At 38.9% G+C, this 144,179-nt stretch overlaps 8 protein-coding genes, 1 long non-coding RNA gene and 1 pseudogene across 12 annotated transcripts; 6 read left to right on the top strand and 4 right to left on the bottom strand.

Moving 5' to 3' along the window:
• The first annotated feature begins 16,897 nt into the window (after nucleotides 1-16,897).
• LOC120294087 (TMV resistance protein N-like) lies at nucleotides 16,898-17,368 on the top strand. The gene has a single exon (XM_039313993.1). It carries the CDS (start codon nucleotides 16,898-16,900, stop codon nucleotides 17,366-17,368), a length of 471 nt encoding a protein of 156 aa, XP_039169927.1.
• Nucleotides 17,369-37,195: 19,827 nt separating this feature from the next.
• Nucleotides 37,196-40,379, top strand: LOC104442676 (disease resistance protein RPV1). The gene is made up of 4 exons (XM_018871875.2): nucleotides 37,196-37,623; nucleotides 37,831-38,956; nucleotides 39,107-39,406; nucleotides 39,504-40,379. Exons 1-4 carry the CDS (start codon nucleotides 37,196-37,198, stop codon nucleotides 40,377-40,379), a joined length of 2,730 nt encoding a protein of 909 aa, XP_018727420.2.
• Nucleotides 40,380-43,642: 3,263 nt separating this feature from the next.
• On the top strand, nucleotides 43,643-48,111 carry LOC104442678 (disease resistance protein RUN1-like). The gene is made up of 7 exons (XM_039313992.1): nucleotides 43,643-43,839; nucleotides 43,929-44,076; nucleotides 44,148-44,292; nucleotides 45,063-45,453; nucleotides 45,715-46,837; nucleotides 46,987-47,286; nucleotides 47,380-48,111. Exons 1-7 carry the CDS (start codon nucleotides 43,643-43,645, stop codon nucleotides 48,109-48,111), a joined length of 3,036 nt encoding a protein of 1,011 aa, XP_039169926.1.
• Nucleotides 48,112-50,153: 2,042 nt separating this feature from the next.
• LOC108957941 lies at nucleotides 50,154-51,855 on the bottom strand. The gene is made up of 5 exons (XM_039312456.1): nucleotides 51,518-51,855; nucleotides 51,232-51,404; nucleotides 51,054-51,125; nucleotides 50,814-50,972; nucleotides 50,154-50,729 (listed from the first exon to the last, which is right to left on the bottom strand). The coding sequence occupies exons 1-5, from the start codon at nucleotides 51,642-51,644 to the stop codon at nucleotides 50,502-50,504; spliced, it is 759 nt and encodes a 252-aa protein (XP_039168390.1). The 5' UTR covers nucleotides 51,645-51,855; the 3' UTR covers nucleotides 50,154-50,501.
• Nucleotides 50,154-54,415, bottom strand: LOC104429181 (protein argonaute 4-like). 4 transcript variants are annotated; one of them, XR_005551097.1, is made up of 7 exons: nucleotides 54,286-54,415; nucleotides 54,086-54,148; nucleotides 53,899-54,012; nucleotides 53,593-53,729; nucleotides 53,480-53,520; nucleotides 53,262-53,381; nucleotides 50,154-50,229 (listed from the first exon to the last, which is right to left on the bottom strand). XR_005551097.1 is itself a non-coding variant. In XM_039312457.1 (7 exons), exons 1-6 carry the CDS (start codon nucleotides 54,358-54,360, stop codon nucleotides 53,304-53,306), a joined length of 504 nt encoding a protein of 167 aa, XP_039168391.1. In that variant the 5' UTR covers nucleotides 54,361-54,415; the 3' UTR covers nucleotides 50,154-50,229; nucleotides 53,262-53,303. The 4 variants fall into 4 exon arrangements, 3 of the variants coding, with proteins under 3 accessions (XP_039168391.1, XP_039168392.1, XP_039168393.1); XM_039312457.1 differs by having other exon boundaries at nucleotides 53,484-53,520; XM_039312458.1 differs by having other exon boundaries at nucleotides 53,480-53,507.
• Nucleotides 54,416-74,634: 20,219 nt separating this feature from the next.
• On the top strand, nucleotides 74,635-75,765 carry LOC120294086 (F-box protein CPR1-like). Its single transcript, XM_039313991.1, has one exon. It carries the CDS (start codon nucleotides 74,635-74,637, stop codon nucleotides 75,763-75,765), a length of 1,131 nt encoding a protein of 376 aa, XP_039169925.1.
• Nucleotides 75,766-76,720: 955 nt separating this feature from the next.
• Nucleotides 76,721-116,232, top strand: LOC120294085 (annotated as a pseudogene).
• Nucleotides 112,974-113,959, top strand: LOC120293098. Its single transcript, XR_005550767.1, has 3 exons — nucleotides 112,974-113,194; nucleotides 113,319-113,661; nucleotides 113,806-113,959. It is a non-coding gene; the product is annotated as an uncharacterized LOC120293098 (long non-coding RNA).
• Nucleotides 116,233-117,732: 1,500 nt separating the features above from the next.
• LOC120293545 (histone-lysine N-methyltransferase SUVR4-like) lies at nucleotides 117,733-123,413 on the bottom strand. The gene is made up of 10 exons (XM_039313182.1): nucleotides 123,293-123,413; nucleotides 122,152-122,318; nucleotides 121,012-121,791; nucleotides 120,569-120,831; nucleotides 119,869-119,952; nucleotides 119,263-119,396; nucleotides 118,830-118,984; nucleotides 118,657-118,753; nucleotides 118,128-118,205; nucleotides 117,733-118,047 (listed from the first exon to the last, which is right to left on the bottom strand). Exons 2-6 carry the CDS (start codon nucleotides 122,278-122,280, stop codon nucleotides 119,381-119,383), a joined length of 1,272 nt encoding a protein of 423 aa, XP_039169116.1. The 5' UTR covers nucleotides 122,281-122,318; nucleotides 123,293-123,413; the 3' UTR covers nucleotides 117,733-118,047; nucleotides 118,128-118,205; nucleotides 118,657-118,753; nucleotides 118,830-118,984; nucleotides 119,263-119,380.
• A 546-nt stretch (nucleotides 123,414-123,959) lies between these two features.
• LOC104421813 lies at nucleotides 123,960-125,619 on the bottom strand. The gene is made up of 8 exons (XM_039313183.1): nucleotides 125,512-125,619; nucleotides 125,298-125,422; nucleotides 125,168-125,232; nucleotides 124,940-125,002; nucleotides 124,804-124,848; nucleotides 124,550-124,706; nucleotides 124,276-124,361; nucleotides 123,960-124,187 (listed from the first exon to the last, which is right to left on the bottom strand). The coding sequence occupies exons 3-8, from the start codon at nucleotides 125,195-125,197 to the stop codon at nucleotides 124,140-124,142; spliced, it is 429 nt and encodes a 142-aa protein (XP_039169117.1). The 5' UTR covers nucleotides 125,198-125,232; nucleotides 125,298-125,422; nucleotides 125,512-125,619; the 3' UTR covers nucleotides 123,960-124,139.
• Between the last annotated feature and the right edge of the window lie 18,560 nt (nucleotides 125,620-144,179).

Raw genomic sequence — 144,179 nt, 5'->3', positions numbered from 1 at the left:
ACTTTTGTTGACTATCAATGGACGAGAGAGGGAGGCTCCTTGTTCCTTTTTTCTTCTGCACTTTTTCTCACTTTTTTTTTTTTTTTTTTCACGAAATTCTTTCTCTCACGCAGTTCTTTTTTTTCGAATTCCTCCCCCCTTTCACGAAAATTGTGGCATTCTTTTATAGAGATTCCAAACGGCCGCTTTCCATGGCAATTTTCGAACTTCCATTCTCTGTTACCTTAATTCGTGGACTGTGCATCGGAGTGCAATTTCACAATCAGCTCAATTTTTCTTCAATTGCTTCGATTCATTTCCTTTTATCAAAATTCTTGCTCTTTATTCACATGGTTTCCTAACTCTTGATCCTTGATCAAGAATTACTTCCACATTTACCAAGATTTGAATATTCTTCAGAATTTCCAACTTTCATGCATAATCAATCAAATTGATTTTCTTTGTTTTTTTTTCTTTTATTTGCTATGATATGATTTTTATTTTTATTTCCTTAGGGTTGCTAAAATTAGGTGTCAACACCTACCTCAATGGACCAAGGTCCGATCTTGATGGACTTGTGCCCATGCGTTTGACACTTGGTCCCGGCCTCGATGGAGTTGGGCTTGGCCTTGATGGACACAGCCCGGGCATTGGAGACTCAAGAACTAGAGTTAGAGTTCCATGTTCAAATGTAGAGTTTTAAATCCAAGCATCAACATTTAATTATATTTTGAAAAATGTTTTCTGACTTTTTCAAAGAGGAAATCATTATCCTGAAACTATGCAAAGTTTTTGATGACCAAGAAACTGTCGGTTGATTTATTTTCCTAAACGAAACAAATGCCAGAAAATCAAAATTTTCTTTCCAGAAAAGATTTTCTACGAATCGTAAGGAAACTAAGTTCGAACCGTCAGCCGTTCCTCCATCGTTTGAATCTTGTTCGCCTCGACAAAAGCCAAGCTCCACTAGTTCGTGAGCCGAGGTCGACTGACTTATGAGCAAGATAACTCGTTTCCACCCGAGTTCCTTTCACTTCTCTTGTAAAAGGCCGAAACCCATCAAAATAAAAAAATTGGGCCTATAGGGCCGGTTCTTCTCCATAACGCTAACCCACGTAACCACCAAGAAGCAAGACTTTATGGCTTTGAATCTCCATTGTCAAATGGGAAACAACGACAACATGTATAACCTTCTCTTGAAATGGAACAAATTACAATCCTTATGAATTTGAATGATTTTATCCATGAACAGATGTTTATCCCAACTTTTTCAAGGCATGGGATGATGCATTATTCCTGTTTTGTGCTTGATTTATTTATTTATTTATCAATGATAAATTAGACCCAACGGTTTAGAGTTATCTGTTAGATTAAGCTTGCAGGCTTGAAAGACAGGTAATGCGTAAATTAAACATAAATCGATCGGATTTAACTGTAAATGTAGCCCAAATTCTCACTTTTCTAGAATATGGGCTTGGGGCCTGGGCCATTAACTTGTCCAGCTCCCTATTTCCCGCATTATCTCCATCCGGATGCAGGTAAGAAAATCTTCTTCACCCTAAACCAAAACAATAACTCAATGAACTAACGTTGTTATGTTTAAGTGTGCAACGCCCGAATTCGCCAATCTTGCCCGGACGACATGGTCTAGAATGACACGATCTATGTGCATTTGAATTGACGAAAATGCGAAACATTAGATGGAAATCAATTTTTTGAAAATACACGAAATTCATGCGCTGATCTTCGTATATAGGATAGTCTTGTGGCAATGTTAAGGAAAACAGTCGATATCATTATGGAACATCTTGACTCTCGAGGTCGCTTGTAGAGATTTTTTCCTGTTCGCCGACGACATGCACCGATGAAGATAATGCTGATTTGAAAATGAGCCATTTGGTCAACATGCCAAATTAGGGTAACTCGAGCATAAGCCATAATATATGTGCTGGTGGCTAAGGGCATGTTTGTTAACAGGCTAAATAGTAACTAATTCTATTCTTTTGTTCCCAAAAGTAAATTTAGAATAGAAATGCGTTCGATAATTTTTTGTTTCCCATAATAATAATCCATTTTTTTTTTTTCAAGAATAGATTTGAAACAGAATTAAAAACTAGAAAAAAGTTGATTCTTTATTTATGGAAAGAATTCTAGAATTAAGCATTTTTTTTTTCTCTTCTCTTTTCTTCTCTTTCCTTTTTCTTCTTCTTTTTCTTCCTTTTGGTGGGTTGCCAACCTCGGCCATGGCCTACAACCGGCTAGATAAGGGCTGGCAATGCCAAGCCACGGCAAGGCTCGGCCACGTCGGGCCACCTCCAAGTCAACCTTGCCTTGGTTGGGCGACGCGACTTGGCGATGGCTTTGCGAGGCCAAGCCTCACTGTGGCTCGAGTTGCTGGGGGCTGGCAATGCTTTGGCATGGCCGGTGATCACAGGAAGGAAAATATGAAAAGGGGAAAAAGAAAAAAAAAAAAAAAGAAAAAAGAAAAAATTATTAAAAGATTAAAAGAAAATTATTTTCACTAAAAATTTTAAGGATTTTACCAAACGCATTTCTATTTCAGGAATAGAAATTTTAGGCAATTATCAAATACTTTCAAATGCTAAGAAATTATTTACAGGAATAAAATAAAAAAGAATCATTTTTTAGCGAAAATCATTCCCGGGAATAAAATAATTACCAAACGCATCCTAAAAGGCTGAAAGTTCTCCTTTTTCTTTTCCTACAAAATATAAGCTCTTTTATTATTATTATTTCTTATTGCACAAATCATACGGCATTCACTGCCTTACTACCTTTTAAACCAGTCGTAAATGAGCTTTTTTGATCATGGGTTTTCCCGTTTGTTCATGTCTAACTAATTAAATGAATTCTTCCTAAGGGGTTACATCCGGATGGCGCGGGTTGATGAGTTAGTTCTTTACTTTGATTTTATGAAGTTGGAACTTAGCCCATTACTTAAATCGCCATTTTGATTTTTTTGAATACTGCTCGAAAAATACAAAAACCACTCTGCTGGGCCTCGGAAACTCTTTGCTAAGCGCAGCCCCCTTCATGACTCCTGTATCGGTTAATGCTTTTTGTACATAGAAGTCAGATGGGCGTTTTTGAGCAAAATAATTCTGATCCTATAACTGCCATTCTTTCAAAATCCAACAGTCTGGAACAACTACCATTCTCTTAGGAACTGTCAATCTTACCTGAGTAATTGGGACCACTAATGATTTGCTTTAAAAGTTTAAAAAAAAAAAAAACCCTAAATCTATTGCAATTGCTATTATTCCAATTCAAGCATAATTTTTTTTATCAATTTAGTTAAAACTTTTACAATTATGTCAATTCAGTTTATCTAGCCAATTTTGATTGGCTAGTGCTCACATGGCACCGGTGCTCACATGGACAATTTTTGATAATATTATATTAATTTGATTAGTTTTTTTTTTATATTTTTTTTCTTGTTCTTCTTCCTCTAACGGGCTAAAGGTGAGGGTCTACGAGGTCAACTTTGCTGGCCACTAGGGAGGTGAGGCGAGCCTCGCCACTAGTTGGTGAGCTTGCCTTAGTCAAGTGACTAGCCCTTGCCTCAAGCCAAATGCTTTAGTCCAGCGACTGGCCAAAGTAAGAAGGGAGAGGGGGAAAAACAACGAGGAAAAAAAAAGGAAAAAGAAAAAATTCAAAAAAATTCAAAAAAAATATTAAAATATTATTAAAAAGTGTTTACGTCAGCGTCGCTCGAACGGTTAGCATCCAAGTCAACATCGATTGGCTGATCAAAATTAATCGGATAGATTAAATTGGAACAGTTGCAAAAGTTTTAGGACTGAATTGGCTAAAAAAAGTTTTTGATATAATTGGCACAATTATAATAAGTTTATAACTTTTTTGGTATTTCTCCAATAAAAGTCATGTACACGTTTCCAAATAATAATAAAAAAATCTAGTTCTAGAACAACTATCAATTCTTTGAGGAATTATTGGTCTTACACGAGTGATCAAATGCACATTTTTGTATTAAAACAAAATCTAATTTTGGAACAACTAGTATTCTTTCAAGAACTATTAGTTCTAACATTAATAATTACCCTTAAAGAAAAATGCGTGCTTCTAAAGGAAAAGGAAAAAAAACCCAGCTCTAAACCAATCATCATTCTTTCATGAATTGTTAGTCTTACCGAGTTATTAGCTACTTAAGAGTGAAATGCATGTGTCTAGATAAATATTAAAAAAAAAAAAACCAATCACAAACAACTATCATTCATTTAAGAACGATCGGTCTTACCCAATATCCTTCCCACCATGACCATAAAAACCCACCAAGTGAGTAACATCCATGATTAATTTTTAAACTTTTTTGTTAGACACTTTTTCATACCTCGAAGAACTGTAGAGGTAACAATAAAAGATCTAATCATGAATGACTATCATTCATTTAAGAATGGCCAGTCTTACCCAATGGTCTCTCCATCATGGAACAGGCGGTCTTTCCCAACAGTCTTTCCAACGTGACAATTCAAACCTACCATATGAACAACATCCATGATTAATTTTTAGAATTTTTCATCAGGCACACTTTTTTTTTCGTCGAAGAACTGTTTTGGGTCCATCTTTACATAGCATGCAGAATCTATGCTAGCATACTAGTTTCTATATGACTCATGGTATAGATAATAGTAAAAAACCTATTAACGAACAATTATCATTCATTTTCAAAGGATGAGTCTTACCCATTAATCTCTCCATCATGATCATTCAAACCTACGATGTGAGCAAGTCCATGGTCAATTTTTAGACTTTTTCATTAGATGCATTTTTTCATACCTTGAAGAATTGTTTTGTGTCCATCTTTACATGACATGTAGAATCTGCCAGCATACAAGTTTTTATATGATGCATGGTAAAAATAGCAATGAAAAATCTAATCACAAATGGCTATCATTTTTTGAAGAACGGCCGTCTTACCTAATAATCTCTCCATCATGATCATTGAAACCCACTAATGGAACAACATCCATGATTAATTTTTAGACATTCTCTATTAGATGCACTTTTTCGTACATCGAAGAACTATTTTGCATTCGTCTTTACATTATGTGCAAAATTTGTGCTAACATACAAGTTTTTATATGATGCATGGTAGAGATAACAGTAAAAAATCTAATAATGAACAACTATCATTCGTTTAAAAATGACTAGTCTCACCCAACAATCTCTACATCTTGACTACTCAAACCTAGCAAGTGAACAACATCCATGATTAATTTTTAGGCTTTTTTGTTAGATGCACTATTTTGTACTTCAAAGAACCATTTTGTGTTCATCTTTACATGATGTATAGAATCTGCACTAGCATACAAATTTTTATATGATGTATGGTAGGGATAACAGTGAAAAATCTAATCATGAACGGCTATCATTCATTTAGAACGACCGGTCATACCCAATAGTCTCTACATTATGACCATTCAAACTTACCATGTAAATAATATCCATGATTATTTTTTAGACTGTTATGCACATTTTCGTACCTCAAAAAACTAGTTTGCGTCCATCTTTACATGATGTGCAGAAGCTGCGCTAGCATACAAGTTTTTATATGATGCATGGTAGAGATAACAATAAAAAAACTAATCACAAACGACTATTACTTGTTCAAGAACGATCAACCTAACCCAATAGTCTTTCCATCATGCCATTCAAACTTACCATGTGACCAACTTCCATGAATAATTTTTAGACTTTTTTGTCATATGCACTTTTCTTTACCTTGAAGATTGTGTTTGACTTTACATCACGTGTAGAATTTGTGCTAGCATGCAAGTCTTTATATGATGCATGATAGAGATAACAATGAAAAATCTAATAATGAACAATTATCACTAGTTTAAGAACGGCCAGTCTTACTCAACAGCCTCTCTATCGTGACTAATTAAACCTACCATGTGAACAATATCCATGATTAATTTTTAGATTTTTTCGTCAAATACACTTTTTCATATGTTGAATAACTACTTTGCATCCGTCTTTATGTGATGCACGGAATATGCACTAGCATATAAGTTTTTATATGACACATGATAGAGATAATAGTGAAAAATGTAATCACGAGTAATTATCAGTCATTTAAAAATGACCGGTCTTACTCAATAGTCTCTCCATCATAACCATTCAAATCTATCATGTGAACAAAATCCATGATTAATTTTTAGACTTTTCCATTGGGTGCACTTTTTCATTCCTCGAACAATGTTTTGGGTTCATCTTTACATGACATGTAGAATCTATGCAAGCATACTAGTTTTTATATGATGCATGGTATAGATAATAGTCTACTCACAAATGATTATCATTCATTTTTGAATGATGAGTCTTATCCAATAGCATCTCCATTGTGATCATTCAAACTTATGATGTGAGCAACATTCATGATTAATTTTTAGACTTGTTTGTCAAATGCACTTTTTCATACCTTGAAGCGCTGTTTTCCATCCATCTTCACATGACATATAGAATTTGTGCGATCATATGATTTTTTATATGATGCATGGTAGAGATAGTAATAAAAAATCTTATCTTGAACGATTATTATTTTTTGAAGAATGGCTGGTTTTACCCAATATTCTATCCATCATGATCATTGAAACCTACCAATGGAACAACATCCATGACTAATTTTTAGACTTTTTCTATCATAAGCACTTTTTCGTACCACGAAGAACTATTTTGCATCCGTCCTTACCTGACGTGCAAAATCTGCACTAGCATACAAGGTTTTATATGACACATGGTAGAGATAATTGTGAAAAAATCTAAGAATGAACGACCATAATTCCTTTAAGAACGGCTAGTCTCACCCAACAGTCTCTCCATCATGACCATTTAAACCTAACAACTAAACAACATCCATGATTAATTTTTAGAATTTTTTGTTAGATGCACTATTTCGTACATCAAAGAACTATTTTGTGTTAGTCTTTACACTAGCATACAATTTTTTATATGACTCATGGTAGAGATAACAGTGAAAAATCTAAGAATGAACGACCATAATTTGTTTAAGAATGGCCAGTCTCACCCAACAGTCTCCTTATCACGACCATTCAAACCTAACAAGTGAACAACATCCATGATTAATTTTTAGAATTGTTTGTTAGATGCACTATTTCATACATCAAAGAACTGTTTTGTGTTCGTCTTTACATGACGTGCAGAATCTACACTAGCATACAAGTTTTTATATGACGCATGGTAGAGATAACAGTGAAAAATCTAAGAATGAACGACCATCATTCGTTTAAGAATGGCCAGTCTCACCCAACGGTCTCCCTATCACAACCATTCAAACCTAACAAGTGAACAACATCCATGATTAATTTTTACAATTTTTTGTTAGATGCACTATTTCATACCTCAAAGAACTGTTTTGCATTCGTCTTTATATGACGTGCAGAATTTGCACTAGCATACAAATTTTTATATGACGCATGGTAGGGATAATATTGAAAAATCTAATCATGAATGACTATCATTCGTTTAAGAATGGCTGGTCATACCCAATAGTCTCTCCATCATGACCATTCAAATCTCACCATGTGAATAATATCCATGATTATTTTTTAGATTGTTTTGTTAGATGCACATTTTTGTACCTCGAAGATCTATTTTGCATTCGTCTTTACATGATGTGCAAAATTTGTGCTAGCATATATGTTTTTATATGATGCATGGTAGAGATAACGGTGAAAAATTTAATCGCGAATGACTATTTCTCATTTAAGAATGATCGGCCTAACCCAATAGTCTCTCCATCATGCCATTCAAACCAATCATGTGACTAACTTCCATGATTAGAGACTTTTTGTCAAGTGCACTTTTTCGTACCTCGAAGATTGTGTTCGTATTTACTTGACATGAAAAATTTGCACTAGCGCAAAAGTTTTTATATGACACTCGATAGAGATAATAGTGAAAAATGTAATCACGAGTAAATATTAGTCATTTAAGAATGACCGGTATTACTCAATAGTCTATCCATCATAACCATTCAAATCTACCGTGTGAACAAAATCCACGATTAATTTTTAGATTTTTCCAATGGGTGCACCTTTTCATTCCTCGAAGAATGTTTTGGGTCCACCTTTGCAGGACGTGTAGAATCTATGCTAGCATAGTAGTTTTTACATGATGCATAGTATAGATAATAGTCTACTAACAAACAGAATCTATGCTAGCATAGTAGTTTTTACATGATGCATAGTATAGATAATAGTCTACTCACAAACGATTATCATCCATTTTGGAATGATGAGTCTTATCCAATAGCAACTCCATTGTGGTCATTCAAACCTATGATGTGAGCAACATCCATGATTAATTTTTTGACTTTTTGATGAGATGCACTTTTTCATACCTTGAAGAACTGTTTTCCGTCCATCTTCACATGACATGTAGAATTTGTGCCATCATATGATTTTTTATATGATGCACGGTAGAGATAGCAATGAAAAATCTAATCTCGAAAGGATATCATGTTTTGAATAATGGCCGGTTTTACCCAATATTCTCTCCATCATGATCATTGAAACCTACCAATGGAACAACATCCATGACTAATTTTTAGACTTTTTCTATCAGAAGCACGTTTTCGTACCACGAAGAACTATTTTGCATCTTTCCTTAGATGACGTGCAAAATCTGCACTAGCATACAAGGTTTTATATGACACATGGTAGAGATAATTGTGAAAAAATCTAAGAATGAACGACCATAATTCCTTTAAGAATGGCTAGTCTCACCCAACAGTCTCCCCATCATGACCATTCAAACCTAACAAGCGAACAACATCCATGATTAATTTTTAGAATTTTTTGTTAGATGCACTACTTCGTACCTTAAAGAACTGTTTTGTGTTCGTCTTTACATGACCTGCAGAATCTACACTAGCATACAAGTTTTTATATGACGCATGGTAGAGATAACACTAAAAAATCTAAGAATGAACAACCATAATTTGTTTAAGAATGGTCAGTCGCACCCAACAGTCTCCCTATCATGACCATTCAAACTTAAGGAGTGAACAACATTTATGATTAATTTTTAGAATTTTTTATTAGATGCACTATTTCATACCTCAAAGAACTGTTTTGCATTTGTCTTTATATGACGTGCAGAATTTGCACTAGCATACAAATTTTTATATGACCCATGGTAGGGATAACATTGAAAAATCTAATCATGAATGACTATCATTCGTTTAAGAATGGCCGGTCATACCCAATAGTCTCTCCATCATGACCATTCAAATCTACCATGTGAATAATATCCATGATTATTTTTTAGATTGTTTCGTTAGATGCACATTTTTGTACCTCGAAGAACTATTTTGCATTCGTCTTTACATGATGTGCAGAATCTGTGCTAGCATATAGGTTTTTATATGATGCATGGTAGAGATAACGGTGAAAAATTTAATCACGAATGACTATTTCTCATTTAAGAACGATTGGCCTAACCCAATAGTCTCTCCATCATGCCATTCAAACCTATTATGTGACCAACTTCCATGATTAGAAACTTTTTGTCAGATGCACTTTTTCGTACCTTTAAGAATGTGTTTGTATTTACATGACATGCAAAATTTGCACTAGCATTCAAGTTTTTATATGACACATGATAAAGATAATAGTAAAAAATATAATCACAAGTAATTATCAGTCATTTAAGAATGACCAGTCTTACTCAATAGTCTCTCCTTCATAATCATTCAAGTCTACCATGTGAACAAAATCCATGATTAATTTTTAGACTTTTCCATTGGGTGCACTTTTTCATTCCTCGAAGAATGTTTTGGGTCCATCTTTACACGACGTGTAGAATCTATGCTAGCATACTAGTTTTTATATGATGCATGGAATAGATAATAGTCTACTCACAAACAATTATCATTCATTTTTTAATGATGAGTCTTATCCAATAGCATCTCCATTGTGATCATTCAAACCTATGATGTGAACAACATCCATGATTAATTTTTAGACTTTTTCGTCGGATACACTTTTTCATACCTTGAAGAATTCTTTTCCGTCCATCTTCATATGACATGTAGAATTTGTGCCATCATATGATTTTTTTATATGATGCATGGTAGAGATAGCAATAAAAAATTTAATCTCAAACGGTTATCCTAATTTGAAGAATGACAGGTTTTACCCAATATTCTATCTATCATGATCATTGAAACCTACCAATGGAACAACATCCATGACTAATTTTTAGAATTTTTGCTATCAGAAGCACTTTTTTGTACCATGAAGAACTACTTTGCATCCGTCCTTACATGACGTGCAAAACTTGCACTAGCATACAAGTTTTTATATGACATATGATAGAGATAACAATGAAAAATCTAAGAATGAACGACCATAATTCGTTTAAGAACGGCTGGTCTCACCCAACAGTCTCTCTATCATAACCATTCAAACCTAACAACTGAACAACATCCATGATTAATTTTTAGAATTTTTTGTTAGATGCACTATTTCGTACCTCAAAGAACTATTTTGTGTTTGTCTTTACATGACGTGCAGAATCTACACTAGCATACAAGTTTTTATATAACACATGGTAGAAATAACAGTGAAAAATCTAAGAATGAACGATGATCATTTGTTTAAGAATGGCCAATCTCACCCAACAGTCTCCCTATCACGACCATTCAAACCTATTAAGTGAACAACATCCATGATTATTTTTTAGAATTTTTTGTTAGATGCACTATTTCATACCTTAAAGAATGATTTTGCATTCCTCTTTATATGACGTGCAGAATTTGCACTAGCATACAAATTTTTATATGACGCATGGTAAGGATAACATTGAAAAATCTAATCATGAATGACTATCATTCGTTTAAGAATGGTCGGTCATACTCAATAGTATCTCCATCATGATCATTCAAATCTACCATGTGAATAATATCCATGATTATTTTTTAGACTGTTTCGTCAGATGCACATTTTTGTACCTCAAAGAATTATTTTGCATTTGTCTTTACACGATGTGCAGAATCTGTGCTAGCATATAAGTTTTTATATGATGCATGCTAGAGATAACAGTGAAAAATCTAATCACGAATGACTATTTCTCATTTAAGAACGATCAACCTAACCTAATAGTCTCTCCATCATGCCATTCAAACCAATGATGTGACCAACTTCCATGATTAGAAACTTTTTGTCATATGCACTTTTTCGTACCTCGAAGATTGTGTTCGTATATATATGACATGCAAAATTTGCACTAATATACAAGTTTTTATATGACACATGATAGAAATAATAGTGAAAAATGTAATCACGAGTAATTATCAGTCATTTAAGAATGACCGATCTTACTCAATAGTTGCTCCATCATAACTATTCAAATCTATCATGTGAATAAAATCTATGATTAATTTTTAGACTTTTTCGTTAGATGCACTTTTTCATACCTCGAATAACTATTTTGCATCCAACTTGACATGATGTACAAAATCTATGCTAGCATATAAGTTTTTATATGATGCATGGTAAAGATAATAGTGAAAAATCTAATCACGAACAATTGTTACTTGTTAAGAACAATCGACCTAAACCAATAATCTCTCCATCATGCCATTCAAACCATCCATGATTAAATTTTAGACTTTTTTGTGAGATGCACTTTTTTGTACCTTGAAGTTTGTGTTTGTCTTTACATGACGTGTGACGCTTGGTAGATATAACAATGAAAAATCTAATCATGAATGATTATCATTAGTTTAAGGATGGCCAGTCTTACCCAACAACCTCTCCATCGTGACCAATTAAACCTATCATGAACAACATTCATGATTATTTTTTAGACTTTTTCATCAGATACACTTTTTCATACCTCAAAGAATTGTTTTGTGTCTATCTTTATTTGACATGCAAAATTTATGCTAACATACAAGTTTTTATATAACACGTGATAGCGATAATAATGAAAAATCTAATCACAAATAATTATCATTCATTTAAGAATGGTCGGTCTTATTTAATAGTCTCTCAATCATGACCATTCAAATCTACCATGTGAACAACATCCATGATTAATTTTTAGACTGTTTTGTCAAATGCACTTTTTCGTACCTCGAAGGATTGTTTTGCACCCATCTTCACATGACATGCATTTTTTGCAACAACATACCAGTTTTGATATGACACATGGTAGAGATAGTAGTGAAAAATCTAATCATGAAAAACTATCATTCGTTTAAGAATGGTCGGTTTTACCTAATAGTCTCTCCATCATGACCAATGAAACCTATCATGTGAACAATATCCATTATTAATTTAAGACCGTTTTTTTTGTTCAATGCACTTTTTCATACCTCAAATGACCATTTTGCATTTGTCTTTACATGACGTGCGGAATCTACACCAGCATACAAACACATGGTAAATATAATAGTGAAAAATTTAATCACAAATGACTATCATCCGTTTAAGAATGGCCAGTCTTACCCGATTGTCTCTCCATCATAACCATTCAAACCTATCAAGTGAGAAACATACACGATTAATTTTTAGGCTTTTTTATTTGATGCACTTTTTTATTCCTAGAATAACTATTTTGGGTCTATCTTTACATGACGTGAAGAATCTATGCTAGCATACAAGTTTTTATATGATGCATGGTATAGATAACAATGAAAAACCTAATCACAAATGATTATTATTCATTTAGGAACAACGAATCTTACCTAATAGTCTCTCCATCATGACCATTCAAACCTACCATGTGAACAACACCCACGATTAACTTTTAGTTTTTTTCATGAGATGCACTTTTTTGTACCTTGAAGAACTGTTTTGCATCTATCTTTACATGTTGTGCAAAATTTGCACTAGCATACAAGTTTTTATATGATGCATGGTGGAGAAAACGGTGAAAAATCTAACTGCAAACAACTATCACTCGTTTAAGAATCGCCGGCTTTACCCAATAGTCTCTCCATCATGATCAAACCTACCAATGGAACCAACATCCATTATTAATTTTTAGACTTTTTCATCAAATGTAGTTTTTCATAGCGTAAAGAACTGTTTTGCGTTCGTTTTCACATGAAGTGCAGGATCTACACTAGCATACATGTTTTTATATGACACACGGTAGGGATAATAGTGAAAAATCTAATCATGAATGACTATCATTCGTTCAAGAACTATTGATCTTACTTACTAGTATCTGCATCATGACCATCCAAACCTATCATTAATTTTTTGACCTTTTTCATAGCCGTAAGAACTATTTTGTATCCATTTTTATATGGCATGCAAAATCTACACCAGATGTAGTTTTTCATAGCTTAAAGAACTATTTTGCGTCCCTCTTTACATGACGTGCATGATCTACGCTAGCATACATGTTTTTATATGGCACATGGTAGAGATAATAGTGAAAAATCTAATCATATCATTCGTTTAAAAACGATCGATCTTACCTATTAGTATTTCCATCATGACCATCCAAACCTATCATTCATTTTTTTCATACCCCTAACAACTATTTTATATTCGTTTTTATATGGCGTGCAAAATCTACACCAGCATACAAGTCTTTATATGATGCATAGTAGAGATAACAGGAATGTTGCGTCTTCTCGTCCTGGACAACAAAGGAGACTTTGGTGTAACGCTTGTATTCAGAGATTCTTGGCGAGGCCTTTAATGTTTGCTCCAACCAATTGTTCTCCGACCAAAAAAATAGTAATAATTAGAAGTAGTTGTATTTTGCATCGCATGCATATCATGCAATAATGACGAATGGAAAGGGAGATTAGTGGGCCGGTTGCTTTGTGCAAGTACTATGGAAAAATATGCAATAATTCAAAAGAAAGTCAACAAAAAAAATAAATGTATGTATCTTGCCCCCTCAAGGACTAAATTCGTATTATAAAAAAATTTCTTCTTTTCTTATCTCCAAAGTTTGATTTCTACCCTCTTCACCGTCACCTTAATTGGATCCTTATCTTAATTTTTTAATTTTTTTTTTTTTTTTTTTTACTAGAGGACACTTCAGCGTAGTAGTAATATTGATAATAATGATGATAGAACTTAAAAATCAGATGCAGCATAAGATCAGAATTTCGAACTTATTCAAATGTGGAATCCAGTTCAAGGTATTCATCAATGGTTTATCTACAAATAATTAGGGTTGTACGGTCCATGCAATCTGGCTTTCACCTAATTTTGCCATTACACACGCTATTGATTCCCTACCCGGAAGGAATTAGCACGTTATATTTCAGTTAACTTGTGCACAATTGATGATTTTTCGTAATTTATGTCTTAAGTTTGAGCCCGTATACAAAATCCGACCTGGTTGAAGTCTGGCCCGGATTTTGAATGTCTTCGGACTTGGACTTTATGTCAAGCAAATTCAGTGGAGTCCAAAATTTAGTGAAAGCTAATCTTGAATTAAAGTTTTGACTAAAAAAGTCTTGAATTAAAGATAAAAGGGAAGAAAATGAAGTTTTCCAAGTTTGAGTTGATAATTCGCATGAGAACATATAAAAACAGAATTCTATTTGGTCATTACACATTAGAGCAAACAAAAGGAGTGTTTAGAGTTTTCTTTCTATGAGCTTTCTGAGTGAGTTCTTTGTGAGAGATTGTGAGATAACACTTGAGAGATTGCTTTGAGTGTAATCTAGGAAAAGGAAACACTTGAATGATTGACCAATTGTAACTCTATAATTCTTTGGATTAATAATGGATTTATTTAGTGTTAACTTTCCTAGACATTCAGACCAAATCATATAAATCTCTTGTGTTCTTTATTATTCTTGCTAGTCTGGTCAAAGATTTCTTCTACTTTCTTAACTTGAATTGCAAGATCCATGAGCTATCGAGTTATGTTCACAACAACTGGTAAGATAAATTTAGACTTTCTGGAGTTGAGCTTTTGCCATTTTGATCACTCTTTGGAAATGTAATTGCTATTACATCTGCAGCTAAAGTTGGGATTGAGAATTGAACAAGGAAGAATAATTTTGGACTGCAGAGCATTGAGATGTGTACCCTGTTAACAACCCAAGAGTTGGCGAAGTCATCCGAGTAGATGGAACGAAAAAAGCGACAGATAAGGTAGAGTTGGTGGAGTAGATAAAAAAGCATAATACTAATGAATCTATTAGATTAGGTGTCGTTTGAAGTGGACGAGGACGAAGAGAATGATGCTGCAACATTGTGGGCAAAATTGGACTCACTTTTGTTAAATGAGGGGTTTGAACAATCCCTTGTATATGCTGAAAATGATGTTTCAGTAGGGTGGTTGAAGGTATATTTGTTAAATTTCATGTAAATGAGTCTACTAAAGTTCTGATAGACTTGAAGAACGTCAATGGCTCTTTACCTAATGAGAAACAAGGCATGATGTTGGCTTGTCTACTGGATTCTTTTGAGTACATTATTGATTCAACACTACAATGGCATATAATACAATTATCTTGGAAGAAGTAAAGTCTATCTTGTTTGCTGAGGAGTGGGAAAAGAAGTGGTGAGCATATAACTTAGCGAAGGATATTTGTAAGGTTGGATTATCCGAGGTAGAGACGAACACAAAAGGTTCGAAGGTAGCAGATGGAGAGCTATTTTAAATCAAGTTCCAACTTTCGAAATTAGCAATATAATCTTTGCAATGAGGTGGACATTACATGAGAGATTGTCTGAATAAGAAGGTAAATGAATTAAGGTTGAGTCTACTGCCGAAGATAATATTATTATTACATTAGATAATAGTTCAAGCAATCTTGATGATGTGCTAGCAATCACCACGAGTTCATCAGACGATAATTGTGTGTTTGATTTTGAATGTTCTTATCATGTAACTTTTCATGAGAATTGACTAACTATCAATTAGTATACCGAGGTTGGCAATGTGCTTAAGGAATCAATGCTGCTTGTGAAGTGGTAGGGATCGAAACAGTTCATAGTGGTAGGACTCGATATAGTTCATATTACGATGCAAGATGGAGTACTGAGAAGATTGATTAATGTAAAAAATGTACTAAAGATGAGAAAGAAGCTTATCTCACAAGTGCTCTTGACGAATTCAGATATTGAATCTTAGTTGAATGTGGAATTTTGAAGGTCTCTCAAGATATGCTAATTGTGATGTAAGGGAAGATACACTGTAGGTTATATCTCCTCTAGGGAATGACACTAATGGCTTGTTTACTAGATTCTCGAAGGCTTTAGATCAATACAATATACAATTGCGGCACATAAGACTTGTACACATGAGTGAGAGATAGATGATGGTTCTAAATCAATCTACTAGGAGGTCACTAGACTGAGAAAAGAAAAATAAAAGTGACCAGTTTCTTTTTTTTAATTTTTTTTTTTTATCTTCATAGCATATGCATCAAGTAGTGAAAAAAGAAAAGTGACCGGTTCGGTTGGACGAGACTAGTGGTCTGGTCCAACGATTGATTGCTCTAATAGTAGAGAGTAATTGCTAATATTGTATCATCAATAGTTGCTGTCTTTTTTTTCCTCACAAATAAAACAATGAATAGGTTTTTTGACTTCATCGTTCTTTTTTTCATAAATAGTTTCGTCATTTGGGGAAAAAATAAAACAAAGTAAAAAACAACTGAAAAATGTTCAAAACTAATCCGGTTACAGAGCAGAACCAACCAAAAGATAAGATCATCAAGTGCCACTGCCACCGACCAGTAAACTGTCGATTTGCTCAACAAAAACCAAAGCCACTTTGTTCTATAATTGTGAGGATTGTCCATCCAAAGCACTGCCGCGTTCGTGATGACTGAACTCCTTCGTACGTTTTCTCAAGATCTGCTACACAAACAATGGACATTTCCGACCAAAAAAAAGAGAAAAAACAATGGACATCAATGTCCAGACAGCCACTCTATGAAGTGTTCGTGAGTTTCAGAGGGGCGGACATGCGTAGGGGCATCACTGATTTCTTGTACACCATGTTGATTGATGTTGGGATTAGCATCTTTGGGGACGAGGAAGAACTGGAGATTGGCGAAGAAATCCATCCCCAGCTGATCCGGAAAATAGAGCAGTGCAAGATATCACTACCCATCATCTCCGAGAAGTACGCATCCAGCAAGAGCTGCCTAATGGTATTGAAGCAAGTGTTGCAGTGCATGGACAAGAAGAATCACATCATCATCCCCATATTCTACTATGTCCACCCGACGGATGTCCGCCACTGCAGGGGCCCTTTGGCGTGGGCCTTGCCCGAGCACCAGAAGCGCAACGGGGACGGCAGTTTCCTTTATCACTGGGTGTCTGCTTTCCATCGGATCAGAAAGTTAGACGGACACCATCTCCACGAAAAGATTGTAGTGTAATTTTCATGACCCGCTCTGCCCTGAGATTAACTTTGTCATGTATCTTACCTTTTTAAAATTAACTAATTTCAAATCATTTCCAATTACATATTCATTACTATAACTGTTGCGAAAACGAGCAATCGAATAATAAAATAGGCAAAATAAAGAAATAAATTGGACACCTAATTTATGTGGTTTGGTCATATTGACTCATGTCTATGAGGAGAGCAGATCAAGCGATACGATAGAGATTACAATCAAATTCAAGTCACTCAAATACTGTAAGTGTTTTCTAAGCCCTAACTACTTCTAATAACTCACGCAATGTTTAGCCCCACGATTTTTTGCTAAATAATTTTTCAATCTCATGAAGGAATTATAGACAAATTCTTACCATAAGGTTCAATCGACTTCAACACTAAAATAATAGGTGCAATTCTACAAAGGAAAATCCACGCTGAGTGCTTGCCTAGACAACAGAGCTTCAAGATTCACGATAAGTTAGCAACTCAAAGGAGCTCTACATGTCAATTTCGCATCACAAGCACTTGCAGCCTAAGTAGTACCGACACTGACACACGACACGTAAACGACACAACATGGCATGCCGACACGTCGTTTTTAAAAAAGCAGAGAATTCTAACACGTTGGAACATGTTGTACATTAAATATATATTTTTATATATACATAATAAATTATCATTTTTATTATTATTTAAATCAAATTAATTTGATTCAAATTTATAAATAGATAAATAATTAAAGAAGCCTAGATATACTAAAAACATTAATCAACCATTTATTAACATCATTCATTGTTTCAATTTGACAAATTCAACTCTATTTTCATAATTCATAAAACTTGGAGAAAAAACAAGTAATCCACATTATGGACTCGCATATTAGATATGTTGGAATAGGAGAAAAAAAAAACTTAAGGGGTGAATTGTATATCATGGTAAGTGGGAATCGAAGAGAAAAAAAGATTAGGTTTTCTTTTTTTCTCCATTTATTATTTTTATTATTGTGTTTTATTTTTTTACATATATATTTTCACTACTCATTTATTAAAAGGTGTCGGATTTTTTGACATGTGTTGACCGAGTGTCGGAGAGTGTCCAAGAGTGTTGGACACATGTCGAAATGTCCAACATGACACGAAGGCTCTTGGAGAGTATCGATGCTTCATAACTTGCAACACTTCTTTTTTTTTTTTTTTTTTTGGTCAAAAACTTGCAACACTTCAATGGATAAGAAAAACATCCTAACACACACACACACACATGTGTGTGTGTGTATAATGCATAAAAGTGAGCCCCTTTCTCCTTCTTTTGCAGACTTCTAGTAGAATTTCATTTCCTTGTTACTCTTTCTCCAACATGTTGACAGAGTCAAAGTCCATGATGGACTTTCCGGTTTGAGAAAAAGACTTCAATTTGTATATGTGTTGGACTTTTCAACTTCGGAGGCTAAAGACTTCAGCATATATTAGAAAACCTTATTTCTGAAACTAGGTCTTATATTAATTTTTATTTCCAAAATTCAGATTTTCGCTTTAGGATCAAACTCAAGACATCTTAACAATCTCCACCTTAGCTTGACGTTTGAGCCAACTCACAATCACTTCACTAGAAATTTCAAACTCTGTTGCTATTGTCCCGTAGCCCCCGATGTGCTCAATCACCATAGTATTTTCCAAGTCAAACTCATGCTTGAATTTAACCATTATCGTGGACCTCATCCGAACACCAACTTCACATGCACCTTTAGCTATTCTACAAGGATTTTCCGACACAACCTCATTTACCATAGATAATGCAAAACCATCATTGCATCCATACTTGTTAGGGAATTGTATACACACCTTGTTAATATTAGAAATTATAGCAACTGTTGGCTCTATATATTTTATCTTGCTACAAGCACCATTTGTATCTATTACTCTACTAGTACGTGCTACCTCATAAGTTTTTAGTTGTAACTCCACCTCAAGCTGAACACTATCTAGATTCGTAAAAACACTACTATAATCACTCATAGCCAGGAGTACGAGAGACTTGTCAAATATAACTTCTTCGCTAAAAACAAGTGAATTTAATTTCGAACACCACAACCTATAACCTTGCTCACCTTGTGCATAACCTAGAAAATGCACTTTCTTATCTTGCCATCAAGTTTACCATCACTCACTTGAACATAGCAAGAGCAACCAAATATTCTAATAACAAGATAATCAGTAATGTTATCTAACTATACTTCTTCGGGAGTTTGATATCTAATTATAGTCGATAGAGATCTATTTATTAGGTAACTCGATATACTAAGTGCGTCCACTAGGAATCTTCTAACCATACTGGCACTAGAGAGCATTTTATGGGTTGTTTCCAATAATGTTTTGCTCATCAATTCCCCAACATGTTATATTTCATTGGCACTAGTGTAATATTTCACTATGCCTCCCTTTATGCAAAATTCATTTAACAACTTCGAGTAAAACTCTATGCTACTGTTAGTCTGCACCTACTTGATCATCTTACGAGTCTCATTTTCAATCAAAGCTCTCAATTGCCTGATCCTGACAACAACATCAGACTTGTGCCTTAACACAAACAACCATGTCTTCTTCGAGTAGTAATGCAGATATCTAACACTTTTCTTTGGAAAAAACCGTAACAATGTGCAAATATTCAAGTAAATTAACTTTGCAATCACTGTGATTTTTTGGACATTAGCATTGAATTGCATTTTCCATTGTTGATTTAAATCGCAGCATTTGCATACATGAGTTGGTTAGCAACATAATCACATAGTAGATTTCTTTCACTTAAAACTTTTAGGCTTCTCTAGCCAATTTGCCCCAATCGCATATGTCACAATTTAGACTCTCAAATAGACGCATCTGACATCTCCAAGGTAAATTCTATCACCATCTCATCTTGAAGTTCATATAGGCCATTGTGTTTGAATCCTCTCATTATTACCAAAGTACCTTGAACAACTTTTAGGACTTCACATTATGAAGTATAAGGACACCCAACTAAATATATAGTAGTCAAAGAAATTAAGTTTTTCCTACAACTCTAAAACATACCTCACTCCAGTCAATGTTCTCATGATACCATCATGCATTCTGATGCTAATCACCAACACATTTAATCACACTCTCTGTTGTTCCCCAATTAGACTTTACTATTATCTATGCATTGATAATTAAAAAACCAATTTCCATTTGGTGTATCATGAAATGAACAACCCAAATCCATAATTCATCCATCAAATGATGAATAATCAACGACAAAAAAGACAAAATCGGCATTATTCGAATTGACATTAGCTACAGCCGCAACATATGCATAATCAACTATAATTCCTTTATCCTTCTTGTTTTTTAGCTAAAGGCAATTCCTTCTAAAATGCCTTCTTTTACCACAAGTCCAATAGACAGTGCTAGATTGACTACATTTGTTTATGTTAATACTATTCCTTCTAACATGTGTACTAGATTTTCCTTTATTTTCACCTACTAGAGCATCAGTTATAGGTTCATCAAGTTCTCTTATACGAATATCCTCACTCAGAATTAAATCTCGAACCCCATCAAACATCAAACTTGTACTAAATAATAGTAATAGTAGTATTCCAATTATCAGACAATGAGAATAATAGAATCAAAGCATGTGCCTTATTTTCAAATTCAATCTCAACTTAGCTCAATTAACTAATAATCACATTCATTGCTATGATCTGCAGCCGACGCACCTTCTCTCATTTCTAAGATAAGTAGGCATTGCATCAAATAGACCTTGTTGATTGAAGAAGGCTTCTCGTATATATCCGATAGGGCTTTCATAAAACCTGCAATAGTGTTCTCTTTCATGATGTTAAACATGATATTACAAGCCAACATTAGCCGAATAACACCCAAAGCTCGTCTATCCCATAATTCCCGATCAACTTGCTTCAATGTCTCTAGCTTCTCTCTAGATATAGGCAAGTGCAGTTTCATCTGATAGAGATAATCCTCAATTTTCATCTTTCAGAAACCAAAATCCTTTCCATCAAATTTGCTGATTCTCACTTTTCCTTATTATGTCACCATCGATTCGCTTCAACTCAGCCAAGCCTAACTCTGATACCAATTATTGCGAAAGCAAGCATTTGAACAATAAAAGAGACAAAATAAAGAAATAGATTGGACATCATATTTACGTGGTTCGGTCATAATTGTTGGAGAAATGTCTTCAAGTGATTTTGATTATTTCCAAACTATTCTTAATATAATGTTTACTATGGTAAATGTCGATGTTCGTGACAAGTATTAAAGACTATGTAATGATCATGGTCTAATCCCGATAATGGAAGATCGCAAAATGTCTTGATATAGGGCCAATATACCTAAAGATCAGCTGATGTCGATGTTTATATTTGAGGCTATATATATCAGGTAAACGGTATTACGACAACAACGTATGTTTGATGATGTTCGTTGGTTAGCAAACTAGCTATTGTGGTAGTGGATTTGCACAACAGTAGAATTTAGGTGATAAGATGAATTGAGAAACTAGGTTGCCTGATAGGTCTATTAGAAATTGCAGCGAAGGGATAGTGGCAAAACCTTTTTTTAGGTTATTTGCAAATGTTTAGGAAAAGGATTCTATGAGCAGTACTATCTTTGGACAGCAACATCAATGATGACTCTAATGGCTCTTTACTTCTTCAATCCACCTCCAATGTATAGATTGAAGATGATTATAAAAGAGAAGATCTCAGAAGCCAAATACACATAGACTAAAAATCTACTATATGTTAGTGTTCCCAGTGAAATGCTCTCTTTTAACCTGTTTCTCTTAGTGTTGTACAAGAGTGAGAGCAGTAGCTGATTCCTGATCGTGTGATTCATTGTGTAAAATGATCAATGCTTGCCGATTGTAACTTTCTAAAAAGATTACTAGTGCACTCCAACCCAACTTGTGGTTATTGGAGTAGATGTAGGTTTGGAGATAAAGTTGAACCACTATATATCTTTGTGTGCTACTGTTTTTCTCTCTTATTACTTCCACAAGCACATAGTACGCTCACGAGTTTTGAAACATTATCTTAACCAGATTTTCACTTAGTGTTAGCTATTTTCTGCAAAAAATTGTCAAGATTTCTAAAACAACCTATTCACCCTCCTCTAGATTGTATTTTTAGCCTCAAACAGTAGTGTCGTGACCTCTTTTTTTGGGCGCCCGCAATCGGGTACAAGCGCCTAAGGAGGCTAATGGCTCGGCTAAAATTAGTTATGCCCGGACTCTCCCAAGTCCACCAATTCACGACTTAATGGTTCAAGCTTTTAACCTGTAAATCAATTTTTTAAATGGAGTCGCCACTAATCGATTTGGGGTGGGTTGATTAGAAACCCAAGCGAAGTATCGGGAGAAATATTCACTCCTGCGTAACCAGAGAAATTAGGATCGGGGACTTGATTACACTAGTTAATCACTAATGCCATTTCGATACCTAATCTTGTTTAAACCTTGAGGTTTTTTGGATGTTCGAGGGATTTTCCATGCATTTTTTTGGAGTAAAAACATTTTTTGAGTCTTTTTCTAATTTTTTGGACATAAAAGGGATTTTTTTTTTTTGGATTTTTTAGTATTTTTTGGAAAAATACAAGTCTTTTTGGCTTTTTCTGAATTTTTTGGCTTTTTCATGAATTTTTGGCTTTTTTTTTGGATTTTTGGCATTTTTTGGAAAATATGGAATATTCTTGATTTTTTTTCGGAAAATAGATATTTTTTGGAAAATAAAATATTTTTTGATTTTTTGGAAAATAAAATATTTTTACTGTTTTTTAATAGCTTTCGAAAATAAAACATTTTTGATTTTTTTGAAAATAAATTATTTATTTATTATTTATTTAAAATAATATTTTATATTAAAATAATATTAAAAAAAACTGACCGGGTCGGATCCGCGGGTTGGGTCCGACCCAGGTCGACGACCCAAAACACGGACGGGCCCGCATTATGGGCCCGACTGGATTTTTCATCTTTTTTTTTTTTTGATCAAACAGCGCGTGGCCGGGCGCTTGGGGACGCCCGGCCCGGCCTGAAAACCGGCTCCGCGACCCGACTCCTCGCGAACCCTATCCGACCCGGCTCCGATTCGCGACCGAACCGCCACCCCGGATTCACGGAATCCCTACCCGGTTCCCGATTCGAGTCCGATCCGCCAACCCGGGACCGTGACCCGAAAAATCGGAACCTAAGGTTTCAATCAAGGCGCCGAGGGGGCGCAACGGCAACGACGGCGATGGCGGCGGCGGCGGGGCAAAGGATGAATGGACTTAGGAGAGGGAGGTGGCGACGGCGACAGCGCGGTACTGTTCGTGGCGACGGCGCGACGAGGGCGGATGACAGCTAGACCCCCCGCGAACCCCTCTTCTCTCCCTCTCTCTCTCTCTCTCTCTCTCTCTCTCTCTCTCTCTCTCTCTCTCTCTCTCTCTCTCTCTCTCTCTCTCTCTCTCTCTCTACTCCTCCCTCCATCGAGACCCAGATCCGAAGCCGCGAGCCCTCGGCCCCCCTGAAGTCTCTCAGTGGGGTATCCAAGGGTCGCAATTCCGATCCCCTCTGCCTCTCTCTCTCTTCGTGCCTCAGTGTGTCTCCGACAACGGAAGTGGAGGCCTATTTATAGGCCGAGGGGCGGCCGGTCAATGGAGCTCGACCGGCGGCTACCGTGGCCCTCGCCGGCCGAACCGGCGTCCCATCCGATGCCAGCTACCCCCCTGCTCCACGTCCCATCGCCGTCCGGTGCCAGCTGCTCCACGTGCGTCGCTGTTCATTTCGTTTGCTCTGGCGCGTGTGCTACAACGGCACGAGGAAGAAGGAGACTCGGCTGGGCTGAGGTGGAAGTGGGCCGAGGAGGCCCGGAGGAGGGGGTTTTCTACTTCTTTTTTGCCGTTTTTTCTTTTTTGTTGTTTTCTCTTTTTATTATCTATTTATCCGAAAAGGAAAAATAAGATAAAATAAAATAAAATAAAAACCCTATTAATTAAAAAAAAAAAAAAAAAAAAAAAGGAAATTTAGGCGTCAACAAGTAGTGACCTACATCCATGGAAAGAATAATGACGAATTCCACTATAGATCAAGCAATATAACGGAAATTACAATCACACTCATGTCATTCAAACACTCTCAATGTTTTTCAAGCCTTAATTATACCTAATAACTCACACAGTGTTTAGCCTCACAATTTTTTACTAAATAATCTCTTAATTTTCACAAAAATGTTATGCATAAATTCTTACCACAAAAATTTAATCTACTTCAACATTAAAATTATTGGTGTAGTTCTGCAAAGGAAACTCCACCCCAAGTGCCGTCTGGATAACGGCGCTTCAAAATTAACGATCGGTCGGCAACTCTCATAGAGAAGCTCTGCATGTCAACTTCGCATCCCAGGCACTCTTGTCGCTTCTATGAATAAGAAAAACATCCCTTGACAGGCATAATATATATGCATAAAAGTAAGCCCCTTTCTCCTTCTTATGCCGACTTTCTGTAGGATTCCTGCTCATTCTTTCTCCAACATGTTGATTGAGTCAAAGTCCATGATGGACTTTCCGATTTGAGAAAAAGACTCCAATTCGTATACGTGTTGCACTTTTCAACTTTGGTTGCCGAAGACTTCAACACATATTAGGAAACCTTATTTCCGAAAATTGGCCTTATATTAATTTTCATATCCAACATTTAGATTTTCTCTTTGAGCTCAAATTTAAGACAAATTTTAATAATAACAATGACAACAGAAGCATCATGCACAAGTAGGCTTTCTTCCGCTTTCAATCGTCCTCTTCCACATCCCTTTTTATTCCTTTTTTATTTTGCAGGGATCGTGGCCAAGTTGTGAAGCAGATTGTCCACCGAGTTTAGCAGAAGCTGAAGAAAGAGGACCTAATTGGGACGAAACAATTAGTCGAAGTCGACTCTCATATGCAAGGCATGATGGCTAAGCTGAAACTTGACTACCGCAATGGGCAAGCTGTTGAAATTGGGAGGACAAATGTAAAGGTGTTGGGAGGACGGTCCTGGCTAAATACGTTTATAATCAACTTTATAATCTATTCGATGCCTGTAGCTTTCTTGAAAAGATCCAAGAATAAATTAGAGATCACGGCATCGTGTCTGTGAAAAAATAGACTAATTTCCCACCTCCTTAAAGGAAATGCCCAAAAGTTCAATTGTTATGACAATGCTCTGAAATATATTCAGAGCAGGTTTCTCGCCATGAAGGTCCTTGTTCTCCTTGACGATGTGAAGGATCATGAACAGCTCAACGCATTAGTTGGAAAGCTTGATTGGCATGGCCCAGGGAGCAACGTCATTCTAACAACCCAAACACAAGACATCCTTAGAAGTATGGAATATGTTCACTAGAAATTCTAAAACTTGTTGTGAAAGTGTAATTGAGTCTTAAAATTTTCAAAAAGTGCAATTACATCTTAAAACTTGTCAATTCGATATAATCATATCCTTTTATTAACACCATTAGTTTTTAACATGGTATTTTCAAATTAATTTTTTTGGTAAGGATTTTTAAATTAATTTCTCTCTCATATGTGTCATTTTTTACTATTTTCTTATTCAAATTTGATTTAAATTAAATTTAAAGACTAAAAGGCTAAACTTTTATTTAAAAATATAATTGAAAAAAAAAAAGGAGGATGAATTCCTCAGTGGGGCATGGTTGCTATAGTCGCCCATTGCTGGAGGGTTCGGTAGAGGTTGCCGGCACCAGGCAAGGCCAATCCTTGTTTGACTTGGACAAAGGCGATTAGATTTGGGCAACGCCAACCCTCGCTTGGGCTTAGCGAGGGTGGCTTAGCCCCAGGTGAGGGTCGGCGAGCCTCGCTAAGCCCAAGCAAGGCCTCATTGGACCCAAGCGAGGCTCAACAACCCTTGCTTGGCCTAGGTTAGCTCCGGTATCACCCATATATGGGTGCCTCAATTGCTCTGGTGAGGCTTGTCGAGTTTAGGTGCCTGGGTTGAGGACATGTAGATCTAGGTAATGCCCAGCCTTTGCTTGCGGTCAGTGAGCCTAATAAGCCCTTCCGGTGACGAGTGACAGTAGGGGCCACCAGCAAGGCCCTACCATTCTCTTCTTCTTTTTTTGTGTATTTCTAAATAAAATTTTAGCTTTGTTTTGAGTTTTTAATCAATTTAAATAATATTTTAATAATAAAATAATACCACATAAAAGAGAGAAATCATTTTAAAATTCCACATAAGAGAGAGAAATTGATTTAAAAATGTCATCTCAGCATTTTTCATTAGAAAAATCAACAATGTTAACAAAAGGATTTTATTGCATCAATTTATTAAGTTTTAGAATTTAATTGCACTTTTTGAAAGTTTAGGACTTAATTATACTTTCGCGACAAATTTTAAAACTTCTAATGAACATATCCTTAGTGTTATTTTACAATGATTCGCCCATGACGGGGTGTGTTCAAGAGGCACCTCTTTGCCCATAGTAGGGCGTGCTATGAAAGGTACCCTTAGAAGGTGCAAGCGGTTGTCTCTTAAGGAAACCTAAGGTAACTTCCTTAGGATGAAAATTAAGAGATGGAAAAAGAACATACGTTATTCTCCCCTCCACTAGAAAACACACCAAGGGTTCCAATATCACTTTGAGAAGATAATCAGCATTAACGTTATGGAACATGAATAATTTTCTTGTAATTGTATTTGGACAATCATGAAGTTGTCGTTGGTGATTCAACGTATATTCCTTAGTAATTCATTTGTCATGCATCAAGAGGTTAATAATTTCTTCCCTGACTTTTATTCCAACATTGATATCAGAGTTTGTGTTATGATTTCTACCTTGTTTTTTCATCAAGTTTTCGCTCGTTTGATATGGAGATCATTAGGAATTGAATTTTGTGTCTTCTGCAGTTTAATGTGCTGAAATTGCTGAATGAATGGTAAATACGAACCGATGCGAAAGATCCGTCAAAAGGTTGAAGATGACCATTCTGTTTGGCTATGTATTGACAAATTATTTTCGGTGAAAATCAATTTTGATTACATGGGATGATAGAACTTGTCGAGACAAGCAAAACGGTGGGTAGCGTGCCGTGGAGGACGCCGCACGTGTCCCCCCACACGGCCAGAAGTCACGGCATTGTCGGCCACCTAGCGCGTACGCTCCATGCACTCAGGGGTGCATCTAGGGTTGACGTCATTTATGTCATCAGCAACGTAGATCGAGACCCGACTTGATGACATCATCGATGATGTCAATGACCTGACTCGAAATTTGACCCGACAATTGTCGTAAGAATCCGACTTGGTTGACTGATCAACTAGTCAGATAGGTCAAAGCGGTCGGCTAGTTGAACCGGTTGAACTAGCTGAACCGACATGTGCACCGCACATGCTGTGTGGCGTATGAGAGCTTCGTTTGGAGCCTGCTTGATGCTGATGCATTCATATTAAGATTCTTTATATTGTGGTATAATTATTTTAATCTTAAAAAATACGTACAAAATCCTAATATAGGTACTTTCTAGGGTATTAGTGCATTTTTTATTCCTTCTTAGTTGTATTTCCCCATGGTTTTGGAAATACAAAGTTAGCCTACATGTAAATGACCACATATAGATTGTGTAGAGTATGGTTCAATGATAGCCTGTATAAGGTTTAATGTGCTAGCAATTTTTTGGTCCCGAACAAACTCAAACAATGGTCGGAGATCCTTGTTTCTTTTATTAAAATCTTGAATTCCGCATATTATTATATTGGATGTATGATTTTATTTGTTAATTGGTGATCATTGTATGAGGTCACATAATCATCGTTTCTAGTGGGAGTTCGTAGGTTGGTAGAATTTGAATGAAGTTTTACCTAGAACTTAAAATTTGTGCAAATTAAACAAATTAATGATTGTATGACAATCGTACATAAAACTTGATTGAGAACATAATGAACTTTTACTTCAGTGTCTTTGGTTGAATTATCATTAATTTGGTTTGTCTTTATGGTAAATTAAATGTGTCTTAATGTGAAAAATGTGCTAGCATTTATTCCGCGTTTACTATATCAATGTGAAGTTGTAATTGATCACGGCATCGTCATTTAAGACCATTGTGACTGACATCAATAAGGGTAAGAAGTTGAACGGTGATAATTTTGATATTTGACATCGAAAGATTTAGTACATAATTGAGGAGTAAAAGATTTTGGAAACTCTCAACCACATCATGGATGAACTTGAGTATGAAACTTTAGTTCAGCATAAAAGAGATTATGAAGCTTATCAAATATGGAAAAAGAAAAATAGCATTGCTCACATCATGTTATTTAATTGTATGTGAGATGATCTCATGTTTGAGTTTAACAAAGAAATTATTTAAAATGATCAAAATAAGATGATAACACATATTTTATGTACAAGTGAAAATTAGCAAAATAATAATAAATTACCTATTAACACAAGCAATTTATTGAAGGAAAAAACTTTTTTGAAGGGCATTATAATACAATAATACATATTTCTTAGATGCTATGGGATACATGACACCTCCTATTTGATAAAGCATCACTAGAAAATTATAGCTCATATCATTCGGATAAATGAACACAATAAAATCAATAAAATAAATTCTATCAAATAAATGAAAGAACCCATCGTTTATAACAAATTTTTAAAGTATAATGTTAAAGAGATAAATTACATTATTGTGCATATTTTATGAACATATATGAAAGAAAGCTTGATGAGCCCATGATTAAATGCATAATTAGATAACTCTTATCACTTTGCAATTAAGATAAGTATGAAAGAGTTAAATAATATATGGATACACAACATAACAAAATGTTTTTGCAAATAAATAGTGTTAGACAATCATTAGAAAGCTATACATAACATGAGAGCCCATACTTGACGACTAAATGAGATTAGAGGATTATTAAAAATTACAATGCTTCATTCCTGCAAATAAATGAATATCAATAAATCAGCAGAAATAACTTTTTGCAAATACAAAGACCATCATTTATATAATGTTTAAATACGAAAAATATTTTTAATTTATACAATTTTTATATTTCACAAAAATTATGACCGAATGCATAATTAGGGATGATTCTTATGATCAGTTACATAATTTCAGATAACTTTAATAAGATAATATTTTGATGTCGTTTTAAATTTTTAATAAAAAAATTAATCAATCATCACAAAATTTTAACACCTCATAAAAAGAAGGACTCATCGAAGGAAAAAACAAAGCAATTTTGATGAACTTAATCAAGAAATGAAGACAATACCGATCGCATTCAGTGTACCTAATAATTAATAGCCAACGTTTAGGATACAATAAAAACATATATTGTTTTAAATCCATGCAACCCATGAACATCTTCCTGGCACATAAGAAAAGTTTTAGCAATTTCCAACCATTGTATATTTTAATGGCCTATATTTTTCATCAAGTAATTGTATGGTTGGGGATCACAAATAAATCATACTATTACAGGCCACACACATAATTTGAAAAACTTAATTTCTTCTCTTTTTAATCGTTCTAGCTAATTAGCTCCCTCTCTCCGGTCGATGCTCTGCCGCAGTCAGAATTAGCTACTTTGACCCGTCTCTTCTCTTCTTAGACCTGCTCCGTCTCTCTGTCTCTCTCTCAGCTGAACGATGAGAAGAAACAAACAGATTACTTGGTAGCCCTTTTTTTTTTATAATTCAAAAAATAGATTTTGTAACTGAAGTCATATATTAATGATTGAAATTTATGAATGACCGAAACATATGGCTGAGGGAGATCTCAAAATGTGGCGGTGTGGTGAATGCGTGAGACTGTTTTGAATGAATAAAATAAATAAATAAAAGAATTCGTCAACCTTGGCGAGGCTGGATACCTCGTTAGGAAGAATTTAAATGAGGAAAATTATCCAAAAATTTTTAGATCCATCACACTTTTATCAACTCGATGTTTAATCTTTCAATTTTGTTAATTGAATTTCAAACATTTTCATATTTTGGCATTCATCTAGCCAATTTTGTCTAAAAATCATTTAACCATCTTATGTAGCATGACCGGTTAATGTGGACATTTTTTAATAATATTTTATTTTATTTTTGTATTTTTATTCTTTTCTTTGTTTTTTCTTTTCAACTTAGGGCCTGGCGAGGCCCACAACGCCCTTGCCTATGGCCTGTGAGGGTTAGTCATCGACTCTTGTTGACCAAATTTTAAAACCCTAAAATAAAATAAAATAAAAAGTAAAGAAAAGTAAAAAACCAATAACAATATTTAAAGATACTAAAATATTATTAAAAAATGTCAATATCAGTATTAGTCATGCCATATAGGATAGTCAGCATTCACATCAATAATCTTTAGCCAAAATTAGCTAATTGAGTCAAAATGTGTAGAATTTAATTGGTAACAATTAAAAGTTTAGAACTGAATTGACAAGAACGCAATAAGTTTAAGACTTTTTGGACAATGTTTCCAATTTGGATATTTTTTTAGTGTACAACAATTTCTTAATTGCTCAGGAACCATTGGAATCCACCAAAAGGGACAGATAGAAAACGAAGAGAAAAAGATAACAAGGACATTTCTCAAGAATAAAAATTTTATTCAATAACTCAATAGTGTTCTAATGAAGGACCCAAGCAACTATAATAGAGAGCCTAGAACGTAACCAAAGAAAGGATGACTTACTTAAAAGAAAAAATATATTATAGGCAACATCAATATCAAATTCCTAATCTAGATAAAATAATCCTAAAAAATTCAAAATAGAGCTTGATTATAAGCAAATATATTGTATACCTATTATTCTAATAACAAGAGATAATTTTGAAATCCTCATATAAGGATTCAAAATATTTCTCATATGATTGTCCCTCGGTTGGAAAATACTCTGTCCACGATGCCAACTTCATCAAGCATATAGGTCTTCCTGATGTGGTGATAGATCAACAACATTAAATGTAGCAGAAACACCATGCTATCCAAGAAGTTCAATTTTCTAGCCAATATCATTGATGCGCTCTAAAACTTGAAAATGATCATGTGCTCAAGGAGATAACTTAGCATGACAACTACCTGAAACTTGTTCGTTTCTCAAATGAATTCACACAAGATCACCTTCCTTGACGTCAATACTTGTCAGTTTGCTTCGAAATTCCCTTCCTTACTTCCTTGTGTAATGGTTGATTTCCTTGGCCCTTTCTTGACATCTCGAATAAAGTGTCGTTTTGTAGGTGATGGTATGTGAGACAAAGGACTTGAATGATGCTTTTCATGCACCACTTCAAATGGGCTTTCACGGTTGGTTCAACTCGTTGAAAAATAATGAGCAAACTCAGCTTGAGGCATAAAAAAATCCCACTGTTTGACACGTTTTCAAATAAAGCTCCTTAATAAATTGCCCAAAATTCTGTTAACAGCCTCTGTTTATCCATCGGTATGAGGATGACCGGCAATGTGAGAGTCCCTGTTTTTCACCATCATGTGTAAAAGTGACTCTCAAACTTGACATCACGAAAAGAAGTGACTGTCTTTGGTCGAAAACGCATCAAGAGCCTTAAAACCCAGTACAAAATGCGCCATTTTCGAAAATTTGTCGGCTATAGCCATGACTATATCCTTGTTGCGTTAAGTCATTGCCAAACGATAAAGTCCAATCTCATATCTTCCCAAGACAGTTCGTGGAATAGGCATCGGCAAGTATAATCCAGAGTTCGGCCGGCAGGTCTTGCAACGTGGCAGGTTTTGCACCGCTCAATATACCGCGCTTTATATCCTTCATTAGGCTTGGCCAATGAAAATTCTCTCTGACAAGCGCCAAAGTTCTGTCACGACCAAAATGGACCCGCTAGTCTACCACCATGGGCTTGAAAAGTAACAGGTTGACAATGAATACTGCGAAGCACAACAGACTGCCCTGGAACAGAAAGCCGTCTAAACCGTGAAACTGTCCACTAACTTCCAAATTTCCCCAAAATCTGGACCTCCTCATACAAATCTTTCGCTACTTCAAATCCAACAGCTTTGATTTGCATGGTAGAGAGGAGCATATGTATGTCGGCGGCTTGAAGAATCCGGGGCTCGATTTTGAGCGCCGAATTGCCAGATTTTTGTTTGAGAAACAGAAAAGATTGTAGAAAATCACTCCAAGCTGCATGTCAGGGATTAAAGTTCTGTTGAGAGTTCAAGCACTTAAGTGCCTCATAGTCAGAGTACAAAACATATTCTTTTGTTAGAAAATAGTGGCTCCAATGATTGTGAGCACGCAATATGGCATAAAACTCTTTTATCACAGGTTGAATACTTTAAGCTTGGCATTCTTTTAGTTTTTCACTGAAAAGGCATTGTGACGGTCTTCTTGACTGAGTACAACACCGATGCCGACGTTTGAAGCATCGCAATGAACCTCAAAAACCAAATCAAAGTTTAGTAGCGCCGACACTAGATCTTCAATGATTATGTTCTTTAAGAGTTCAAAGGTAGCGCCTCAGTGTTCCTGCGAAGCCTCTCTCCTTTAAGCATTAAGTATTTGGTGTGGCAATGGAACTGAAATTCTTTATGAATCTCCGGTAGAAAGAAGAAGCGATGCCATGAAAGCTTCAAATCTCTTGAAGCCTTTGTGGCGTTCGCGGTGAAGTTATTGCTTCAATCTTATTAGGATCCATCTCTATTCCTAAGCTAGCCATCACATAGCCAAGGAAAATTGCCTTGTCAGTCGACAAGTGACATAGCAAATAACTTTTGCTCTCTCAAAGCTTGGAATACTTATAGGAGATGTGTCATGGGTTATTCCTATCCTTATTGTTGGCATCAGACTGACTCGTCGGCGAAGGGGTTGTGTTTTTTAATAAAAGAAGAAAAAAATGCAGCTAAAGTCTTTTGCAAGAAGAGTTTTTTTAGAAAGTATTTAGCCTAAAGTTGCTTTCAAAGGACTCGTAAGTTACAATTTACCAAACGCAATTTGTATTTCAAGAAACCCCTTTAACTCATTTTCCCAAAGCTCATTGAAAATGTTGAATCAAACATAATCTATATCCTTGTTGCGTTGAGTCTTTGGCAAATTCATTACAAAGTCCACACTCGTGTCCTACCAAAGGCGCTCGTGGAATATGTAACGGCAAGTAAAAAACAGTGCTTTGGCCTCCAGCTTTTGCAATGGGGCAAATTTTTCATAATTCAATGAGCCGCTTTATATTGCCCTTTATGGCCAATGAAAGTTCTCTCTAGCAAGCACCCAAGTTTTGTCATGACCGCAATGACCCGCTAGTCTACCATCATGGGCCTGGAAAGTAATAGCTTGATGCAAGGAACGTTGCGAAAACACACCACTGACGGTGAAACTGTACAATGTGAAATTTTAGGAGTTTAACTTCCAAAATTTGGACTTCATACATATCTTTTACTACTTCAAATCCAATAACGTTGATTTGCATAGTAGAGAGGAGCGTATGTTGGGGGCTTAAAGCATCCTTGACTCGATTTTGAGCGCCAGATCGCAAGATTAATGGTTGAGGAGAAAAAAAAAATATTGTAGAAATTCACTCCAAGCTGCATGTCAGCGATTAAGGTTCTGTTGAGAGTTCATGTGCTTATGTTCCTCATGGTCAGAGTCCAAAACACATTCTCTCGTTAGCAAATAGTGGCTCCAATGACGGGCACGCACATATATACACACACATATTGGCATGTGACGGCTTTCTTGACGGAGCGAAACACCGTGGAACATTTGAAGCATCGCAATTGTTAGATATATCTATAGTTTTGAGAGTTTGCAAATTATTATTTTGTAACGGCTTTGATAGAAGTTATGGCAGCCATAAAAGTCATTATTATGCTATAATTTTTGTAATGATTTTGTAATAGTTTGATTTTTAAATATTTAAGCCGGTTGGTTTAATTTGTCTTATACCTACCCTCTCTTACATTTGCCAAAGATAGAACCTCCAACTACAATCTAATAGAGACACCTCAATAAGAAATTCTCTCTTCTACTTCCATTTCTTTCTTTGCTGGGTTTTACATATAATTTTGATGTTCATATTCCATCTATTATTCAATGAAAGAGGAAGGTCTGCTACACTTTAAGAGGATAGTCGCTAGAGTTTATTGCACGAGTTTCACGCTCCAAAAAGCACTATTATCCTTAGGGACAGTATTTACATGCCTCGTACGGTTAATATTATTTTCATCTTCCCCAAATTTTTCCAACAGCAGTGAACCTCAAAAACCAAACTAAAGTTTGGTAGTTCTGACACTGGAGCTTCAATGATCATGCTCTTCAAGAGCTCAAAGCTCTTTTGCGCCTTTTCTTTACTCTGAAGCCTTTCGCCTTTAAGCATTTAGTAGTTGATGCAGCAATGGGATTGATTTTTTTTTTTTTTTTTCAATCTCATGTAGAAAGAAGGGCCATGAAAGCTTCGTATCTCATGAAGCGTCAGCAGCGTTTGCAGAAGTGATAGCTTCAATCTTGCTAAGATCCCTTTTTATGCTTGAGCTAGTCATCACATTGCCAAGGATAATTACCTTGTCAGTCAAAAAGTAACTTTTGTCGGGATATCAAATAGTTTTTGCTCTCTCAAAAGCTTGGAATGCTTACCGGAGATGTGTGATGTGTTATTCTTTATCCTTACAGCAGATAAGAATGTTGTTGAAGTGGACAACAGCAAATCTCCCGATTTTATTCATTGGGCATATAAAAGTACTCAGCATTTGAAAGGCCAAACTGCACGATGGTAGGTGCATGTAAGACACACTTGGGTGATGTCATTCATCATGTTATTGCTTAAGCTTTGGGTTCGGTATATAGCGTAATCGCATATCTTTAAAATTTTCATGATGCATGCTTGTAGATATTATGTAATTCAATTGGCATGTGCATGTGTCACAGGATAGTACCTTGATCGCGAAATAACTCGTGCAACACCTGGCTAGCAGAATTCACCAGACCAGCCTTCTTTCTGTAGTTAGTTTCAGTGAACAATACGGCGAATAGCTCTTTTATACGAGATTGTACTACACCAAGCTTCGCTCAGGCGTCTAGTTTATCGGGTGAGACAGCAAATCTCATTGGGCTAAACAACTAGTTTCAGCCTACCATGGCTTCATCAGGAGAGCGGCATCAACTCCCGACCAATTTGTGCATGGGAGGCTAATCCCGCCTTCAGAATTCCTGAGTAATATAATCCTTCTAATTTAAAACTCTTAGCACCAATCATCCCGATGGCACTCCAATGAACCAGTTGTGTTCATCCTCTATGCATCCTCACTCTTCACTCAATAATCCCAAGCTTCACTCCCAAGGGTTTACGGGTACGAGAAAATCTCGGACCATGACAAACTCTCCCACTAAATTCCGCAACATCCTTGTTGCAGGCTGTTTTGTTGCTTCCTTATGTTTCCCTAACCATCAATGCCACTCCCTAGGACTTACATAGATGGCAACGCTCGCCCAACAAAACAAGTCACTACACTCCATTGTTTGCTTCCCTCAATCAAAGCTTTTCGCGAATCTCCAGTCACCTGTGCTCTTTGACGAGTGTGGCATCCCTAGCCAACTGCACCTCTATGGCAGCACCTTCTTTCCCTTACTAAGCTCCTCCTAATCTCAACAAGCTAACAGAGGGTCTCCCTTGGTGGAAATGTGATCACAGACCTCTTCTTAAGATTGCCCATTGATCTAGGAACGTTATCCCCATTCAGCAAGCAATTGGATTCCCTCTTATACCCCCATTGCCATCCTAGAAGCTAGATGAGTGTTGCATGTTGTCCAAGCCCTTCTGGCCCTAGCAATCACTCTCCGCCCTCATAGGGCTAGGAAGACCATAAGCTATTCCCTGAATCGCCCACCTATTGGAGAGATCCCCGCTCTGATACCATTTGTCACAGGTCGGTAGTTCCTTAGCCACGGAATAACCCATGTGGTGCCTCACAAGCAAAATTCGCCAAACCAACCTTCCTTCTATAGTTATTTCAGTGAACAATACAGCGAATAACTCTTTTATACGAAATCGTATTACGCCCAGCTTTGCTCAGGCATCTAGTCTATCGAGTGAGACAACAGATCTTTTTGGGCTCAACAAGTAGTTTTGGCCTGCCATTACCTCATTAGAAGAGTGGCATCAACTCCCGACCAGATTGTGCACAGGAAGCCAACTCCGCTTTCAAAACTCATAAGTAATATAATCCTTTTATCTTAGAACTCTTAGCACCAACCGTCCTAACGCCACTTCCACGGACCAGTTGTGTTCATTCTCCCTGCATCGTCACTCTTCACTCAATAACCCCAAGCTCCACTCCCAAGGGTTCACGAGTACAGGAAAATCACGGACCATGACACATGGCTGTCTCTTTATTCAAATGGGGCTGGATTCCTTGGTGGACTGTAAATGCTTTGTTAAAATAGTTGGTCGTGGACTCTTTCCTTTGAAGCATGAAGATAGTAAACTATGATATTATCGTTCCGTCAATAGGCGTCGTCTTCTTTCTTCTCGCAAATAAAACAACGATAGGTTTTTCGACTTTATTGTTGTTTTTTTCATATACAGTCAGGTCATCGTAGAAAAAGCATGAAAAACAAAACAAGACTAAAGATAGCTGAAATAAGAAGATCATCAAGTGCCACTGCCGCCAACCAGTCAACGGTCGATTTGCTCACCAAAAACCCACTCCGTCCTATAAGTGTGAGGATCGTCCATCCAAAGTACGTGTGCGTCCGCAGTGTCTGAGCTCCTTCTTACGTTTTCTTGAGGTCTGCTACACAAACAAGGGACATTAGTCACGTTACTGATCATTCCTCATCAATGTCTGGACAGCCACTCTACGAAGTGTTCTTGAGTTTCAGAAGGCAGGGCATGCGCAACCACTTCGTGGATTTCTTGTACACCATGTTGACTGATGTTGGAATTCACGTCTTTAGAGACGAGGAAGAGCCGGAGAAAGGTGGAGAAATCTTACCCCAGCTGATCCGGGCGATTGAGCAGTCCAAGATATCTATACCCGTCATCTCCATAGAGTACGGGTCCAGCAACATCTGTCTCATGGAATTGGTGCAAATGGTGGAGTGCATGGACAGGAAGAATCATACCATCATCCCCATCTTCTACCATGTCAACCCCTTGGATGCATTCAACTGTAGGGGCACTTTTCAGACGGCGGATGAGCACCAGAAGCGTGCTCTCCGTCAGGTTGGAGCCTTGGCGAAATACCATCACGTTGAAAGAAGTGATCTGTAATTTCCATGACATGCTCTGACCTGAGATTACTTTTCTCACATATCTTGCCTGCTTCTGCATTAGGATTAAATAAGTCCAAATCATATCCAATTATATATTCAGTATTATGACAATAACAACAGCTGCATCATGCATAAATAGGTTTCCTTCCCCTTTCAATCCTCCGTCTTCCATGTCCTTTTTATTCCACATACATTCGGCAGGTGCCATAGCAATGTCATAAAGCAAATTGTCCTCCAAGTTGAGCGGATGCTGAAGAAGAAGGACCTAATTGTGCCGAAACAATTAGTTGGAGTCAATCCTCATATGCAAGAAATAATGGCGAAGCTGAAGGTTGACTACCGCAATGGGCAAGCAATTAAAATTGGAGACACATGTGAGAAGATGTTAATATATGGCATCCCTGGGGTTGGTAAGACGGTCCTGGCGAAATGTGTTTATAATGAACTTAACCATCTGTATGATGCCTGTGGCTTTCTTGAGAATATCCAAGCCGAAATTAGTGATCACGGCATCGTTTCTGTGCAAAACAGACTAATTTCCCACCTCCAGAAGGGAAATGCTTCAAACTTCAACCGTTCTGACGTTGCTCTGACATACTTTCAGAGAAGATTTCTCACCATGAAGGTCCTTGTTCTCCTTGACGATGTGAAGGACCATGAACAGCTCAGTGCATTAGTCGGAAAGCTTGATTGGCTTGGCCCAAGGAGCGTAGTCATTCTAACATCCCAAACACATGACGTCCTTAAGAACATCAGTGGTGCAGAAGGTTATGTCCTTGAACCGATGAAACAAGATGAAGCTCTGAAATTGTTCTGTAGGCATGCTTTTGGAACGGATTGTCCCCGTGAGGAATTCAAAACACTGTCAACAGATATCGTGGCTGCTACTGGCCGGCTTCCTTTAGCACTTGAGGTGACAGGTTCATCTCTGTTTCTTGTAGAATCGAAGAAAGTGTGGAGGGAAACACGGATTGCATTGGAAGTATCTCCTCCAAAGAGAGTCCAAGTGGCCTTGAAGAAGAGCTATGCTGACCTAGATAGGAATGCACAGGGGATATTTCTCGATATAGCATGCTTCTTCACCGGAATGGACAAGAGAATTTCCTATTACATGTGGAATGACTGTAAGTATAATCCTTCTAAAACGATTCCAGCTCTTCTTGCCAGGTCTTTGGTCAAAATCGGAGAGGATAAACAAGTCCTCATGCATGAAATACTGAAGAAGTTTGGCCAGGAAATTGTCAAGAATGAAAACCAGAATGAACCTTGCAAACGCAGTAGGCTATGGAACCATGAAGAAGCACTGCATGTACTAAGACGTGGGGAGGTAACTTCTGCAAGTACCTCGCCACATCTTTTCTTCTTTAGATGCCAATCTATACAGTTATTGATCCTTTTCGTTTAATTATTTGTCAAGAGTGATGCAAAAAGACAGCTCCATTTTTTTTAAGTTAATTTTGATTTGCTTGATTGACAGGGTACTAAGAATGTCGAAGCCCTTGGGCTCGAGTTTGGTGACCGATCTGAAAGGGATGTCAGTTTTGAATGCGATCATTTTGATGGTTTACAGAACTTGAGGTTCCTCAAGCTGGATCAGGCTAATATTCGAGGAAACTTTGGGGATTGCCTTTCGAGCTTAAGGTGGCTTGATTGGCAAGGGTGCCCTAAGACTTTTGACGTTAAAACGCTAAATCTGAATTTGCAAAACTTGTTGATTCTCGATTTGTCGGGGAGTCAGGTTGACGAAGACTGGAAAGGTTGGGAGCTGCTTGTGGTGGTACGGAACAAATAACCATCTTCACGCTTTTTTTTTCTTTTGACGACTTATTTCTCAGGAACTTAATAATTATTTTCATGTCCTGTCAATCTTGCAGGCTAGGAGATTGAAAGTTTTGAAACTGACTGGTTGTGACCAATTAATCGCCACTCCAAAATTTCCCGCTTCAATGGAGCTGGAAAGACTTATTCTGGAAGGTTGCTCTAATTTAGCAGTTGTCCATCCATCATTTAGGAATCTGAAGAAGTTGGTTTCTGTGAACATGAAGGGATGCAGTCAACTCTGTGAATTGCCAGATTGCGGTCCCACGAGAGCCTTGAAAGAGGTGTTGATCGATGGAACTTCCATTTCTCGGATTGATGTCCAAGAAGGTTTCATGAAGGAGCTCGAATTTCTCAGTGCTTGCAATTGTAAAAGGCTGACTGAAATATCCAATTCGATTAGGTACTTAAAGTCTCTAAGATATCTTTGTCTCGATGACTCTAAAATCCATACCCTATGGGAGTCCATTGGATCGCTGGAGAAACTGAAGACATTGTCTCTGAAGAACTGCAGGAGGCTGTCCAATCTTCCAGATGAAATAGGGAAGCTCAGGTCATTGCGATTCCTAGATTTATCTGACACTGTGATTCAGGAGTTACCTCCATCAGTCAAGGATTTGAAAGCTATGAAAGTGCTTAGGATGAGGTGTACTCTCATACGGGAGTTTCCTGAAGCTATACTGAATTTGGAGAAACTGAAAGAGATAGATTTCTCGGTATGCCAGAGTTTAGAGGGGGAAATCCCCTTTAACATTTGGAGATTATCGTCTTTGCAAATCCTGAAACTGTCCGATACTCGGATTTCTGGCCTACCTCCAAGTATTTCCCGCCTTTCTTTTCTCCGGGAACTCCACATCTCCAGATGCGACAATCTTCAGAGCCTACCCGAGTTGCCCTGTTTTGTTAATGTTCTTCGAGATTTGGGTAATTAGGTTCTGGACAGCAGAGATTTTAATTTACTTTTTCGAATAGCTTTCTAATTATCTTTTATTAGTGAATCATCAGGATTTATATTCGTGTAATTCTCTTTTGTAATGAGATTAACCTTTGAATTAATAGAAAATTCAGAGCTTTTCTCTGTTGCTACTCATGTTTACCACTTTTCAAAATGCCGGATTGTCTTATAATAAAGCAAATCTCTTGCAATCCTCTCAAATTTTGGAATCGCATCTATCTAATCAATCAACAGTTCTTGTCTTGAGAAAAGATTCCAACTAAATTTGGACGGAAAATTGGTTAAAAATTCTTAGATGTATTGAATTTTTGCAATTTTAATTTTAATTTTTTAATTTTGCCAATTGAGTTTATTTGATCAATTTTAGCCAGAATTTACTAATATAGACACTAAGGGTGCGTTTGATAATGATTCTGTTTTCGGGAACAGATTCTGATCAGAAATGATTCTTTTTATTCTATTTCTAAGAATAATTTCTAAGCATTTTAAGCTGTTTGTTAATTATCTAAAATTTCTGATTCTGAAATAGAATTGTGTTTGGTATCGTGTTCATTGATTTTGAAATCAATTTCTTTTAATTTTTAAATAATTTTTTTTAATTTTTTTTTCTTTTTTTTTTTCCTTTATTTTATTTTATTTTATTTTTTCCTTTTTTTTTTTTTCTTTTTTTTTTCCCTTTTATCCTATTCTTCTTCTTGGGCCGGTCCGCCGACGAACCGGCCAAACGAGGGCTAGCAACCTCACCGAGCATCGTCGACCCTCAATAAGGCCGGCCCTCGTTGGCCAAGCCTCATCGGTGGCCAAGCTGACCTCGCTGGAGCTAGGCAAGGCCTGCCTAGGCATCGGCGGGGCTAGGTGAGCTTCACCGGTGGCCAAGCGAGCTCGCCAGGGCTAGGCCAGACCTGCCTAGCCACCGGCGAGGCTTGCCTCCGACGAGCTCGCCAGACCGATTGCCGACGACCAACGACGGTGGACGGTGCCGGTGGACGGCAATCACGGGATGACAGTCGATGAAGAAGAAGAAAAGAGGAGAAGAAGAGGAGAAAAGGGAAGAAGAAGAAGAGTTGGTTTTTTTATTCTCAGATTTATTCTCGGAACAAAAATCAACTATTTTTTTTATTATTGATTCTACTCCAAATCTGTTCCCGGGAATAAAAAATTAGAATCAGTCACCGTTGGGATAGTTGCATTGCTAGACACCAAGTTTTTACAATACCAGCATGCTTGATTATGCCATTACCTCCGCTTACGTAGGTCATTTTTAATAATATTTTAATATTCTTTAAATTTGTATATTTGTATATTCCTTTTTTCTCTTTTTTTTTTATCCCTTCACCAGTAAGGGTCACAAGCAACCCTTGTTGGAGAAGCCGCAAAGGCCCTCGGCCAAGCCATTGAGGCTTATGTGGTTGGCAAGGGTTGCCAATGGCCCTCGCTGGCAAAGGGAAAAAAAAAGTAAGGAAAAAAAATAGAAATAAAAATTCAAAATTCAAAAAATAATATTTTTATGAAAATATAAAAATATTATTAAAAAGTGTTTATATCAATGCTGGTAGTGGTATCACTAGTGTACACATTAGTGAATGTCAATCAAAATTAGTCAGATGGACTAAATTAACAAAAGTGTAACATGTTTAAGATTTTTTAAATAATTTTTCCAAATATAGAGAAGTATCCATCAATTCTAAGCATTACAAAATCAACTTCCTGTAGAAAACCTAGAGTTCCTTCTTCAACAACTTCCATTTTATCACGAGAAATCTGATTTCATGATTATTATTATTATTTTTTTATCAGTTTCAATCTCTCTGCTATCGCAGAAATCATCCCTCACTTGAAATGAGTGTTCAGGTTCTAAATCAACTACCATTTCAAATGAAAATTGGAAGATCTCAATATTTTGGTGTAGAGGCTCATAAATCACGACCATCGCCTTTTGACGGGGGCTGCCTTCAAGAACATCTGAAAGATGCATCGATTTTGCTTGATTTTGGAAATTCTCTACAACGAGCCTCGTATAATCACCGATGCTCTTTTCCAGCTTTACAATTGTTCGATTAAGTCAAAAATCAAACATTGCTCCTTCAATTTACGTTTTTGCTGATCGAACAAATATTCCTCGTTTATCCCTAGGCCAAAAAAAAAAAAAAATCAACATTTTAACAGCCTACATATCTTCGATTAAGTCAAGACGTGTAATTTCCCTACTCTCAAACCTTGCTCCTTCAATTTACCCCACCGTAACAAAGCTCTGGCTTCAATTTATTCTTCATCAATTTCACTTTTCTAATTTCCAAGATACCGGGGTCATAAAAAATTAGGCATAAATGCACCAAATGTTCTAAAATTTATCACGAAAATACGTTTGAGCTCTAAAACTTATAAAATGTGTAATCAAGTTATATAATTTGTCAAATTTGTGCAATCATGTCCCTCTTTAATCCCATCCAATTTGACCAATGGAATTTATTAATGTTTTAAGAGATGGCGCTGATGTGGAGTCTGCGGGCGCTAGGAATGAGCATGGTTCCAAGATTTGAATTGGTAGGAATCTATTTGGTTTTATGTTTCAAGATATATATGGTAGGTTTCAAGTTCCAAATGATTTAGGAAACCTATTTTGATAGGTAGATTCCACGTTTTAGAAAAGTAAAACCTAGAACTTGGAACTTAAAACCTAAAATAAGTTTTTGTATTTTTATAGTATTCCATAGTGTTTGTTGATTAGTGTTTAATCTAGTACCACTAGTCTAAATTTTCGTTTTATGAGTGAGACTCTTATTTTATTAATATTTCATATTTTATGTGTATAAATATAAGTTGTTATCAATAAATTGTAATAGTAAATTGTGGTCATTAATGAGATTATTCATGGCAATCGTGTAATTAATAATGTAGGTGTGACTTGAGTAAAATCTGGAATCGATGACAAGATAGATTTCAAGTTTTAAGGATGCAAAATACGTTCCAATTCCAAAAAATGAAGAACCTGTTCTAGTGGATAGATTCTAGGTTCTATACTTAACTTAGAACTGCTCACCACTAGTAAGCATCACATCAGAAAAAAAAAAACTTAAAGTTTAAAATAAAAAGAAAAATTATAAAAAAAAAAATCTAAAAAAGAGAATAAAATGAGAAAAAAAAAAAAAAAAGCTCTAGTGGCCATGGTCGAATGGCCGAACTCGACAAAGCTCAAGAAGGAGGGCTTAGCATGAGGGAGTCCCTGCCATCGCTTTCCTCATGGCATGGATCCGGTCAAGTTGCTCTTCCGACAACTCCCCAGCGAGGGTGGCAAACGGCTTCTTCCTAGGCGGCCAAAGAATCAACGGCAACCGTGAAGGGATCGGCTCAGAATTCGACAAAGATGACATCTCGTTTGAAGAGAGGGAAAATCCGGTGGATCCAGCCGTTGTCGAAGAGGTCGTCAGCCGAGACAGGCAAACCCCCCATGCTGAGGCAAGTGAATTCGAAGTCGGAATCTTTGTCTTCTTCATTTTCTTCCTCAAGCTGTAACTTCTGTCTGCAGATTTGATTTTGGTATAAAAGCAATCAGGCTTGGCTTCAGAGATGTCGATCACGGGCTTCTCTTCGAAATCCGCCCCCAACTTGTCGATCGATCAATGAGGATGAAGGAGGGAGAAATGGATACAGCCCGATACACCTCCACTTTTGGGGTTGGTAGCGAACAATTTAGCTTCTCTGAAAATTGGATTACCTCTGTCAAAACGTTTGTGAATCTGGGTAGATACAGAGGGGTGAAGAAACAGCTGTGATGGCCGCCCGAGCTTCACTGAGCTCGTTCAGCAAAAGAGATCTAGAGCTTGCGACCATGGTATTTGGAGCTTCTTCGAGCTCGCAACCAGGGATCCTCGAGCTTCGTCGAGCTCAGGGTAAGGGTCCCTCGAGCTTCATTGAACTCGCCCATTCAGCCATGGTGGCGGGAGTGTTTTATATTTTTATTTACATGTCATTTTTATTTTTATTCTTTTTATCCTCTTTTCTCTTTTTTAATTTTTAATCCTTCTTTCATTTTTTGTAATTTTTCTAGTTTTTTTTTTTTCCTATTTGGCGCTTGATGGGTACTACATTGGCTTCATGTGTTTTAAGAAAGTAACATAAAAAAAGAAAAAAAAAAGCCACGTCAACATTTGGACTTGATTGCACGAATTCAACAAGTGAAAGAATTTGATTACTACTTTTGAAAATTTTAAAATTCAATTGTATTTTCACGATAAGTTTTAAAATTTCGGTGCACTTATCCATATTGGAATTTCACCCAAAAACTTAAGACTATATTGACAAAATTAAAAAGTTTATGATTGAATCGACATTAGTACAATTGGTTTAAAATTGATTTTCTAATTATCTCCTTTTTTTTCTCACAAATAGAACAATGGATATGTTTTTGGACTTTATCGTTCTTTTTTCATTAATAGTTTCCTCATTTGGAAGAAAAAATCAAAACAAAATAAAAACATCGGAAATAAGAAGAGGGGAATAAATGTTCGGAAACTAATCCGGATACGGAACAGAACCACGTCAGCTCTGGTCCATAAGTGTGAGGATGATCTAACAAAGCCCATGCCCAACCGTAGTGACTGTGCTCCTTATGTTTTCCTAAGCTCTGCTACACAAACAATGGACATGTCTACATCGCCAGGTTACGAAGTGTTCCTGAGTTTCAGAGGGCCAGACACACGCAGGGATTTCGCAGATTTCCTGCGCACCATGTTGACTGATGCTGGGATTCGCGTCTTTTGGGATGAGAAAGAGCTGGAGGGAGGTAAAGAAATCGACCGCCAGCTGATCCAAGCGATCAAGCAGTCAGAGGTATCAATACCCGTCATCTCTAGGGAGTACGCATCCAGCAGGAGCTGCCGAATGGAATTGGAGCAAATGGTGGAGTGCATGGACAAGAAGAATCGCATCATCATCCCCATATTCTACTATGTCGACCCGTCGGATGTTCGCCACTGCAGGGACCCTTTTGAGGGGGCCTCTGATGAGCTCAATAATCGTGACAGAGATGGCGTGTTGTTTAACTCCTGGAAGTATGCTCTCCAACGGATTGGAAATTTGAAGGGACACCATCTCCATGAAATTCATCAAGTGTAATTTCCATGACACGCTCTGTTCTGAGATTACTTTTCTCGTGTATCTTACTTTTGCGTTAGGTTTAACTAAGTTTAAATCATATCCAATTATATATTCGTTATTATAACAATGACGAAGGGTGAATCATGCATAAATAGGTTTTTTCCGCATTCAATTTTCCCCTTCCACGTCCTTTTTATTCCACATACATTTGGCAGTTCTCATGGCGAAGTCATAAAGCAAATTGTCCGCGAAGTTGAGCAGAAGCTGAAGAAGAGGGACCTAATTGTGCCGAAACAATTAGTTGGAGTCGATCCTCATGTGCAAAGGATAATGGCAAAGCTGAAGGTTGTCTACTGCAATGGGGAAGCGGGTAAAATTGGAAACACACGTGAAAAGGTGTTAATACATGGCATCCCTGGGGTTGGTAAGACGGAGCTGGCGAAATGTGTTTATAACAAACTTAACCTTCTCTTTGACGCCTGCAGCTTTCTTGAAAATTTGCAAAAAGAAATTAGAGATCACGGCATCGTGTCTGTGCAAAACAGACTAATTTCCCACGTCCACAAGGGAGTAGCCCGAAAGTTCGATTGTTCTGACCATGCTCTGAAACATATTCAGGAAAGGTTTCGCCCCACGAATGTCCTTCTTCTCCTTGATGACGTGAAGGATCATGAACAGCTCAGTGCATTAGTCGGAGAGCTTGATTGGATGAGCCAGGGGAGCAGGGTCATTGTGACATCCCAAAGAGATGACGTCCTCAAAAAACACAAGGGTGCGGAAAAATTTTGTCTTAGAACAATGCAACAAGATAAAGCTCTGCAATTATTCAGTAGGCATGCTTTTGAAAGGGATTCTCCCCCTGAGAAATTCGAGGAGCTGTCAACAAATATCGTTGCTGCTACTGACGGGCTTCCTTTGGGGCTCAAGAAGGTGGGTGAGTTTCTGTGCGGAAAAAGCATAAATGTGTGGATGGAAAAACTGATTCAGTTGAAAGAAGCTCCAGATAAGAGTGTCCGAGAAGCCTTCCTTGAGAGCTATACCACCCTAGAAGAGAACGAACAGCAGATATTTCTTGATATAGCATGCTTCTTCAACGGAAAGGACAAGAGAATCCCCTATTACATGTGGCGTGACCTTCAGTTTTCTCCTTCAATATCAATTCTATCTCTTTGTGCCATGTCTTTGGTAGAAATTGGAGAGGATAAAAAACTACACACGCGTGCTATACTGAAGACCTTTGGCAGGGAAATTGTCAGGAGTGAAAACAAGAAAGAACCTTGTCAGCGCAGTAGGCTGTGGAACCACGAAGAGGCACTGGATGTACTAATAGGAAGGAAGGTAATGTCGGCAAGCACTGCGCCACATCTGTTCTTTTTTAGATGCCAATTGATACTGTTATTGATCCATTTCGTTCAGTTATTCCTCAAAAGTGATGCTAAAAGACAGCTCCAAATTTAGAAATTAATTTTGTTTTACTTGATTGACAGGGTACGGAGCATGTTGAAGCCCTCAGGCTGGAGTTTGGTGACGGATATAAAGGGAAAATCCGTTTTGAATGTAATCAATTTGATGGTTTACAGAACTTGAGGTTCCTTAAGCTGGATCGGGCTGATATCCGGGGAAACTTTGGGAATCATTTTTTTTGGAGATTAAGGTGGCTTGATTGGCAAGGGTGCCCTGAGATTTTTGAGGATCATTTAAATCTGAATTTGCAAAACCTGGTGATTCTTGATTTGTCAGGAAGTCTGGTTCATGGAAACTGGAGTGGTTGGGAGCTGCTCGCAGAGGTATGGGAGGAACTCACTATCTTCATACATTTTCTTTTGATGACGTATTTCTTAGAACTAAGCATTTACGATAATATCCTATTTGTCTTTCAGGCAAGGAAATTGAAAGTTTTGAACTTAACTGATTGCGTCCATCTGATTGCCACTCCAAAATTTTCTGCTTCAATGGAGTTGGAAAGACTTATTTTGGAAGGTTGCTCTAACTTAGCAGTTATCGATCCATCACTTGGTAATCTGGAGGAGTTGGTTTCTTTGAATATGAAGGGATGCAGTCTCCTCCGTCAATTGCCAGATTTGGGTCCCATGAGAGGCTTGAAAGAGCTGGTGATCGATGGAACTTCCATTTCTCAGATAAATGTCCAAGAAGGTTCCATGAAGATTCTCAAATTTCTCAGTGCTCGAAATTGTAAAAACCTGACTGAAGTATCTGATTCGATCAAGTACTTAGAGTCTCTCAAATATCTTTCTCTCGACAGCTCTAAAATCGATGCCCTACCAGAGTCCATTGGATCGCTTGCGGAGCTGAAGACACTCTCTCTAAAGAACTGCCGGGGGCTAACTAATCTTCCTGATGGAATAGGAAGGCTCAGCTCACTGCAATTGCTGGATTTATCTAACACTGCGATTATGAAGTTACCAACGTCAGTCAAGGATTTGAAAGCTACGAAAGTGTTGAATGGTACTTTCATACAGAATTATCCCGAAACTACTCTGAATTCAGAGAACCTGGTAGAGATAAATGTCTCGTTACGCCAGGAATTAGAGGGGGAGATCCACTTCGACCTTGAAAGATTGTCGTCTTTGGCAATCACGAACCAAAGATAGATTTCTCCAAGTATCTCCTCTCTTTCGCGTCTCCGGAAGTACACATCTTCAGATGCGACGATCTTCAGCGCGTACCCAAGTTGCCCTGTTTGGTTAATGTTTTCTCGTGATCTGGGTAATTAGATTCCAAACAACATTTTAAGAGATTTTATTTACTTCTTTTAATAGCTTTCCGATAATTTTTTAGTGGATGATTAGGAAATTCAGACTATTTATGTTCATATGGTTCTCTTTCGTAATGAACTTATCCTTTGAATTAATAGAAAATTGAGAGTTTTTCCCTGTTACGTTTCATGCATATTTACGATTCTGACTAGTGTTTATTCATTTTTACCGCCATCAGTTTTCAAAATCCCATTGTAATATCATCATAAAGCAAATCTCTTAGAATCACATCGACGAAATCAATCAAGAGCTCTTCCTTTGAACAAAGACTCCCAACCAAATTTGTTAGATAGATCCGTCCATTTTTTGGGGTGGGGGGGGGTTGTCAAAAACGACTTGCATTACTATATCAACAAGTTCGAGTACATAAAGGGAGATTCCGAACACAATAAAACCCAAAGGGCGTGAGGGGGTTTAGACAACCAATTGTAAGGTAGGGAGATAGATCCGTCCGTTTCAGGCATCACAAAATCAACTTCCTGTACAAATCCCAGCTTTCCTTCTTCAATAACTTCTATTTTATCACAAGAAACCTGATTTCATGATTTGGATTTGTTTCAATCTCTCCGCTATCGCAAAAATCATCACTAACTTGAAATAAATGTTCAAGTTCAAAATCATCTACCATTTCAAATGAAAACTGGAGGAACATCAGAAACATGCATGGATATGCATGATCCTGGAAATTATGTAAAACGAGCCTCGTACAATTACAAACGCTCTTTTCCCGCTGTGCATACCTTTGATTTTGCTGGACGAACAAATATTCTTCGTTATGCCTAGCCAAAAATCAATAGTTTAACAACCTACCCATCTTCTACCAAGTCATGACGGGTGATTTTCCTTCTCTGAAACATCGCTCTTTCATTTTATCCCACCGTAAGAAAGCCCTGCCCTTCAATTTCTAGGATACTTTTGTAATCAAATCTTTTAATATAGTTTCCGAGCCAACCAATAACTTCCCATGCAGTTATACATCCATCAAAACAAAGAACCTGTACCTCAGTGAAATTCGTCAAATATATCGCGGCCTTTGCAATTTCCAAGACGATCTGACGGCAACAATCACCAGCTTCGTTGTCTCTAGCGCAACCCCCACATATTTCACATATCTCATAGCCGTCACACCCTCCATAGTATCCACCATCGCCGTAGCCAATGTCACACCCCAACTCTAACAAAAATAGGAATGATATGGTCGTATTCTTGCCTGAAGGATGTAGCCTAAAACAAAACCAACTTGCTGACAAAATATATACACATTTATATATTTGATAAAACAGGGAGTTGGCTACAGGATTAGACATACATAATTCATACCCAATGGTATACAAAATCCAACTACCAAAATTCTCGTTCATCGTTCTACTAGCTATTAGTTGAAAAACCTGAAAACAGAGAAATGAATGGGGTAAGCAACTTGTTACAACTCTCCCGCCATAATTAGGGGAAGATGTGTTTCTAGGGATGTCCATGACAAAATTTATAGAACTTAAATTAATTTCTGACCAGAAATATCTTAATTTCTATTCCTTAGACGAATTTTTGAGCAAAGAAACGCGTTTGATAATAACTCAAAATTTTTGTTTTTAGAATATAAATTTGTTTCATAACGGAATAAAATTTTTATTTCTAAGAGGGTAGCGACAGTAGGGGTGAGCGGTTCCCGGTTCTTTACAGGTTCCGCTTGGAACCTAGAACCTGGAACCTACCCTCGGGTACAGGTTCCTCATTTTTTGGAACCTGGAACCTACCCGTCAAAACCGAGAACCTGGAACCTACCCTGTCACAGGTTCCGGGGTCGGTTCCGGGTTCCAACAGGTTCTTTTTTTTTTTTCATTTTTAGTTAAAAAAAATGAAAATGAATGCAGCAATAATAAACAAACTTGTCATTCATTGAAGATAATATAACACAAACAGCAAACAGCATTTTAGAAGTAATAAACAAGCTGTTTTTACATTCATGAGTGTAATAAGAGCCAATAGTTCGAGCACATGATGGATGAAATGTGCTCTGACAATGGCCATAATTGTACTGTAGGCATAAGAGCCAGACTTAGCTTCATCTACTTATAATGAACACAGAATTCATAAAATCATAAAGGTAAGTTCACCTACACGTTTCTATCAAATGGTGTCTTGGGAAAAATTGTGCATTCCCTGCTATCTTACTAACTTTATGCAGGTGGCATACCTGGGAAAACTTGTTTAAATCAACAAAAGACTCATAGCTCATGCTTTGATGCAGCTTCTGATAAAGTGTCTTCAAGTTCCCAAAGATTTTCGCCAAAGTCAGCACTCCTCTGCTGGAAATTGGAATGGCTGGATGATCCCTCCACTGAGAACGAAGAGGTAGAAGGCCAGCACATTTGGATGATGCAAGTCAGCAAGGCCAGCACATTTGGATGATGCAAGTCAGCAAGGTTGATTGCCTCATTCCAGAAATCATATCTCTGTCTCAGCATAGCAACAGTGCCAAGGATTCAGAAAGAATACTATTAAATATCAAAAACAACAAAAAGCAAGAAGATCCATACTATTTGCTCTTGCTCTGAGGGCTTCCCAGAAAAGCACTTATCAATATCATTGATTCTTTTGATGGCTACATCAGTACCCCTCCATTTTCCTTGATAAACAGTCCCATAAGTGCCAGAACCTAATTCTCGCAACTCTTCAAGATCACCGTTCTTAATTATCTGCAGAATGGAAATCCAAGCAAATTAAGAGCTGAGTCCCAGGAAAGCCAAACATGTATCATAGTGAAGCAAATCTCTCACTTGCAAGCGACCAATGCCATCTGATACTGGAAACCCGAAATTCATCCTCTCTGCCACTATAGAATTAGCATCCTACATGAAAATGTCAGATGTACATGATCATCAAAATGAATGCACTTGAAGGACAAACCAACCTCATGTATACAAACACTTTATGAACACAAAAGAGCTCAATCACCTCAGTGTCAGCTTCTTGCTGCACATTTTTATCCTGGTATGCTTCATGAGTGGAGTCATTTCCTTCATAAACTGTTAAATCAGGATTAGAAGGAAGAGCCGACTGAAGAACAGAAGCAGCTACACCCTCAGCAACATTTCGAAGATCTTGCTTGATGAGATCCTCTGCTGAACCTTCAGAAGAGAAATTAAACAACTATTAAAAAAAATATATATATATATATATAAAGGGGAAAAACAGAAAACTAACTTTAGAAACATAGAATATCGGTCCTATAAAGAACAACCTTCGGAAGATGGAAAATGTTCTGAATTGACATAGTTTGCGAGATTATTGAATGGTTGCTGGACTCCATCCTCCAACTGTAGGCCAGCAAGGTTATTGAATGTAGAACGACATAGAAAGAGCTCCATTATTCTTGGAAATGGAGGACATAATAGTCTCGTCTCATTGATGCTTCAGAGCGCGGCTCGAGTCTAAGTCTTCAAATTCCCGTTCTCGCACGCTGTACGTTCAAGGAAGGGGCCAAAAACCACCCAGAACGAGAAGAACCACAAGAGGAAGAAAGGCTCGAGACGAAAGACACGGCACGTCCGGAATACGAAGAACCAACAAAAAAAGGGGGGAAAAGGGGAAAAAGGAAAAATATATATATATATATATTCAAAGTTAGATGCAGTTGTGTCCTGGCCTCTGCGGGATTGTTTAGATGAAATGGACTAATAAATTTTTCTCCCAAAAGGGTAATGAAGCAAGAAAGAGCAGACAGTCTGAACTAAACGACCAAATATATTCAAACGTAAAAGCCAACCCAGCATCGTTATATGATGTCATGTTGCTGCTTTTCACACTTGGCAACCCAGGTATCTAGGTTGTCCTCTCTCGGTCTCTGCAGGGGAGCTCAAAGCACCGTGGAGGACAACTAATTGTCTCATATCACAAGAAATGACCAAGTTTGTGAATTCTGTGTATTCAGGAAGATTCTGACAAGACAACCGTGCATGGACAATTAAACTAATGGAAAGCCATTTAAAGCTTGACCATATTCCTGTCGAATGTGCAGGTCCTGTGTGCCCAGCCCACAACAGAATTCACCATGTCTTGAGTAAATAATATATAAAGTGTACCTCCATGAACAGGTTTCAGTGACAGTTCAAGCTGCATGCCTCGAGGGCACCAGCTGGAGACAGGCTAAGGAAAAACAGGGTCAATGTCTTATTCCGATTCCTCATGCCAATTCAAGTACCATCATTTACTTAAATATATTCCACCTCGTGGGCTGCAGTTCACGAGAAACCTTGCTCCTTTCCTGTTTCCACCAAATAAAAAATAAGGATCAGTCAAGTTTAGCATCACTTGACAAGGAAGAAGGCAAAAGAGGAAGAACTGGCAAAGGGTTCATGATCCCTGTTCATAAATGAAAAGTATCACAATGACTATCTCACCATCTTGCTGTCCTCCATTATCATAGTTTGCGAGATTATTGAATGTAGAACGACATAGAAAGAGCTCGGTTTCGACTGATAAAAAGAGAGAAAGCGCACGGAACATTCGTAACGCACTTGATGGAGGCCAGCAAGATGGTGAGATAGTCATTGTGATACTTGATCCTCTTCTCATCCTTGAGAGCCTCTTTGATGTTGATTAGCGGCGGGCTCGGGTCGTCCATACCTGCAGAGACCCAAGTTAGAACAGACAAAGGCAACAGATTTGAGCATCTTTTCTTCTTCAGTAAGTCATGACTGGATTAAGAAGACCTTCAACTTCAGTGAAGATATTACAGAAAGATGTAGCATCTGTATGCTAGTTGCCTTTTTTCTTTAAAGCTCGGCAGACTTACCATTTTCGGTAATAATAACAGGCGGGTTCCCGTACTTTGTCTTGATATAGTTCATTAAACTTCTGAGCCCCTGAGGTACTATGTACAACCATATTGAACTCGCCTGCAAATCGACATCCGCATGACAGTTTTAGTTAGAAAAACAACTGGAGAGAAATTCATGCATTGCTAAAAATACATCACAAGCTATCATTTGAACGACACACTTCATTCTAAATGATCTTTGCCTTAATCAAATCGAAAGTTTCTTGCTGTGCTGGGAACTAACGTACCCTGTCTCCAATTGGATTGAGTATCCCATCTCTAAAAGCTGAAAACAGCAGCAAACATAACTTAGCACCACCAAAATTAAAAAAGAGAAGACCCAAACAACTAAAACTTCCAGATATGCTAAGAAGGGTTACTTACACACAGTGACAGAGCCATGCTGCTTTTGCTGCACAGGATAACTAAACAGCTTAGTAACTCGGCATGCTGACGTTCAAATTAGGAATGCGCATCAGGGGTTGATAAGGATATACTTTAGTCTTTTGAGGAAGAGCGGCACCCCAGGTAGTTTAGCTTGTATCTCCTCAAACATTTTATCCACTCTAACAGCAGGAGGGGCTCTTCTGAATTGGGGGCTTTCTTCAAACACGTCAAAAGGTTGTTCGGTGAGCTGCATCGTTGATGGTCACGGACTATTCATTAGCTTATCGGAAGATGTTGCATTATAACTGACACCGGACAAGATATAAGAAACACAATTAACAAGGCAATCAGGGGATAAAAAAGGTGTCTATCAGTCATCAAGGAAAATGTTGCAGCAGACAGGATATAATACTCACAAGTCCTTTCATTTCAGCTAATCTAGTCAGGTCTCTTATAAGCCCACGCATGTCACACCGAGCAGAGAAGTTCACCACAGCCCATTTCTGTATCTTAGCTGGCTCAACAAATTTCTGCAGAAGAGTGAAAAGATAGCATAAACAGACTTATTGAACACAATAATTGGTGGCAGATAATTCAAATAACCTTACTCTGAAAGCTCCACCGTCCATTGCGGGGGAAGAAATCCTCTCCATTGCCCACGTTTAGCTGGGAAGGAAGCCACGGAAGTTTGTGTTATTGCAGATGATTGTCTAACAGTCCATTGCAAACAAACAGAATTTCTTTTTTTCTTTTTCTTTTTTTATCCAGCAAACAAAATGCAAAAGGGAAACTAGTAGTGGCACCTTAGGAGCCGGTAGAACGCGGCCTTCAACTTGAGTAAAGCTATTGCTAATTGTTATACCGCATGAACGCAGCATAGGTTCAGAATCATAGTTGCTACGCTCCAATCTGATCCTTCACTTGAAACTAATAAATCCAATTATGTTTCCCTATGGAATGGGTAGGCATCATTAGATAATACAATTGAGATGAGGCATGAACATTTGATTGTACTTAGAAACAAGTCTAATGGACTTACCACATATATTCATTCCGCTTTAGCTGATAAACTCTATTTACCGGCCATAATCTCTGCATTAACAACTTCCATATCTAAAAAAAACAGAAGAAGAGAGATTAGATAAAATATTCACTTATAGATATACAAAAAGAATTACAATATATAAAGATATAATCAATGTCACTTACCCAACTCAAATTTTTCTGCATTCTCGATACACTCCTCAACATCAATCAATCTTCCAATACGAACGGCTCTCAACCAATCTTGAGTGCAAATCAAAGCTTCCACTACTTTGGGAGTTAAAGAACTTCGAAAGCCATCAAGCACACGACCCGATGTACTAAAAGTTGATTCGGAAGCAACGGTAGATACGGGAATGGACAAAATATCTCGAGCCATCAAAGAAAGGATCTTATATTTTGAGCCATTAGTCTTCCACCACATCAAAAGGTCAAGATTAAGATCATTTTCATTTTTTTCTTGAAGATACTCATCAAGCTCGGACTTGTTGTCATCACACCCTTATTCATTTGAGTATAATTTTTTTTTTTCCAAACTTGGACGTCATACTTCTTTATTCTTTCACTACCACCCGAATTGACATTGGAAGCACTACCACTTGCACCCCAACTATGGCCACCAACATTTTGATCACTTGAAATAAGAGAAGATTGCTTATAAAATTCATACAAACGCTCAAATGCATCCTTCACCTTGTAATGCATCTCTTTAACTTTCAATTCATCATCATAGATTTGTCCATACAAGAAAGTCACATAATTCAACTTGGCCCTAGGATCTAACACAACCGCAATCAACACCATCATATTCACTTTATCCAAGCTTCCGTAATATTTATCAAATTTTTCTTTCATTTTCACACCCATATCTTGAAGCCTAGGATCCGAAGCATTGACCGCATCTTTCAAATATCTATACAAAAGAGCTATTCCTTCAAAATAATCATTTGAAGTAACATACGAACTCCCTGACATCCGATTGGTGGCATCATAGAATACTTTTAGAAAATCTGAAATAATAATAGCATTTTCCCAATCATCATCAATAGGAGTTTCATGGTTCAGCTCACTTGCAAAAGATATATTGTCTTCTTCCATTATTTGGAAAGCTTTTCTGAACTTTATAGCTGTGTCTAACATGAGATAAGTGGAATTCCATCTAGTGGCAACATCAAGAACTACCGAACCCTTATAAGTGATCTTTTCACTCTTAATGCAAGTCTGAAATGCATTGGCTCTTGCGGGAGAACTCTTTACATATCTAACCACATTCCGGATACGTACAATAGAGTCACGTACCGTAGTCAAGCTATCTCTCACAATTAAATTCAATATATGAGCTGTGCATCTCATGTGCAAAAAACTACCATCCAATATCGACGACTTTTCTTTGGAAAATTTATCCCTCAAATAGTTAATTGCAACATCATTCGAGCTAGCATTATCCACAGTGATTGTGGACACCTTCTTTTCAATTCCCCACTCTTCAATACATTTTTCCACCATTCTCCCAATCTCCCTACCCATATGACTATGCATCACCACAAAATTGATGATTCTTTTATGCAACTTCCAATTTTCATCAATAAAATGAGCAGTAAGACACATATAATTCAGATTTTGAATGGAAATCCATGTGTCGGTTGTGAGTGCGATCCTAGAATTAATCTGTCGAAAATAATTCTTCAAATAATTTTTTTCATCTAAGTACAACTTCATGCAATCTTTGGCCATTGTGAAACATGATATGTGTTTGAAGAGAGGTTGTAACTCACCGACAAATTCACGAAATCCAACTCGCTCAACCAAGGAAAAAGGTTGCTCATCAATGATGATGAACCGAGCAAGCATCCGCCTACAACGTTCTTGATTAAACGCCCATGTCGATAAGACACTACCGGTAGTAGAATCTCCTCCTGACTTGCCAGCCACGTCTACATTACGTGGTGCAAAGAACTTCTGTCTCTTATCTACGTTACGGGGGAACCTCCTGCATGTGGTCAAGTGCTTCCTCATCGCAGAAGTACCATTAGCAACACTATACTTAAGCATGGTCCCACAATGAATGCATTTCACTTGATTTGGTTTTCCATCCTTATCATTAATTCTAGTATAATGATTCTAGCATTCCGATGTATATTTCTTATCAAGAGGAAGATGACAACCGGCCTTACTTGTGGCACTCGTGGTAGGGGGTGCCTGTTCTTCATTTTCATGGCCAGAATACTCCAATTCCGTGATCGGACTCATCTCCTCATGTCTCTCCACCTCCATTGATGTGTTATCTTGATTCATTAACTTTGCACTACACAACAATAACATAATATAATTAATTTAGTTGATAACAATGTTAATGCATACCAATGGTGTATAGAAACATAATACAACACTTTTATACATAAACTAAGTCTATTATGTTGAAATACAGCATATCAATGGTGTATAGAAACATAATACAGCACTTTTATACATAAACTAAGTCTATTATGTTGAAATACAGCATATCAATGGTGTATAGAAACATAATACAGCACTTTTATACATAAACTAAGTCTATTATGTTGAAATACAGCATATCAATGGTGTATAGAAACATAATACAGCACTTTTATACATAAACTAAGTCTATTATGTTGAAATACAGCATATCAATGGTGTATAGAAACATAATACATCAGTTTTATACATAAACTAAGTCTATTATGTTGAAATACAGCATATCAATGGTGTATAGAAACATAATACAGCATGAACCATGGGAAAGTAGACCAATTTCAGTCTTTATTTCATCACCTACCTTTGAACCAGAAAGATTGCAAAGCTGTCTCACTAAAATCTACAAGTGATGTTGAAATTTGATGGTCCAACAGTGTCGAGAAAGCCCCTGACTGAGTCAATGACAGCTCTGCTGCTCTGGGACAGCATGGAAGAGAATTTAAGGCCAAATATGTGAACCTAGAGCACAAACATCAAGACATCAAGAAAAAAACAGGACAGTTTTAACTTCGCCATCACAATGACGTCAGCCAAATTAAAATCATCCAACTGTATTATAAATTTATAAGCATACATCAACTTGTAAAATAAGAAACTAGCTTTGACTTCTAAAGCCAATTGATATTTCTTCATTTTCGCTATGATAAATACATATACAATAACAGTAACATCGTATTGTCAAAGAGGCTTAAATTTTCCAATATTTTTTGCCCCAAGAAATTCGACCTACTAATTTGGCGGGTTACAAGTTACAAAATATTACTCACGTGCAAAATTAACTAAATATAAACATAGAGCACGTCTATATTTATAGCTCACTAATCAGAAGATTGGTTGGAGGAAATTTCCTCCCGTCCTACTAAGAGTAAAGGAGAACACAGCGCTATAAGAGAATAAACGATTTAGCAAGCATTCACTGGATTTGTGCAGTACTCAGTCAACAACCTTATCAGTGAGTCTCGCATGTGTTAGGGAGAAGAAATCCGAAACCACGTCATGCCATGAGCGCATCATTCGTCAAAAAGCTATTATAAAATCTGCGTTTGGATCATGTGTGGTAGATTATTCTAATCGAAAAGCTTCAATTTCCTAACTGCCAGAAAGTTACAGTAAGTCACAATGAGAACTGGAGATATCCCCTAAAGAACACACATCATCCAAATCTCAGTTTGTTGCGTCTTTAGACAATGATGTCTATGCCCCATGTTTGATCATGTTGTTCTCTTATTTCTCAGCAATGTCCAGCAGCTACAGTTAATCTTATCCTACACATACCCTCGCTCACCACATTGCTTTCTCATATTTTACTCATTTTTTTTGTCATTCCATCAAACATTTATAGCCCTATTATATGATTATATCATCAAGACAGTGTTGGTTGACTGATATTTAAGCTAACTTTTTTCCTAAAAAAAAAGAAAAGGATAATTGACAGAAAAAAGCAGGACAATGAGCTGCTCTAGTTTACTTTCTTTTGTACAACTCCAACTATTCTTGTTGTTAAGTAACAGTTAACCTACCCAAGAGCCCTCTTAGCAGAAGAGTGATGTTAAAAAGCTGGATATAGTGAAAAGTAAAAGCAAAGGTTAACCCAAAATATGAATGGAAGGCGAGTGACGTCGAGGGCGAGCGACGGTGGCGTCGAGGGCGATCGGCGAGCGAGGTCAGCGGCGGTGGCGTCGAGGGCGAGAGGAGGTGGCCTCGGCGGTGGTCGTCAAAGTGGCGTCAGGGCGAGTGACGATGGCGTCGAGGCGAGCGACGGTGGCGTTGAGGGCAATCCGGCGAGCCGAGGTCAGCGTGGTGGTGTCGAGGGCGAGCCTCGAGCAGGGGTCGGCGTGGTGGCGTCGAGGGCGAGAGGGTGGCGTCGGTGGCCTCGGCGAGCTAGAGGTCAGGGTGGTGACCGGTGCCGTCGAGGGCGAGAGGAGGTGGCCTCGAGGGGGGTCGGCGACGGTGGCGTCGAGGGCGAGCAACGGTGGCGTCGAGGGAAAACGGTGAGCCAGGGCCTAGGGGTCAGCCACGGTGCCGTCGAGGGCGAGCGGAGGTGGCCTCGATCCTCGAGCGAGATCAACGGCGGTGGCGTCGAGGGCGACCGACGGTGGCGTGGGCGACCGGGGGTGGCGTCGACTCGAGCAGAGGTGGAGAACGGACGAGCAAAGAGAGAGAACTGTGAGTCTGTGAGTGAACTGTGAAACGAAGTGAAAGTGTCGTGTGGAAGAGAGAGAACAACTTTTAGGGTTTCTGATTTCTGTAGACCTAATTCGACTATTTGGGGCTTTTTAGTTTTTTTTACTTTTAGCCCTAACCGGACCGGTTCCGGTTCCCAGTACCGGTTTCGGTTCCGGTTCCAATGGGAACCGGAACCGAGAACCGCCGGTTCCCAAAAAAAGGAACCGGCCTCCTCAGAACCGGGAACCGAACCGGAACCTCCCCCGGTTCGGTTCCAATTCCCGGTTCTACCCGGAACCACGCTCACCCCTAAGCAACAGGCATCCGGCGTTTGGTGACTGGCAAGGGGCAGTGGGCAGCAGGCATCTAACTGTTGACGGCGGGCGTTTGGCATCCCATGAGCAACAGGTGGGTGGCAAGCAATGACAAAAGTGAATAATTAGAAAAATTTTCATTTCTCATTTTTGTTCCAAAAATTGAAAAGTTAAAAATTTTAACTTAGGATTTATGTTCCAAATCTATTTCGAAATTGTATTACCAAATAGATTTTTGTTTCAAAAATGTTCCGGGAACAGACAAAAAATAGAAAAATATAAATTTTATCATGCGTGCCCTAAGTAAACTCGAGTTGGGGACCAACGATCCTCAACCAGGGCGGACTCTCCCAAACCGCTACCTCACACGATTGGGATATTACAATTGATATTGATCTATCTATGAAGTCCAAGCTAAATGGGAGTTGTCATTAGCCTATTATGGTCAACAAAGAGCTAAATAAGGCATGGGAAGATATCTCACTTCCTACACAACCTGGAATCTAGGCCCAACCTAAATGGGAGTTGTCATTAGCCTATTATGGTCAACTAAGAGCTAAATGAGGCATGGGAAGATATCGCACTTCCTACGCAACTTGGAATCTAGGCATGAGGACACCTACTTAGGTTGGACTTCATGAATAGATCAATTTCAATCATAATAAGCATGAGGTGGGGATTTAGGAGAATGTGCACAGTCCCCCACTCGGCATTACTTGTAAACTCATCTTCCTCAAATTGTGACGGGAGGGTCAACAGCTTGGCGACTCCAAAGTGCTTCTTTGTGATTATATATATATATTTTAAAAAAACTTTACATTCTTTCATTTGTTTTAAGGGAATAAGGTATTTGCTAGCGGCATGACCACTTACTAACCCTGTAAATAATAGGAAGGAATATTTTAGTGCATTAATCATGCGGATTGAAAAATTGAAAACAACAAGACATTACCCTTTAGTTGAATTCGCCTTGTTGGGAGTTTGACATTTCCCATCAGGAACAACAACTACCTCCCGATGAATAAATTGGAATCTATACAACGTCACTCCCCATCGATATCGCCATTTGGTAACAAAACGTCCGAATGAATCTATCAAGAACACGTGACCCATGTTAGAGACTTTCAGTGGGTAAATTGGAACAGATACCATGTTACCCTTCATTTGAATTTCTTCTCATGTCTATGTACACTCGTAGCCCTAAAGCTTGGAAGTGCCAAAGGTATTTCACATAGGATCTAGAGTAGGGGTGAGCACGGTTCCCGGGTAACCGGGAACCGGAACCGGAGGAGGTTCTGGTTCGGTTCCGGTTCCCTAAAAAGGGAACCGAACCGGATTCATAATTCAAAAAAAAAAAAAAACCTAACTTTTCCCCCGCAAGATTTCCCCCTCTCTGCGGATTCTTCCCCCCCTTTCCCTTTCTTCTCTCTCTCTCTCTCTCTCTCTCTTCTCCCATTTTCTCTCGTCACATCACTTCCTGCCCCCCCAACTTTTCTTTTCTTCTCTCTCTCTTCCCTTTCCCCCTCTCTCGGCCGAAACCCTACCCCTTCTTCTTCTTCTTATTTTTCTTCTTCCTCCTCCTCTTGCCGCCGCTCGCTGCTTAACCCACCACCACACCGCCGCCCCACGCCCTACTCACCACCACCTCTTGGCCACCGAACCACCACCACCCACCCCTCGTCCGACAAGCCATCTCGCCGTCCGACAAGCCGATCGCCGAGGCCGCTCGCCCGAACCCTCGCCGCTTGACGCCGCCTCTCTCGTGCTCTACCCATCGCCGAGCCGCTCGCCCGAACCCTCGCCACTCGACGCCGCCCTCTCTCTCGTGCTATGCTCGTCGCCGAGGCCGCTCGCCCGAACCCTCGCCGCTCGACGCCAATCTCTCCCGTTCTCGCCCGTCGCCGAGGCCGCTTTGCCGTCGCCAACGCCGCTCGCCCTCGAGGCCGCCGCCGGACGCCGCAGCCACGCCGCCACCGCTCGACGCCGGTCCGCCGGACTCGTTTATCACAAAGCCTAAGGGTCCCCGTTCGAAACATTGCGATTTGCCTTCTATTGAATTCGGCATTTGCCGGATCAATCAAGGTACGGTCCTCATCTAATCTCGCTTTCCGTCGATCTTAAGGCTTGCTCGGTTATTTACCATGACTTTGACCATTGGTTCAACTTTGCATGTTAATTATCCCGGTTGAAGTTTATGGTAAGGATTCTTTCCGACTGAAGTTTTTTCACATTTCAGAAACTATACGTGTTAAGAGAGAACTTCAGCACCTCTAAGATGAAGTTCTTGAAATTTGACACCAATGGCTTTGAGAAGATGTTATTCAGCGCCTTTGCATGTCAAAGGAGACAAAGATTGTGCTTACATCATTCTACCGCCCCAATCTACGTTTTCTGAGTTTGTTGTTTTCTTTTGTTCTAAGGATTGGATTAGGTTTTTTTGTGTTCATAGGGATATTTAAGTGCTTGAAAACAGAAATATGCACCAGCATGATTTTTGGTAGATTTACTCCTAATATGAACCTGCTTTGTTAACGTGTTAAGCATAGCGAGAGAACTTCTTCATGGACTTACAAAAGGATTTCCATGTTTTGATAAAAACATATGGTTTGAGAAGAAAGATCGGTGACAGCCAGCATATCCAATAATTCAAATTTAAAAATGAAGAAAAAAAAAAAAACCTGTTGGAACACTGGAACCGACCACCGGAACCTGTGGCCCGTAGGTTCCGGGTTCTTGGTTCGATGGGTAGGTTCCGTTTCCAAATTTTTTGGAACCCGTACCCGAGGGTAGGTTCCAGGTTCCAAACGGAACCGAACCGGAACCTGGAACCGCTCACCCCTAATCTAGAGTGCCTACTACGATCCATCTAGAAATTAAAATGCCTTTGGTGACTCATCTAGGACTTCACGCCTAAAGCTCCACGCATAGGATTTGAGATGCCTATAATTCCATTCTCACGACTTAAGATGCCTGTGGTTTCACACGGGACTTGAAATGCCTAAGTTTCTAAACGTAGGGCATGAGACGCCTAAGTTACTCACCTAGGTCTTTAGATGCCCAGGGTTTCCACACCCAAGACTTAAAATGCCTAAGGTTACTCATCTAGGACTTTGGAGCCTATGGTTCCACACTTAGGACATAAGAACGAAGGCAACGGCTTACAAATTTTTATGGAGGGAAGAAAAGTCTGCAAACTCTTGCCATTCGAAAGAAACAAGTAGGGTTCCTAAAACTACATCATGGACGAGAGTTGTTGCCCGCTGGGCAACTTGCCCCGTTTTATCACCTGCAACAAAGGAAATAGGACATCTTATTTCCATATTCTAAATGGATTCAATTTGGAACGACACGCACCATTTTGTGCCGAAGTGGATGATTTAGCCTTATCGTGATTCCTTGGTAAGAGGAGCTGTCACCATGGTCAAACACACTCCTTTATCTGCAAAATGAGAGATGGAACAAGTCATTTCCATTCTTGGTTGAACTATGTTAAATCAAATGATTAGGTCTCATCAAGGCTCATTGGCAACTTCAGAATCTCTTATAATATGGTGAGTTCACATCATGGTCGCTCGCCATGCAAAGAGTACTCCAATCAAGCATAATCTTAATCTGGCAAATAAACAGCCAGCTGAGCAAATTAAGACTACAACACCAATCAGCCGAGTAAGACAATATACAACCAGCAAGCATAACCTCAATCCAGCAAATATGATTCATTAGATGCCAAAACGAATTCATGGCCCCTTGGAGTATACGTTACTTGTGGTGTAAGTCAACATGCTTTGCTCATCTAGATAATTGATTAAATGAATCTATATGCATGGCAGAATATCAGGATCAGAGACAACATACATGGATGGATTTGAACAACAAATCAAGTAGCCATGGCACGTGGACGTCTTGGCCATAGTCCAAAATCACTGGAAACAGAGACGCTGTAAATGAGTCGAACAGGTAGATTACACAACAATCATTCCAAACACTAAAGCATAAGAATGCTTCTCGAAATTGTATTCCGAATTTCGTTTAGGCATTTTAACGAACATTTGGCGATCAGTTCAAAAACAGAACACGGAGTCATAACCGAAGTGTCAATTCCGATCCAGACAATTGCAATGACATCGGAACGCATTTAAACTCCTACCAACAGATTCACCATCACCGTTTCTACGCTCACTTGAAACCTTAAAGCACAAACCTCGGATTCAGCTCAATAAACAAAGCAATGACGTACCTACCTCGGAGCCTGCCTTTGGCCGCGAACGGCGTCGGAATAGAGGACTGAGGTCTTGGCGGAGGTGGCGGCGGAGGTGGCGGCGGAGGCGATTGGCGTCCGCGTAGAAGAAGCTCCAAAATAATCTCTCGATTCTGTGTTTTTTTCGCTTTCGGCTGTGACATCTCTTTCGACTTCAGTGATCGGCGACAGGGGGAAAAGAGAGAGACCTGTGCTTTCTTACTTCGTGGGGGCATACGTCGGGCTCTAAGCTTCATTTATTTCATGAAAAATAAATAATTTAAAAAATATTTTATTTAAATCAATTGCTTGTATTATTCGTAGAAATGAACGGACGAAAAAAAAAACATTAGTAACAAAAATTTGGATACATAAATTATTATTAATAATAAAAATATTTTTTACTAACTAATTAATTTAAGTAATACAAACCATCACCTTTAGGGAAAAAATTGAATCATTATCCTTCTGTTTTTTTAACGAAATAAATGGAGTCTTGTTGACACAAAATCCGGATAATAGCCTGGTTCCTAGGCTTGTTTACATGATGGGTTCTTTTTATATAAATTAGACCATTTCTGATTTTGGTGGATTTGGGTCGCGAATAGTCTGAGGATAGCTTTTGCAAGCTGTGCAAACTAGACTAAGACCCAATTAAGCCCTCTTATCATTTATTTATTTATTTATTTATGTTTTATTATATATGTTTTTTTTTATTTTCGCAAAAAGATTACCTAAATTGTCGACAAAAAATTCAGGCATCAACATGACATCTTTAAATATTGTCATTGGAGTTCCACATTCACCATAAAATATTTGTGCTACATCCGAAAGAGTTTATCATTATTGTTATGCCATTATGCTAGTAGGACTAGAGTCGTGGTAATCCTACACCATGGCGTGATCAAACTTACGCTACAAAGGAACCAACCAAAATGTCAAGATGATGATAAATGATCGAGGGGCAACATACATGTGACTAATGGGACTTTAGATCACTTAAGAGTGAGCTTATATTACTAATCCAACCTCCAAGCTGATAATAAGCTTAAAAACTTCGTTACTCAGAAAAAATGGATCATCTCTTTTCAATCCTAAACCAGTCAAACTTTTTTGATAAACGATCGGAACTAACTGCAAGTCAATGGCATTTAACGTGGCTTGGTCCACTAAAATCAAGGTGAGCTATTTTTCCATGTTTTTATCTTGTTCTCATACTTGGAGGAGATACTCCAACTTCTCCCCGCACTCAAGTTAAAAAAGAAAAGGCGTAAAGAAACTAGGGGTTAGACTTATATATATTGAGATTAGGTTAATTATAATTTACATTAATTATAATTGAACTTAATTGCCTTCTCACCCTCTATATAAGGGAATGCTTGTAGTCTTCATTTTGTATTGTGAATATACTATGCTTTCCTCTCCTTTATCCCAAATTACAAATCTCAACTTGGTATAAGAGAGATTATTATCTAAAAAGCGTTCATCGAGTCTATTACATGATGACTGCCCCTATACCAGTCACACCGGCTTCGTCTCTCCTTATTCTTCGCAAAGACCAAGGCCTTTAGTTGCTATTATTCAGCATGCTTCCGCTGCTCATTTCGAAAAAGCGGCACCGTAATCAGACTGCCGCCCTTAAATGAGACAAATCCTAAAATTTTGTTGCCAACGGACGACCAATGCCACCAAACGCGCTGCCGGGTCTCAAACTTGGGGAGCTCGCTACTGCTCATGGTGATTTGGACTTCTTCTGCCACCTATTTCGAAAAACAAATACCAACCCACGATTAACCGCCCCTCCATTGAGACAGCTTGTGAAGTTTTGTCGCCAACCACCACTGGACGCACCTCCACACGTCGCCATCTCTCGCGTCTTGACTGAGACACTTGCCTGCAAGCACCAACGGCCCTTCGCAATACTAACGTCATCAACTACATTAGTGCCACATCATCTCTGATTTTTTACCATTAACCAGTTCAAATAAGATCGACCAGACACGTTCCGTCACATTTCTGATCAGTTCGATCATTTTCTGATTGGTTTCTAGTGTTTTTCGACTAGATCTCTAGGTATTTCAACATCCTAAATTCGTTTTTGGCCTTGTTTTGTCCGTACCTACTCTCTCTTTTTTGGGTCAAATGTCCGTACCTACTCTCGACATAATGAATTCTGCTGGTTTTTATATTAGTAAAGTGCCTATCATATATAAATTGGACATCTCAACACCCATTCAAACTATTTTAAATGGTTCTAATTATGTCTTATAGGCTCAAGAAATATCAAGCTTCCTGAAAGGATACTAGCTTTGGAGTTATGTCATTGGAGATATCTATGTGCTAATGGAAATTTCTAAGAAAACTGAGGCTAAATTTGTGGATCCTTTGGAAGAATGGGATACTAAAAGTCACCATGTTCTCATATGATTTCAAAACGCTTAGATCCCATTTATCCAACCCCAATTTTGTCTTTTTAATACGGCAAAGGAAGCTTGTTAATCATTGTTCTAATTCAAATTTTGCCCATCAAAATCAACAGTTAGGGAATTTATATCCCACGCATCAATAGGCAGGCCAATCCATTAATGATTTTCTATCATTTATGCATGCAATTTGAAATTAGTTAACTTTGTCCGGACCTTTTGATAAATAAAAAAAAAAAAAACCTTGTATGGACCTCGCTTATAGGGGGCTAGTTATGCTCATAAATTTGCCGAAAATTGTGATGGTATGCGTGTCATGCAATTTTTGATGACCCTAAATGATGAGTTTGAACCTATGAGGACCTCCCTTTTGCATAGAGATGCTTTTCCTCATGTTGAGACAGTTGTATCGGAATTATTGAGAGAGAAGACTCAACTAACTACCTCGAAAGCATCATGTACTGCTATGTCCATCTCCAACCAACAAATGCGATACTTGCTACTTCAAGTTCTTCCTCCTTGCACAAGCCATTTTGCAAACACTAGTGTTGGCATGGTTATATGGCATCCAATTGTTATCAGATACGACCTGTGCAACCCACAAAATCGGACTATCAACCTCACAACTATGGTCCTCCTGTCCTTTCTTGATTGCATATCCGTATGATCACCCTTCACAAGTTAGTGGCTCAGGATCTATGAATAAGGACTATATGGAAAACATTTTTGAAATAAACAGTAGAGATACCGAAGGAGCATTGAATTAATCTAGCATAATCAAGTCTCCAAAATTCTATGAATCTCCCGTTCATCCACATTTTACTTTGGTGTTTAATCAATTATAACCGATTAGTGGCAGTTTCAAAATATAAGATAAAGTGCATACCAAAATGACTATCAAGTTCCTTACCAAAAAAATTAAAATTCCTTACCAAAAAAAAAAAAAAAAAAAATGACTATCAAGTTACAATTGATAAGACTTGGAAAAGCTTGTGCTAAACATCACACTTAGTAATCTATTAGTTTTCTCTCGAGGAAAGTATATCACAAGTGCTAAAACTTGGCATAGATGGACACTTAAGCGCCAAAATTTCCAAAAGATGCACTTAAGTGCCACTTAAAAAAAAAAGACACTTAAGTACTAACGCTAGCGTGGCTAGCCAGAAATTCGACGTAACTTAGTTTAATGATATAAGTGGTCTATTGGCTCGTTGGAATAGTTACTTAGCAATGAACATACAAAACCACATCGTTTTGCCCATAAATTTATTAATTTAATATTAATTAAAAATAAAAAAACTAAATTATTAATAAATAAATAAAAAAGGGGGAACAGCAGGTTCGGTGAGGGCTGTGGAGGCCTTCGCCGAACCTGCTATCCCCCTCCCCCTTTTAATAATTTACTTATTTTATTTATTTTTAATTAATATTTATATTAAAAATTAATTTTGGGCGTTTATAGCGCCTTGTGGACAATTTTTTTTTTTAAAATTGCAACGTCAATAAAAAAAAAGCCGTTGGAAAATGTCATGCCAGCCATTTGGCTAAAATTTTTTACCATTGGCAATTAAGTGTCTCATTCTTATCTGATTTTAACATTTAAGTGTACATTCTAAAACTTTTGGCACTTAAGTGTTCTCTTATGCTAAGTTTTAGTGCGTACAATGTTCGCACTCCATTTTTTCTTAGTAGTGAACATCGTGCACGAGCACGCACACATGTGTATGTGCATATATTATGTAATACATGGTTGATTGTCATATATTTAGTATATTCATTAATGTTACTTATTATTTGCAACCACTTGATTTTAACACTTATATTTACATAGAATGTCAAAGTAAAATTTGGTTTTAACTGGGTTATATTACACTGAAATATTGCTAAATCTAACCCATGCATCTCACGGGTCAAGGTTATAAGTAATAGGTATATGGACCATTCAAGGAGGCCCTCTACAAGCAGCTGACATGTCACTTATTCTAAGTAGGAAGACGCTCCACATGATTTGAACACATGATCGATGGAACCACACTAAATACTAGACCACTCAACGTACATCTTAAACGTTGGAATCCTAAATTACCAAACAACAATTATAGGTCAAGTAGTTGCAATACAGGACGACAGAACTCGATTCTTTTACCAAGAAGTCTCTATTTCGAACTAGTTAGTAGATGTAGGCATTTCATGGGGTTGGGACTTAGAACGATATTTGGTCATCCTTGTGCAATTATTGCTAATTGAAAATGACTTTAATGTGAATATTATCAAAAAAGATCGTAGGTATTCAAGATTTGGGATTATATTATTCCAAGAATTCCACTACCTCTTGTTTAATTGAATATGCCGATGATGGATATAGATCTGATCCACATAAAACTTGCTCTCAAATCGGTTATTTATTTGTTATAATGACACCGCAATTTCTTAGCGTTCTATAAAGCAATCGTTAGTAGCTACATCTTCTAACCACCCTAAGATTATTGTTTTACATGAAGTTGGAAAAGAGTGTGTTTGGTTAAGATCCATTATAAAGTATATTCATAATTCTTATTGTTTAAAACCGGTTATAAATTCTCCCTCTATAATTTATAAAGATAATACTGCTTATTTTGCACAAGTTAGGAGATGATATATCAAAGGTGATAGGACCAAATATATCTCATCGAATTTTTTCTATACTAAAAAACTCCATGAAAGTCGACAAATTGATGTTAAATAGATTCAATTCATAAATAATCTTGTAGATTTTTTTACTAAATCATTGTTAACGTCAACTTTTGAGAAATTAGTACATGGCATTGGTATGCGGTAAGTTCAGAAGATGTAAAATTGACTAACTCTAGCAATGACTATATGGCTCAATTAAGGGGAATATATTATAAACTATGCATTGCACTCTTTTTCCTTTATGTTTGGTTTTTTTTCCCATGGAGTTTTTTCAGTTTAAAGTTTTTAACGAGGCAATTATTGTATCCATAAAATGGAGAGATTATAAAATTTATGCTTTGTACTTTTTTTCCCTTTTGTCCAATTTTTGTCCCATTGGGTTTTTCTAACTTAAGATTTTTAATGAGGTAGTATCATTCAATGCACATTCGTAATATAATGAATACAATGAATATTCAAGAGGAAGTGTTATAAAATACATGAATGAATATTCAATATATTCATCATATCTAATGTAGTTATTATGGTACATTTGTATCCTACATTCTAAATACATCTCATTATATAATGAATATTTATCTCCCTATCCAATATACGTATTATTCAATATATTGATATTAATGATAAATATATCTTTATTTTCTTAGGGTTAATATCCTAAAAAACCCCAAACTTGTACACTTATGACAAATTTATCCTAAACTATTTGACCACCAAAAACCCCAAACTGGTATACCTTTAACAAATTTACTAAAAATCGGTACACTTGTGACAAATTTACCATCTGTCAATTTTTGTTAAATTTTACTGTAAAATTATTAAGTTAAATGACACGTGACAGTTGATCGATATACCAATTTGGGATTTTACGCTCCATTTGTCACAATTTTCAATTTTTGTGATTTTTGTGTGGTATTAATCCAATTTAGTAAAGGGTATATTTATCACAAATTTATTAGTTTGGGATTTTTTGTGGTCGAATAAAGCAGTTTGAGATAAATTTGTCATGAATGTACCAGTTTATAGTTTTTAATGGTCAGTCAGGGTAAATTTGTCACAAGTGTATCAGTTTTAGGTTTTTTATGATAAAAAAAGAAGAAGTTTGGGGTAAATTTGTCACAGATGTACCAATTTGGGGTTCTTCAGGGTATTAACCCATTTTCTTATAAATAAGAACTTAGTTTTTGTCATTGATATATGTTGATATAGTGAAAATAAAATTTTCTACTCTACCTTTCTCTACGAGCTTTGTTGGCCGGCTTTCTCTACTATCTTTAGTGTTTATTTGCTTTCTCTACTTAATTTCTCTTAATCTCTCTATTCTCTGTATTATATATTTGCAATGCAATATTTTAAAGCAAATATGAGATTTTTTTTATGACTTTATATTAGCATTATTGTATTTGGACCGACAGAGAAAAGATGTTATGGGCCCCGGAAAAATTAGATTCTTTGCATGAAAAAAATTAGGTGGAGATTGGGTCCGTTTCCAACCAGTCAATGCTTTACCTAAATGTCATCGTTGCTGTCAGATACTTTAGCATTAAATCATGCACTTATTTAATATTTTTTCAGAATTTCTTGGTCTGACTTTTTGGCATGGTATTATTTGCGGTTTTCATTTGGCGTAGCTTTTAAATTGCTGCCCTTGGATCTTTGACAAAAAGCACGACAAGTGCCTCGGTCAAAGGTTTGAACCCGTCTCTCGGGGCAGGCGGGTGCATTGGTCAAAAAAGAGATCCAATTGCTTTTTCTTTTTTTCTTTTTTTCTTTTTGTCAAATAGAGAGAGATCTAATTTTCGTAGATCTATACTGTGTATTCTTTTCGGACATCGCACATATTCGATTGAGGGCATGGGCGGTCCCTTGTTCCTTCAACTTGGCATTGGAATCACGCTTTCCAAACGTCGATAATTTTGGATCTCTCCTTGAAATTCGCTGCTTATTGTTTTTTGTCTTCTCCTTCTTTGCATTTATTCGTTCCTTTCGATCCACAAAATGTGGTATGCATGTAGATCTGATCATAATGCTGTCCTTTTCAAACTCGAAAAAAAATCAGAAAAAGGCGGTCCCCATGGCTTCAGATCTACAAAATATCAAGACTGATTTAAACATCGTTGATGCCGCTTATTATTTATGAAGATTTTAAATTGACAAGCACGCCACTTAAAACCCATATCTAAATTGCTAAACATTCGAAGTTTATTTCCTCTTACACCGCGCTAAGTCCATCGCTTTTAATATACATATGTATATGTATGAAACACGTACGTGTATACGTATATTTAGCTATCAATTTCGGTTTCGTAATCTAGCGTTTGTAGCTTCCAGAGATGTTGCCACCTTGCCGCCACCACCAGTGCTTGTTGTCTAATAAAGGGAAAATTTCAAAAAATGACTCAAAGTGTCATTATTTTCTCAAATAAGGATCCGAAGTAGAATTTGTTTTAAATAATGATCTAAACAAGCCTTGGTTGTTTCAAATAATGACCTAAAGTGACTTTGATTGTTTCAAATAAGGACCTGAACTTGTCGATTGATTAAATTTTCCGAACGATCTAGGTATTTTCAATATTTGCCATTTTCATTTATTTTCTCCTCTTTTTTTTTTTTTTTTTGGTTCTTCTTCTTCCTCCTCGCTAGTGGCCGGCCGGCCACTAGTGATGCCCATAAAGGGTTGGGAGAGGGTTGCCCTCACCAACGATGGCCACCCACGTTGGCCACAAGCGAGCCAAACCTTGCCTATGGCCATCCATGAGGTCAGCCCTCGTTGGCCCTAAGCGAGGCCGACCCTCACCAGATTTGGCGAGGGTGGCCTCACTTGCGACCGGCAAGGGCTGGGCGACCTTACCGACCGTAGGCGAGGCCACCCTCACTAGATCTGGCAAGGTTCGGCCTCACCTGCCCTAGATGAAAGCTGGACCACTCTGGCCAGCGACCGCAAGGTCGTCTAGCTCTCACCGACCACGGGCAAGGCCACCCTTCCAAGCAGGCAACGGTCAGTCTGGTGAGGGTCGCCTCACCCAAGCGAGGCCATCCTTCACTTATGGCCATTGTGGGCGGCCCTCACCTAACCCTCTGTGGGCATCGCCGGCGGTCGACCAGCCACCAGCAAAGAGTAATAAGAAGAACTAGGGAAAAAAAGGGGGGGCGGGGAAATGGTAAATGACAAAAATACCATTGATTTTCAGAAAGTCGGGTTCTTATTTGAAATGAACATAATCACTTTAGGTCATCATTTGAAACAACATCCACTTTAGGTCCTTATTTGAAAAAATGATGTTACTTTAGGTTTTTATTTGAAATAAGGTCCACTCCGTGTCCTTATTTGAAAAAATAATGGCACTTCGGGTCCCTTTTTAGAATTTTCCCTCTAATAAATGGAAAAGGTTCTCCCAAGACACCCGTGACAACTCCTTGGCGGGAATAACAAAGCGAATATTGCTTTTCTTTTCGTACGGAAAAAGTGACATAAATAATCCATAGCCTTTAATTCAGTTTACAATATTGGCTTCAAATTTTTAATTTATTAAATATGATAATGAACTTTAGTCTAGTGTTCAATGCCATTCTTAAACTTTTAATCCATTCAATGTGATCATTGATTTTTTTTTTACGTGTTCAATTTTGTCCCTGGATTATAAAAAATATATTCAAAATTGCTCCTGAACTTAAACTTATGGAAAAATAACATGAGATATTTTCATATAATTTAAGGACTAACTTGAATATTTACAAAAAATCCATGGACCATAATAAAGAAATTAAAAATTTATGGACAATACTGTAAATAATCATAAATGTCAAACCCAAAGTTTGAGCAAATAGTTTCAAGAGATGCCAAACTAAGTTGATTTTCAAGAAAAAGGCAGTCCATATAACTTCGGATCTATGACATATCAGGATTGATTAGACATCATTAGATCTCGCTTGTTATTTATATAGATTCTAAATTGACAAACACGTCGCTTGAAACCCATATAGAAATTGCTAAATGTTCGAAGTTCATTTCCTTGTACACTGAGCTAAGTCCATCTCTTTTAATATTCATATGTATACGTACAAAATACGGATGCGCATACATATATTTAGTAGTCAATTTCGGTTTGGTAATCTAGCGTTTATAGCTTCCAAGGGTGTTGCCACGTTGCTACCATCCATGCTTGTCGTCTAATAAATGGAAAAGGTTCTTCCAAGACACCCGTGACAACTCCTTGGCGGAAATAACAAAGCAGATATTGGTTTTCTTTTTGTACAAGAAAATGACATAAATAAATCATGAAGTTTGATTCAATTCATAATATTGACTCCGAATTTTTTATTTATTCAATATGATTCTAAACTTTAGTCGAATATTTAATGTCATTTATGAACTTTTAATTTGTTCAATGTGATTTATAAATTTTTTTATATATATTCAATTTAGTTCCTAGGCTATAAGCAAAGAATTAATATTGTTCATGAACTTAAATTTATGGAAGAGTAGCATTGAACATTTTCAAATAATTTAGGGATTAACTTCAATATTTACAAAAAAATTCATGAAGAAATTAAAAGTTTAATAATGATACTGTAAATAATCATAAATGTGAAACCCAAAGTTTGAGCAAATAGTTTCAAGAGATGTCAGAGTGAGTTGATTTTCAAGATCGAAATAGACAAATTACGCGAGCTTTTCTATAAATATTTTTTTTGTGATTGGATCAAATTTCTGTCACCATAGTCAGTCAGATCAAGCCCTGGGCTGGCAATGCAAATGCTACGTGTAATATTTTCGATGAAGCTGATGGATGGATCAAAAATGTATTTCGAGTCCATCCGTTTGGGACCTTTTTCGAATTTACTAGCTTGTCATTTTCTGTATATGAAAATTCATGGGCATGTGTTTCGAGATATTTTTTGGGCATTAAAAGTAAGGAAAAATGATATGAGTGGTCATTAAAATTTGGTGCAAAGTATAATGTGGTTGACGAACTTTTTAATTTGTTCAATGTAATTTCTGAACGATAATTTCATATACAATTTGATTCATAAACTTTTAATTTGTTAAATGTGATTATTCAACTTTGGTCTTATGTGCAGCATGATCCTTAAACTTTCAATTTGTTCAGTGGAACTCTTGAATTTTTTTCACATATTCAATTTAATTTTTGAACTATATAAAACTATTCAATATTATCATTCTATTAATTCAAGATCCAAGACAACATTAAACATTCTCATGTAACTTATGGACTACATTTATATACCAAAATTTCATGAATCATATTAAATAAATAAAATTATATTGTATATTAGATTAAATTTTAGGGATCGTATTGAATAAATTTAAAATATAAGGATGAAATTATATGTTAAATTAAAGTTTAGTGGCTATATGTGACATTATCCCTGGAAGTTAAGGAAAAAACTAAAAAAAAAAGTTGAGCGATGAAATGAAAACTCTGGTGAAGATGCAATGCAGCAGTCGTGTCCGTATGTATCCGGCTCGGATGCCAGGTCGCCTTCTTCCCACCGCACATCCCGCACCTAACCCGTACCCTCTTTCACTCTCTATTATCTCCTATCTCCTGTCAAGAAGAAGGAAGAAGACGAAGAAGGAAGGTGAACAAGAAGCAAGAAGAAAAGCAGCAGTAGAAAGGTGAGCTCGATCTCGCACCGATGCTCTCGAATCGAACCTGCTCCTCCCCGATCCCCCCGCATCGATTCGCCTGAAACACAAAAAAGTTCGCATCCTTTTCCCTCCACCGATTTTACCCGCTCCTTCGAGGCGTAGAGCAGTTAGGGCCTTGAGCATTCATGGCGGAACTCCCGGGCGAGCTGGTGACCGAGATCCTGGACCGCCTCCCGGTCGAGTCGCTGCTCCGGTGCCGGTCCGTCTCCAAGCGTTGGCGCGACATCATCGACGGCCCGGCCTTCGTCCGCTCCCACTTCGCCCGCTCCTCCGAGTCCACCGCCAACCTCACCCTCTTCTTCCGCCACTCCTCCAGCCTCTACTGCATCGACCTCACCTCCCTCCTCCGCCACGGCGGTGTCGCCGAGATGAACTACCCGTTCATGTTCTACGGCGACCGGATCCGCGTCCTCGGGTCCTGCAACGGCCTGTTCTGCATCTGCAACGCCGACGATGACGTCGTCGTGTGGAACCCCGCCACGCGGAAGCACAAGTTCCTGCCGTACTCCGCCGTCGAGGTGCGGCGCTTCTCGGCGTTCTCCGTCTGCGTCTACGGGCTCGGGTACGACGAGAGCCGCGACGATCACGTGCTGCTGAGGCTAGCCCAGCTCGTGACGGAGCCGATCCAGTCGGAGGTTAGTATCTACAGCTTGAAGGATAACGCGTGGAGGCGGCTCAAGGACATGCCGTACTCCCTGGTTGATCCGCGCAAGATGGGGGTTTTCGTGTGCGGCCATCTGCACTGGATAATGACTCGGGAGGTGGGGTCGGATTCGGCAATTCTGCTGGTGGCTTTTGATTTTCGAATTGAGGATTTTAAGGTGGTGGATCTGCCTGATGGTATCGATAATAAGCTTGACGTGGATTTGTCCGTCCTGGGAGGGTGTCTCTGCCTTAGCATTAACGGGAACCACATGGGTGTCGATGTGTGGATTATGAAAGAGTATGGATTGAAAGATTCATGGATTAAGTTGTTCTCAATACCGCAATCTGAAGTTGCGAGGACTCTTGATTTTGTCCGGCCGTTGGCTTACGCCAAGAATGGTCGTCAAGTTTTGGTAAGACAGGACAGTAAGAATCTCATTTTGTATGATCTAGAGACTAAGGGCATTGAGAGGGTTGATATAAATGGCATGCCAAATTCCTTTGAAGCAGAGATTTGTTTGAGAACCCTTGTTTCGGTCGATGATTATGGAGGATACACCAAGAAGAAGCAGCAAGAAGCGGAAGAGATTAAGAATAGGAACAAGAGGTAAGTATTTTGTGAAAAGTATCAAGTTAGACTGTGTCATATTCCTTATGGACAGACCTTTAATAACCTGGTGTAGTGCTTTCTTCCCTCTGGCATGTCTGTGAAACGGTTTTTGGGATGGAACAGGGAAACTGATATGAAAATGATAAATGTCCTATTTAAAGGATAGCCCTTTCTGGAGGAAGAAGATTTGTTCTATTGATGCAGTGGATGCTCAGATCCTCCCTATTTCTGGACGGTTTAACTTTTGGGAAGTCAAGGAGACTACTAAGGTGGTTGTGTGATCTAATTAATTTGAAAATATGGACAAAGAATAGAGGAGATGATTGAGAACTAAGGGGAACTAATCTAGGAATTGGGAACTTGGAATTAAAGCCAAATTATGTTTCACAAAACAAAACAGTTGTATGCTCCTTTATTTTTTTTATCCATATTTTTATTGATAAAAGAAAACATAAAACAGTTTGAAATGAGAATTTATGTTATAGAAGGGGAGTCTATGTATAATGCATCTGAAGAAAACACATTCACAAAAGGTTTCTATGGAAACAATAGGGTAGAGAACATCTATTTAAGAGCTAAAAAAGCCAAAAAAAGAAAAACAAAATGTTTTCCGTTGCTCTAATTTGTACTGATAAATAGGAATGAAGTTCCCCTTGTCACAATTATTGTTCCATTCCATTTGTTAGCTTTAAGGCTGCGTTCGTTTTGCGGAAAATAACTTTCAGGAAAATGTTTTTCGGATTTTCCGGTGTTCGGGTGGGCGGAAAATCACGGTCAAGGAAAACATTTTCCGGTCAATGGAAAATCCCTTCTTGACATCTTGGAAAATGATTTCCTCTTTTGAAAAGAGGAAATCATTTTCCTGGCCTCTCGCCTCTCGCCTCTCGCACAAGCTCTCGCGCGATTTCCTTCCTTCAGCTCTCATTCTCTCTCTCTCTCTTGCTCTCCCTGCTGCAATGGCTTCGACGACGTCCTTCTCCGGGATCAGCCTTCGCCCTCCCTGGCCGCTCTTGCCCGCCTGCTCCGGCTGGGGCGCCGCCACCGCTGCCGCGCTCCGCTTCCCCGGCTGCTCGAAGCCGCTCGGGGGGATCCGACTCAAGAGGGAGCACCGCGGCGGCGCTGGGAGGCTCGCGGGGAGCCCGCCGTCCAGGCCGCTCGTCGTGCGGTGGCGAGCCGTGAGCTCGTTAGATCTGGCGGCGGAGCTCGCGGGTCGCCGGATCTAGCGGCAGAGCTCAGGCTCCCGATCCAGGTGAGCTCAAGCTCTGTCACCAGATTCGGCGAGCTCGGGTGAGATCGGTCGAGCCTCGAGCTCGCCGGATGTGGCGGCGGAGCTCGTGGCTCGCCGGATCTGGCGGCGGAGCTCGCGGCAGAAAATTAAAAATATTAAAATTTTGATTTTTGATAATTTTTTCTAAACAATTAAATGAGCTAACGAACGGCAGAAAATATTTTCCACTCAAATTTTGATTTTGGCCGAACACCGGAAAATAGAGTCATTTTCCTGGAAAATGACTTCCAGAAAAATGTTTTCCGGAAACATGATATTTTCCGCGAAACGAACGGAGCTTAAGACTACCAAAGTTAAGGGGAAAAAGATTTATGTTGGTTTATTCTTATTACATTCCATCCATCGTACCATTATGGTTGCTTAATGATAGATTTAATAGTCAGTCTGCTGAGTCCGCTTTAACTTTTATATAGAATCTGCAACAGAATGTCTCTGGTAAATATTTTGGTGACTTGGCTTACTCGCACCTCGCATCTTTACTACTGTTCTTGATTGTTTAGTTGATTAGAAACTGCCTTCCTCCTGTTCAGGGATGATTCTCTCTCATTGGGTTTCAAGCTTGTTCTCTGATGGAGGCATAGATGTGCAAGGGCGGTGAGTTATCTCTATGAACTGTGATTACTCTGATTAGTGATTTTGCCTAACAAATGCTATAGAGCATGATATTCTATAAATTGGACTTTAATTAAGAAAATATAGCTCCATTTTTGCTATCGAATTTTTAAACCAAGACTTCTTCTTTTGGAGGGAGGAAAACATTTATTGTTTCCAAGTAACATATTAAAGCATCAGATAGTGTATGTCTTTTCTAGATAAACACATGCTGTCTTGTCCCATTGGTATGACATGGTCATGGAGGAATGAAATGCGAGCAAAGTTATACTGAAATTATAGCTAACTAGTAGGACAGAGATCTTGAAGGAGTCTATCGTCGAGTTTCCCTGTCATTTGTTTATGACCTTGAGTTTTCACCTTTTGTTAAGCCTTTTTAACTTGCTATATATTCTGTGTTTTGTATCGTTTAATTTGATACTTTCATGTATGTCTGATGTTGTTGATGCATCTTTGCCATACTTGCGTTGAAACGACGTCAGTGTCATTGGCATTTTGTTTCTTAACTTCTTTAAGATGCGAATATAACTCTGCAGCATGTGTATGTTTGCCTAAAGATGTTGATATTTGTGGGTAGCCTTTCCAACTTGTCCTACGTGACACTTTTTCAATTTTTCTGGTTGCAGTAGTGTATCTTTGCTTTCTTATGCTATTCCCTGAACAATAAAAGTTCCATCTGTTACTTCAATGTACTGTGTCTTTCCTGGGCTCCGTCAGGGATCTGATCCTAGAACCTAGATCTAAGTGCCCCAGCCCGCATTATACCCTGGTGGGGGTCAAACCTTCCACCTTCCAAATCCCTTGTGGGATTTGTGATGACTGGGCTACAAGTGCTGTGGCTTCCATTTGCTAGTCCGTCCTCATAAATGGCATAAGGTTACTAAATAATTACCTCTAATTATTTCTAAAAGAGCAATGCATTTAGTAGTTCTTGAAACTTTCAACACGAGATTTGTTTTCCTTCCAATTCATGATATATCCTGTGTGTGTATGATTGTCCTTCAATAAGCGAAAAGCATATTTGCAAAACAATTGATATATGCTTTTGTGTGCCCAAGGTCTTGCCATGACTGCCAATTGGTTTTTCCAGGTGCTGCGAACCACTCAGAGAAGGAAATGCAATCAGAGAAGTAAAGCTTTTTGCCTCAGTATTTAGATTCACCGCTCAACTTTCAACAAAATGGACCAACATATCATCAAAGAAAGTTTTGGTGAAAAAAAGAAAAGGATGCATAAAAAATAACTATCCGACCTGCACAACTTACCTCCTGTAAGTAGAGAATACTTTTTCCTTTTCATGAAGAACAAACTGCTGAAAACTGCTGTCAACAGAAGTAACACAAAGAAGACCTAATTGGCACGAGTAGGGAAACCTACTAAGCCTACTGACAAGAACCATACAACTTGAAAGTCGAGCTAAGGATTGCAATAATCCTTGAATATGGTATAATAATTTGATCCCGTTGATCTGCTCCTTCAAGTCTTTGAACCCATGTTTCAATTTGCCCACGGCCAACATCACCTTGGTGAGATTTTTGTCGAAGAAGGACATGACATCCCTCAATTGAGTCCTCTTGGCACAAGACTCTTTTCTTGAGCCTTTTCTCCAATAACAGCAATAGCGGTAACATCTGATTCTGACGTTCTCTCAACCACGTGGTGTGCACCATCAACTCTCTCAACCACTGTGTCTACAGCTTGATCTAATAACATTTGTCATGGGCAGACACTTGAGATCGTGAATTGTGTGGCACTTAGGCTCTAAATGACTCATTCACCCCTTAGTCATCTAAGCTCAGCCTTGCCCTCAACTATTGCTCACTCACTCACTCACTTGGCCCATCTCGAATCATACAGACGAGTGTTTATTTTTGAACTGATAGTTACTGTTGTGTCGGAAATTCTAACCAGCTAGCTTGCCTTTGACATCATTATCAACACCTCTATGAAAAATCGATGTTCTAAAACTCTACAAGGATGTGCTGCTGGAGGAGCAATGTGACATTTGGATTCTGCAACATTCTCCCCAAGAAAACTTGAAATGTCCCGAATTGAAAATTACAATTGGCTGCATTAGTGGCAAGGTTTGGGGTCACAAGCGTGCTCCAAATGAATGGATTATAGGTCCATCTCGAAAGATTCTTGTTAATATGATTGTCACAAGTTGATGTAGAGTGGATGAGCAGAGCCTTCTCCTGAAAATGACTCTTTTGTGGAAGCCAAGAGCAATCACGAGTAGTGGAGGGAAGGTTCCATTCATGCTAATCGCATGTGCTTTCAGGCTTTTATTGATCAAAGTGCCAAAATAAAACTAAGCTGCTCCAATGTTTGTCTTCCAAGAGGAAAAGGTGACACGTAAGCTGTGGATAGAAGCATGAGTAACCATAGCATATGATACTGGCTCTAGCAGCTGAAGAAGCTTTGTATCGATTCTATCTCTTCTATGAGACATCATTTGGTATCTGGTCAGAGTTATAGATCGAATGGAATTACATGGACAGGGAAGATTCCTACTTCTTGTTTGAATGTGACTGCTGAGTGTTGCCATCTTGGTATGTTATGCTAGGAACTTTGCTTTTGATACAGTTTAGTGGCAATGCACCACACATGAAAGTTGCTGCAGCCACTTTTTACTGATAATGCCCGGAACACTATTGGAATGGAGCATCTATTGTAGCTCAGCCACAACAATCTAGTTCAATTCAAATCCACGTGAAGCATGTTCTACAATGAGCTTTGTTAAACATTCCATATCCAGTGGGTGGGGGGCACTTCAATTGCCTGAGAGTGAGGACTGTCATGCAATGTTGTTGATTAATGGGAAGGTCTTTTCTGAGGAGTCCGGAGTCAATTCTCCAAGGAAATAGTCCCTTTATGAAGCGTTGTTCTACAAGTGTTAAAACAGTCCATACACAATGGGTTGAAGGCACTCTACTAGTCCAAGAGTGAGGAGTATTGTGCGATGTCGTTGAATATGAGAATTTTTGTCCTGATGAATCGGGAGTTAGTTCTCCAAGGAAAGAGTCCCCATATGACCTCAGCTTATGCAGGATCTCTCTCTTGCTGCTGATTTGACCATGGAGCTTGCTTCCAAGCAATCAGTATATCACTGAATATTGAAGTTTCATATGGATACATTGAAGATCGAAGGTGAATATTTTTTTTCCCTTAAATGTTGTCTGGTGGAATGGGGGCTTGAACACCTCATTTTATTCGATCTCGGGAGTTGGTTGTGTCGGCTTCCAAAATGTTAATTTATATAGGCTTGTCTTGTTGTTTTTGGAATATTTTTTATTTCATCCAAGCGGTTTGGGGAAGGATCATCCAAGGTCTGCACTGTAATCACCCGAAGCAAATCCAAATCTGATGTACTTTGGAGTGTACTCTGAATGCATGTTGTGGTTTGAATGTACTTTGATACCAGTAGTATCCAGCCTGTTCCATCCGGCACCAGCACTGGCACGAGAATGTATCTTATTTGGTCTATCTTATTAGACGTATATGCAGGGGCGCATGCAGGGGCGTGTGATGAAATTCCAGTTCCTTCTCGTGTACAAGTTTAGAGTTCTTTGGCCTTTCACATCTTCTCCATCGCAATCGAACGGGTTGGGGAGCACCAGAAGACTTGTAGTTGACTTATAATCGTACTTCCGCTGCAAGTCGAATTGCGTTGAGACCTCGTTTGAAGTCATCGAGGGCCCTACCATTATATCCTTTTTCTCTGGAAATCTGCTTCGGTGCGCACGTAACGAGAGGAGTACACTTATGCGGTCTAGCGTGCTGCTACCTTTCTTTTGCATTTTCTCGGTCTAGATTCCACGGGCCGAGACATTAATGGTCCGTCCTTATCGGCACGGTTTTCCGAGTATTTTCACTAAGGAACCCTCGCGGATCGCAACGTACCCCTTTTTCCATGCTTGATGTTGAGTGGAATCGGGGAAAGAAGAGCTGCATGAACCGAGTGAAGTCGAGGCAAGCTTTGCAAGGGAATCTGGACTTAGAAATCCTCGTGGATCACATCGGCCATGCTACAGCGGGCTTGTGTTGACTGACCACGAAGAAAGAAGAGCTGGCATGAGCTTAGTCAAGGCACTTGTGTTAGGTTGGGCTGAACCCTTTTGAGCTGAGTCAACCTCGGAGCCGATTGTGTATTTTCACTTACCAAGCATAATTAGGGGGGAAAGATTAAAGAAAAACAGTCTCATTAGTTTTTTGGAGAATAAAAATATCAATGCACGGTAGTCAGAAAAAAATAAAACCACGGGTCAACATGATCTTTTCCTTCTCGGAATGAATGTCTTTCTGACTTTTGTTCGATTCATTGATTATCTATATAAGAAGGTTGAACGTGATGAGACTAAAACGGATTAAAAGATCATATTCTTTCAAGTCACTTGCATGATTTTCTTTGCAATCTCACTTTATTGAGGGAGCTCACCTCTATTCCAGTGGCGATAGCTTTCCTAAAATCCTGCCCACCCTTAAACCCTAGTTTCTTCCCAACTCCCAAATCCGCATTCGGTATAATCATTGAGACCCTATTGACCCATCAACCCTATTCTTTGTAAAGCTCCCGTATCCTTACCCCATCAAACCCCTGTAGAAAATTTATTTACATAAACAACTAATCAATCATAAAAAACGGATCCATATATGATTGTAAAACATCAAGAACAATAAACACAGCGGAATTAAAGCATACCTGTTTGAACAATTGCTTCATTTGAAAAAAATAGATCAATCTGATAACCAGTGATCTGTCGGAATGTCAGATCTTTCTCTCTATGACTTATTTCAGTATAGCAATTTTCAATGGGATTAAAGCAATTGATAGATATAACCTACCATTTTATAGGCTAGAGAGGGGACCTAGCAAACTCTAATCAACAGCGTGTCAACAGGGCCATTCCCATTACGGATTTCAGTTAAACACAATTGCCTACATTTTGCTGCTCAACTAGGCCTGTTATTAATAGATGCCAACACCCAATTTAATCAGATTACTATAGGGTTCAACAAATATTGGAATATCTATTAACCCGATTAATGTAAGCCCATATTATAGGAAATTTTCAATATTTTCCCATTTAGGCTACATTAATTAACTTATTTTATTTTGAAAAATATTTTATATTGAAAACAACACTATATGGTTAATAATTGAAAATTTTGTTTTATGTGGCCACAACTTAAAAAAAATAATATTCCAATAACGACATCTCAAAACCAATCCAATCCTATATAACCTTATTATAGGACTATGGAGATCTATGTGTTAAGAAAATATCACAACACAAGACCTTCTATAAACACATATAATAAGCATTATATTTTCATGGATCATAGGCTTAGTAGTGTAGTAAGAAATAGTGCCAACATGTGATCAAAATATACACTATTTCTTATCGGTCCTTAATGCAATTTCTCAACGACATGAAACTGCATTAACGCAATTTCTAAACAACATGAAATTGCCTTAATGCGATTTCTAAACAACATGAAATTGCCTTAGTGCGATTTCTAAACAACATGAAATTGCACAATTATGTCACAATCCAACATGAGATCTCATAATCAGTGACATCTAGTCATCTTTAAACTAAAATTTGTTTAAAGATACTGTTTTATACTTCTATTTCTCAGTCAACATGAGAAATGATAATAATATAATCAATAACAACAGTTATTAAAATAAATGCTTTGATAAACATCATAAAAGTATTATCAGTTTGCATATAATTATAATATCCAGAAATACAATTTGTATAATTCCCACTAACAAAAGAAATAAAAAAAATCTAAGATATCCATATTCTTTACATGTTCTTTAAACAAAATGGGTCGTAAGCTTTTTGTCAGAGGATCAGCCAACATTGACTTAGCTATGATATTCTCAATCATAATGTCTCACTTTTTGACCAAGTCCTTAACAATATAATATTTGATCTGTGTTTGGATGCATTGATAATCTTCTCATTCTTAAAATAAAACACAGTTGTAGTGTTGTCACATATAATGCAATAAGATCAATTATGGGCAATGAGCAATTCAACAAAATAATTAGCACATCACAAACTCCCCTTTGGGCAGAGTGTGTAATGCACCATTATTTTCTACAACATGAAGATTATGAAACGATAACAAGGAGAATTACGCATAATTGTTAATGATCCATCCCATTTGGGCAGACAAATCATTTAAATTATACATCTCTATGATATCAATATATAGAGACGATAAAGAAGAATTACATATAATCTTCAAGGATCAATCCCCTTTGGGCAGACAAATCTTTTAAATTATACACATCCATTATCTCAACATAGAGGGGAATTACACATAATTTATCCCCTTTAGGCAGATAAACCTTTTGAGTCACACATCCCCATCATTCATCTCTAATATACAATATAAAGGGGAATTACACATAACTTTAAAAATATTTATCCCCTTTGGGCAGATAAATCTTTTGAGTCATACATCCCCATATTTTAATTTTGTAATTTATCTTTATGCAATTTTCAAATTAATATACACAATAACCCCCTTTGGGTAGGTAATTGTATATACTAATTTTTATCAATAGGAAACTCCAAAAAATATATACCCAAAATTCATCTAATAATATGAAGCACTTTACAACATGTGCTTCCCAAGATCATATTGCATTTATCAAACAACAATTTTTATTTTTTTTAACCAAGCTTCAAAATTTCGGATCTAATACCCATGGCTGTTTGCAGTCTCTAATCTCTACAAGGTGTTGCTCACCATCATAACATCCCGTGACAACAAAGATAGGCAATGGGACTCTTAAGAGACTATAACAGTAGAAAAAGTCCTCATTCTTATTATGGAATGCAACTCCATCGCAATATCATCGCTAACTAGGCATTGCTCCATCAAGATATTTTTCAATTAATGGAGGATCTCCAACCACAGATCAACGCCATTCGACATTGATAAGAACAACTATTCACATCACACAACATTACCCAGAGGAACACCCACATCAAAATAAAGAAAAAACCATTGGAAGTCTAGTCTCACCGCAACATCAACACATTACCTTGGTAAATCATAAAGACGGAATTAAAGAGCAACCCAAGAATCGGCCTCGCTCATGCTACCCAAAAAAACCACCTTATATATATATAAATTGTTCAGTAAAAAACTAAGCAATTTTCCAGAATCGGCTTCTTCCTTGTGTATACTTGCTAAAAAATTTTAAACTCACTACTTTAATTTGTACTCCGAGTGGGAAGAAACGCTCACGTACATTTGAAAGCAAATAAGAGTCCTTAAAAATCTTCATGCCCAAATGACAACCAACTCAAGAAGGTCAACATAATCTAGGCAATTTTACAAGATTCATTCTTTGACCCCATCAAGAAATATGATCGCATCATATAACTTATCCCAAAACATCGATTTGATAAGGGAATGTGACTGACAGAAAAGCAGCAGAACTTAACCTTAATATAAGAAAAGCAATAAAAGAGCTAAAAGCTAAAATTGACAAAACTTTGCACTAACAAATGGTCGTGTTTCATTAAACAGGAACCCTAACCGACCTAGACTTAAAAAGCCATCATCAAACAAGGATTTCCTCCTCAAGCAAAATTCAAAAGGAAAAGGAAACTCAATCCGTAAGAAATAAGTCATTTACGTAGTAACATCGAAGCATCGTTCAGCCTCCTTATGTAATGGTCAATCGCAACAATAAATCGACCGTAGCTGCTGCAATATCTACATTAACTCTGCCGTGCTATCTAAATCTATAATAAAGCATCATCCTGATCATAATGCATAGAATACATTCTCAATCTGGCTATACGTGACAATCACGATGAAGCTATAACCCATTAAAGTATGAGGGCGACTAGAAGAAACTAAAGACTACTATTATGATAATCGAAAGAAGCACACTCTTCCAGCATAAGCAGAAGAATTTAAAGCACCAAACAAAATAGATGTGGACACTTGACAATAAGATAAAAGCGCAGATGCCATGGAATATTTGGATTCAAAACCTTTTTAAGTCTCCTTCAAAGAGCATTGGCCAAAGAGAGTGTGCACGTAAAAGACTTTCGCACATCAATTGCAATTTTTGGCGATCGCCACCGCACACATATCACATAATGCCTTGGCACCCTAAGACCTTACATGCATAGTCGGCAGAATACTATCCCTCGATCCTATGATCCGTAATTTTACGCATCAGACGGGTGCATCCCCAAAAATAAAATAATTAATGATAAAACCTATGCATCATGATGAATATACCAATGCTTTCCGAAAACAATCTCCTAAAAAAAAATAATGGGCATAGTTCGAAGTAGTCAAATCCCAAGCTCTGCACTACTTACTTGCTGGCAAATCCGGCCTACAATCAGTCAACAACTTTGAAAAAAAAAAAACTGTTCCAGAGTTCTAATTTCGACCATCTCCGCAGTTTTAGGATACTGTTGTCTCGCAACAGTACGCAACCGAAACCGCGGGCTCACTTAGCAGCCGAAACACTAGGGTTTCAAAAATACGAACTCGTTCCCAAAACGCGCACCGACAGTCAATCGCCACATGCTTCCTCGACGCACCTAAAAATCAGACCGAACACGCGAGGGCGGATTGTCGTTTATCTTGGCGAATCGCGAAGCAGGAGGTGGACTGCGATCTCAAGCGAGGCATACAAATCGGATTAGAAAAATCTCTCTCAATTCTCAATGAAATTATACAAATTATATATGGTTGAAAAGATCTCGACATGTAGAACAAAAGCCCTATTTCAAGATCAATAGAGCAAAAAATCCACACAATAAAATAATGCCCATATTCGGCTCAAAGAGGAAAATTTCGAATTTTGTTCATAAAAAAAAATTTGGGTTCTACAATCATATATGTAGAAAATTTATTCACATAAACAACTAATCAATCATAAAAAATGGATCCATACATGATTGTAAAATACCAATAACAATAAACACAGCGGAATTAAAGCGTACCTGTTTGAGCCATTGCTTCACTTGAAGAAAATAGATCAATTTGATAGCCAGTAATCAATCGGAATGCCAGATCTTCCTCTCTATGACTTATTTTAGTATAGCAGCTTTCAATGGGATTAAAGCAACTGATAGGTATAATCTACCATTTTATAGGTTAGAGAGGGGACCTAGCAAACCCTAATCAACAGCGTGTCAACTAGGCCCTTCCCATTACAGACTTCAGTTAAACACAATTGCATATATTTTGCTGCTCAATTAGGCCCGTTATTAATAGATGCCAACACCCAATTTAATCAGATCACTATAGGGTTCAACAAATATTGGAATATCCATTAACCCGATTATTTAAAATAGAAAATCGACTAATTAATGTAAGCCCATATTATAGGAAATTTCCAACAACCCCTTCTCCCCTCATATGAATTGATCTATTACCTTCTGGCAATCACACACAAATTAACACCGTCCTGTCAAATTCTACCCTTTTCAAAAAATTGAAACCCTAGATCTATAAACACACCATTCGCTCACTCTCCGCTCCTGCTCTGCACTTTGCCTTTGCCTCTTATCAATTTTTCTTGCTCAACTTTGCACTTCATTCACTACACTTGCCCTCTTGAAATTTGCTTGCCTTTTGGCACTTTGATTTCCTCTTCGTCTCCAGGATTGCAGGTGTGTATCTGGTTCTCCATCTCGATTGCATTTTTGATTTGTTCTCCATTGTTTGAAATCGTCGTCATTGGCGTGTCCTGTGTGTTTGTGTTCGCTTTTGTTTGATCTAATCAAGTAGTATTGACTGATCATTGCGATGTGGTCACCAAGTGAATTTTGTAATTGGCACAAGGTGGTTGTCTTAAGTTGTTGTGAGGGCTTCGCCTAATTTATACTATTACTTTTGCAGAGGATGTGAACTTGCCAATTTTGTGACATCCCAATTTTCCAATTCTATTTTCAATAAATTGAGACGGGCATTTAGTTGGTACGCATATAGTTGAGTTGGCCACTTGTGTGAAAATTGGTCTATCAGGTGAAGCCGTTAAGAGTTTCTAATGCATCAGACTCGAGAATTTGACTAGGAAGCGACCTTTTGACCAAGCTAATCTGCAAGGGTCATTACGGCACAATTAAAAATCGATTAAAGACCAGAGATAGGTCGACTCGAGAGAGGCATGTGATCGAGTGTTGGTGATTCCACTAGATCGCACAATTCTTGTCGATCATCACTAGACCGACTTTTCTGTCGATTATGCACCCTATGTCCGTATTTGAAATCTTGAGATTACCCCGACAACTGAAAGTCGCAAATGTGTCAAAGATGTACATGGTGGCTTGAATTGATCAACCACAGGTTAAATGCATGAAAATTTCTAAAAACTACCCGGTAGATCAGGACGTGCTAGTATCGTGCAAAAGTGAAGTTAACTGTGAAATTGAGATCGAATTTAGAAATTGGAAATCATGGTGTGTCACAAATCATTTTAGGAACATTGGCTCATCTTCGGAAGATTTTTCATGCAAACTGAGTTTTTCAGCAAAATAATCAAATTATAGCTAATTTGATTCGGAAAATTGGTAGGCCCGCTTTTAGCTGTATTATTTAGATCAAGATGGTTCTATGGTCAAGTGATTATGTGAATTAAAGTGTGGTGACATTGGATTAATTTTATGGACTTCAATTGGATTCAATTGGATTCAATTGGAAGGAAATTGAATGAATTGTGTTGTGCAAGATTTTGGAGAATTCATGCCCCGGCGGAAAATGAAATTGAACCTATTGGAATAAGGTTGTGGGAGATTAAGATAGTGAAGTATGACATCACCAAGTGATGTCATGGTGTGGGGGCAAGAGTGCCTAAGATCATGACAAGTGGAGGGTGAGGATTTATTCTTCAAAAGGTGGGATATCACTTCCAACCAATTTCTATCATCTTCAACCTTGAGTTTGTTTCTTGAATGGGGAGGAGGGAGAGACCGACGGAAACTAGCAGCTCGCTGGCCTGCTCGCACGCCCAACCGGCCACCTGCTCGCATGCCGTTGTTGCTGTCGCCGTCGCCGCGTGTCTGCCCCGCGCCGCTCGCCGGCCAGCTCGCCTCTCCGCTCCGCCTTAGCCCGCGTCTCCAGCCTTCGTCCAGCATCTCCAGCAGATTCCTGCCGTCGTTGCCGTCGCCGTGAGCCACCACCGGTCGCCGCCTGAGCTACCGCCGCCTCTCTCCGCCATTCCCGCACTCGACCAGCGATTGGCACCCCTTCGTCCGACCGTGAACAGCAGCCAAGAAAATGGGTATGGCTGCTCGGTTTTGGCCCGTTTTGGCCGGTTTCCCGACCTCGAATGCTCGGCCCACCTTGAGGAAAGTCGATCCTCGTGTCGATCCTGTCGTTTTGGTTTGCTCAGCTCACTAATCGGGTGAGTTTAACTCACTAAATCTTGATTAGACAGTTAATAATGCCCTAAGTGTGCTAAGTCTAAGTTTAGTAAGTTTAGGTGGTTAGATTAGTTTATTTTGTTGAGGATTAGACTAGGGTGTTTAATTAAGTTAAAGTGTGTTTAGTTTAAAGTTAAGTAGGTTTATTTTAATATAAGCCTTGCTGTGACATAATATGTTTTTTTTTTTATTTTAATTGTTTCGAAATTCTGGAATTTTTAATTTTTTATTATATTCCGAAAATTATAAAAAAAATTCAAAAAAATTATTTATGACCTCAATTGCTCAGAATTTCGTGCTAATCACTGCTGTGCATTTAGAATTTAAATTTGATTAATGGATGTGGCAAATTGAGTGTTGATTGTGGTAAATATGGATTTTATTCATAAAAACCCAAGTGTCGGGTTTTGATGCAAAAAATTGGATTTTAATTATTATATTAAATAGTGGGGTTTGAAAAAGTGAGATATTGACTTTCTGGTTCGAAATTAGCGTGCCCCCACACACGTGAGTAATTTCTGGAATATTTTTAATATGAAGAAAAATGGCCGGGATCACTATTTTAAGTGGAAGCATTGAGTGAAATGCAAAGTGTCCTGAGGCCGAGTATGATTTGGCTGTGTGATAACTAAGAGGAATCGTCCTGGGCTGTTGAGCCGGACTTGCCCTTATATGGGATGCCCCTTACAACGAATGCAGGTCGCAGTAGAGGCTAGGTCAACTGAACCTATGCTCATTCTGGAATGCCGTCGACGTAGTGACGAAACTGCGCTCCAAGGGGGGAGGTGATGCTTGGCATTAATGTCAATAGATAGCTGAACTGCGAGTAGACTATCCCATTGTGTGGCAGTGAATAATAATTGGAATGCGTGCTAAGTGCGATTGTGATTTATATGAAAGTGATGTCATTCCAATTGTTTGAATTATTATTACTACCTAAGATTGTGTGATACAAATTGTGCTAATTTGTAGGAAGAAATTAAGACGAGGTAAGTCTTCTGTGTGATGTGACTAAGCCACCCAGGGTGCATTTTCTTTCTAATATGGGTTTAGGGGGTTGAACTTGCTGAGACAATGTCTCACCCCGTTGTGGGCCAAAATTTCAGGTCCCTAGATGGCGGTCGTGGAGGACCCAAAGCCCTAAGTCTAGAAAGGTGGAAATTGAAGGATCGGTGAACGTGTCCTACTAGTTGATCTTAGGATAGTTCCCCTTTTGTTGAGCTAGTCTATTTTGTAGACAGTCCAGTGTTGTATTTAAACTTATGTGTTTATAGATGAGTGTTTGATATTGTTTCGCTTCCGCATGCGTAATAAAATGAATGGGTTGGCAACGTATCCTGGGATGTCGCATATTTGATCGATTGCAGTGGGAAGTGCGCGCGCTCGGGGTTCGGGGCGTGGCAAATTTCATTGTTGTGTGCTTCTTTTGGTGTTTTAATTGTTAATCTTTTTTATTGAAAGTATTTGGGATGAGTTTGTCCATTCTTGCTTGTCATGCTTAGCTTGAGTAATTCTCACCATGAGTCATTGATTAGTGACTTACACATTTCGGCACAAATTCATTTGTGTTGAACATTGAATTTGGTAGAGGTTTGCACACATCGAATTGGATATTATGTTTATTATTTGAATCTTTAGCTTGAATTAAACTACAAGTTGCTTGTCATGCTTAACTCCCACTGGCTATTCTCTTTATGAGGTTTGCTTACATTAACTTATACATAGCTAGTCATGCTTAGCTTGAATTGAACGTTTAGGAAAGAAGTTAATGTAGGTGGATGATTAAGGCATAACCTTCTCTGTTTCTATTGGTTTATTATTATCATTTGAACTTTTTCATGTCACTTTATTAGTAAATGACAATTTCATTAAAGGAAAATGCATTTGGAGCTTGGAAGATGTAGAAACATTTTGTAAGTTGTGCGTCGAACAAATTGATAATGGCAATCGTCCTGTAAACAACAATAAGAATGGATGAACAATCATAAATAAGAAGTTTGAGGACCTAATGAGTAAAAAGTACAATAAAAGTCAAATAAATTGTATGTGGGATAATCTTAAGGAATAATGGAAAAGATGAAGGACATTGGCTCTAAAAGAAACAGGATCAGAATGTGATTCGAAAAAGAATACCGTTGATCCAAGTGATGAATGGTGGAAGAGGAAAATTCAGATGTTTCTCCTTTTTTTCTTACTTTTTTTAAAGTTCATCTTTATGATACAACTCATTAAAATGCTTATTGTAAATGGAAAATCCTAAAGTTAAGTTCTAAGAATGAAAGGCATACATCAGATCTTTAAGTTTTGTTGGATAGAATATTTAGGGACGCAATTGCTAGTGGAATTATCACATGTAATAATACTACACAAAGTTTATGTGTTGATGAGGATATTTTGGGCACACAACTTGATACTGGTGATTGTGTAAGATTTACTGATAATAATATAGTCTAATGTAGGTCAAAAGATTGTGGAATAGGCTCAAAACGATAAAAAAAAAAAAAAAAAGAGTGGCGCAGAGTTTGATGAGGCAATCTCAAGGAAAGAAGCATAAGAAATTGACTACAACTGCTAAGTTAGAAACACAAATGGACATAATTTTAGCCTTTGAAAGGAGTAGTCATGCTATATCTCTTGCGAGGGAGTTTGATCCTAATCATGAAGACGTTAAAAATGATACCTGAGATTAAGCAAGACTCATAGTTATATTTTTTTGCACTAAATCATTTTGCAAAATAGAAAGACAATAGGCAAATACTCATGAACTTGGATTGTGATTGGTAAAAAAGTCATGAAGATTTAGTATAAGTTCACACAACGTAGTCATTACTAGGATGTTAACTATTCATATGCTACGTTGATGTAATGGGTAATTTATTTGCATTACTTACTAGTACTAGTTCGTGAGACATGTCTTATGTTCTATTGTGAGACTTGTTTCTATTTGATGTTATCTTTATTGAGTGGAGTTTGCATATATATGATGGTCGATAAAGATTTTATTGATCGATGATCTAGATAATTCATTATTTTTCTTATTCTAAATCTATTTGGTTACTTTAGCTAATATCATATGATTATCCCAAAAGAGAAAAACCATGAAAAAGAATAAGAGAAATATCAGCAACTTTGTGTAGCTGTGCATATTATAGTTGTTATCAAGCAACATACGGTCACAAAAAATTGTGCATGACCTTTTCATATACTGAAAATGCCTGGTGAAAAGAGTTTATGGGCATAGATGCTAATCCAATGAGGTTTTATCAAATAGACATGATATGGTTTCTGAGGATTTAGGAATATTAATGTTGCAAAAAAGTTAATAATATTGCTTCATATTTTAGGATATAATATAAGTAACAAGTTAGCAAGGGAGCATTTTCAGTATTTTGGGAAAACCATATGCAAGCTATTTAACTTAATTTTGGATGAAGCATGAGAAATGGGAGCAAATTCGATCCAGCCATTTAATCGACAATTTAGAGAGGTTCCAAAGAAGATTACGAATAATTAAAAAATTTATCTACATTTTTAAACTAAGTTACGATTATACAATAAAACGATGAACTAAATATAAATCAAGTAACATTTGTGTTCTTGTTATAGGATTGCATTGGAACTATAGAGAGTACTCATTACTGATGACAATTTCATTTAATTGGTCGAAAATAAATATTGACACAAAATGTATTGACTATGTGTAATTTTAATATGGAATTTACGTATGTTTGGGCCAATTTGGCGGGAATAACTCATGATACTTATATTTTCTATGAAGCCATCAAAAAATGTGATTTACAATTTCCTCATTCTTTAAAAGGTTCATTAATTAATGGTTTTTGTACATTGATATATATATCTGGTAAGTGTTCATTAAATTTACAATATTTTTGTGTAGGTAAATCCTATATAGTGGATGTACCCCACAGGTCATTTGGGGCCACACAAAGGAGTTCGTTATCATTTGTTTGAGTTTTAACAAGTTCATGCTCCTACAAGTTATACAAAAGTGTCCAACCATATTCATTCCTCACTACAATTTGAAATTGAGGGAGCCTTTGAGTATTGAAAAAGAAGCGGGAGATTCTAAAAAGTATGTTAAGTTATCTACACAAAAAGCAAGTGAAAATTGTGATACAAAGAAATGTCGTGAATGATGCACATTTTGCTAAGGTAGATTTGGATACTGATTTTTATATAGCAAAGTTTGATTATATAAATGAGGAGGACGGTGCTTCAAATAATGATATAGCATTAGACATGACATGTTGACGTGATCAAATAGCTATGAATTTAGAAAATACTTAAAGATGCTTATAATCCTTAATGATAATGGATTTTTTTGGATGAAGCTGATAAGGTGCATTAGTTTGGAGATTTTTTTAATCTATGAAAATTCATGGGCGCGCGGTTCAAGATTTTTTGTGATGTTAAAAGTAAGAGAAAATGACATAAATAATCTATGGATTTTGATTTAATGTGTAATATGGCCAATCAACTTTTAATTTGTTAAGTATGATATCTAAACTTTGGCTTAATGTGCAATTTGATTCATGAATTTTTGATTTGTTTAATGTGGCTCATGAACTTTTTGTACACATTCAATTTAATCCTTTAATTATATAAAACTGTTCAATAATACCATTGAATTTTTTCAACTATATAGTCTAGAGACCATATTGAACAAATATCAAAAGTTTATATATAAAAAATTTCGCAAACATTTTATATGTTGAGTTAAAGTTTAGGAATCGTATTTAACGAATTCTATGTTAGTCAAAATTGATGGACCATTTGTATTAACTTTTTCTAAAGTGAAAAAGAAAAAGAGGAAAAAAAGCTTGAACATGGTGAGAACCTTGGCAGATAGGATGCAAGTTGTCACGATGTATTGTATACGTAAGCCGGGTGCGGATGCCAGGTCACCTTTTCCCACCGCACATCTTGCGAGGAAATATTGGGTGGGTTTTACCCTCCACGTAGGCGGTGGGTTAAACCACTCAGCGATCGACACGTGGCGCCACGTAAGCGAGGGCGTCAGGGGTTCAAAATTCGCACGGGGCCGCGTGTGGTGTGGCATCCCAGAAATTCAAAGCCGAGCTATAAGGTGTGTTAAAGTCTTTAATTAGGTGGTAGAATTTTCATGGCTTATGTTTTGGCCGTTAGTCTTTTAATTTGATGATTTGTGCTTATGATTGTTTAAATTTAATAGATTAATAATCTATGCTTGGCCATATGAATTAAATTTCAATAATTAAAATATCCCAAGACTTTGGCCAAGATTGAGAATTGAAATTTAGAAATATTTATAGAAGGAATTTCAAAAAAAAAAAAAAAAAGAAGGAAAAAGGGTTGAAATTCGAAATGGGCCTTGGGCCCATTAGCCTAAAGCTTGGTGGGCCAAGCTTGTCGGCCCATTAGAGCCCAAAGGAAGAATTCGACCAGCCCAAGGGGAGTGGCCGGATGGGCCTAAGCCCAAGCCCATCCAAATTCAAAATAAAAACCCAATAAGACAAGTGGCATGAAGGAATGGCATGCATTGGTGGGTTTGTAGGCAAAGTAATCATTGCTAATCATGGGCTTTAGGGGATATAAAAAGAGAGAGAGAAGAGGAGTGGCCGGTTCTTCTTGATCATTTGGCTGAGAAAGGGTGAGAGAGAGAGAGAGAGAGTTCGAGCGGAAGGGAGAAACCGAGAGGAGAGGAAGGAGGGAGCCGCCCGTTCGCCGTGCCCCGCCGTCCGTCCGCCCGATTCGCCGCCGTGTGCTCGTCGTTTGTCCATCCTAGAGGCAAGTGGAGTCCGTAACTTCTCTTGCATGTTTGTTGTGGTGTTTGCATGTTAGATTTTAGGTATGATTCGTGCGAAAGACCGAGGTAAGAGTTGGTTATTTGTAAACCGTGTGACTGTTCTTGTTCGGTTTGCTGGAGTCAGTAGCATGTTTGAGTTTGCATGTGTGTTTGGAGTCCGATTTTGGCTTTGGTGTCTTCATGAAAGTTGAAGCTAACATCTTGTAGTATGACATAATGAAATTTCGTAGAAAACGATGGAGATTTGAGGGGTCAAAAATTCTATCATACGGAAACCCTAGATCTGCGAAATCTTCACTGACCTCTTGTTGATTTCCTGGTTGCATGTTGATTTCTGTTGAAGATATCACTTCGTTGTCTTCATAAAAGTTGTAGGTAACCCCTTAAATTAAAACATACTCAAATTTGAAGAGAAATGAACGAGTATAGCCTAGTTAATCGGCTAGATCTTGGAGATGATTGATTCTGGTGGTGTGTTCCGAGACACCCGAGACTTGATGGACTTAAATGGTGACCATACTATGGTTATTTGACCTAGATCTATTCATGAAACTTGTAAAGGACACCTTGGTACATAACATACTAAAATTTCAGAGTAAACGAAAGAGAATAGATGGGTGAAATCTAAAAATTTCGGAGAAGTGTATTCTGGACGACGCGGTAGTGGTTCCAGAAGTTTCGTGGGGTTGTATAAATTAATCTAAAAAGCATTTGGATTAGAGTTCTGCATGAAAAGTGCACGAAAATGTGTTGGCTATCACCCTGTGAAATTTCGTAATTTTTGAAGGCCATATGAGTATTTTAATCGAATTTATTTGGAAACTGTGCAATTCTGGTCATTATCCGAATATCATGTGCTAATTTGTGGAAATTGTGAAATTATGAGAAATTCAATTTGGCCATGAATTTTGTATGAAATTGTGATCCTATTGATTTGTTTAGTGATTGTTTGAATACTATGATTTTGGGAAAATCATAGATATTAAATTAAATATTTATTTATGAAAATAAATAAATATAATAATAAAATAATAATATAATAATAAAATAATAATAAAATAAAATGGATTTTTATTTGGCCATGGATTCAATTCTATTTGTGTGGCATATGTGTGATGAGGTCTTTGCACATGAATTGGATTGAGATATATATATGTGATAAAGTCTTGGTATGTGTATGACATGGTCCTTGTACATGTATTGAATTGAGATGTGTATGGGATAAAGTTTTGGCATGTGTATGACATATGAATTGAGATGCAAGTGTGAATTCCATGTCAAGTGTGATTTGTTTGATACCATGCCAATTGCCATGTTAAATTGAGATAAAGAAATGGTATATGTGGATGATGGTAAATGAGTAAGAGGTTGTGGTGGATGATGATGTCTGGTGGCCTAGTGGCGTAATTCCAGTGATTCCCTGGGAGATTTAGGATGCCCGGAATGTGGGGGGGCCGGAAGCCTTGTCGGAGGTCTTTGCCCGAAAGGAATGCCTCGCGATGCCAGGAGTGGGGTGCGGGATGCCTGGCTAGAAGGGTAAAGGCCGGAAGCCCTGTCGGAGGTTTCTGCCCGAAGGGAATGCCTCGTGATGCTAGTTGAGATGCGAGATGCCCGGAATGTGGGGGGCCGGAAGCCCGGTGGCCATGGGATGGCTGAGTTTGCCGGGAGCCCTGTCGGAGGTTTCTGCCCGAAGGGTTGATGATGGAGCCCTGTCGGAGGTTTCTGCCCGAAGGGTTGATGATGAGATTGATGATTTGAGAAATGGGTGATGTGGTGATCAAAATTGAAAGATAAAAATGATAATTAACTCATGCATGATGATGATGATGATGATGATATGTGATGTGATATGATGATCACCCATGATATGATATGCATGATGATATGCATGATGATGATGATGATGAGATGTGATGTGATATGATGATCACCCATGATATGATATGCATGATGATATGCATGATGATAATGATGATGATGAGATGTGATGTGATATGATGATCACCCATGATATGATATGCATGATGATATGCATGATGATGAGATGTGATGTGATATGATGATCACCCATGATATTATATGCATGATGATATGCATGATGATGTGCATGATGATGCACGATGATGATGGCATGTGATGTGATATGATGATCACCTATGATAATATATGCATGATGATGCATGATGATGATGGCATGTGATGTGATATGATGATCACCTACGATAATATATGCATGATGAACTGCATGATGATAATGATGATATATGATATGCCACGATGATGATGATTATATGTGATGTGATATGATGATGCATGATAGTGTGTGCCTGGCTGTGAGGTAAGTGATGCCTGCAATGCATGTGTAATTTGCATGATGCATTGAGTTGTTATTGGATTTCCTATCTCGCGAGTGGTTGTACTCACCCCTTTCGGGGATAACATTTCAGATTAGCCAATATGCCGCTTCCTACCGTCTCGCGTGGTGTATTCTATGGTCTACCGTCTGATGTAGAGGTTGAGTGTACGGAGATAGATTGTCCCTCTGTTCCCGGACTGACTTTTATCCGAGTGCGATGTTTAGTGATGTATGATATCGGCCTGGCTAGGGGTCCTGTCATACAAGAGTTCATTTCTGTGCACGTTCGACGGGATGGAGTTATGCGAGGGATGCTGCCGCCGCCACCACCTGATGCACCGGGTTGGGTGTGAGACCTGCGTGCGATGAGTAGGAGCTGGATCTCTTTTGATGTAGATAATCGACACTTTCGATGGGGGGGTTTTTGTGCTCGCATGATGTTGAGGGTCGAGGTTTCTTTTTGAGGTTTTAGGCTGGACGTGGCTGAGTCCTAGCCTTTCCTTTTGTTGTACCGACCCGAGAGTAGTCCCATCTTGAAAATATATGTAAATAATGTGTCGATGTTTGTTTATAAAAATCCTGATGTTTAGCTGGTGTGTATTTGTATCATGGATTGGTAGGGGATAGATGGTGATGTTTAATTTGCTTCCGCTATGAGTCTCGTTGGGACCGATCGTTTTAAAAAAAAAAAAAAAAATGTGTCTGCAAATCAGGACGCTTGTTAGAAAGAAAGAAAGGTAATAAAGTGTAACATCAGAGCTTGTGGTGATCGCCGAAGGGTTTGGGGTGCTACAACGCTCCTTTTTGGTATCAGAGCGAATGGTTATAGGTGGAGTGATAAGGAGCCTCATTTGGGAATTGAGGAACATGATGACAATACACACCATAGGATCTAAAATGAAATAATTGAATAACGGGTGATGGGTATTCACTCGTAGATCCCCAGTAGTTTGCCTTGAATTGCCAGTAACATGTATATGTTACTTATGTAGTAGTAGTAGTTGCTTTAAGTGGAGGCAGTGAGTCTCAGATTATTCCTGAGGCAATGCTTGGAAATTGTAGGAAAGTCATGGTGCGAGCTGGAAGTGCTCATCCATCGAGGGCTGAAGCCTCTGCTGCAAGGACTGAACCCCGAATGGAAGATATCCTGCAGGCATTAGCCAATATTGGAAATCTGATGGAGAGGCAGGCGCAGCAACAGCCTGGAGCAGAACGCCGTACTCAAGGACTAGTGGAGCAGTTTTTGAAGCTGAAGCCACTTAAGTTTAATGGAATGGGAAGTCCTGAGGAGGCAGAGCATTGGATTGATGGGATGGAACGAATTTTCCGGCTGTTGGACTGCACCGATGCTGAGAAAATAGTCTTAGCAAAGTATCAATTGGAGGGGAATGCGAAGTTTTGGTGGAGAGCTTCGAAGGACATAATCTTTCCACCAGGTACTGATGTTAATTGGGAGGAGTTTGTTAGAGCTTTCAATATGAAGCATTTCTCTGATTGTGCTAAGGATAGAAAGATTACTGAATTTGTTCAGCTAGAACAAAAGGGTTGACTGTAGATCAGTATGAGGCTAGATTTTCTGAATTGTCTAGATATGCTCCTAGATTGATTGAGGATCAGGAGGAGAAGGCTAAGAGATTCCTGAAAGGGCTGAGGACTGACATTAGGAAGCAACTGGTGCCTTTGAATATTAGAGATTATAATGAGCTTTATGAAAGGCCGCAATTAGTGGAGCAGGAGCTGTTGAGAGAAAGGTCGGAGTTTAAGAAACCGTTGAATTTTAGTGATGTGAGAAAGGGGAAGAGACCTTATTCTGGTCAAGGTCAGACCTGGAATGTGAAGAAGAAGAGTAATTTTGGAGGAGTAAGGAGTGGTCTGAATATAGGGAAAGCACCCTATCAGCCTGGTATTTGCCAGAGGTGTAATGGGAGACATGGCCCAGGACCTTGTACGGGACAACATAAATGTTTTGGTTGTGGACAAGTAGGTCATCTTAGGAGGAATTGCCCACAAGAGAGGTCGCAAGTGAGTGTTGGCTCGGTGCGACAGGGATATCAGAGTGCTGTTAGGTCGAATCCGCAAGGAAATCCTCAGAGACCGCCTGCACAAGGAAGGGTGTATGCGATTACCCAGGAGGAAGTGGAAGCTTCCAAAAATGTTATCTCAGGTACGATTCTTATTAATGGTGAAAAGGCATATGCATTGTTTGACACGGGTGCAACGCATTCGTTTGTGTCTGAAAGATATAGATGTTTGAATAAGATAGAAGTTATGCCCTCTTGAGATGCCTCTTTGCGTTTCCACGCCTTTAAAGGATATGGTATTGTCTACGTTGGTGTGTGGGAATTGTAAGATATCCATGGGAGGAAAGGACATGGAAATAGACTTGGTTGTAATGGCTATGTATGATTTTGATGTTATTATAGGAATGGACTGGCTTCGTAAGTATCGGGCTAGAATGGATTGTTATAGAAGAGTGATTCAATTCGTTTTACCCGATCGTCTAGTTGTGAATTTTAGGAGGTCAGACCCATTTGCCTGTAGCGCTTATTTCGGCAGTAGAAGCTTGTAAGTTACTTGACGAAGGATGTCAAGGGTACCTAGCCATAGTTAGAGATTATGCAAGGAAGGAGCCTAATCTCGAGGAAGTTCGTGTAGTTAACGAATTTCAAGATGTATTTCCCGAGGAATTGCCTGGATTGCCGCCAGATTGAATTTGAAATTGAATTAATGCCTGGAACAGGACCAATATCAAAAGCCTCGTATAGAATGGCCTTAGTTGAATTGAAGGAATTGAAAGTGCAACTGCAAGAATTGCTTGACAAAGGATTCATTAGACCAAGTGCTTCACCTTGGGGTGCACCGGTCTTGTTTGTGAAAAAGAAAGATGGATCGATGCGCTTGTGTATTGACTATAGGCAGTTGAATCAAGTGACCATTAAGAATAAGTATCCTTTGCCTAGAATTGATGACTTGTTTGACCAACTCCAGGGAAGTTCAGTTTTCTCTAAGATTGACTTGAGGTCGGGATACCATCAGTTAAGAATTAAGAAGGAGGACATTCCTAAGACTGCGTTTAGAACTCGTTATGGACACTATGAGTTCCTTGTTATGCCATTTGGATTGACTAATGCACCTGCCGCATTTATGGATTTGATGAATAGAATATTTCAGCCTTATTTAGACCAGTTTGTAATTGTTTTTATTGATGATATTTTGGTATATTCAAAAGGGCCTAAAGAGCATGAGCATCATTTGAGGATAGTTTTGCAAACTTTGAGAGAGCATAAGTTGTATGCTAAGTTTAGTAAGTGTGAATTCTGGTTGGACCGGATAATATTTCTAGGACATGTGGTGTCAGGAAATGGAATTGCAGTAGACCCAGCAAAAGTTGAAATGGTAGTGAATTGGCCGAGACCGACGACACCTACTGAGATACGAAGTTTCTTAGGACTGGCTGGTTATTATAGAAGGTTCATTGAAGGATTTTCAAGACCGGCATGACCTTTAACTAAATTGACTTGAAAGAATGAGAAGTTTGAATGGAACGGAGAATGTGAAAGGAGTTTTCAGGAGCTCAAAAGGAAATTGACTTTGACTCCAGTTCTGACTATACCTACTGGACCTGATGGTTTTACAGTGTATAGTGATGCATCTTACAAAGGACTAGGATGTGTGTTGATGCAGCATGGCAAGGTTGTAGCCTATGCATCCAGACAATTGAAACCCCATGAGTTGAATTATCCGACGCATGATTTAGAGCTAGCGGCTATAGTGTTTGCCTTAAAGATATGGAGATACTATTTGTATGGGGAAAAGTTTGAGATTTATACGGATCATAAAAGTTTGAAGTATCTGTTCTCACAAAAGGAGTTGAACATGAGACAAAAGAGGTGGATGGAGTTGTTGAAGGATTATGATTGTGAGATAAGATATCATCCAGGAAAAGCGAATAGAGTAGCAGATGCTCTTAGTCGAAAGTCAGCTATGGAAATAGCTAGTTTGAGAATGGCGGAGTGGAAATTGTTAGAATCTGTAGCAAATTCCGAATTTAAATTGGAAATGGATTGTCTTACTGGCAGGCTTAGTGCATTAAGGATTGAGCCAGAGATTATCCAGAGAATTAAAATCCTGCAAGAATTTGACCCAGAGATTTTGAAAGTGAAAGATGCTGTATCTTTAGGGAAAAGATCAGAATTTCAGATCTCTGATGATGGAATAGTAAGATGTCAAGGACGACTTTGTGTTCCCGACAATGAGGAATTGAGAAAGGAAATTTTGTCGGAGGCACGTAAGAGTAATTATAGTATCCACCCAGGTAGTACAAAGATGTATAGAAATTTGCGTCAGCAATTTTGGTGGAATGGTATGAAGGCAGATACGGCTAAGTACGTATCTCAATGTTTGACGTGTCAGCAAGTGAAAGCGGAGCATCGTAAACCCGCAGGACTTTTGAGACCATTGGACATTCCTGAATGGAAATGGGAACATATAACGATGGACTTTGTGCAAGGATTGCCAAGGACATCAAGTAGTCATGATTCAATTTGGGTTATAATGGATTGTTTGACTAAGTCGGCTCATTTCTTAGCAATTCACATGGACTACCCAATGGATAAGTATGCGGACATGTATGTAAGTCAAGTGGTACGCTTACATGGTGTTCCAGTGACCATTACTTCAGATCGAGATTCGAGGTTTACTTCGAATTTTTGGAAAAGTCTTCAAGTTGCATTAGGATCTAAGCTTCAGTTTAGTACTGCTTTTCATCCTCAGACAGATGGTCAATCAGAACGAGTAATCCAAATACTGGAGGATATGCTGAGAGCCTGTGTAATCGATTTCAAAGGAAATTGGGATGAAAGATTGCATTTGGTAGAGTTTGCCTATAACAATAGCTTTCAGAAGAGTATAGGCATGGCACCTTATGAAGCATTATATGGAAGGAGATGTAGAACTCCTGTCTGTTGGAGTGAAGTGGGTGAAAGGAAGTTGATAGGACCTGATCTGGTACAAGTTACCGCTGAAGCTGTCGATATTATTAGAGAAAAGCTTAGGGCAGCTCAGAGTAGACAGAAAGGCTACGCAGATAGACGTAGAAGGCCTTTGGAATTTAGTGTAGGAGACCATGTATTCCTTAAGGTATCTCCAATGAAAGGAATATCTCGATTCGGGATGAAGGGTAAGCTAAGACCTAGGTTTGTTGGACCTTTTGAAATTCTTGAAAGGATAGGAGATGTGGCTTATCGTTTAGCGTTACCTCCTAAGTTAGAAAATCTGCACGATGTGTTTCATGTATCGATGTTGAGGAAGTACCAGCCGGATCCTGGTCATATACTCGATCATGAAGCCATCAAAATGGATGAGAAAGTAAGGTACATTGAAGAGCTTGTGCAGATATTGGATCGAAAGGAGCAAATTCTTAAGACTAAGAAAATCCCATTAGTTAAAGTGTTATGGCGACATCATGATGTGGAGGAAGCCACATGGGAGAGTGAGGATCAGATGAAGGAAAAGTATCCTTATTTATTTCAAGAAGGTGCGAGTAGTGCTTGAATTTCAAGGACGAAATTCTCTAAGGTGGGGAGAATTGTGGCATCCCAGAAATTCAAAGCCGAGCTATAAGGTGTGTTAAAGTCTTTAATTAGGTGGTAGAATTTTCATGGCTTATGTTTTGGCCGTTAGTCTTTTAATTTGATGATTTGTGCTTATGATTGTTTAAATTTAATAGATTAATAATCTATGCTTGGCCATATGAATTAAATTTCAATAATTAAAATATCCCAAGACTTTGGCCAAGATTGAGAATTGAAATTTAGAAATATTTATAGAAGGAATTTCAAAAAAAAAAAAAAAAAAAGAAGGAAAAAGGGGTTGAAATTCGAAATGGGCCTTGGGCCCATTAGCCTAAAGCTTGGTGGGCCAAGCTTGTCGGCCCATTAGAGCCCAAAGGAAGAATTCGACCAGCCCAAGGGGAGTGGCCGGATGGGCCTAAGCCCAAGCCCATCCAAATTCAAAATAAAAACCCAATAAGACAAGTGGCATGAAGGAATGGCATGCATTGGTGGGTTTGTAGGCAAAGTAATCATTGCTAATCATGGGCTTTAGGGGATATAAAAAGAGAGAGAGAAGAGGAGTGGCCGGTTCTTCTTGATCATTTGGCCGAGAAAGGGTGAGAGAGAGAGAGAGAGTTCGAGCGGAAGGGAGAAACCGAGAGGAGAGGAAGGAGGGAGCCGCCCGTTCGCCGTGCCCGGCCGTCCGTCCGCCCGATTCGCCGCCGTGTGCTCGTCGTTTGTCCATCCTAGAGGCAAGTGGAGTCCGTAACTTCTCTTGCATGTTTGTTGTGGTGTTTGCATGTTAGATTTTAGGTATGATTCGTGCGAAAGACCGAGGTAAGAGTTGGTTATTTGTAAACCGTGTGACTGTTCTTGTTCGGTTTAATGGAGTCAGTAGCATGTTTGAGTTTGCATGTGTGTTTGGAGTCCGATTTTGGCTTCGGTGTCTTCATGCAAGTTGAATCTAACATCTTGTAGTATGACATACTGAAATTTAGTAGAAAACGATGGAGATTTGAGGGGTCAAAAGTTCTATCATACGGAAACCCTAGATCTGCGAAATCTTCACTGACCTCTTGTTGATTTCCTGGTTGCATGTTGATTTCTGTTGAAGATATCACTTCGTTGTCTTCATGAAAGTTGTAGGTAACACCTTAAATTAAAACATACTCAAATTTGAAGAGAAATGAACGAGTATAGCCTAGTTAATCGGCTAGATCTTGGAGATGATTGATTCTGGTGGTGTGTTCCGAGACACCCGAGACTTGATGGACTTAAATGGTGACCATAATATGGTTATTTGACCTAGATATATTCATGAAACTTGTAAAGGACACCTTGGTACATAACATAATAAAATTTCAGAGGAAACGAAAGAGAATAGATGGGTGAAATCTAAACATTTCGGAGAAGTGTATTCTGGACGACGCGGTAGTGGTTCCAGAAGTTTCGTGGGGTTGTATAAATTAATCTAAAAAGCATTTGGATTAGAGTTCTTCATGAAAAGTGCACGAAAATGTGTTGGCTATCACTCTGTGAAATTTCGTAATTTTTGAAGGCCATATGAGTATTTTAATCGAATTTATTTGGAAACTGTGCAATTCTGGTCATTATCCGAATATCATGTGCTAATTTGTGGAAATTGTGAAATTATGAGAAATTCAATTTGGCCATGAATTTTGTATGAAATTGTGATCCTATTGATTTGTTTAGTGATTGTTTGAATACTATGATTTTGGGAAAATCATAGATATTAAATTAAATATTTATTTATGAAAATAAATAAATAAAATAATAAAATAATAAAATAATAATAAAATAATAATAAAATAAAATGGATTTTTATTTGGCCATGGATTCAATTCTATTTGTGTGGCATATGTGTGATGAGGTCTTTGCACATGAATTGGATTGAGATATATATGTGATAAAGTCTTGGTATGCGTATGACATGGTCCTTGTACATGTATTGAATTGAGATGTGTATGGGATAAAGTTTTGGCATGTGTATGACATATGAATTGAGATGCAAGTGTGAATTCCATGTCAATTGTGATTTGTTTGATACCATGCCAATTGCCATGTTAAATTGAGATAAAGAAATGGTATATGTGGATGATGGTAAATGAGTAAGAGGTTGTGGTGGATGATGATGTCTGGTGGCCTAGTGGCGTAATTCCAGTGATTCCACAGGAGATTTAGGATGCCCGGAATGTGGGGGGGCCGGAAGCCTTGTCGGAGGTCTTTGCCCGAAAGGAATGCCTCGCGATGCCAGGAGTGGGGTGCGGGATGCCTGGCTAGAAGGGTAAAGGCCGGAAGCCCTGTCGGAGGTTTCTGCCCGAAGGGAATGCCTCGTGATGCTAGTTGAGATGCGAGATGCCCGGAATGTGGGGGCCGGAAGCCCGGTGGCCATGGGATGGCTGAGTTTGCGGGAGCCCCGTCGGAGGTTTCTCGCCCGAAGGGTTGATGATGGAGCCACGTCGGAGGTTTACGCCGAAGGGTTGATGATGAGATTGATGATTTGAGAAATGGGTGATGTGGTGATCAAAATTGAAAGATAAAAATGATAATTAACTCATGCATGATGATGATGATGATGATATGTGATGTGATATGATGATCACCCATGATATGATATGCATGATGATATGCATGATGATATGCATGATGATGATGATGATGATGATGATGATGATGAGATGTGATGTGATATGATGATCACCCATGATATGATATGCATGATGATAATGATAATGATGATGATGAGATGTGATGTGATATGATGATCACCCATGATATGATATGCATGATGATATGCATGATGATGAGATGTGATGTGATGTGATGTGATATGATGATCACCCATGATATTATATGCATGATGATATGCATGATGATAATGATGATGATGGCATGTGATGTGATATGATGATCACCTATGATAATATATGCATGATGATGCATGATGATGATGGCATGTGATGTGATATGATGATCACCTACGATAATATATGCATGATGAACTGCATGATGATAATGATGATATGCATGATATGCCACGATGATGATGATTATATGTGATGTGATATGATGATGCATGATAGTGTGTGCACGGCTGCGAGGTAAGTGATGCACGCAATGCATGTGTAATTTGCATGATGCATTGAGTTGTTATTGGATTTCCCTATCTGCTGAGTGGTTGTACTCACCCCTTTTGGGGATAACATTTCAGATTAGCCAATATGTCGCTTCCTGCCGTCTCGCGTGGTGTATTCTATGGTCTACCGTCTGATGTAGAGGTTGAGTGTACGGAGATAGATTGTCCCTCTGTTCCCGGACTGACTTTTATCCGAGTGCGATGTTTAGTGATGTATGATATCGGCCTGGCCGGGGTCTGTCATACAAGAGTTCATTTACGTGCACGTTCGACGGGATGGAGTTATGCGAGGATGCTGCCGCCGCCACCACCCGATGCACCGGGTTGGGTGTTAGACCTGCGCGCGATGAGTAGGAGCTGGATCTCTTTTGATGTAGATAATCGACACTTTCGATGGGGGGTTTTTGTGCTCGCATGATGTTGAGGGTCGAGGTTTCTTTTTGAGGTTTTAGGCTGGACGTGGCTGAGTCCTAGCCTTTCCTTTTGTTGTACCGACCTGAGAGTAGTCCCATCTTGAAAATATATGTAAATAATATGTCGATGTTTGTTTATAAAAATCATAATGTTTAGCTGGTGTGTATTTGTATCATGGATTGGTAGGGGGATAGATGGTGATGTTTAATTTGCTTCCGCTATGAGTCGCGTTGGGACCGATCGTTTTAAAAAAAAAAAAATGTGTTTGCAAATCAGGACGCTTGTTAGAAAGAAAGAAAGGTAATAAAGTGTAACATCAGAGCTTGTGGTGATCGCCGAAGGGTTCGGGGTGCTACATGTGGGGCCCACCACTATGACGCTCCCTACTTTGCTCTCTTCTCTGCGACGCCTGCGCCCCCTGTCGAATCGTCCTCTCTCTCCTCTCTCTCTCTCTCTCTCTCTCTCTCCCTTCTCCGTTCCGTTCCGTTGCGGAGGAGAACAAAAAAGTCGCATCTCTCTCTCCATTCTCGCGCATAACTGCTTCTCTTCCCCTCCTCTGCTCTCTCTCTCCATTCTCGACGACGAGCCCTCTCTCTCCATTATCGACTCCGACGCCCCTCAAGCCGGTTGCCTCCGTCGCCCCCGACTCCGACGCCGACGCCCTCTCGCGACTCCGACGCTCCTCAAGGTGGTTGCCTCCGACGCCGCCTCCGCCCCCGACGCCCTCTCGCGACTCCGACGCTCCTCAAGGCGGTTGCCTCCGACGCCGCCTCCGCCTCGACGCCCTCTCGCGACTCCGTCGCCCCCGACTCCGACGCCGACCCCCACCTCCGCCTCCGCCTCGGCAGACGCCCTTTCCACCTCCACCGAAGCCTCGACCGATCGTTCGGCTGCAGACTCTGCTCAAATCTCACAGCGTCCTCGTCAGGTACCGCAGTAGCTTCTCGGTCTTTGATTATCTCTGCTCGTTGTTAGTCGGGCGAATCTGTTCCGGCGACTCGAGCGTATTTGAGTTATGGAAGTGAAGTATGGTAATTATGATATGTGAAAATATTATTCAAGAGAAATATTTCCTGAAAAGAATTGGTGCTAGCTTGCATTGGATTAGCTCTTTATATTAAAATAGCAGTTGAGCCACTCAGTTAAATCCGCATTTGGTTCCATCTAATTCGTGGGTCAATTACCGCCGTTCTGTTTTAAACAACATTACAGATCTCTGTTCTAGGTGAGTCTATGATTGTCAGGGTTAGTTGTCACAGGAGGAGTAGTCCTTCCAAGTGGCTGGTTACTCTTAAGCAATTCTAGGTGAAGACTGTCATGGACCCAATGCTTATCCTTATCCTTGATGGATGGTTCATTTAACTTATTTTATTTTTCTGCTATTCAACTAATCAAATTCACTTTTCAATCAAAGAATGACTAAATAGGATAAACGAGTTACATTGCTCATATTGTTGAATTTATACTTTATCTGAAAGGGAGCAAAAGACATTATGAGTAGTTGCGCTTGTGCATGAATTTGGGCGGTTTGTCACGAGCTCGCTTCTACTTAACATGTCACGAGGCCATACAGTTTAAGCGGAGTTTGATAAAACCTTTTGCCCATGGCTTGCTATTATAGGACTACATGGAAGATTATGAGGTATACGTACCTTTTCAGTCTCTTCAAGCTCTAGGGTGCCATGTTGATGCAGTCTGCCCCGAGAAGAAGAGTGGTGACACTTGCCCAACTGCAATTCATGATTTTGAAGGTGACCAGACTTACAGCGAGAAACCTGGCCATGATTTTACTCTTACAGCTGACTTTGAGGGTTTGGATGCCTCAAGTTATGATGCCCTTGTCATCCCTGGAGGTCGTGCCCCAGAATATTTGGCCTTGGATGGGAAAGTGATTGCTCTAGTTAAGGATTTCATGGAGGCCAAGAAGCCAGTTGCCTCAATTTGCCATGGGCAGCAGATTCTGGCTGCTGCTGGTATTCTCAAGGTAGTTTCTGGATAATGGATTTTAATAATGGGACAAAACTGTTGATTAGCATGTTATCTGGTAGCAGTTGTAGGAGTTTCTGTATAAATTCATCAGTCTTTTGAGAATGCTCATAATGATCTTGAGGAACTTCTTGTGGTGGCGATTACTTTAACTGCGACTCTCGGCGTCTGTGATTGTGAACTTCTCCATATTTCAATCGAACACTAAGGTAGAATGTATCAGAAAAAGTCACGGAGATAGGCACATGTCCCTTATCTGCTATTCAAGTTTAAATGTATAAGGCTTTTCAACAGATTGGTGTGGTATTAAAGTGTGATGAAATGAAATTAGAGCCAGTGGAATGTGAGGCCCTGTTGAGTTTTAGCATTTGACATGAAAATTTTCTGAAGTTGAATGGCATTCTGTGTTATTGTATCTTGAGATCATCAGGGTATAACCGGTGTATTCATCGTGATTTGTTGCAGGGGAAGAAATGTACAGCATATCCTGCTGTGAAGCTCGACGTGGTACTAGCCGGCGCCACATGGTTAGAACCTGATCCAATCGATCGCTGCTTCACCGATGGAAACTTGGTCACAGGAGCGGCTTGGCCTGGTCACCCAGAGTTCATTTTTCAGTTAATGGCACTACTGAGTATAAAGGTAACCTTTTAGCCGACGTTCGTGCTTGTACATGTATCAAATAAATAGCATGGAGTCTACTTCCGTGCTGGCTATAAGAAGGAAGAATGAGAGAGGTGTGTGTTCTGTGAATCACTTGGAACGGTACATGGCCGTGGATGTTGACAGAGTTTTGCCCTGGGAAGTTTTCTCTTATATATGGTCGATTAGTGAATATCACACATTGATTAGTCAATCTCCGCTGATCCAGCATTTTCTATCGTTCATTCGCTGCAGCCTTTTCTTGGTCTTACTAAGAGGTCATTCCCTGCATCAACAATATAATTGCCTCCTCATGTTATGTATTAGGAAAGGTAGCCTGCATTATCAAATCTGTGTGACTTGGCGATTCATTGGCGCTATGGTTTAGTGTGCATTCTTGTTCGATTGATTCGTGGAGGACAACTGTCATACTGACTAGGGCTCGGTCGATGTACCTACTTCCTTGTTTTACAATGGGTGGGAACTCATGACATTGATTTCGTTTAAAGATAACAACCTTCTTTGCTTACAAGGTCACCTTTAGAACTGATATTAAGCAAAGAAAGATTAACCATCGCACTAAACCTAAGTGGATATTCTCTGCATGAATGTTGGAGTTTTATCGGAGGTATTCGGCATTGTTTTTGTCATCATACTTTCCATCTTCCTTCACATTGGGTCGCCGATCGTCATGAGTTCTCAATGAAAGTGTGACAAGGGACAAAAGGAGTTTCCTTTTGGCTCGATTCTCTCTTTAGTCTTTGTTTGCGAAATGAAGGAAAGTGGATGGAATGAGAGTGGGTGCGGAAAACAGAGGATACTGAAACCTGTTAATGCGAAGAAGATCGAGAGAAAACTTTGGACATTTGTCACGACCTCTTTTTTCCGTCCGGGGAAGAAGAAAGTTTAGGGGTATTTGCGTAAAGAGGTGGACCAATGGCCCTAGATTTAGGCGCGGGCTCTCCCAAGCCCATACCCCGCCCGACGTTGGATTCGTTTTTAGTTATTAACAACCTATGTAATTTTAGGAGTCGCCACTAGCCTATTGAGGTCGGCTAGAAACCAATCAAGACACGGGAGTGTTGTCTCGATTCATACGCAACCAGATATTTCTAGGAACGGGGACTTGTTTACGCCAATGTTTCTATTAGCGCCCTTGCGGTACCACTAACTTGGAAGGTTGTTTATCTAAATGGCCATACAATCTTGATTACCAATTATAATCGTTATGAAACCACTAAGTGTCCATGCAAATGTTTTTGTAGTTTTTTTTTTAATGTCTAGACTAATCCTAACATAATTTAGAAGAGAAATTTACACTCAAAATAATGAAAAGTGGCGCGTAAGTAAACATCCAAGAAATTGAAATGACTTGAAAATAAACGCGGAAAAGGTAAACCCGATACAAGTCAGGCAAATAATATTACATGGCCTTGTTATCACGCCCCGGGACAGGACCCCCATGAGCAAAATGAGAGTTCAAATATGCATGAAATTACTCTATATGCATGAAATTACTTTAAATAGTTTTAATCTACACAAAATGGATTATTTACAAAAATGGTTATAAAATACCAAAATAGCATTAAATTAGGAAAATGACCTTTTAAAATTAGGAAAATTTCATATATGTCATTTATATCCTAATTTGATGCTATCTAACATTTTTTGATATTTTTGAAATTTTCATATTTTTCTCTTTTTTTAATTATTTTTAAAATAATAATATAATAATTCCTTAAACCGATCTATGCTAACATGGTGTAACACAGCACATGAATATCACAATAATCAAGCTCAAATCGACCGTTTCAAGATCGAAGCTTAATTTGGGCATTTTGTCGAACATTTGGTGTGCATTAAACTAACCCCAATAGTCTCCTCGAGCCATGTTTGCAGCCTTCAATCTCCACTCATAAGAAATCTCATGTGGAACTAAAGTATCAAGATTATACTACCACATGCAAAGAACAAGATTAGATAGAAATCATAGCTAAAACCACACTAGAACCAAGCTAAAATCGTCCTCAAATGCACAGGTTTGAGCTGATTTTGCAAATCTGGGTTTGAACCCAAGTCAAGTAAACAGGTTACATGCCCATATTCAAGCCCCAACACTCATCACATACGAGATCTAAGGGAAATGCTACTTAATCCACGTGAAAGTAGGTAACATGGGCTTTCAAATGCAACAAACATCATAGAGAATGAATCACCGAAAAACATCAAAACGACCTCTCCAAGAAGCACACATGCAAAACTCTTGAAGAGATTTCAAACACTCAGAAAAATTTCAGCCTCAGAAATCAGTTTTCCGAGCTGGTTTTCCTCTTGATTTTCATGATCAAAACATGCTCAAAATCGAAAATAAGTACATATAGGATGCTTACCTTACTTCCTAGTTTCCTTTTCAAGTGGTTATTGGCCAAGGAAACCGAGAAATTGTTCTCTGGAAGCACGTGGAAGTTGGATTCTTCAACTGGAAATGAGATCTGCAGAAAAGAAGAACTGACAATGAAGGTTTTCGTTGACCTCTAAAATTAGACATCAAGTCGTATCTTGTTGGAAAAATTGGCACCAATCCAAACTACATGTATTATAGTTTGGGGTAGAAGTCAATATTTTCCTTATTTGTTTCTCAAATTTCTCAAAAAACACTGCCTTTTCTCCACTCGTGACCAACTGGGCTCAACACTTTAGAAAATTTTCAGTGTTTCCTGGCCCGCCTGGAGGGTGTTTTTCGGGGGGCTTTAGGAGGCCTTCCCGATCTCCATTTAGGACGTGAGACCTATGGATGGAAATATATTTGAGTGGAGTTTCACTCTCTAGTTGAAGGTTTTGGCTAATTTTGACCTAAGGGTTGTGAAAATCTCACTTTTCTCTCAAAAGGTTGATCTGGAATTTCTGGGTTTTCTTTGCTGGAATTGCTTCTGAGGGCCTCTTTGGTGGACGATTCCGAGCTCTCTTCTCTCCCTCTCGTCTCCTATCTCTCTTCCCTCGAAAGACCTTCCTTCCGTAATGTTATCCCTCCCAATTAGAGAATTTTTGGTCGGCCTTTTGTCCACCTACCAAGCCTGTCCACTGACCCAGCTCACCCACTTTCTGACTTAGCCAAAATTTTCAAATTTCGCAGCTGTTGAGTGTCCGGATTTGGTGCGATTTTCCCGTGCCTGCAGCAGCTTATCTCTGACCAATGCTTGTCCACTTGCAGTACCAATGATGGTCTTCCATCACGTGCAGAGATCGGGCTGGCTGGGCAGGTGAGAAGGATATGGTGGGGCCACCAATATGCCTACTTAGCAGCTCCGAATTAAGACCTAATCATGGGCTTGGTTTTGGTAACTAGTTTGAGTGCCTTAATCCATTAATTTGGCTGCGGTTTTTGATCAATTAGCAAGTAAATGTATAGTAGTTTAAGATTTCAACCAGATTTTGCAATTGTGCCCACCCAATTTTGCAAGAAAGTCCCTCAAACTTAGCCATTTTCTTATCCGAAAATACCCAACTCAAGGCAAATTTGGTCCTTTTCGCTCCATTTGATTGATTCGAGTTGGCCCAAATTTAATTTCAACTTAATTGGTGACCAAGATGATGATTTACGGGCTTGGGCGCAAATTTTGCAAATTTTGCAAATTGGTCCCTTAACTTTTGGAAATTGCATTTTGGCCCCAACTTACCATTTGAATTCCAATCTAACCTCTTTGGCTTGGCTAGTCAAATTTAGATCATTGGCCCCAACTTTTTTTTCTTTTCTTTTTTTAATCTTTTTTTTTTCAATTTTCTTTTAAAGTAAAAACATATTCCATTTAAAACACTATATTAAAATGCCTAAATAATCTATATGCAAGAATTTAACATGAAATATTTTTGGCAAAAATTTAGGTGTCAACAACATTGACTGATTTTCTTTCCCTGTCCCTCACTTTTCCTCCTTTTCCTTTTTGAAGAGTTGTGCTGAGTGTTAAGGATATATGAGCTTTGTGGAGAAAACTTTGGCATGTACTGATATCCTGTATTTTTCTATTGCAGTCTGAGGAACGAATGAGGAAAGAGATGGAAAGATTTGATCATGAAAGAAGGAAGGAAGAAGAAAGGTTGATGCGTGAACAGCAGAGAGAGGAGGAGAGATTGCTACGTGAGCAAAGGCGAGAATCAGAGCGACAGGAGTAGTATTTGCAGAAAGAATCTAAGGTAAGTATTTGAGCTTGATATTGCATTTTCACTAGTTAGTTTCTTTTGCTTTATTTGATTGGTTAAGTAGCATATCTTCTTTTCTCTTTTCTTTACCAACTTCTCTGGTTTTTTTGTTTGGAAGGCGGAGAAAAAGAGACAAAAAGAAGAGCTTCGTCGAGAAAAAGAAGAAGAGAGACGAAAAGCTGCAGTGGAGAAGGCCACTGCTCGCAGAATTGCCAAGGAATCCATGGAGATTATGGAGGATGAACAGCTGGAGCTGATGGAATTGGCCGCTGCAAGCAAGGGGTTGCCTTCAAGTCTTTAGAGATAAGGAATTGACCTTTGGCACTGCACGATCAATATGAATAGCAATTTCAACCACTATGCATGTTTGCTCAACATCATACCATAAAGCAAAACTAGAAGAATAATTGAGTTGTGCAATCAGTAAACAAGAGCTAAAGCAGCTTGTCATGCTACTATTGGTAGGAGATGCACGGGTTTTTTGGATTTTGCCTCCTTAGTGATGTCAATGCTTAAGTTTTATAGGGGACAAAGTGAGTTGCCAACATTTTCTTAAGGCTATACCAATGTTGGTCTTTGACATATGGTTGTTTTGCTTGATGCAGGAAAGTGGCAAAGAAACAAATATGTGGGTGTGTCCCTTGTTGGGAAAACGCTTGCCATTATGGGTTTTGGAAAGGTTGGATCAGAAGTCGCACGTTGTGCCAAAGGTCTTGGTATGCATGTGATTGCACATGACCCTTATGCCCCCGCAGATTGAGCACAAGCGGTGGGGGTGGAACTTGTGGGCTTTGATGAAGCCATAGCAACTGCAGATTTCATTTCATTACACATGCCCCTGACACCTGCTACATCAAAGGTTCTCAATGATGAGACTTTTGCAAAGATGAAGAAAGGAGTTCGAATTGTCAATGTTGCTCGTGGAGGAGTGATTGATGAAGAAGCTCTTGTGAGGGCATTGGATGCTGGAACTGTTGCTCAGGTATTGCTATCTTATAACTGAAATGTTGAGTTTCCTTCTTGTTGCCTTGGGAGGTGAAGCACATACTAGCCTTGTTGCAGGCGGCACTTGATGTCTTCACAGAGGAGCCACCAGCGAAGGACAGCAAGTTGGTACAACACGAGAGGGTCACGGTGACCCCACACCTTGGAGCCAGTACCACAGAAGCACAGGTTTGTGAACAGTTACAGTTTACCCAACTTAAACTTTCTCTATATTATTAGAAAGCATATAAAACGGTCACTTGACATGCCAGGAAGGAGTGGCTATTGAAATTGCTGAAGCTGTCATTAGAGCTCTAAAAGGAGAGTTGGCTGCTACTGCTGTCAATGCGCCGATGGTTCCAGCTAAGGTATCAAGAACTTTTTCTACAACTTGGCTGTTTGGCATCTCTTGGTCTACTTCTAACTTTTTATCCTCCAATCTGTTTCCTCTCAATCTTCAATATATGTGCTCTCAGTATTTGACATATCTTATCATGGGTTGGGCTCTGATGCATAATTGTTGTGATGGAACTTGCTTGATGTGTGATTTGGAGGAGAATGACTATGGGTGCTCTCTAGAAGTTTGATCTTTTTTTGGCAAAGATTTGTTCTGAGGCGATCAATTGCAATTTTCTTATATGTGTACAATTGTTTAATTTCATTGATGTTTGGCTTTGGCCCAAATCCAGCTTCCTCTTTGTATGAGATGAATAGAGGAAGTGAGATTTTGAGGACCGTAAAATATGCTGGCCCAATTTTTTGATATGTACCGTGGAGGAGAATGATTGTCAGTGCTCAGTAGAAGTTTGATCTTTTCTGGCAAACATTTTTTACTGAGGTGGTTGATTGGAATCATCCGATATGTATACAATTGTTTAATTTCGTTGATGTTTGGCTTTGGCCCAAATCCAGCTTCCTCTCAGTACAAGATGAGCAGAGGAAGTGAGCTTTTGAAGACTGTAAGAGATGCTTCCCCTTGGTCAATTCCTTTAGGAAGTGGGTCAATAATGTGGTGTGATAGACAAGTAACTTTGGATGAGTGTAATGACGATTTTGATGCCTGAGGGTGCTTTGTTTAAGATCCAGAAGGCAGAACTTGGCTCAAGATATGCTTGAGTAACATAAATCTTGAGTTCCTTATACATTTCCTTTTTGGCTGCAGGTTCTTACAGAGCTGAAACCATTTGTTGTACTTGCTAAGAAGCTTGGGAGATTGGCCGTTCAATTAGTTGGGGGTGGGAGTGGTGTAAAAACCATAAAAGTGACATATGCTTCTGCAAGAGCACCTGATGATCTTGACACTAGACTACTCCGTGCTATGATTACTAAGGGTATAATTGAACCCATATCCGATGTCTTTGTGAACTTGGTCAATGCAGATTTTACTGCTAAGCAGAGAGGACTGAGAATAACAGAGGAGCGGGTCATCTTAGATGGTTCACCAGAGAGTCCTCTTGAGTATGTCCAGGTTCAGATTGCAAATGTGGAATCAAGATTTGCCAGCGCCATTTCAGATTCTGGGGAGATCACGGTTGAGGGGCGGGTGAAGGATGGGATCCCACATCTCACAAAGGTGGGATCTTTCGAAGTGGATGTGACCTTGGAGGAAGCATCATATTGTGCAGGCAAGTTGATCAGCCAGGTATGATCGGCACAGTAGGAAGCATTTTGGGAGAAGAGAATGTCAATGTCAGTTTCATGAGCGTTGGTAGGATTGCACCGCGAAAGCAAGCCGTGATGGCAATTGGAGTTGATGACCAGCCCAGCAAGGAGACTCTGAAGAGGCTCGGGGACATCTCTGCAATTGAGGAGTTCGTTTTCCTCAAGTTGTAATGTGGGTGTGAGTTATGGTACTACATATGTATGTCTTTCATCATTCATAGCTGCTGAGCATGATTTGCAAGTCTTGCTCTGCGATTTTGGCTGTGACGTTCGTGTTTTGTAGTAGTATTGAGGTAGAGCGGAACGATAATCAAGTGGTGCTGAGAGGAGGTTCTGTACTTTATTATGTTGCTTTTTGCCTGAATCAAATGCTCTTTTCCAATAAATTCATACAAGTTAAGAAGGTGAATACTTTGCCTCGATCCAGGATTCATGTTTCTCCTCCCTCTCCCCCCATAGTTGTTTTTTCCCATTAAGTCCTTATAGTGGCTCTCATGATTTTCATGTTTCTCCTCATTTTGATTTTTCAGAATACAATAAGGTAATCATTTATAGACCCAATCCATTGAATGAACATTAACATCCAAAGAATCCCTGGAGTATGCAATAAGGTGGCATTGTCTAATGTCACCTCAAGTAAACAATGGGTAGGAAGACTGTCATGTGTAGTAGCAGAGATTCCACACATGACAACTCCTGGAATTTCTGCTTCGGTATGTTTTGCTGAAGTACAATAATAGTCTTGTTCATGCGGTGGCTTTCATCATGCGGAACCTCATTGCTATCATCAGCCATCACTACAAAGTAAAAGAGAGACGAAACTAAAAAACCTTTGCACTGTGAACTGCGATAAACTCTCGACTCTTTCTGACGTAGCCTACAATCTCAGAGGATGTGATCCCCATTTGGCGCGGTACATGGCGCTTGACCTCAATATTAGTTCAACAGCGGGGCAAGTAATCAGTATCTTGGAAGAGACAGCCTCTGTTCCTGTAACGACCCGGGTCCCACTTGTGTGATATTGTCCGCTTTGGACACTGAGTCCTCACGGCTTTAAAACGCGTCACGCAAGTTTAAGGGAACCCAAGCCTTATATACAAGGCCCATGACCCCTCCCTAAGCGATGTGGGACAAGAGGGAGAGGAATCCTTCCCCTTCCCTTGCGCGCGTCCGAGGACCGGAGGCGCGGACGCACCGCCATCCCTCCTCCCCGCGCACCGCCGCTCGGGTCGTCACATTCTCCCCCCCTTGGGAGCACAGCGTCCTCGCTGTGGCCCCACACGCTGTCGGGAGTCGGCTCTGATACCATTTGTAACGACCCGGGTCCCACTTGTGTGATATTGTCCGCTTTGGACACTGAGTCCTCACGGCTTTAAAACGCGTCACGCAAGTTTAAGGGAACCCAAGCCTTATATACAAGGCCCATGACCCCTCCCAAAGCGATGTGGGACAAGAGGGAGAGGAATCCTTCCCCTTCCCTTGCGCGCGTCCGAGGACCGGAGGCGCGGACGCACCGCCATCCCTCCTCCCCGCGCACCGCCGCTCGGGTCGTCACAGTTCCACCTCCCAAATACTAAGTTCACGCTCAGAAAATAGTTTCATGAACCAAAAAGAAACGGGACGTGAGCCAGAGTTGTCGGACGCAAGAGATTTAGGTCAGTTCATCAAGACATCCAATATGAGTCTTCATCATTACAAACATTAGACGCATGGGATGTCTTTGGGAAACATCACAACATTTAAGCACAGAAAATGCACATTCCATGTAAAGAACAATGATCAGGAGATACGCACAATCAAAATTAATCGAACATTATAAAAACGAGAAAAACTAGTTGCATCACAACTTCAAACATCCCTCTGACAAATTCTGTAGTTGAAGAACGTTTCTTATTTATCAGAACATCTCTGTTGCATACATGGAACATAAGTAAAAACTAAAGTAAACATAGCCATCAAGTAGTATTTTGAGTGCCTGTGACCAAAACCATCTGGAAAATGAACCTCCTCAGAATCAGAGATTGACGCACTGATCATACGTACTGTACAGAGGTAGACGCCAAAGCCAACTTTAACTGCTAGTATAATGTGCCGAAAGATACTTGTACCAAAGCTAAAGCGGATGTATCCAAAGCTGCAAACTCCTTAATAGCCCCAAGCACGGCAAGTCCAAGTTTTACAGCGTCATCGTGAGTTGGTGCCTACAGCAGGTAAATTTTGATTTGAATTCTTAATCCAATAAAATCATTTATATGGTAGCTTGTGTAAGAGATTCCTCTACCTCAATGTTAAGAGGAAGAACAGGATCATAAAGCGAGAGCCTCAGAAGGAACTATCCTCCAAACCCAGATACCCGGACCTGTTTAAGCAGCAATCAGACTAGAGATCAGCATCACATGCAAAATGCAAAGCTCACCCAGTGTCTTGCGCTATTCAGGGAGAAAAGAAGGGAGGAATTAACTAGATAGCATGATGGACCTGCATTTACTTTATAGTAAAATACTCCTCTGAGGTCACTAGTTCAGATATTATTTTGGTAAGCACACAGCATTTTGCTCAACTCATTGTGGACTATAATTTTGACTCCTCTTGTAGATACAAATCAAGAACCAACATGGACTCCATTGTGACATTTAACTCTCCTTCTTGCTCCCATCCCCAGGAGCATTCAGAACGTATGTACTTTAATTGAGAATCAGAGCATTAACTTGTCTCCTCAGCATATGAACACGATAATACACAATATAAATAGCTGCTGAAATGATGAGGTCCAATCTATTAAGAATAAGAGTCCTCAATTCAAAACTTACTCCTTCATAATTTACTGGAGCTTTCTGAAGCTTTGGGTCCAAATCAATAGAGTTCTCCAAGTGCTTCAACACTGCCTCTCCATAGTCTCAGAAAGATCTGTAACCTCTACACTATCAGGATCTTAGAGAAGGAAAAAGAAAACGACATTGCTAGAAACCAAGAAACCACGTACCCTCCCTTTAAGTCCGGATGACTCTGGTTGATCTTCAACCTCAATTCTACAGCAACGGCTGCTTCTTCTAGACCCTCTACCAAATCTGTCAAGACTCTGCTGCCGCTACCTGCTCCTGAAGCTCAAGCTGAAGCAAGTTTGTTGAGAACTTTGACCTATAACAAAATGCTTAATAATTATGACTCAAAGCTTTAAGCTCATGCATTGCAGTTGGGGGCATTTAGAATTCATCTCTGCAACGTCAACGCTCATCTATTTCAAAACTTTTAATAGCAATTTCCATCTCAAATTGTACTTTTACAATTAAATCACAGAGATCATGCAATTCGAAATAACACATACAGTGGCCAAAAATCTGAATGTTTTCTTTTTTGATAAGCAATTTAAAAAGCGTAAAATGCGCGAGATATCTCAGTGAAGGTATGGAGGTAACTTGATTCTCTTGACCAAGGGATGGTCGTTTGAAAGAGAAGAACGGTACTAACAATCCTTGAAGTCGTAATGATGGACCAACAGTTAAAGCATTTTGAGACTTTTCCATTGGTGGAATTTTAGAACCTTCTGGACCTGCAAAAGAGAAATGAGTTTATATCCTTGGGATGAATGACATCCTTTAAAAGTACATCAAGAGACGAGATTTCCTAAACCTTGACAGCATGCGTTCATCTCTCTTATGCACCCAAAATTGCATCACGGAGAAAGGAGACACTTCTCTTTTTAGCCTTACTTCCTTCATCTCCATTTTAAATCCAACATATCATGCATCAATTAAGGGTTCTGCATGGAAGCAGTAAATTGCTTACTGCAACAGAACCTGATACTGAGCCACCTCCAGGATCATTTTCCAACAAAACCCGGCATTTAATAGGAGATGCTTTAAAGTGACCAAGGCTGTGAGTAAGGGCAAACAAGTAACCAATTAGAATGATAATCTTAGTATCAAGGAAATAAATAATTGGCATGGGATACCAAGAGGGTACCAGCCATGGACTTTGCAGACTCAAAGCATAACAAGAATGTGGTTAAACGCTTTATGAACGCTGCAGCCTTCTGCATGTCAAGTGAGTGCCTATCATTGCACAGCATCATCTTTAGAGCTTCAGCTAGCACCTCACCCTGATCTCTGCTTGAGCCATCAGATATCAATGAGTACCCATACAAAGGGAGAAAGACAAACATCTAGGACTGCAGTAGAATTGAGGTTGAAGATCAACCAGAGTCACTCTACTCACAGTATCCCGTTAGATACCATTCACAAAGACAATTTCTAACTCAACTTTATGCACATATTTTAGGTTGATTATAGAGAAAGATTAAATCAACACAGCAAATGGACAGCATCACTTATAATTAAGAACCACACCTTAAATTGGTCCTATGAATTTTTTCATGTCACTCAGGAAACAATAGCAGTACCGTGACAAAGCAAATAACTCAGTTTCACCAGGTTTAATACATGAATTCTACGATGAATGAATAGGGGAAATCCTTTCCAGGTGTCTTCAAATTTTATGCTGTTTTAGGAGATAAGCTTGCAATGCGCAGCTGAAAGTTGGATTCTCAAAGCTTTAGACCAAAGGACTTATGCTTAACAAGTGAACTTTCTGCCAGGAGCTACGTTTACAAATTAATCCATCCAATATTGAGGAATTTCCATCTTAAAGGCAGATGCAATAACAATCTAAGAGCTCAAAAACCAAATAAACATAAGAATGCTACTTCTCAAAACAAACAAATACCTATGGTTGATAAACCTAGCAATGTTTCCAAAGGTCGTTGAATCCAAACAAAGAGCTTCATCATCCTTCACACACATGGAGCTCCAATCAGAATCAAGGAGCACCTGATAAGTACGTTTCGCAGCGTCACCCTTCTTCAAATTTCGCTCATGCATTTCCTTGATGGTTAATATTTCACCTATGTACTCACATACAAATGCACCTTTAGGCAGTTCATCCAGTGCTTGCAGACCCCACCCTTTTCCTTCAGGCGTCATAAACACCTAAAGGACAAAATCAGTCACAAAAGAGTACAGGCTTAAGCTTAAGGGTTCCCAAACAAAGTCACTCACTGCAGTAGTAACTGGAACACTTTTAAGAATGATAACCACCACAAGGTCCAAATATGACAGTAGAGCTACAACAGGCAAAAGCTTTAAAATAACACGAAAACAATTGTTTACCTGCATATTATAACTTATGCCCCGCTGCACCACTCGATTGCCACAATGTTTACCACAACCACACTTTCTCCAGCACTCTTTGATAAATTTTCTCTTCAGGTGGCCCTTACACGGTTCTAAAATGTTGTTATCTTTTGACCTTTCTAGAGGGCATTCCCGACAATACAAGTGGTGGCTCTTTTTAGGGTCGCGATTGACAGAAATACACTTCAACAAAAAAGCTTCCTTTACAAGACCTTTCACAGTGTATATAAACTCACCCCCATTTGCACATGCACAAGCACAGGGTACTGGAGAAGGCAGGCAGTCACCATAACAATTTGAACAGCAATTCTCATTTCCGATCTCAGAAAGGGAGAAATTGATAGAAGCACTAGAGAAAGCGAGGCTATGAGGTATGTAGTGAAAGGATGGTGGACACTGCTCATCAATCTTGTTAACCCATGGTATTTTTACTCTTTCTTCTCCTTTGGCTATGTCATTAACATCATGGACAGACCTCAGATCAGTAGGAGTTGACTGACTCTTCGAGAAAACCACCAGACTACGCGAATCAGCACCTTCATGTTCTTCTGACAGCTTCCTTTGACTTCCAGCACAATCAATTGTGGTCTTGTTTTTGTTCATTTTCAAGTGATTATTACAACCATCTAAAGACCCCGGAAATCTTGGAATTCGTGGTGCAGCTGCCCCAATTGATCCTTGAACATCAGGAGATCCATTGGAAGCATTATTGGGTACAAAGGAGTTTGTTTTACGGCTTCCAACATTGAGAGTGTCCTGCATAACAGATCTCTGTAAGGTATCAACTGTAGGGTCCATATTGATTGATAGTTCTCTTGATGCATCTGTAGAGCCGCTTCCTACATTGAGAGTGTCCTGCATAACAGATCTCTGTAAGGTATCAACTGTAGGGTCCATATTGATTGATAGTTCTCTTGATGCATCTGTAGAGCCGCTTCCTAACTCCAGAAAGCATTGGCACATATCTCTCATCAGTTTCGAGACAGAAAAACTGGGGTAAATGATTTTTTGAGATTGAAGATATTTATCATCCATTGACTTTAGAACTGCATCTATACTAGGCATATGAAAGTCTGCTCTTCCACAGGTAGAGTTGCAGCTCAAAGTAATTTTTACCTCTCCCAAGGGCGAGGAGGCAATCTCTAGCTTGGTGGGAGATTCCTCTGCAATGTTAGCACGTTCATGGTCATTCCTATACTTACTCGATGATGTGCAGTCAGCTCTGCCTCCTCTTCCACCAATCATGTCCTTCCTAAGTGCCAAATCTCCTTTATTGATTGGATCTACATGTGTTAACCCAACAACATCAACAAACACCACTAGACCCCAAAATTACAATCAGATATTTAATAAGACGGCCCTAATAATAATAAAATGCAGAGTCAGTCAATTTGAGAGTTTTCCCTTCCAAAAAAACCCAACTGAGCAGACAAGGATCACTCTACTCAAATCATCTTCTTTTTCTCCTTGGCATTGATAGGAAATATAGAACAACAGTAAATGAAGTCAGCTACTTCCCTATTAAAGACTAGAAAGTTTGAAAATTTAAGCTTTCGGCTTTCAGAGCAGCATATTTCAAATGCTTTTGTCATATAGATCCATACTTTGACCTACAGACAGTTTAAGAATGTATGTTGGGCACCACCTTGCCACTTAGCTCGATAACTTCCCAATAGAAGTATGAAGGAAGACTATGATGACTAAGTTGAATTTATTAGGGAGTTCTGAGAGGCCTAGCCACTCGACGTTGTTAAAAAACGAAATCTATTTCCCTTGAAAAAGGAGAACCAATTGCACCAAGTGAATGAAAATTCAGGAACATTACATACATAAATCTGTCTTTCTTTAGTAGTTAGTACATCAAAAAATTAATTGAAAGATATCAAGCTGCTAAAGCGTACTTAACCAAATAAGAAGAGGATTATATTATCATTGAACATGCATAGACATCACCGGAGGCATTTCCTTCTGCTGAAGAAAATGAGAGAGAAAACAAAAATTTGAGGGAGGGAACAAGGAATAAAGAGAAAAAGAATGAAGGAGAGAAAGAGATAGGAAGAAAAGCAAAGGATATAAAAAGTCAGAGAATGTAGTTTCTGTTTTCCTCATCCTCAACAATGATCTAAGTCACCTACAAGCACAAGTAATCATTCCCTTCCCTCACCCCAAAGAAATTGACAAACTTTGGTCACTATGCAGATGAGTCAACAAAACTACAACCCCAGTCAAACAAACAAATTGTTAAGTAAACATTGACCTGGAAGTATAGCTGCAATAGGAGTTTCATTCAAGGGCTCCTCATCATCATATCTCTCATCCTTTGGTTCATCACATGGCCTCTCAGATATAGAGCTTCCATCGATAAATTGAGGAGAGAGAGGCCCTTCCTTTATCTCTTATTCTGATAGAAGTATCGAAGGACATTACTGAACACGTTTCACTAACTTTAGTAGTAGAGAGCTGTGACAGGTTATTTCTTTCAACTACTGCCAAAGCCATGGGAGAAATGGGTTGTTTTCCCTTGTTCATGTTATTTTGTTGGACTGAAGAAGATTGGATTTCTTGCTGCTCAACCGTCGGCTGGAAAGAAGTTCTGCCTAATTGAGAATTTTGATTACTAGGAGAAGCTAAGCCCTGAGATTCTTGGTTTCTCAACCTCAATCTTTTTAATGGGCGTTCAACCTCATGCATTTGAGCTTCTTCCTCCAAGTCATCCTCCTACACAGTCAAAAGAAAAGGGACAAAAGTTAATCTAAAGATGGTCAAAAGGTTGTAGTTACAATAGAGTGGATCACATACATCTGCAGTACTTTTTCGCTTTTGCACCTCAACCTGTACAGCAGATCACAAACAAAGATGTAACTCCTATTTCTACCAAAGAAAAATTCATCTTCTTGTCGTGGAATATGCCTTGAGTTTCGCTCAACATGGCAATACTTAATAAGCATGGCTGTAATTGAGTTCACTTGGGGTAATACCCGTAAGCAATTTTGTAACATCCAGTACAGTAATTTCCATTGTAAAACATCAATCAAGGCTTATTTACAAGTGACTTGGCAATGATGAGCTTCCTAGGTGAAGGCTTGGTTTGAAGCACGACGCTTTCATGATTCTGATCTGGAAGTACAGAGACCATGAGAAGACCGGATAACCTGAAATAGCAGAAATCATTCTTTATTAAAATGTGTTTAACTAATTGAACACGGCACTTCATATTTGATGAGGAGATAGATTCACAACCTTATTCTGGTCAAGATCCCAGCATTTAACTCGTTTGTCATCACCAGCAGAGAACATATAAGTATGCTTACTACTCACTGCAAGGCCTGTAATTTGAATAAGGCATAATAGCATATTAAACTATATACAGACCTTAAGAAAACTAAGAGACTAATAACAGTTATCAGCATATCTTTCTAACATTCTACCCATGACAATACACTCAATTAAACTAGAGTTGAAGTTAAAATATGTGTTTGCAACAACAAATCACAATGGAAGTTTCAGCTCAGACCTATTAGCTGCCTTTTTGCTAGACTTGTAAACAGCACAAGCACTATACTATATGACGGTTCCTCTAGGCTATTTATGTTGCGACCGTGCATTATCTGTGCTTTCACAGGGGCCTCCGGTTCATTCATCCCAAGATGTTGAAAAGAGTTTGATGACCCCTATACAAGAAAATGACAAATATATTAATATTTATCTAAATAATATGATTAGATAAATGTCTTAAATAATCCCATATCAATAAAAAGTAAATTGTACCTGACTTAGAATTGTTCCATGAGATCTATTATTGTACTCCAACATCTATCCAAAAATAAGCTACTAATAGTAAATATTACAATTGTAACAAAAAGTTGAAATAATACTAACAAATAAAATGATTCATAATAAATACCTGAGTAGTGAATGGAGAAAATCCATTGAAATTGCTTGGCGGCATGATATATGATGATTGTGTCTACATTAAAAAAAAAATGACCCCTTTACCATAATGCAATTAAATTATCATAATGATTGTAACTTTTGAGAAAGTGTTTTCTACCATTATAAAGAGGCATAGTAACTTGAAAAATATACAAATTGATCGATCACCAACTAAACTCTATACATAGCTATTCAATACCTGATTAGGAAATTGGCAAAATCCGTTCATAATCCCGATGGCATGATGTATGGTGGTTGCTGCATCTATACAAATTTTTTTACCAAATTAGTAAAATGTAAATAAAAATGGAAAGCTAAGAGCAACATACCTGATTATGAAAATTCATGGTAGGACCACCAATGTTGCTGGGATAAATGATACTTTGAAACTGATTTTGATTACTCAAATAATTTGGAAAATGAGTTTCACTACGTGTTGCTTGAACAACCAACTCTACATTAGAAAGCAACAAAATGTTAATTAGCATCATGCAACATAAACAGAAAATTTTACTTATCATATTAACCAAAATAATATGTTACCTCGATTGTCTATTTGCATTGGGGGCATTCCTTTGATAGATTTTTTCTTCTTTTTCTCAGTTGAACTTTTTAGTCTTCCATAATTGATTCCTTTCATTTCCTTCGATGGGGGTCTAATATCGAAATATCGCACAAAGAAGCCTCATTATCTGTCACGCCCCGGACCCCGAGCGCGTGCCCATCCCTATCTGGTCGATAAAAATTTTGCGACTTCCCAGGACGAGTCGCTGACCCTTTCCATTTTATTGCACATGCGGAAGCGAAAAGAAATCCCCTGACAGTAATCATCTCGGGATAGAAAGGCAGGATAATAGATTCACAAACAAACATGCTTTTATATATACATTGAGTCATGCACAAAGGTCTCTAGCCAAAAGACTACAAAAGACTGGCCTTCCAAAAAGAAGCAGTCCTAACTGACCTACGCTTCCAATCACCTCCTCTCAGCTCCAGGTCCTCCACTCGACGACCCTGAAAATATTGTCCCACAACGGGTGAGATATCATCTCAGCGAGTCTAAACTCTAAACCCCAATTAGGAGGGAAATACGCCAAGAAGCGTCCTAAGCACGCAATCACACAATCAAGGAGACTTACCTCGTCTCAGACCCACCCTGCAGGTCAGTACAATTTATCTCAAAGACAACATGAGAGCATGAGCAACAAATAAGCTCCAGTAATTGAAACGCCACACTCAATTAATCATGCGTTCCTAGCTTTGATCTCGGCATATAGCATGGCCTACTCTCAGTTCGGCGGTCTTCTGGCATTGTCAGGCTTCGTCTCACCCCATTGAGCACGGCACGTCTTTTTATCAGACGGCTTTCTCGAAGGAGCATAGGGTCCAGAATCAACTGCGACCGGCTTCCTGTTGTCCAGGGGGTATCCCACATTGGGATAACGTCCAGCTCAACAGCCCGGGACGATTTCTCATAACCATCACACGATCACTCAAATATGGCCCAGGGCACCATGCATTGCACTCAAATGCTTCAATTAAAATGGTGAGCCTTGCCTTTTTCTTCGTATTAAAAATTCACATGAAATACTCGTGTGTGGGTACACGGTCAACTTGATCCAGAAAAATTGATATTCCTCCTTTTTGAAATCCCACTATTTCATATAGTACTAAAAACCATTTTCGGTGTCAAAACCCGACACCTAAGATTTTTTTGAATAAATATTGGAAATTCACAATTTTTGGAATTAAATACCAAAAGTCAAATCAACACTCAATTTGCATAATTTAACATTCAATTGCAGAAATTAACCACACCAATGCAATCGGCACGAAATTCCGGTCATTGGCCATCCCGGCCTAATTTCCGGAAAAATAATTATTTATTTATTAATTTCGAAATTTAATTAATTAATTCAATTTAATTTCTAAAAGTACTAACGTAGGCCAAAATTATTAAATTAAATACCAATACGGACTCGGAAAATTCCCGAACCCTACTAGATAAATAGTACAATTTATTTAGGCATTAGCTAAACCATGCTAACCACCTAACATGCTCAATTAAATAATTCAATTTCTAATTTAATCTAACTAACCACCTAATTCCTAATAAAATAAATCTAACACCCCTTAAACGTCATTAACCTACTAAGCAGAGTTTAGAGTATAAACTCACCGGTTAATTGCGGAAACCGGTTCACCGCGACGACGACGCGACGGCGGCCGAAATCTTAATTTTCGGCGGCGTCGACAAACTTGGGCCGGGCCTAAACTTGACCCAACAAATCTCAGCCCAAATATGAGATTTGCTTATGACTTGGACTGGGCTTGATTAGGACTTGGGCTGCTGAAAAAGACAACTTGCTGGGCTTCAAAGTTGGACTGGATTGCTGGAGTTTTTGGGCCCAAGTAATCTGAATTTCGCTGGGCTTGATGGACTGAAGACAAGCCCAGTTGTTGGGCCACAAGACTTGCGTGGACTGCTGTTGAAAGCTGGGCCGTTGATGTGGGCTGAGCTTCGGTGAAGCTGGGCCAGAAGAGAGGAGATCGTGGCTTCGCTGGTGGTGTCTCGGACGTTGGCCGAGTGGAAGAGAATCAGCTTCGGTGGACTCCACTGGATGCACGAAGAAGTGAAGATGGCAGGTGCATGAGTCAACAAAAGGATTTTCTGTGGGTGTTGTTGACCAGCGTGGGGCTTCGATCGTGGGGAAATGAACGGAGGGAGAGGGTGAGTGGATGAGGGTTGCTTCGGTTTAAAAAGAAAGGAAAAATGGAGATGCAGAGGAAATGGAAGCGAAGCTAGAAGTTTGCGCGAAGGAGATGGGCGGCGGATGGAAGCAGATGGAGAAGCAGCTTCGGCCACTTGTTGGAGTCAACACACGGGCAGCTTGTTCGTGTCTTCCATTGACTGTGGACGCTGGAACTTGCTGGTCAACACTCGGCAGAAGGAAGCAGGGCTCGCGGACGTGGAGAACAAGAGATGGTGGGAATGGCAGAGAGCGTGGGAAGGGAGCTTCGACAAAAAATGAAAGAAAGAAAAGGACAGATGCAATCGGTCTTCAGCTCATCGCACGAAGGGAGAGAGGCGGTGGAGAGGCATGTGAAGGAAGCCAAGGAGGGGCCCAATATCCTCAACCCTTAATCATTGCCTTAATTGCTTGTCCCCTTCATAATACTTTCTAGCCAATTTTCCATAAATGGCTCAAATTAAAGTCTAAAATACAGCCCCCCAAGCTTAATCCGAATTTCACTAAAAATGAGCTTCAATCTCTCCACTCAATTTCTTCACCAATTCTCTAAGTCGAGGTCCAATTTCGCCAAGGAAAAATCCCGAACAATTTTCTGTAAGTCCCTGACGCTCACATGCTCAGTTTAGAAGTCCCAATTTCCATCGATTTAGCCCATCTGAATTTCCGCTGATTTTCCGTAACGTCCGAATCAATTTTCCGCAAAAATCCCGGAATCTCTGAAAATTTCTCGGAGAGGGAGTCGACGTTCCTAAAATAGCTTGTGACACCTCAGAACTTTCAATTTCTGAAATCGGGTTCAAATTTGCGGTTATTTTCAATCCGGCGCGCTTTTAGCGTGACCTAGTCTACCGGATAACTTTTAGGAATTTTTGGTGCAATTGACCTGTGATCGATTTATCTCGAGTCACAAAGTACATCTTCGACACATTAACGACTCTAAATTATCGTGAAAGTCTCGAGGTTTCAATTACGAACATCGGGTACCAAAACGACAGAAAATCAATTTAGTGCCGATCGATGAGAATTTTTCAATCAAGTGGAATCACCCACAATTTGATCACATATCTCAGTCGAATCGACCTATCTCTGATTTCTTATCGATCTCTGACGGTGCCGTAATGACCCTTGCAAATCAACACGGTCGAGCAGTCGATTCTTGGTCGAATTCTCAAGTGCAATTGCATTTAAATTCCCTACTTGCTTCCCCAGATAGTCCAGTTATCTCATGAGTGATCGGCTCAGAGAATAGCACTATAGACGTGTCGACGAAAGGCCCGATTTATTCAATTGAAATCATATTTGAAAAATCAGGATGTCACATTATCACCATCATCACCAGCATCATCAGCCACGGCCATACTTGAATTATATGATGAAATTTGAGCATTCGCTATTTGCATATTCTCCCTCATTATTTGCATAGTGTTTACATCTTTGGCTCCCAAACTCATCAGCTTAAAAGATTCTTGCATTAATGTGCAAAATCGATTAAATGTAGACGGACCAGGTGACAAAGATTCATCATTCACAATCCCTTCTTTGGCACCCTTGGTCCATCTTTTCAAAATATAGGGAGATGGAATGCTCTTAACTATTGATTTATTCTGATTCAACACGTACAATGCATGGCGACACAACCAACCTTTTGACTCAAATAATTTGCATTCACAAGAAATTGATAACTCTACAGGGTTAAATTTGACAAGGTATTCATGTCCACACCTTATGATATATGAATAAACCGATCCATCAAATGTAGTACCTAAAACATCTACAGAGAGACATTCCATTAATTCTTCAGAAAACTTCTGAAAAATAGTATGAGTATAGACTGCAGCAGCATGTTCCAGGAGCTCATTAGACGAAACCTGCAATCTGAGCTTCCCACGAGACCTGTAATCATCTTGAATTTCAATTTCTCTCATGTGCTTCAGTTGCTCTTCATAATAGTAGACAAATTTTATAAGGGATGACATCTTCTTCAAAATATGCTGGAAGACATTGTTAGTACTCTCACTTCTTTGACTTGACCTTATACCACATGAAAAAATATCACGACCAAAAGCTGAACTCCATTTATGTCTAAGGCCGTATAATCTCTGAAGCCAATTGTTGTTTTGAGTATCCCACTCCTCTTCCATTTCCATCCAAATAGATTCAAATTCGTCCTCCGATTTGCATCTATACATAAGCCTAAAAAAATACTTATCTCTAAAATGTGGCTTTTGGTAAAGCTGTGGAATGTTTTTAATGGCATTTTGTATGATGTGCCAAGTGCATAAACGATGCTGTGTATTTGGAAAAACCGCTCTGATGGCTTTTGCCATGGCTTGATCTTGATCGGTGAATATGGTTTTAGGAGCCTTATCTCCCATAGACTCCAAAAACACATTAAATAACCAAATGAATGATTCCGCCGTCTCATCCAACAAAAATGCACAACCAAACAGAGTATTTTTCCAATGGTGATTAACCCCAACAAAAGGTGCACAAATCAAACTATATCTATTAGTTCGATACGTGGAATCAAACACTAGCACATCACCAAAACAATCAAAATCGAATTTGGACAAACTATCTCTCCAAAATAAATTTGTCAATCTACCTTGTTGATCTACTTGTACAGCGTAGAAAAACATTGGGTTTTGCATTTGCATGCGATGGAAATGATTCAAAAGTTGTTGACAATCTCCCCCTTCCATAATCTTATTGCTTTCTGTCTGTAATTTTTTTTTACAATCACGTAGAATGAAACCCAAATTTTTACTTCCACCTGCTTCATTTGCTAAGAACTTATATGGCATAGTCCCACCAATGCCTGCTTTCATCATGCCACATAAAACACCTTTGCAAGTATCGGATATCATACTTTCACATCTAATCAAATGCTTTTAATCTTCCAGTACAAATGCATGATTATGCTCAGAAACATACTCTATAACCTCATAGACATCATTATCAACCTTGAATTTGATATGAGCAGGACACCCACATCTAACTTCAGCCCTCTCAAATTTCTTTTCTTGATCAGATGAGGTGACAGAATAGCCCTCACAATTGCACAAAAATGTTCGTCGGGTTATTTCTCCTTTTCTATTTTTAACCGTATGACCCTTCCTCACTCCAAATCCTTTTCCAATTGCATAAGCCACATACTTATGATATGCTTAAACTTCATTAGAAAAAACCATCCCGATGGCAAACTCAAAATCATTTTCCATATCACGCATTACATGTGCAAGATGGGACGTTTCATGCTACAACGAAATGAACAATAAATAATCAATAAAAAAATAACATCAAAAGAAAAAAAATATATTTCACATTGTATGAGTAAAGAATTACCTCTGATTCAGCCATTCGATAACTTTACACGTGCAAATTAATTGAGGTAATGTCTTCAAAATAGAAATAAATCTTCAAGAGTTCCCTTCTAATAAAATGCAAAACAAACCAAAAGAGCAACAGTGTTGATGTAGAAGTCAATTAGCGTTGCTGTCATCCACCTGCAAATTGATAGCACCATTCAATACATTCATAGGACACAAACTAATATGCTTGCATGTTAAAAAACTGACTCGGATGCAAATGAAAGTAGGCCCCTGTCATATTTATTTAAAAAAATATAAGAGTCCAGTCCTGGCATGGGAACTTGCTTAAATTGCATGATCTCATTATTGAAGAATAAAAGTACCAAAAGAAAAGCATAGAAACCTCCATACTTAAAACATTAATCTAATATCCCAAAGGAGAGTTTAGTGCAACATTTTAGCTTGCTGATATAGTAACATCTACCTCAATAGTATATCCGTCACTTATCAGCATCAAGCTATAAAATGGGAATCAGCATGACCTGGTATGACTAACTTGGTCAAACCAAGTTATCTTGACGGGAGAAAACAAGCCTCACTGAAACTGAGCTGTTGGAGATGGGAATTTATTCTCACCTTCCTTAACTAAGCAACACAAAACTAATCAAATAAGAGATACCCTTGGCATCTTAATTCAACCTCCATCTGCAAATGGAAGAACTAAGATGATATTAAACTGTTTGATCACTGTTATGTTAATCTGGATGTACAATACAAGGCCATGTACATGTCTGTTGAAATAGGAGGCCTGGTTATTGTTCCAAAAAGGTGTTCTCATTCGTAAGTAGATCGAAACAAAAACTAGAAAGCAAGATCACATCTTCGTAGTCTATTCAAAAGCTGTGGCCACAGCCGAAATGGCTGAGGCAACAGCGTTTTCTTGTATAAACCATTGATAAAATGAACCAAAAGGTCAAACCAAGAAACAAGGTGTCGGGCCCAAATCAGCAAGTCACACATGCCAAAGACAAAATACAAAACACTACTTTGTAAGCTCATGTTTTGACATAATGTGCCATAATCTGTCAAGACTTTGCTGCCGCTACCTGCTCCTGAAGCTCGAGCTGAAGCAAGTTTGTTGAGAACTTTGACCTATAACAAAATGCTTAATAATTATGACTCAAAGCTTTAAGCTCATGCATTGCAGTTGGGGGCATTTAGAATTCATATCTACAACGTCAACGCTCATCTATTTCAAAACTTTTAATAGCAATTTCCATCTCAAATTGACACCTACACTAATTAACCCTATATTCTAAGGAAATAAAATATCCCAATCATTATCGTTTATGAGTAAAATGACATAATCCTACTACTAATATGCACGGGCTAATAATGAGTGACATTGGGACTAAATTCCACATGAAAAACAAACAGTCACTTAATAAAACTAGATGAACAAATGCCTCCAGCTTTGTCACCAACCATCTCTACCTATTACTCATGCTACATCAGGCGAAGAGGAATCAGGAGCTTTTGTTGCCGCATTCATTGCCTTGTATGAGCAAAACTCTACAAAATTCCTAGTGTTGGGAATGACTGATCCCCGAAAAACCGGATTCAACACTAAATCGAACCCCTAAATCAATGTGGAAGCGAAGCCCGGGAAAAACAACACGTATCACCGATCCTAAAGCATACCACGGATTCAAGCGTACCTTTTAGCCACAAATTAAACACCGACGCCGACAAGAGGAAGAAAAACGGTCATGTTCGATCCGACGACGACAATTCCCTTGGAAGAAAGGAGAAAATTCGCCTTGTGCGTTACTGTTTCCTTTTCCTTTTGGAGAGAGAGAGAGAGAGAGCGCGGGAAAGGGAACGTACGTACGTTGATTATGATTTCCCAACCAGTGTCTTCTCTCTCTCTCTCCTCCCTTTTATATGTCCCCTTATCCACGGGCCGTATTCCCGTGGGCCGAGCTTTTTGGGCCCAACTTGGGCGGACGATCCTTAAGCCCTTTAATTAATAAAACCATCATCTCCCACTCGCACATGGTGGGCCGAACAGTATTCTCTTTACATCTCTTCAACATTCATACTGGTGAATAATCCGTGCGACCAGCATACTTTGAGAGCTCGTTGCTATACATCTGTTAGGAATATATAGCAGCTCATAATGGGTGTCACACTCCGAGTAGATTTAGTATGCAGTACCCTAGATCGATCGATCGATCGATCACATTTTTATATCTCTCTTGATCTCTTTCAAACATGATATATATATATATATTGTATTCACAATTACAGTTATCACAAAGACAATCATAATTGGTCGACCAGTGAATACAAAAATTATAATGTGATTTTCCAAAATCGATCTTCCTCTTTCCTTCAAACTCTCAATTTCAGTTCAGCTTGCTTTTCTAGAAATGTCCCATTAGATCGAATCAACTCATGACCATTGGCAACATCCTAAGATAGCAAACACTAAATAGAAATCTTGAGAATAAGTAAAAGTCATGAGGGCACTTAAATTGAGGAACTCTTTTCCTCAAGAGTCTCACACATCATAAAAGTTGAGATCAAAACTTTTTGCCACTCTTTCTTGGTCGGCTCATGCATACGTAGTATGAAATATGTATTACGGTATTAACTCCTTTCCCATGGAGCGTATGTCTACACCTTTCAATACTGTACAGATGATAGTTCAGACATACTCAATGTCTAACTTGAGTTCACGTATCTACTCATTTACAAAATTCATCAGAACTCACATCTGGCATCTTAGACAGATAAAGTAAAACATGTGGGGTATTTTACTTTTGGACATAGTAAGTATTATGTTCTCATCTTAACACTCAGTTAAGGCGACATTTGTATTTTAAGCTTGAGCTCTCGATTATCACCTAGATAATAAGCTTAAAAACAGTCTCATCTCTTTTTATCACACAGTAAATAGAGGCGATTATCCGTGTGAGTGGGCTAATCTTTTATCTGTCCGAAATACTTCCTCAACATATAATAATACACTGAGTATTAAGATGCATAAAGATCAAACAAAGATTCATAGGCATTAATTATGAAACAACACTAGTTCATAAATGTGAACTACTCAGGGAAATTACAATCTAGTACATGAGACTCTACGCAATCCTAGAGATTTTACATGACCACAAAACACATCTCTAGGTATTGGCTTTGTCATAGGATATGCTACCATTATATGCGTAGATATGTACTGTAAGTTCACATCCTTTCGTGCAACCATATCTTTTATAAAGTTATACTTTGTATCTATATGTTTGGTCTTGCCATAATACTTTGGATCTTTGGTGTATGCTATAGCTGCTTGGCTATCACAATTAACCAATAATTGATTTGCAGCTTTCTCAATAACACCTAAATGATCCAACAATCTCTTAAGCCAAACTGATTCTTGTACTGCTGCTGATAATGCCACGAACTCAGCTTCCATCGTGGATAAGGCTATGCACATTTGCTACTTACTACTCCATGATATGGCGCCATTGCTCAGTAAGAAAGCAAATTCTGAGGTAGATTTTCTTTCATCTAAATCTCCTCCCCAATCAGCATCTGAATAGCCTTCAAGTTGCAGATCATTTCCTTGGTAATTCAACTTGTAATCAGCAGTTCCCTTCAGATACCTCAGTACTCTCTTAACGGCCTTCCAATGTGCTGGACCTGGATTGGATTGGTATCTGCTCACCATTCCAACTGCAAAACATATGTCGGGTCTTGTACACATCATAGCGTACATCAAGCTCCCAACAGCACTTGCATAAGGAAGATGTTTCATTTGTTCCTTCTCTTGTGGAGTCCTTGGACACAGTCTATGGCTCAATCTTTCACCTTTTGCAATAGGAGTGTCTATAGGTTTACAATCTTGCATACGAAATCGTTCAAGAACCTTATTTATATAGGTTTCTTGCGAAAGAGACAATGATTTCTTCGAACGATCTCTTGAAATCTTAACTCCAAGAATGTATGCAGCCTCACCCATGTCCTTCATCTCAAAGTTGGAAGACAACCAACTCTTGACAGTCTTAACAAACTCCATATTGCTTCCGGCAATTAGTATATCATCAACATATAATGATATGATCACAAATTGATCCTTGGATCTTTTGATATATACACAATGATCCTCATCAATCATTGTAAAATCATATGCCATTATGGCATTATGAAAACGTATATACCATTGTCTTGATGACTGCTTAAGACCATATATCAACCTCAAAAGTCGACATACTTTTTCTTCTTGGTCTTTCACTATGAAACCAGCAGGTTGTTCCATATATATTTCTTCCTCTAATTCTCCATTGAGGAAAGCAGTCTTTACATCCATTTGATGTAACTCAATATCCAGACTAGCCACTATTGCCAGAATGATGCGAATTGAGGTAAATCTTACTACAGGAGAAAACGTTTCTTCATAATCAATTCATTCCTGTTGATTATACCCCTTCGCCACAAGGCGAGCTTTATGCCTTTCTATCGAGCCATCAGCCTTTCGCTTTATTTTTAGAACCCACTTGTTCCCATTAGCTCTGCGTCCTTTTGGAAGATCAACCAGTTCCCAGACTTGGTTTGACTTCATTGACTCCATTTCCTTTTCCATTGCATGAATTCATTTTTCCTTATTAGGGCAATTCAGAGCCTCATTAAGATTTCAAGACTCATCCTCATCTCGTGGAGCAACCATAAAAGTTTCCCCTTCAATGTCAAAATGTTGACAGGAATACTTTGGCAACTTGTTCTCCGTATGGGAGATTGTACGCTTAGTACATCATTTCCCATTATGCTCCCACTAGGATTAGGTAATGATGATGTCGTCTCATCATGTGATTGCAATTGAGAATGAGTTGAATTCAATTCATCACTTCTCATATTACTCCCACTTGGATGAACTCCACTAACATCATTATCCTGATCCAAGGTCTCAAATAGGGAGTAATCTTCTCCTATTTCGCCCTTCTTAGGAAATTCATTCACTAAGAATGTGACATCCCGTGATTCAAATTCAGTTATACTCCCACTTTCCTGCTCACCTATGAACACATACCCTTTCGAGTGTTCGGAGTATCTCATGAAAATACTCTTATTTCCTTTGGGACCTAATTTCCCAAACTTGTGAGAGAACTCATGAGTATAGGTAGCACAACCCCATGACTTAAGAAAACTTAAGTCCGGTTTTCTACCTATCCATAACTTATATGGAGTGGAAATAACTAATTTGGAAGGCACCCGGTTAAGTATGCAGGCAACAGTTAACAACGCATCACTCCAAAAAAGTGATAAGTAAGTTAGCATGCGCCATCATGGACCTAACCATTTCCAGTAGGGTTCCGTTTCTTCTCTTCGCAACACCATTTTGTTGAGGAGTATATGGAATAGACAACTGTCTTTCTATTCCTTTTTCATCACATAATTTTCTGAACTCATCAGATAAATATTCTTGATCTCGATCGGATCTCAATACTTTTATTTTCTTATCTAATTGATTCTCTACCAGGTTCATAAAATTTTTGAAACAACTTATGCTTCAGATTTATGAGAAATCAAATAGACATATCCGAATCAAGTAGAATCATCTATAAAAGTGATGAAACAAACAGCCCCTTGCCTTCCTCTCACATTCATTGAACCACGTACATCGAATAGATTAAATGCAGAGGAAATTCAGCTCTTTTACCTTTTCCAAATGGTTTCCTTGTCGTTTTCCCTTCTAGGCAATGCTTACATATGAGCAAATCGACTTTTTCAATATTGCCCAACAAGCCCTCTTTGGCTAGTCTTTTCATATGTTGTTGGCCCATATGACCAAGTCTAGCATGCCACCGTATTCACATTATTATCATATAAAGTAGAAGACGTGAAACAATGGAATAACATATTGACATCACAACAGTCAACATTTAGTACAATAAAACCATCCAGAAAGTGACCAAAATCATAGTAGTTTGTATCCAAATACAAATCTACACATCTATTATGGAAGTTCATACTAAAACCAAGCTTAACCAACACCAAAACAGACATTAAATTTCGACGAATCTCTGGAGCATATGAAACATCATGTAGGAACAAGGTGCGTCCACCACGCATGTTCAATTGGCAGGTGCCAATCCCTTTAACTTCAGCTCTGAAGTTATTTCCCACATAGATCCACATAGTTCCAGTTGGTATCGTCGGAATTTCACGAAGGATCCTCTATCCTTCGCTACATGGTCTGTCGCTCCTGAATCTACAGTCCACAAAGGATTAGACTCAGTCAAGAATACAGAACTCGACACAAAAGTAAAGTTCTGAAAAGCATAAGGGGTGTTGACCTTCTTTGGCTAACGACAGTCGCGAGCATAGTGACCCTTCTTGTCACAATTAAAACACTTCACCCTTGTAAGCTTCTTCATTCGAGGACGCTTTCCTCTTTCATGTTGGTTAACTTTTGATTTCTTGCAACAAGGACTTGATCCTTTGCAATCCCACATATTGAACGAATCAATACGCTTGCACTTAGAGCTCAAAGCCCTTTTCTAAGCTAGAACCAGCATTGTAAATGTCTACTTTCGACTCAAATGCCGTTAGACGGTCCTCTACGAGCTCAAGGTGGCGCACGGCATCCTCAAGATCTTCCATAATATGGTCAAGAGCTTTTAGTGCTTCTTGCTTTTCCAGCACATATTGGACTTTCATGTGCCAAATTTCATAGTTGTCACCATTGAGCTTTTCACCTTTGTTCAGCTCGGCAACTATGCTCTTTGTGGCTGAAGCCATTGATCTCGAACACATCGACATATGCACGAATTATTAATGCCTATCATTTATGCATCCCTTTTTACATAGACTCATCATATTAATGAATAATTTCAAGTAAGGCTTCAGAATCAAAAGGTCACTACGTTTCCAATCATCCTCCAAAAATCATAACTTAAAACTATTATTAATATGATTGTCATATGCAAAATCAATTCTATGAAGCTACAAAAAACTTCTAAAACTACCCACAGCTAATTACTCACAGCAACCAGCAATAACAGAAAGCAATAGATAATTGATATACAATTATAAAAAAAATAATGCTTTCAATTAACACAATTAGGTAGTAACCATTACATAATATGTCCACAAATCACACTTAACATATATCAGTCAATACAACTAACACCAAGTCAGCACACGAACTGAGTCTTTTGTTCAATTTCTTGATCTTTTCATTTGTAACAATACAGTAATATTCATTTACAAAATCCATCACAATTTTCTTATAGGAAGTAGCTCCGTTGACATCCCATATGCGATTCAACACATCTTGCCATTCAGGTGGAAGAGTGTTTATGAAAAATCGCACCATCTCTGACTGTGGCATAGGACGACCATTCCATATGACCTGTTGAATCTTCCCGTTGACTTTAAGGACGTGATCAATTAAGTCACCACTCTCCCATTGATAATCAGTCAGCTCAGCTATCAACTTAGACAGCCTATCCTTTTGTTCATCGGTAATTGCGCGAATAGGTGTGCGCAATCTCAGAGGAGGCATTGTTCCTGCAACAAATGCAGAACAAATAAGGGATCACATTATAATCCACATAGATTTAATTGAAAAAAAAAGAAACACATTCTTTCCCATCCTTTTCTTTTTTTTGTCAACAGTCAATGGTCGTCGGTCAACAGTCAAGGTCAACGGTCGTCAACGGTCAACGGTCGTCGGTCGTCGGTCATCAGACCGATCGGACCGGTCGAACCGGGATGACCGGTCGAACCGGTCGGCCGGTTCGGGAGAACCGACGGCATGTGCCGCGCACGTGCACGGGCTGACGTCACGCAGACGTCATCCGACACGTGCCGCGCGCGTGCCGGGTCTCGCGCGGGTCGGGTCGGGTCGCCGGCCGGTGATCGCCCAGCGAAACGTCGCCGTGCTGACGTCATCGATGACGTCAGCACGCGTCGGTCCGCGGACCAGCGCGTGCCGGTTCGCCGGCCAGTGGTGCGCACGTGCCGGTTCGCCGACCGGCGCGTGTACCGCACGCGCTAGGTGAGCCAGCGCTTCCAGGCGCGTCGCGCCCACGCGCAGCGGCTTCTGGCCGCGCGTGTGGGCGTGTGCGGCGTCTCCCGACGGCGCACGACATACCTCCAGACTCGTCTCGACATCGCCTTTCTCCCCATGTATTTAGAAAATGATTTCGACTTACGAAAACTCAGAAAAATGGCCGAAGAACGCTTGGGTGTCGGGATTTCTCGCCCCGATCCGTACGGCCGAATTGCTTTTGCGAAAAATCAATCAAAAATTGTCAAACAAGTCGGGAAAATGTAGACTAGGGCTCTGATACCAATGTTGGGATTGTTGGATCCCCGAAAACGCGATTCGACACTAAATCGAACCCCTAAATCAATGCGGAAGCGAAGCCCGGGAAAAACAACACGTATCACCGATCCTAAAGCACACCACGGATTCGAGCGTACCTTTTAGCCATAGATTAAACACCGACGCCGACAAGAGGAAGAGAAACGGTCATGTTCAATCCGACGACGACAATTCGCTTGGAAGAAAGGAGAAAATTCGCCTTGTGCGTTACTGTTTGCTTTTCCTTTTGGAGAGAGAGAGAGAGCGCGGGAAAGGGAACGTACGTACATTGATTATGATTTCCCAACCAGTGTCTTCTCTCTCTCTCCTCCCTTTTATATGTCCCCTCATCCACGGGCCGTATTCCCGTGGGCCGAGCTTTTTGGGCCCAACTTGGGCGGACGGTCCTTAAGCCCTTTAATTAATAAAACCATCACCTAGGGTAGACTGAAGGTTGCCTAGCACTTTCAGGTATCTCTTCATCAAAACAATGGCACAGTTCTTTAGTGGAACACTCACGTCCGCACATACATGTGGCATTTAATGTAAAATTGTGCCCCCGAGACTCGGAATAAGTCTGCACAGCGTAGAAGGTAAAGCTCAAAAAGGAGTAATTAACGCCTACAGATTGAGAAAAGACAAACCAATGTCCCAGCTCTTTAAGAGCTCAATGGAGATTAAAGATGATATATGTAAGCAATAAAAGAAATCTATGAGGCTGAAAGTCTGATATGTAAATTATCAAATGTTGTAGTATGGTTTCTTCTATATACACATGAGAAAAGAATTACATGAGTATTTTGATATTGTTAGTATAGATAGATGTTGAAATTATTAAAAAGTTCTCAGTAAACTGAGAAGATAATTTAAATACATCATTGATTTTTTCTTGTGTGTAAGAAAAATAAAAATGTCCATAATCTCCTTGCAATCCACATTACTTCCAAAACAAGCGCTGCATCTTTTGTAACAATGAGATGTCCCCATACTGAATGCGTTTGTGAAAATAGACAATCATACAACATCCCTTTGAATTCCTAGGCTACCACACAGAAATAGAGACATTATAGGTTCTCACAGCAATTGGACAGTAGATTATTCCACGGATAACAGAAGTCCAAGGACTTGGATTGCTGAAACTAAAATACAGGTAATGACTTAACAAAATGCTTGAAGCAGAACGGGTATCTAGACAATTTTCCTAGTCAATGAGAGTTAGTTATGGACACTGAGATGTATAAGGCCAATGATAAGAAGACAAGTATGACTGTGAGATGTTGACATATGCTGTAAGGGCAAAGAGTGTTCTCTTTTTTCTTTTTTAACCCAAAAATATGAAGAGGACACTTTTTGAATGCTTTGAATTTCATGTGAGAACATGAAGAGACTTGTTCTAAATCATGCTATTGACAGGACCGTCTTCTAGTTCAGTTAGGTCTTTCTATTTTCTTTTGTACTTCATCTAATTTTAATATTTAATGTGAACTTAATGGGTAGCTTGAAAAAATTTTCTATTTATACCAGTGCTTACTTATCACATACTCTTTTTGGACATTAGTTTAATGACTATGATACAATGACATACATGCTCTTCAAGTAATAGCCTTTTTTAACTCGATGTAGATCATGCTCAGCATTTCTAATTTAATTCATCCGCCTCTGCAATATTCACATTGATGTAGAACACTCATAAATGCTTTATGAATTTCCTTTCTTTCTCAAGAACTTGAGATGAGATCACATGTAGATGCTCAAACAGCAGAATCTCACTGTCACCTAGTGTACCTGGGACTCATCTAGCACATTCAATATGATGTAGTTGACAATAACTACCAAGGAGAGAGAAGCGAAGTTTGACAGGCACATGAATTCAATCAATCATTCAACAATAACAGGTCTCATTAAAGTCTGCTAATATCAAGCGGAAAATCAACAAAACTAGGAGTAAGGTTTTATTCCCATCGGGGTTGGCAGTCATGTCATGTAACGCAGGCATCGCTAAGAAAGTGAAATTTCAAAACACCCATTGTACTTTGGACCATTTAGAAAATGATCAGAGTATGTATATTTTTTTCAACTCAATCAGAGGCCATGTACTTCTCAAATAGGCGAAATAGCACTTCTGCAGGTCTTCGTTACTCTATAGGTGCGTTGCATTCCCTGTAGTATCAGACGCTTGTAAGATAATCCTTAGTGCTGTTAAAGGAATCTAAACATAAATGCCAACCACTTGTGCTCGGATTTATTTGTTTCCATAAGAGGACCCCTTCTCCTATTGTGATGCGACTCGCGTGTTTTAATGAAGCAAACGAAACCTTGATAGATGATTCAGAATGAGACACCATACATACATGAACGGTATAGATGGATTTACAACTGAAAGACATTTAGAGTATCAAGTTACCAATGATCCAAAAAGGTGCCACGTTACATTTTATCCTTACTCGAGGCATCCCATCATCGTGGTCAATAACCTATTTCTAATTGAACACACGATGGCCAAATTCAGAACTCTGCTACAAATCTTCAAGTTCAACTAGTTTAAACTTCTCAACTACGATTCACTTACAAAGGCAACCCGTTCTCGAAAACGGGCGTCCCCAACAGAATCAAGGAACACTAAAGCAAAGCAAGAGAAACTAGAATCTCTCCTCCAACGCCATCGGCTGGAGATAAAGACACGGATAGACACGGACCAAAAAAACGAGAAGAGACGTAAAGGAGCTAGATTAGCGGGACGGGGGGGACGGAGAGAGACCTGGTGACCGCTCATCTGGTGAACGGCGGTGCGGCAAATATCGACCTGACGAGGACGCTGTGAGATATGAGCAGAGTCCGCAGCCGAACGATCGGTCGAGGCTTCGGCGGAGGTGGAAAGGGCGTCGGCCGAGGCGGAGGCAGAGGTGGGCGTCGGCGTCGGAGTCGGGGGCGACGGAGTCGCGAGAGAGCGTCGGGGCGGAGGGGGAGGCGGAGGCAGCGTCGGGCAACCGCCTTGAGGAGCGTCGGAGTCGCGAGAGGGCGTCGGGGGCGGAGGCGGAGGCGGCGTCGTCGGCATCGAGTCGGGGCGACGGAGGCAACCGGCTTGAGGGGCGTCGGAGTTGAGAATGGAGAGAGAGGGCTCGTCGGTGAGAATGGAGAGAGAGCAGAGGAGGGGAAGAGAAGCAGCTGTGCGCGAGAATGGAGAGAGAGATGCGACTTTTTTGTTCTCCTCCGCAACGGAACGGAACGGAGAAGGGAGAAAGAGAGAGAGAGAGAGAGGAGAGAGAGGACGATTCGACAGGGGGCGCAAGCGTCACAAAGAGGAGAGCAGAGCAGTGAGCGTTAGAGTGGTGGGCCCCACACGCGGCCCGCACGAATTTTGAACCCCTGACGCCCTCGCTTATGTGGCACCACGTGTCGATCGCCGAGTGGTTTAACCCACCACCTACGTGGAGGGTAAAACCCAGGCGGTGGGTTAAACCCACCCAATATTTTCTCCACATCCTGCACCTAACCTGTCTATAGATGATTCTCCAACGTGACAAATAATAAGGTAACTCAAATTGTGCCACGTGTCCAACGTGGACCCATGTTGTTAGGCCAATTTCAAAGAGAAGCCCGTGTTGTCAGGCCAATTTTTGAAATTTGTTCCGACTCTTCCTCTTGAGAGAGATGGGAGCGTTCTCTCTCCCCTATTCTCCTGACTCCTTCTCTCTTTTACGCCGGACTCTCTCTCCTTCCGACCCCTCGTCCGACGTGCCTGACTGACGCACCATCGCGAGGCCCCGACGGCTCCAGCAGAAGGCTCGGTGGTGCACGCTCTCGACTCTGCCCTCTCTCTCCCTCCGAGTCACGACTGAGCCCAACCGCGCGGCCTCCGTCTCCGCCGTCGCTGAATCGCAACGAATTTAGATGATTAACACTGACGACGCCACCCCGTTGCCTCCGCCTCGAAAGCCTCGAAAGGTATGATTAGGGTAATCATCCGACCAAACCCTAACCGCGCAGCCTTCGCCTCCGTTGTCGCCAAATCTTGACGAACCCAAAGGGTTTACAGTGACAACGCTACCCCCATTACCTTCGCCTCCGCCTCGAAAGGTAAGATTAGGGTAATCGTCCAACCGAGCCCTAACCATGCGGCCTCCACCGCGCCGAATCTCGACGAACCCAGAGTGTTTACACTGACGATGCCGCCCCGTCGCCTCTGCCTCCGTCTTGAAAGGTATGATTAGGATAATCGCCAACTCGTGGACTATAAGTTCTGTACATTAGAATGAATATAAGCGGATCATTGTCTAACTTCTATATTTTAGAATGATTATTGTTTGACGAATGGAAAGCTTCCTCCATTTGTGGATTTCGCATGCATGTGTATGTATGTTTAAAGCTGTCATGCGTAAATTCATGTCGTGCTTCTGGTATAATACAATCGTAAGCCCAAGTAATTCGCATCTTTGGCAATCTTTTAATTAGACACGTTCGGTGCAGATGATGTTTGACCTTTAATTAGAAGTTGGAAATTGTATGAAGCGATCCTTATATTATGTTTGCATACCTAGGATTTAGCTCTTTACCTATGAAGTGTACTCTAGAGTTTTTGAGCTCTTTCTGTTATCCATGAATTCTGCCTGTGGCTTTCGAGCTATGTACCTATCTTGCCATTTTAGCGTCTTCTTCATGACATGGTAAAGGTGCTAAAGTAACAAAAATGGACCAAACATCTTAATGAAAAAAAAAATTGCAGCAAATTTAATGATTAGCTCAGAGATAATTCTTTGAATTACTCCCCTCCTCTTG

The sequence above is a fragment of the Eucalyptus grandis genome, chromosome 5 (genome assembly GCF_016545825.1).
Source record: "Eucalyptus grandis isolate ANBG69807.140 chromosome 5, ASM1654582v1, whole genome shotgun sequence".
In the NCBI taxonomy this organism is placed as follows: domain Eukaryota; kingdom Viridiplantae; phylum Streptophyta; class Magnoliopsida; order Myrtales; family Myrtaceae; genus Eucalyptus; species Eucalyptus grandis.
Note: the sequence above shows the minus strand (reverse complement) of the source record. Positions and strands in the feature narration are given on the sequence as shown.

What these genes read in the sequence shown, in the direction of transcription:
- LOC120293545 (XM_039313182.1), bottom strand. Translation starts at nt 122,280, where the DNA reads ATGATTGGTGGAAGAGGAGGCAGAGCTGACTGCACATCATCGAGTAAG. An exon ending in GCATAAGTTATAATATGCAG is followed by an intron (nt 120,832 to 121,011) that starts GTAAACAATTGT and finishes TTTGTCCTTTAG; the next exon opens with GTGTTTATGACGCCTGAAGG. An exon ending in GCTAGGTTTATCAACCATAG is followed by an intron (nt 119,953 to 120,568) that starts GTATTTGTTTGT and finishes TGGCTCAAGCAG; the next exon opens with AGATCAGGGTGAGGTGCTAG.
- LOC104442676 (XM_018871875.2), top strand. Translation starts at nt 37,196, where the DNA reads ATGTCTGGACAGCCACTCTACGAAGTGTTCTTGAGTTTCAGAAGGCAG. An exon ending in ATGTACTAAGACGTGGGGAG is followed by an intron (nt 38,957 to 39,106) that starts GTAACTTCTGCA and finishes CTTGATTGACAG; the next exon opens with GGTACTAAGAATGTCGAAGC. An exon ending in GTTGGGAGCTGCTTGTGGTG is followed by an intron (nt 39,407 to 39,503) that starts GTACGGAACAAA and finishes TCAATCTTGCAG; the next exon opens with GCTAGGAGATTGAAAGTTTT.
- LOC108957941 (XM_039312456.1), bottom strand. Translation starts at nt 51,644, where the DNA reads ATGGAGCTCTTTCTATGTCGTTCTACATTCAATAACCTTGCTGGCCTA. An exon ending in AGCAAGAAGCTGACACTGAG is followed by an intron (nt 51,126 to 51,231) that starts GTGATTGAGCTC and finishes ATTTTCATGTAG; the next exon opens with GATGCTAATTCTATAGTGGC. An exon ending in CCTCAGAGCAAGAGCAAATA is followed by an intron (nt 50,730 to 50,813) that starts GTATGGATCTTC and finishes ATGCTGAGACAG; the next exon opens with AGATATGATTTCTGGAATGA.
- LOC120294086 (XM_039313991.1), top strand. Translation starts at nt 74,635, where the DNA reads ATGGCGGAACTCCCGGGCGAGCTGGTGACCGAGATCCTGGACCGCCTC.
- LOC120294087 (XM_039313993.1), top strand. Translation starts at nt 16,898, where the DNA reads ATGTCCAGACAGCCACTCTATGAAGTGTTCGTGAGTTTCAGAGGGGCG.
- LOC104421813 (XM_039313183.1), bottom strand. Translation starts at nt 125,197, where the DNA reads ATGAACGGATTTTGCCAATTTCCTAATCAG. An exon ending in TTTGCCAATTTCCTAATCAG is followed by an intron (nt 125,003 to 125,167) that starts GTATTGAATAGC and finishes TTTTTAATGTAG; the next exon opens with ACACAATCATCATATATCAT. An exon ending in GGGATCTTGACCAGAATAAG is followed by an intron (nt 124,188 to 124,275) that starts GTTGTGAATCTA and finishes CTGCTATTTCAG; the next exon opens with GTTATCCGGTCTTCTCATGG.
- LOC104442678 (XM_039313992.1), top strand. Translation starts at nt 43,643, where the DNA reads ATGGCATGGATCCGGTCAAGTTGCTCTTCCGACAACTCCCCAGCGAGG. An exon ending in GATACACCTCCACTTTTGGG is followed by an intron (nt 44,077 to 44,147) that starts GTTGGTAGCGAA and finishes GAATCTGGGTAG; the next exon opens with ATACAGAGGGGTGAAGAAAC. An exon ending in GTTGGGAGCTGCTCGCAGAG is followed by an intron (nt 47,287 to 47,379) that starts GTATGGGAGGAA and finishes TTTGTCTTTCAG; the next exon opens with GCAAGGAAATTGAAAGTTTT.
- LOC104429181 (XM_039312457.1), bottom strand. Translation starts at nt 54,360, where the DNA reads ATGCTGCGTTCATGCGGTATAACAATTAGCAATAGCTTTACTCAAGTT. An exon ending in GGTGGAGCTTTCAGAGTAAG is followed by an intron (nt 54,013 to 54,085) that starts GTTATTTGAATT and finishes ACTCTTCTGCAG; the next exon opens with AAATTTGTTGAGCCAGCTAA. An exon ending in AGCAGCATGGCTCTGTCACT is followed by an intron (nt 53,382 to 53,483) that starts GTGTGTAAGTAA and finishes TGCTGTTTTCAG; the next exon opens with CTTTTAGAGATGGGATACTC.